Source organism: Perna viridis, chromosome 7 (assembly GCF_037379345.1).
Source record: "Perna viridis isolate PV_CMFRI_1.1 ecotype Kerala chromosome 7, ASM3737934v1, whole genome shotgun sequence".
NCBI classification, from domain to species: Eukaryota; Metazoa; Mollusca; class Bivalvia; order Mytilida; family Mytilidae; genus Perna; species Perna viridis.
The window spans coordinates 15,911,410-16,055,588 of NC_142451.1; the positions used below are offsets into that span (position 1 = coordinate 15,911,410).

The 144,179-nt window shown below is 33.1% G+C and overlaps 12 protein-coding genes and 2 pseudogenes across 20 annotated transcripts in view; 5 read left to right on the forward strand and 9 right to left on the reverse strand.

Moving 5' to 3' along the window:
• The first annotated feature begins 553 nt into the window (after nt 1–553).
• LOC148611520 (YEATS domain-containing protein 2-like) lies at nt 554–24,248 on the forward strand. Of its 3 annotated transcripts, none has more exons than XM_088592168.1 (18): nt 554–595; nt 5,054–5,162; nt 7,363–7,460; nt 8,692–8,784; nt 9,966–10,139; nt 10,666–10,808; nt 12,483–12,644; nt 13,430–13,541; nt 14,479–14,523; nt 14,820–17,422; nt 18,250–18,326; nt 18,921–19,000; nt 20,022–20,157; nt 20,513–20,671; nt 21,914–22,026; nt 22,273–22,347; nt 23,357–23,421; nt 24,022–24,248. In XM_088592168.1, exons 2-18 carry the CDS (start codon nt 5,069–5,071, stop codon nt 24,140–24,142), a joined length of 4,350 nt encoding a protein of 1,449 aa, XP_088448294.1. In that variant the 5' UTR covers nt 554–595; nt 5,054–5,068; the 3' UTR covers nt 24,143–24,248. The 3 variants fall into 3 exon arrangements, with proteins under 3 accessions (XP_088448294.1, XP_088448293.1, XP_088448295.1); XM_088592167.1 differs by having other exon boundaries at nt 568–878; XM_088592169.1 differs by lacking the exon at nt 554–595 and adding an exon at nt 600–661.
• Nucleotides 24,249–26,060: 1,812 nt separating this feature from the next.
• On the reverse strand, nt 26,061–28,495 carry LOC148611521 (single-strand DNA endonuclease ASTE1-like). Its single transcript, XM_088595253.1, has 2 exons — nt 27,316–28,495; nt 26,061–26,227 (listed from the first exon to the last, which is right to left on the reverse strand). Exons 1-2 carry the CDS (start codon nt 28,493–28,495, stop codon nt 26,061–26,063), a joined length of 1,347 nt encoding a protein of 448 aa, XP_088451379.1.
• A 125-nt stretch (nt 28,496–28,620) lies between these two features.
• Nucleotides 28,621–50,153, forward strand: LOC148611522 (arylsulfatase B-like). Of its 2 annotated transcripts, XM_088592172.1 has the most exons (10): nt 28,621–28,750; nt 29,452–29,552; nt 30,522–30,650; nt 39,630–39,816; nt 41,523–41,692; nt 42,777–42,888; nt 43,487–43,582; nt 45,052–45,295; nt 46,531–46,682; nt 47,550–50,153. In XM_088592172.1, exons 3-10 carry the CDS (start codon nt 30,624–30,626, stop codon nt 47,813–47,815), a joined length of 1,254 nt encoding a protein of 417 aa, XP_088448298.1. In that variant the 5' UTR covers nt 28,621–28,750; nt 29,452–29,552; nt 30,522–30,623; the 3' UTR covers nt 47,816–50,153. The 2 variants fall into 2 exon arrangements, with proteins under 2 accessions (XP_088448298.1, XP_088448297.1); XM_088592171.1 differs by lacking the exons at nt 28,621–28,750; nt 29,452–29,552; nt 30,522–30,650 and adding an exon at nt 38,568–38,865.
• On the reverse strand, nt 33,820–35,833 carry LOC148611523 (single-strand DNA endonuclease ASTE1-like). Its single transcript, XM_088592170.1, has one exon. It carries the CDS (start codon nt 35,705–35,707, stop codon nt 33,905–33,907), a length of 1,803 nt encoding a protein of 600 aa, XP_088448296.1. The 5' UTR covers nt 35,708–35,833; the 3' UTR covers nt 33,820–33,904.
• Nucleotides 50,154–51,292: 1,139 nt separating the features above from the next.
• On the forward strand, nt 51,293–58,320 carry LOC148611524 (arylsulfatase B-like). 2 transcript variants are annotated; one of them, XM_088592173.1, is made up of 8 exons: nt 51,293–51,678; nt 52,135–52,321; nt 53,078–53,253; nt 53,594–53,705; nt 54,517–54,612; nt 56,526–56,769; nt 57,208–57,365; nt 57,697–58,320. In XM_088592173.1, exons 1-8 carry the CDS (start codon nt 51,430–51,432, stop codon nt 58,128–58,130), a joined length of 1,656 nt encoding a protein of 551 aa, XP_088448299.1. In that variant the 5' UTR covers nt 51,293–51,429; the 3' UTR covers nt 58,131–58,320. The 2 variants fall into 2 exon arrangements, with proteins under 2 accessions (XP_088448299.1, XP_088448300.1); XM_088592174.1 differs by having other exon boundaries at nt 51,294–51,678; nt 57,208–57,359.
• Nucleotides 58,321–59,693: 1,373 nt separating this feature from the next.
• LOC148611525 (uncharacterized) lies at nt 59,694–66,216 on the reverse strand. The gene is made up of 7 exons (XM_088592176.1): nt 66,118–66,216; nt 65,215–65,267; nt 63,120–63,247; nt 62,732–62,884; nt 61,791–61,837; nt 60,994–61,041; nt 59,694–59,739 (listed from the first exon to the last, which is right to left on the reverse strand). The coding sequence occupies exons 2-6, from the start codon at nt 65,259–65,261 to the stop codon at nt 60,994–60,996; spliced, it is 423 nt and encodes a 140-aa protein (XP_088448302.1). The 5' UTR covers nt 65,262–65,267; nt 66,118–66,216; the 3' UTR covers nt 59,694–59,739.
• A 5,267-nt stretch (nt 66,217–71,483) lies between these two features.
• LOC148611526 (uncharacterized) lies at nt 71,484–83,865 on the reverse strand. The gene is made up of 15 exons (XM_088592177.1): nt 83,726–83,865; nt 82,722–82,774; nt 80,537–80,655; nt 80,041–80,193; nt 79,786–79,832; nt 79,182–79,219; nt 78,092–78,219; nt 77,365–77,523; nt 76,722–76,768; nt 76,233–76,273; nt 74,920–75,041; nt 73,788–73,940; nt 72,441–72,487; nt 71,915–71,947; nt 71,484–71,575 (listed from the first exon to the last, which is right to left on the reverse strand). Exons 2-14 carry the CDS (start codon nt 82,772–82,774, stop codon nt 71,915–71,917), a joined length of 1,140 nt encoding a protein of 379 aa, XP_088448303.1. The 5' UTR covers nt 83,726–83,865; the 3' UTR covers nt 71,484–71,575.
• An 8,141-nt stretch (nt 83,866–92,006) lies between these two features.
• LOC148611527 (uncharacterized) lies at nt 92,007–102,152 on the reverse strand. Of its 3 annotated transcripts, none has more exons than XM_088592178.1 (15): nt 102,052–102,152; nt 101,100–101,152; nt 99,961–100,079; nt 99,273–99,425; nt 98,596–98,642; nt 97,201–97,238; nt 96,470–96,597; nt 95,577–95,729; nt 95,252–95,298; nt 94,983–95,029; nt 94,364–94,485; nt 93,752–93,904; nt 93,159–93,205; nt 92,477–92,516; nt 92,007–92,087 (listed from the first exon to the last, which is right to left on the reverse strand). In XM_088592178.1, the coding sequence occupies exons 2-14, from the start codon at nt 101,150–101,152 to the stop codon at nt 92,484–92,486; spliced, it is 1,140 nt and encodes a 379-aa protein (XP_088448304.1). In that variant the 5' UTR covers nt 102,052–102,152; the 3' UTR covers nt 92,007–92,087; nt 92,477–92,483. The 3 variants fall into 3 exon arrangements, with proteins under 3 accessions (XP_088448304.1, XP_088448305.1, XP_088448306.1); XM_088592179.1 differs by having other exon boundaries at nt 102,096–102,116; XM_088592180.1 differs by lacking the exon at nt 99,273–99,425.
• A 7,466-nt stretch (nt 102,153–109,618) lies between these two features.
• Nucleotides 109,619–116,946, reverse strand: LOC148611528 (uncharacterized). 2 transcript variants are annotated; one of them, XM_088592182.1, is made up of 7 exons: nt 116,853–116,946; nt 113,264–113,321; nt 112,260–112,387; nt 111,262–111,414; nt 110,879–110,925; nt 110,401–110,464; nt 109,619–109,682 (listed from the first exon to the last, which is right to left on the reverse strand). In XM_088592182.1, exons 2-6 carry the CDS (start codon nt 113,314–113,316, stop codon nt 110,405–110,407), a joined length of 441 nt encoding a protein of 146 aa, XP_088448308.1. In that variant the 5' UTR covers nt 113,317–113,321; nt 116,853–116,946; the 3' UTR covers nt 109,619–109,682; nt 110,401–110,404. The 2 variants fall into 2 exon arrangements, with proteins under 2 accessions (XP_088448308.1, XP_088448307.1); XM_088592181.1 differs by lacking the exon at nt 116,853–116,946 and adding an exon at nt 115,274–115,350.
• A 3,191-nt stretch (nt 116,947–120,137) lies between these two features.
• LOC148611529 (uncharacterized) lies at nt 120,138–123,852 on the forward strand (annotated as a pseudogene).
• Nucleotides 123,853–125,483: 1,631 nt separating this feature from the next.
• On the reverse strand, nt 125,484–128,913 carry LOC148611530 (uncharacterized). Its single transcript, XM_088592183.1, has 7 exons — nt 128,815–128,913; nt 128,354–128,411; nt 127,840–127,967; nt 127,125–127,277; nt 126,503–126,549; nt 125,937–126,000; nt 125,484–125,543 (listed from the first exon to the last, which is right to left on the reverse strand). Exons 2-6 carry the CDS (start codon nt 128,404–128,406, stop codon nt 125,941–125,943), a joined length of 441 nt encoding a protein of 146 aa, XP_088448309.1. The 5' UTR covers nt 128,407–128,411; nt 128,815–128,913; the 3' UTR covers nt 125,484–125,543; nt 125,937–125,940.
• Nucleotides 128,914–129,028: 115 nt separating this feature from the next.
• Nucleotides 129,029–134,688, reverse strand: LOC148611531 (uncharacterized; annotated as a pseudogene). The gene is made up of 2 exons (XR_015924148.1): nt 134,618–134,688; nt 129,029–131,634 (listed from the first exon to the last, which is right to left on the reverse strand). The product of XR_015924148.1 is annotated as an uncharacterized LOC148611531 (transcript).
• A 2,959-nt stretch (nt 134,689–137,647) lies between these two features.
• LOC148611532 (endonuclease G, mitochondrial-like) lies at nt 137,648–141,400 on the forward strand. Its single transcript, XM_088592184.1, has 3 exons — nt 137,648–138,233; nt 140,196–140,308; nt 141,098–141,400. Exons 1-3 carry the CDS (start codon nt 137,679–137,681, stop codon nt 141,360–141,362), a joined length of 933 nt encoding a protein of 310 aa, XP_088448310.1. The 5' UTR covers nt 137,648–137,678; the 3' UTR covers nt 141,363–141,400.
• Nucleotides 140,968–144,179, reverse strand: part of LOC148611533 (uncharacterized) — a 4,384-nt gene continuing 1,172 nt past the window's right edge. The window contains exon 3 of the mRNA XM_088595254.1: nt 140,968–143,434. Within this exon, the coding sequence (XP_088451380.1) occupies nt 142,110–143,434 (1,325 nt within the window). The 3' untranslated portion in view covers nt 140,968–142,109. The remainder of the gene's footprint in view (nt 143,435–144,179) is intronic.

Sequence of the window (144,179 nt, forward strand, 5' to 3'; positions counted from 1 at the left end):
AGACAAACAGGTGAGTAAGTCCAACTATCAGTGAAAATGTCAAATATTGATAGAAATTAAAACCCTGCTGAAATGCACATCTTCAATCCATCAAGGAGTTATATACATAAATCCTTGAATCCATATATATTCATTCTGCAAAGTATCAACTTCCTAACCTAAATACTGTAGGAGTTAAGCGGAATAACTACCCTGAACGGGACGAACAGAATTACGGACGGACGGACAGGGGAAAAACAATAGCCCCCAACTGAACGTTGCGGGGGCATAAAAATCTATTGCTGAGGACCACATGCACTTTTGGTAGATTTTTTTAAAAAAATAGAATAATTACATGAATTTTGAAATGATCACCAAACTTAAAGGGGCTACTGAACAAAACTATCTTATTTCCCTGATCTTGTTACTTCCAGTATGAGACAAATATGTAAATCGTGATCCCCACCACCTTCATTGCCGCACGCGTGTTTATGCTTCATTGATTTCGCGAAATTTTCTGCTTCAATCGTTTTGACCTACTATGACCCATAAACTTTGTCCAATCAAAATATTCGTACTTTCATTGATTTCAGCAACATGGCGGCCTCCATAAAAAGTAAAGAAAATAGGATATACATCTTCATGAAAAACATCGAAAACATTTCATTTTAAAATTATATTTGTAAATACTCGTAAACCTAATCTAAAGTTGCATGCAAATATACACTGTTGTCTTGCATTCGAGAGCTATGCTCGCTGTGATTAAAGGACCACCCACTGCAATGCCATTAGCGAAACTGACTCGAGACCCGTCGCTGTCAAACATAAATAAAAATTATTAGACCAAAAGTTGCCATATTTTAACAGAGATGAAACAACAGATGTTTTCTAGACGAACTGTCAGTACAATGTACTAATAAAATATAGAAAATGTTTTTTTTTATTTGTGTATACATTCTCAATATTTATTCCGAAGCATAGATATTAGATGTTTTCCTAATAGGCAAAAAAATAAACGAAATATCTGTTTCCTGCTACCCTACCTATCATATTTTTTGTGCCTTAAACATTTTATTATCATTTTGACTCAAGCACCTTTAACATCTAGATTTCTTCCCCATTAACTCAGTGTAAAATATTTTTTTTTAAAATAATTTCCCTGCTATTTCTTGCTGAGAGCAGGAAACCGTACTATTTTTTTGTTTTGGCTGTGTACTAATCTATTTGCATTTATATGGTGTATTGTATTTCGTAAACTTCCAATTAAAAAAAAATAAATCATATCTTCTTAGGATGATAACTACATAAAGGTACATTGTACATGTATCTTCACATATAGTCCGAATTTCCTCAGTCCCTGCAACCCTCTTCTTTTTTATTTGGATATTTATATGTCAGGTTGGGGTCAGAATGATGTGCCATACAAAAAGTTAGAGATTCAGCGGTACCATGGAGTAATGCTCTTCAATTGCTTGTAATGACTTTCAGGTTGAAATTGTGCATGTCACCCCTACCTAGTTTGATTCCAGAATCATTTTCCTGTATGCTGATGCCATATTTGCTACAAAAATTACAATTTTTATTGAAGTTTTGATCATTTTCCACGAGAGAGCCTGTTTTGTTGACATTTTGAATTGTAATAGAGAGTAGGAGGAGCTTGTTACTTTTCATTTGGAACGGAGCAGAAGCGATTTTTAAAACTGGAATCTAACAGAATATTTCAAAATTCCACTGAAAAATTACATGCCCACTACCATTCCATTTTAAAAGTAACCATCTCCATGTCTATTATAATACAGCCATTTTTTTGTTGAGTTTTAGTGGGGCAGCAGGCTATCAAGTTTTTAGAATTTAATGCACTGGAATATAATATGGTTAAATTAATATATCGATATATCGACAGAAAGCTTATTTCAAGCTCTATCGAAATATCGATATCAACTTTTCTATTTAAATGCTTCTTTGAAGGTGTCATTTTTCCATTCAAATACCAAATACAAGTTCCCATTTGGTCCAATTTGTGAATATTTCATATATTTGCATAGATAATCATATAATGCTAAACAAACTGTTTATAATGCCTCAGATTTATATAACCATCTCATTTCTTGACAAAATTTGCGATAAACATGTAATATTATTTACTCAAAGAAACACCACTGAACCTATCTCTATTTTTGTGTTGCCCTGGCTACAACTAAAACTATCAGTTTGTTGAGAAAGGGAAAGCATGTATTAATTTAAAAAAAAAGACAATACTAATAATGCAATAAATACAATTCAAAGAAAATAGCAGAAACAACTCTTCGTTATTGGCCAAAATTGATTTTATTGCACATAACGAAACAGCATATTATTGTATCCTAATTAATTAGGTCTTAGTTTTCTTCCACTCCATATGGCCGATATTCATCTTAAACATGCCAGTGCAAGCTAAAAGAAAGAAACAAGAAGGCTTTTATTTTGTACATTGATACCAAGTTTTTGAAAGGTCCCAAAATGAAAACAAAAAAAGCTGCACCACTAGACACTTTTCTTACCAGTTTGATTATGTGTGTCAGCAACAGTTTTTTCGGTTTGAAAAGCTTACTTGCCATTGACTTGGAACATTTTCTTTAAAAACGCATAACTGTTACTGATAATACCCAGTTGTCTAAAGGATAGGTTCTTAACAGAGTTAAGCTGTAGTAAATCAGTAGCATGTAGAAGTATTGAACATTCTGTAAATACACAGTTTGTGACTGGATATTGGGATAGCTTTTGATTTGAAGCCTGTCAGGTTATGAGAAAAGCTTAGCAGAAAAGAGAAGATATTTCAATTTCATTGCAACAACCTCTTGGCGGGGTAGCATGGAAGCTAGCGATTTGTTCTACCCCTTTGTATACCAACCTGATATATTTCATATCGGAATAGTTTATTGTAATCTTGCAGGTTGTTTCAAGTTTTTCGTTTCAAATGAACTAAAATAAAGTAGGGGACTTCGGGAGGCTTGGTTCTTTGTGAAGACATCAAAACGTAAGTAATGTAGATATGAATTTTTGTTGCCTGGCTGTGAGTTAACATGATAAACATGAATATTTAAATGTTGTCTGTCTAACTAATAGTTCGTTTGGCTCTGCGAGGTCAGTTTGTATTCCCTTTTTAGTCTAATTGAAAAGCAAAATGCTGTTTGCTTCATGTAGCATCAAGTGAAACAACAGTATTACGATTTTCAGCCTGACATAGGTCTGAAAATCATTAGTATGGTTCTTGATTGCTTTATAAAGCGTTCGTTTGCTGACGTATATCACGATCAGTTACAGCAAGCATAAGCGGCAGACAATTTTTTCCGATTGCCAAGACTCCTTGTTTTACACATTATATCTTGTTCCAGAAGAACAACTTTTTTTTTATGATAGGTCTCATTTGAAACTAGCTTTCATATTTATATCTTAAATGCAAGGAAACAGTGAAAAATAACTAGAACTTCTGTGTCTTGATATTTTACAATGAGTTAAGATTCAGAATTATGGTATATTATACAATTATAATTGCAAATAAATATTTGCAGTACATGATATCACGCAAGCCCTAATTTAATATATATGGAATCCCTGTTCATCATGAGATACAAAAAAAATGTATTATAGCCAAAGGGGGGTTCCCCACAGAAAGGGAATAACATCAATTTCCTTCTTAGACCACCAACAAAGTGCCATAATGAATTGATCTTCAGAGTCAGATATTCAGAATTAATAGGAGCTCTGCATCAGACTTGACACTCTTTTTATGAATTCCTCATTTTGTTGATATAAAGAAAATGATGTGTGTCAAAGCTGAAATGTTTTATTGGATCTATACAATTAATGCAATTGCAGTCTTTCGATGTGCCTTCTTATACATAAGAAACAAACATTCCCATTTGTTAGGCATATTTACTCCTTTTCAAATGTTTTGGCACACTTATCATTTCTTCTTTAGCTAAACCACTGATCCAATCGTCTCTAAATGTTTTATTGAATAAGATTTGTTACAACCCCCATTAAAACCATCTCTCAATTCTACTAGTCTTAGTACTCTGAAAGTACTTTAATTCGTTGATACTTATTTTTGTGGATCAGGGAAGAAACACAAGTTTGTGGATTCTTGAATTTGTGGTTTTTAAGTTTCAAGTATACACATCAATGGGAATGGTTTGACCTACCCATGAAAACCACATAAATTTGGGAATCTTCTATTCGTTGGGAAACAAATTTCATGGTTTGACCTACCCACGAAAACCAAATAAATTGGTACCCCACGAACAATAGTATTCACAGTACTAGATGTCGAAATTTAAAGACTATGCACATTGACTTTTACAATACAGAATTAGAATGCATCATACTCAAAATTGGTACAAGTCTTATAATCTCACTTGAAAAAAATAAGCAGATATCCAAATAAGAACACAAATACAAAATTCTATCAAAGATTTCTTGCAAACTAAACAAAACAAACCTAGCAGAATAACATATCATTAATGCAACAACACAAGAATGTGATTTTTGGTAAGGGTACTAGTTATTGGCTTGCCACAATAAGCGGAAAATTACACACTAAGCACATGAAATTTCACATTTATGAAGTAGCTTGTACCACCGATAATGACCTTTTTTTTTTTACAAATTTTGATCACAATACCATTGTACGACAATTTTAATTTGAAAGTAGAATGATTTTCCTAAAAATGATGCCAAATATAGCGGTATTATATTTTGGTGCATTAAACTTCTTTATTTGAAGACTTTTAAAAATTCTGCTATTTGTACAAATTTTGGTAATATTGAGCAAGTAATAGCCTTGCTGGGACTTTTTTTGGAGCCCCCTCTTAATACATTGTTCTGGTTCTGCCCAGACATACAGTCAACATTGGTTAGAAGCATTTCATGAATCTTGAAAATAGAAAATTTAATTAAAAAAAAAAAAAAAATGGCTGTATTGATTCATTTTACCGAACTTTTAAAATAGAGTTTATTGGATTTGCAAAACTTATTAAGTTTGAAAAAAGTTATAGTGTATTTAAGTTCATGTTCAGAATGTATTTCTTTTCAGTCAATTAATAACAGTATGGCAACAAAGCGTGTACATGTTGAACTTGACCCAGATTATGAAGATGTTACAGAACAACAGACCAAGAGACAAAGATTCCTTGAAGAAGATGGTATGTAATGACTGCGACCTCAGATGGCATGGCTGAGCCGGGGTTGATCAATTCTGATCAAATAAAGATAAAAGATCCCCCTTCTACCTTCCAATCACATGCTTTGAAGTAGTTTCAATTCAAATTGATTTAATTACGCAGGTTGAAATAATACAATGAAAATCCATAAGTATAATTAAAATCACAAAATGTAAAAGTGCATTGTATCGTATCTGAAGTAATAGTATTGTTTGGAAGTAAAATGATACGTATTGTATTGTGAGGTAACTGTATTGTTTCAGCCCTAGTGATGAATAACAGGTTTGAGGATTTAACACCAAAGGATTTGTTTCTCTGCATTAAGACATCTCCCTTTATACAAATCCAGATTTTACTGATATGATTCTTCATTTTACTGTTATGTCAATTTTTGCTTATTTACTTACTGGGCCTGGAATGCCATTGGTATGTAGGACAGTAACAAAGGATCTCCACTTCTGTCTGTCTTTAGCCATCTTCTTGTTAGTTCCCTTGGTGTAATTTAGTGTCTTCATTTCTCCTTCTTCAGTACACATCCATGTGTTTTAGGTCTACCACCTATTAGCTTTGCTTCTGGAGTCCAGTGTAGTGCTTCTCTGATCTCTTCTCAGCTCATGCCCAATTCACTTCCAGCATCTTCTTGTCAATATTGTAGCCATGTTTTCTTGATTACATTGGCAAAATAGATCCTCGTTTGATATCTTTGTTGGCTAGAAAATGTACAAGATTCTTTTTTAACTCATGGTATGGAGTTTTGTAGGGTTGTATTCTGTCATTTGTCAACATTCAGATCCATGTAACAGAGTAGATAGTAGAAGCTGTTGTACAATTTCACTTTGGTTTTCTTACTGTATTGAGATGATTTCCACATGTTATTAAAAGACCAAAAGATGTTCCTAGTTTTGTTTAGTCTATTCATGATATCATTTCTTGCACCTCAATTATTCCTAACTGTACTGCCTAACTTATAGATATGTGAATGTTTCTGTAATAGGTAGATCTTTTCCATCTACATTTATTGGTGTTGGATTGGCTTTGTTTAGTATCTTAACTTCTGATTTTGTCTGACCGATTAAAAAATGTTAAAATGACTTGGCTGGCAAATTTACTAAGGCAATTAGTTTTTTTTTCTTGCTGGTGGCAATTGGTATGTTAGATCATCACATAAGTCAAGATCTTCAAGTGTAGATTTAATGTTCCATTTTCCAACTTATTCCTCTTGGTGTATCCTCTATGGATCTCCTAATTGCTTAGTTGATGAGAAGAGCATACAGCCCAGTCTTACGTCAGTTTCTACAGCAAACCAAATGTTACTATGCCCTACATTGCATGTGAAGTTATTGTAAAAAATTTTAACAAGTTCCAATAGTTCAGATGGTGTTTCATGTAATCTTAGTATTTTCTTAAGTTTTTTTTCTATGTAGGTTGTCAAATACCTTCTAAAAATCTACAAAGTTGATGTACCCGGTAAAGCTTTCTTTGCCATTTTGTACATTGCTTTAAGATATTATGTAGTGGAAATACTTGTTCTATAAACCCATGTGAACTATCGCCATCACTCGATGTATCTTGTCAGCTGTCGTTAACTTTTCTTTGAAAATCTTTTCCTTGAAACCACTACATAGATTATTACCGAAGTTGGTCACCAGCATCCTTACGTAATCTACATAGAAATTTATGTCAATTTTTTAGATCAGCATAGAACATGGCCACCACTGCTATTTTTAGACCGAGAGAGTCAAGTCACCAATTTTACATACATGTATATCTCAAAAACTATAATAGAAATACAAAAAATAAATCCAGCCATCCTTCTTCAGTTTGGAGAGCTTTATCCAAGTCTACTTCCATCAAAGTTGTAGTATGACTCTTTGTTTGAGTAACTGCCCTTGAAAAGCAAAATCTTTTTTGCAGTTATTAGCTAATACCGTGAAATCTTTAATAGATAGAAAAAAAACTTATACGGTAGTTGATGACATGATTCTTATGACAATGCATAAAAAAGTCTATATGGTCGAAGTTGTATGATGACTTCTTACTAGAGTTATTGTCCTTGAAAAGTGAAAAATGAACCAGGTAAGCAATTCAGGCTCCTGGAAGCCTTTAATTACATCTTTGTCTTTTGAGCACTAAAAAGGAAAATATAAAAGCTGATAATTAGTTAGAGATTTAAATATTTCAGCGAAAGAGGCAACCAGACGAAAGATTGAAAACATCATTCAGAGCCAGTTCAGTTTGGAAATACAAAACAAAGAGGAAGAAGTTGCTGATGCTGATCAGGTTATTTGAATTTTGTGGAGAAGACTGGCTAACTAACCTAAAACATCTGATTTTCTCTGAATTTCTGACTACATAGGCTGAAGGAATTAGAAAAAGATCCACCCTAAGGCCATGAAAAATGTTTAAGTTCTCAGGCCACTTAAAAAAAAAAGATGTGTGAGGGAGCCTTTTTTATCAGAAGCAAATTAACAAATATTTTTGGTGAAATATTTCATGATATTATATCCTGCTTATGCTGAGAAATATTTTTTATACAATTTAAAAAAACATGCATGTGCAGGAAAAGTTGTGGATGATACTCCAAGGATTTAATTTTTTTGCCAGGGAATATCAATTGCCAATGTAGGAGTGTTTTTGGGATGTTGAAATGCCTGAGAACATACCCTTTTTTTTTTATAGCTTAAACAGATTTCAATAGTCATATTGAAAATACTATGGATAAAAGTAGGAAGTGGTTAATTAAATATTGTTTCTTTTCAACAGTTACAAATGTTATAGTAGGGAGCATTCTGTACAACTTCAGAAATTGAAAAAATATATTTTTCATGGAAGATTTAACGTTATATTGACTTTTGGTGTCTATAGGAACCTATAGGCAGTGAAGTAGATTTATATGTAGGGAATCCATCCATGGCTGCATTGGTGCATCACAATTTTCTTAATTACAATCCAGAAATAGATTAACAGAATCATTTTTCGATTCAGATCAAACTGCTCCTCATACTAAACCAGAAGTCAATTTTTTTTTCAATCTAAAATATAATTTGCACTGTGATAACACTTATAGTCTGCTGAAACTGTAAGGGATTGAGGCTAGTTTTGACCTACATAAGTGACAATGAGTCATTTTTTAAAATAATTCATTGCAATTTAATTGAAATACACAAATGTGACCTGTCTTGAAAAATACTGATATGGATTGTCAGCCAAGATTGTGTTGAATCATTACACCTCTAGTCATACATAACAAATATTCTGAGTTTTGTGTATCATTAAAGTAGCAGACCTGATTTTTTTCTGCTTTAAAGTTTTATTGCTCTTTTTTCAGATTTGGAATTTACTGTAATGGTTCTTTTTTATTGCATTTTTGGTTGGCTTTGTAAAACCATGTCTGAATGAGACAGAAACTAAAACCACACAATTCTTTATTTATGAGAGCCTTAGTTGGATTATGAATTATCTACAAAACTTAAGTTTTTTATTTCTTATTTTACCATTGATTTGGTTTCAGAGATTAAATCAGTGTAGATTGGTTATGGACAGACTTAGGGCATGTATTATTGCCAACTTTTATTCCAAAGCTGGACAACAGAAATTCTCACAGGTAAGATGTCAAAGATTAAAAAAGTTTTGGTTATTTTCAACATTTTTTTTCCTTTTTTGCTCACCTGGCCAAAGATGACATTAACAAGTTTTCGAAACTCTTCTCCTCTGAAACTACTTGACCAATTGGAACCAAACTTGGTATGAATGTTCCTTGGGGTATCGTGCATAGAACTTTTTCCATCGAAAAACATGGCTGTCGTTACTAAAAATAGAACATAGGGTCAGACAGTAGTTTTTCGCATATATCTCCAAAACGGTTAGGTTTAGCCAAATTCTGAATTTGGGGTTAAAGTGTTCAGCATGATGAGATCTATCTGCAGTCAAATTTTCATTTTCATCTATTAAGCCATGTTGAAGTTGTTGCCCTTTTTCAAATTTTTTTTGCTATTTTTAATGTTATTTCTTTCAAAAATCTTCTCCTCGGACACTATTTTACCAATTGAAACAAAACTCGGTATAAGTGTTTCTTGGAGTATCTTGCATAGAAATGAAGTAGGTTTTGACAGTTTTTTTTTTTTTTTTTTTTTTTTTTTTACAGTTTTCAGCCAATGTTTTGATAGATTTAGACTTTCATTTACTGAAATGATCCTAAGTCCTATCAAAGTTTTCTTGAGTTAAAATTGTTGGACAACTTCTTGTTTAATTTATTGCCCTTGAAAGGCAAAATTCAACCAGGTGAGCGATTCAGGCTCCTGGGAGCCTCTTGTTTAAGCAAGAACAACAGAATGGCATAGGTACTTTCCTTAGAGATTTTTATACTCAGTTGACCAGTTTAATTAGAGCAAGAGTTGTAAGTACCAGTGTTATGAGTTTTTTAAATGTTTAATATTATATTGTAGGAAGGGTAAGAGAGTAATCAAGGGAACCAAGGTTATAGCGGTAATCAAAAGAATATAATCCAGGGACAACGACCAGACATGGAAAACAGACATACACAATAAAGAACATAAAGTAACTAAAATCATACATACAAAGTAACAAAAGTAAATGAGCAACTCGGACTCCACTAAAAACTGGGAGCATGGACCAGGTGCACTGGTAGGGTAGGAAAGAAGACTCTTGAATGGGATTTTGGTGAAAACTAAGTTTTGACTAATGTTGTGCAGTGTACCTCTTTTAATTGATATTTCAAGTTGAGTCATTTTAGATAGTAAAATAAATGTATAATTTTAATTTTAGGTCCGACAGAACCCAAATGAGCCCCCATCTATTCATCCAACTGTAAAAGAACACATTGGTAAAGCACCAAAGAATTATTCTGTCTCCGAGCAGGGCTGCTCTGGTGCTGTACCATCAAACGGAGATAATTCACATAGCTGTGGCTTGATTACTGTAAAGAAAGAACCTACTGAGGTATCTACTTAATCAAATGTTTTTTTTTTATGTATATGAAATTTTCTCTTTTTCTCAATTATATCATACATAGTAAAATCCAGCAATTATGTTGCTTTATTTTTTTTCATCGATATTTGTTTTTACGCTTTCAGCATAATGTTATAAGCTCAAAGCTATTTTATCATAATCAACAATGAATTATCTTATTAAGAAAATGGAAACTATTCACAACATGAAAAAAAACAAATTGACTTTTTTAGCAAATATATTAAATCATTTCACATACCAAAGTGATGTCCATTCGTAACCATAGTATTTGTGACTGTAAAAGTATTGCTCTCTGCCAGTTTCTCTCATAGTCATGACACACATGTACAAAAATTCAGACTGTTAAGAAAACTTACATAATTGTTTGATGAATGGCCATTTTAGTTCATTTCTAAAGAGAACTGCAAAAAATAAGCATCTTTCATATTAAATGCTGAACATAAATAAGAGATAATTAAATAAGATAATTCATCCAACCAAAAGTATGCTATTACAGGAATTTCCATCGGAAGCAGTGAAAACAGGAAAAGCTGATGGTATTAAACTTATTGACACAACAAAGGTTAAAGTTGAACCAGACAGTGGCAGGGGTTCAAGGTTCAAAATGAAGAAGAGAATTGTTGTTGGAAATGTTTCTAAGTATGTTCTGTTTCTAGGGGTACAAAGATTTTGTATTAATGGGAATCATTTTAAAACACTATTTCAAATCACAGAACGTATGCAGTTATAGATTCTTAAATTGTTTGTATTGTTTTAGATTATGGATCTCCTATTCCATAAATCTTTCACAATTTTGGATAATCAGAATGGGAAATTTTCATGGATTTGAATAGTGTTTTAACAGTTAAATGGTTTGGGGTTTTCATTTTACAGGGAGCTAATCTCACCAGTGGTGTAGAAATTACAATAGTTAATTAATTGGAAAGAGTGAATAACCAAAATATGATCATGAGTGCTGAAAAATGCCTAGATTTAATGAGTATGAGGAACAAGTTCTGCACACTCATTAAATCTAGTCATTTTTCAGTATTCTTTACACAAGTAATTATTTTTTGGTTATCCTATTTATTATATAGATTTTTATGCTCCCGAAATGATAAGTTGGGGGGCATATTGTTTTACACCTGCCCGTTCGTCTGTAATTCCGTCCGTCTGTTATTCATGCCGTCTGTAATTCCGTCTGTAATTCTGTCTGTCCCATAAGTTTTCCACTCTTTTTTTGAAAATCCTTGAAGGCATTGAACTGATCTTTGTATGTGAGTCTTTCATGATTAGTTACAGATCGAGTTAAAGTTTTGTTCCGCTATGCTGAGTTTTACCAAAATTATGGGCCCTGGACTTGAAGATATCGAACTGATTTTTTGTATGTGAGTCTGTCATGATTAGTTACAGAATGACTTAAAGTTTGTTCCGCTATGCTGAGTTTTACCAAAAATATGGGCCCTGGACTTTAAAAATTTCATGGAAATAAGTTTTCCGCACCTTTTTTGTAAACCCTTGAAGATATTGAACTGCCTTTTGGTATGTGAGTCTGTCATGATTAGTTACAAATCGAGTATAAGTTTCATTCTTCTATGCTGAGTTTTACCAAAATAATGGGCCCTGCACTTTAAAAATTGTATTGAAATAATAGTTTTTCACTTTTTTTTGTAAATGCTTGAAGATATTTGACTGGTTTTTGGTATGTGAGTCTGTCATGATTAGTTACAGATTGAGTTTAAGTTTTGTTCAGCTATGCTAAATTTTACTCAAATCCACATGCGGGGGCATCATTTGTGTCTCACAGACATAATAACACATCTGACAAAGTGCTCTTTACAATTATGAGTTATGATATAGCTGTATGAAGGTTAAATGCGGGGGCATCATTTTCATAATTTATTGCTGTTTTCAACATAAATTTTAAATTTTGTGAATAGCATATGTGCATTGTAACATTTTGATGGGAGAAGGTCTTGAGAGTGAAATTACCAAATTTTTTTCATATTGTGAATTATCGATTTTTTTACACAGGAAACATTCCATAATTCAAGTTTATCTATATAAGTAAGGACATTACTTTATGGTCTACCAGAACAGATTTTTTATATTTATGGTAGGAAGGAGACCATGAATAGAGTGAGGAAAAGGATATTCATAATCTGGATACAGATGTTTGACTAAAAAAACTTACAAAAACAATCAAACAGAAATTAATGTAATAACACAAATTAACGTGAAGTATACTCATAGAAACAAAAACATAAAACTAGACCATCTTCATCTTACCTCTTAAATTTGTCCTTTTCTCGAAATTATTATTGTGGTTTTCAGGTACATTCCAATTGATCGTAGAGAAGAAAATGACCAATCTACACATAAATGGATGGTTTATGTCAGGGGCCCTAAGGAGGAACCAAATATTGATCATTATGTCAGGAAAGTTTGGTTTTTCCTCCATCCCAGTTACAGACCAAATGATTTGGTGGAGGTCAGGTGAGGGATGCATTCTAGTATGCTCTCTATTTGCGGTTGTTAGTATTATAGTACATAAATATTGAATGGAAATATTGAATTAACAAATTCCTCTGCTACAGTTTTTATTTTGTTTTTATAACATGAAATTTAGTACCTGTTCCAATTTTCAGCTGTGTTCTTTTGCAGTATACTGGGATGATATTTTTCCACTTTGTAGCCGAATTCCGCAGTTTCAAATCCGGATTATACCGTTATGATTCATTTTTTACTGTATATTTACATCCGGTTTTGTCAATTTCTGCTTTTTTTGTAGACCTTGTAAAATCATCTCTGAGTATAATTGACATGATCTTCTTCCACTTTAAAGCAGAATTCCACTTTTTCGAATCTAGATTTTACCGTTACGTTCTCCTCTTAACTATATATTAACTTCTGAATTTGTCAATTTCTGCTTTTTTGTTGGCATCATAAAATCATGATATTGCAAAATGTGTTTTTTATTACTCAACTCAGGTTTACTATTCTATAATGCATTGCATTTATTAAAACAATTCGCTTAAAAAATAATGTACAATTTTGAACATAAGAACATTAATTAAAAGTACATGTATGTCTAGTACTTGCCATCAAAAACTAGTTTAATGAAAATAAAATATCATCCAATCAAATTACATTTTTTTTAATTAAAATTCATTAATTTATATATCATTTAAGTGCTGTCCTTAATGTCTTGCACAATATCTACATAAGGAATTTTTATTGTAAACTATAACTTGCTATTATTTTCTCTCTCATTTTGATAGCCAACCTCCATTTCACCTGACCAGAAGAGGTTGGGGAGAATTTCCAGTCCGTGTCCAACTTCATTTTAAAGATCAAAGAAACAAACGAGTAGATGTCATTCATCAATTAAAGGTATTATCTAATATGAGGCAGGTGTAACCTGTAAGAGGATAAAGTGATAACTTATCTAATTTGTCCTTGGTCATAGTATTTAACTTCTGTATTTGCACAATCTAAACTGCTTGGCCTTTTCTTCTACACTTTTGTGTAACAAGAAAGGCTGTGTAGTTATGATAGGTATTTGCATGGCAGATCACTTTCTGCAGGCTGACCCTTTATGATTCCAAGGTCACAGGTCAAAATCTTATAGATGACCATTATGAAGGCTTCCTCCTCTATTATTTACATCGATTCAGATGATGTTATGGGTATTATTTATATCAATGGAGATGATGCTGTGGGTATTATTTATATCAATGGAGATGATGTTGTGGGTATTATTTATATCAATGGAGATGATGTTGTGGGTATTATTTATATTAATGGAGATGATGTTGTGGGTATTATTTATATCAATGCAGATGATGTTGTAGGTATTATTTATATCAATGCAGATGATGCTATGGGTATTATTTATATCAATGGAGATGATGTTGTGGGTATTATTTATATCAATGGAGATGATGTTGTGGGTATTATTTATATCAATGCAGATGATGCTATGGGTATTATTTATATCAATGCAGATGATGTTGTGGGTATTATTTATATCAATGGAGATGATGTGGGTATTATTTATATCAATGGAGATGATGTTGTGGGTATTATTTATATCAATGCAGATGATGTTGTGGGTATTATTTATATCAATGCAGATGATGTTGTGGGTATTATTTATATCAATGCAGATAATGCTATGGGTATTATTTATATAGATACAAATAATATGATGAGAGTTAATGGTTGGCTTTTAGAGCACCTTTGAACTGTTTTTATTGAAGCTTTATACATTTAAATTAGACTGCAATTTGATGAGTATTATTTTAAAAAGATTTTTTTTATGTTTCAGTTGGATAGAACATACACTGGTCTACAGACACTTGGATCAGAGACTGTAAGTACAAGTCTTGGTGAAAGTAGGGCAAGGAACTATCTTTGTAAAAGCAGTTATTGACTCATTCATCATAAGTGAGTAATAAATCTTTGGAGTGAATAGAAGGTCAAATTGTAATGAAGATACATGTATTGAAAGTTCTAACAATAGCTAGGCGTTATTAATTAACTTAGTCAATGATTAACAAGTATGAAAATGTTTTATAAACCGAATGTTAATTAGTAATTATTCTACTTGATGCATAGTTTCAAGGAATTTTATATAGGATAAATTTTAAACTGTCTTTTTTATTTCAGGTTGTTGATATTGAATTGGAGAAAGAACCTGTTCATGAGAAAGCTTCCTTTGATCTGAAAATTCAGTTGAAAGGTTCAGATCTTATGAAGAAAGGTCATGTCACAATTGCAGAGCAGCAAAAACAGAAATTGAAAGATCAAACAAAACTAAATGGTGTAACTATTAAGGAGGTTACAACAAAGTTCTCTGTTAATACAAATAAGAATGGACAATCTCTGGTTAACAGGAGCTCCCCTAACAAACTGAGCTCACAGACAAAATCTTCACCCACCAAAAAGCCTCTAGTAGGAAAGGGTTCATTGAAAAGTCCCAACAAAATTATTGATGAAAAAAGAGATAATCAAAAAGCTCAGGTGTCAAAGGGAGATAACTCGGGTACAAATACAGCTGTGATATTGCAAAGTATACTGTCACCAAAAACAACTCCTGTTCAGCAACTTTCAAAGGCAGATTTATCGAACAATGTGGTTTTTGGCATTGTACAGCCTACAAAGAGTGGTGCACAATTCGTCCAACCATTAACACAAACCATGAATAAGGCCAACTTGCAGCAAGTTACTCAGACAACAAAACAGAATCTCATCATTAGCCAATCAATGGTTGGCAACAATAGTTTGATATTGCAACCAAGTACTCTAGACAATAAATTAAATACAATGATAATTAGACCTACATTACAGAAAAGCCAGTCTAACATGCTTTTTATTCAAAGTGTTCCACAGGTCACTAGTGCAGTAGTTACTACACCCAATGCTGTGATTATGAACTCGGCCTTGCAACCATCTTTGATTAAGTCTACTTTACAAGCCTCTCAGGCTGCAACATTAGTAATACCTACCATAACTACGGCAACAGGGCAAGGTAAATCTTTTGTAAATACTGTCAGGCCTACAGTCTCTTCAGGGAAGCCACAGACTGTAAGTGCACTTTTACAGCTTTCAGCTGCAGCACAGAAACAAAGTTCAACGCAGCAGCAAGTTGTGTTGCAAAACTCAGGAAAGGTTAATTTGGCCGGAAATATAAGGCCATCTACCCCAACCCTCAGCTCTGCTTCACAAACTTTGTATTATAGATGTAAGGATGCCCATGGTAATATATTTTTAGTCCCTCAGCCAGCATTGAAACAAGTTTTACAGTCACCCTCAAAACCTGCAAAAAGTGATAAACCTAAAACTACAACAGCTCTTAGTGTGTCTGCAAATGTGAAATCAACAAGTGTTTCTACATTAATGGTATCACCAAGCCAAGCACTATCTGTCACTCAGGCACTTAGACCAAATGTAACAGCAAGTCAAGCAAGTATTTCAAGTACAAAAACTGGAGTGAATCAACCATTAAAAAGCAGTAGTAGCAGTGTACCAATCATTTTAAATTTAAATCCAACTGGACAGACACATATAACCACTCTTACTACAACAGCAAGCAACAAGTCATTGTTAAAAAGTGCTGTACTAGGTCAGGAGGCTACCATTACAGGTACTGGGCAAAAGCCAAACTCTCAAAGTGTTCAAGCTTTCAAAACACCTTCAGCAATGACCACTACCACTCATAAACAGACTGTTTCAGTAACTTCTATAGGGGATCCTATCTCTGTGAATAGCTCACCAAGCAAATCTGGTACCAAACTGATACCATGTGTTACCTCTGTCACAACAGCAACCTCAGTCAAACCTTCTACTGGTCAACCCTTAAAGTCTGGTACCAGTCTTTTGTTTACGATGAATTCATCCAATGGAAAAACAGTTGTCATGCCTGCACAAAGTATATTCACCAGTAAGATAGACAACAATTCTGGAAAGTCTCTCCTGTCTGCAGGGAAGCAGACTGTTAGTCCTGCAATAAGTTTATCACAGACATCAGTACAGAATGGTCAAGTTCAAGGAAATGAATTGAATGGTAGTTCAAGCTTTCCATCTACTAGCAATAATGTTAATGGTGTCACTTCAGCTAAAGTTACTTCAGAAATAAAGACTGATGTCTCCATAGCATCTAGTGGATTGTCTGCTACCTCCAATAACAGTGTAACTAGCATGACAACAAGTAAAGTGTCTAGTCATGTCACAACTCAAGGACAATTAAAAGTTACGTCTCAAGGATTGAAAGTAATAGGCAGTACAACTGTGGATAAAAGTTCAGAAGAAAGTGTGAAAAATGTGAATGTGAACTCAGGCAAAGAAATGTGTTCTGTTTTGAGTAGTAGTGTGATTGGGTTGAAAACTACTGTTCCTCAACTAAGTACAGATAGGTCAGTTATCAAAATTGACACATCACAGAATTTTAATAAGAAAAGTAATTGTGTGAGTTTATTATCAAAAGAGTATCAAAAACCAGTGATTTCTAGCAATAATCCATCATCACTGTTACCTAAAACTAGTTTGAGTTTATTGAAGTCATCATCTGCATCTGCCTCCATTGAAAAGAATATTCATCCCCAAATTTCTGGATTAGGAGAGAAAAAGATTATGCTAGATCTACGGTCTGAAACTGAAAGACGATTAGAGGCCTGTGAACCGACAAAGAGAATTATCTGCCTGAGGAAAAAATGTGAACCAACCCGAATCATGTCACCACACAGTATTGCTGAAGCTATCAAGCCACTGAAGTAAGTTAACATTGAATGAAGATTGTTATATAGGTTCTGTTGTCAGCAAAATCCAAAATGTAGTTTTTGAATTTGGCAATTTTGAACATTTTGCCATCCCCCTTTTTTCACCAATATGTGGCAGGGTATCACTTAATGTTCCATTAATGCCCTATTTTAACCAAGAAAGGGTATACAAATTAATTAACTATTTACAGATCTGTGCTACAATTCAACCTGAGCTGTCATCAGGTTTTTCACTCACAAATTCATATAGAACAGCCATAAGTAATGTTAAGGAGGTAGACTTCAGGTAAGGGAATAATTCTTAAAAATCATTGGACGTTTGTATTCACCATTTAACGCCAATCTCATGTAAGCATCAAAGTAACTTGGACTGATTTCATTCTGTTTCAAAGGAAAGCTTGAAAGGCTTTGGTGAAATTTAATATGAAACAAACATATCACTGATTTAAAGAGTTATGTCCCTTACTCTAGGTCTACTGCCTTAAATTGATACTGCTGGTGTTTCTATTGAAATGGTATGATTATACTCATTACAGATAAGACAACAGTAAAAACTGTGAACAGCACTTTGAAAAGTCCAAAAACTTGTCTTAACCAGGCATTTTTTAAGGTCTCTTAAGTCCGTTTAAATGTATTTCCAACCTTGGTAAATCCAATACCATCTTATCCAAACCAGTTTTTAAGTGCAAAAGGAGTTCAGTTAAATCTTTTCTGTATGTGTTATAAAAATATTACAAACAGTTTGAAAAGTTATCGACAATTCACTTCCATTGTATATTAAACCATAATAAATCAATCAATCTACAATTTATTGTTTGCAGGGCTGATGATTATCCAGATGTATTGTCCTTGGTTCGTGCTGCTGTCAAACGTCATCCTTTAGTATCACTAACAGCAGGTAAGACAATAGCAGAATCTTCAGATAGGGTGGTATCACTTAAAACATTTATCAGATTCTTCAGGAATACTTTGAAAGTATGTAAACATAGCTTGAGGAAAGAATAAAACTGACAAATTTGTTACATTACCTTAAAAATAGGAATTGTCCTGTCTGACTGTCTGTCTGTTTTGTATTAAAGTACAATATTTTAATGTACATGTATGTAAGAGTTAATGAAGGTTGGGTAAGATTTGTAAATGTTCATGAAAAAAGATAATCATTGTAAGATGGATGTGTAAAGGAGAGGTATGCTTGAAGTTTATTAGCGCAACTCCTCTTTTACCATTTGATGGACTATGTTGGAACTCTTGGGAAGGGAGACAATCCAAATTTAAGGACCAATAGGTGATTTCTGTTAAAATTCAACACACTAACAACAATTACAAGTGTGATTAGTTTTTTCTTTGCAAAATGAAAACTTAACTAATACAGTTATGGCACTATAAATTACAATAATTTATAACTGGTGCATACCTCTAATACTTATGTAGTAAAAATTAGAACACATTTCATGTCAATAACTTGCTTGTAAAAGATGTGTTTCTATTTCAGACAAATATCAACATCCTTATTGTGCCTCCACCGTAGAAGAATGGTTGTCATGGAAACTAGGCAAGCAAAGAGCCTCAGAGGTAATTGTTTCTTCCTTTACTTTAAAAAGTTGTTTATCATTCATTTTTGTTTATCAAACTTGATTGTAAAACAAATGTGGGTAGTTTGGTCACTACCCCGGTGTTTGCATGTCAGCAATATTTACGATCTTGGAAATATCATTTATGCTATATAAATGAACTACTCAGGGACCAATACTAAAACTATGAAATAATGACATAAATTTGTCATTAAATTAGGTCATGATCCCAAAAGCACAGTTGAAATTGTGCTAAAAGTAGAATCTTGTGAGGCAACACCTGGGAAATACCTATTTGAAAGTATTTAAATCTGTCCATGTAGTACTGGTACATGTCTTTTTTTTTTAATTAAATCTCAGGTATGCTATTTGGATTGTCTGGAAAATATGCTTGCATAATAGTGGAAACAAAAAAATGTTCTTAATTCATATGCAATATATATTCAAGTTTAGACAGTACTGTAAGTAACAGATGTTACTGAAGTATCTTGTGTCAGAAGCAAATACCGGTACTACTTTTAAAAAATATACCATTAAAATGGTCTTCATTTTCTCATGTGAAAGTGACTAAAGCTTCCAAAATCCTAAAATCAAACTCTGTGTTACAAAAATGTACTAACTAGGGATTATGTTAAAATTATTATCTGGCCTCTTTCCTAGATAATATTGAAATATGGTTAAACTGAATCCTGATTAACATGACACCCATTTTGAACCTGTGTAAATTGTACATCTGATTTTTTTAATTCTGAAAATATCAGTTCACTGGAATTTTCTTCTGCAATCATCGTTTCAAAGTTACCAAAAAAATTATTGTGTATATTATTTTTGGATGAAACCAATTCCATTACAGAACTACCCAGTCCTCAACCTGATGTCCAACATATTGAACAATATGTCAAAATCAAAATTATTTTGTGGTAAAACTTGTGTGAGTAAAGTTTCCACATTGTACATTTTCTGATGATAATGTCTTATTTCAGTACTTTTAATACTTCTTAATCAGCACAAATCTTTTTCAGTGGCAGAGGGCATGTTTTTGTAGAAAGTTCATCCGAAAACATTTAGATGGTGATACATACAAGGGGACAAAACTCTGGACAACAAAACATATCATGTTATGGTGCAGACTTCATGCATTTAGTCCGCATTATTTAGGTAATTATGCCTGTAAAAAATTGTTATATGAATCTACATTTATTCTATTACTGAAAATAAAACTTCAATTCATTAAATAAGCCCAATCAGAAATAAAGAATATTCAGAAACCTCCAAACTTCAGCTTTTGGAACTCCTGATAAATCAGGCACATTTGAATGGTCCTTAAGTGTTTGAGCTACAGAGGTTTGGTTGAATTACTGCATATGTATTAATTTTCATGGTTACTAATTTTAGTACACCGCAATATTTATTTTGGCATACAGATTATAAGAAATGTATCTCTGAACTCTATGGTTTTGTTAAATCGATGATTAAGTTCTACAGTTTATTCAGTCTAATTAAATTATTTCAGAATCAACATTGCATCCATTTGGTGTTGAGTTAACAGCTGATAGAATTGGAAAAAAATTCTCATCTGTGACTTGTCAAAGGGAGATAATTCCAACAGATAATTGCAGTGAATCACCAGTTGATGTTGGTGATGAGGAGGAAATTGATATTATAGGCACAGGTGACATATTCTGATTTATACTAGTTTTTCAGTACTAGTTGCACTTTTTTTTCCCTAAGAAATTAAACAAAATATATACAATTTAGTAGAGCTGAGTGTTATGAGGAAGAAGTTGGTTCAGTAAGGGCAAAGTTTTGCCTCAAAAACAAAGTCTACATGAAGAAAATTTTATGTTGTTTCTCTGGCTCTTTAATGTGTTTTATAGTTAATTTGGTCAGTTTAAGGTAATAATTTGAGGCTGGAAAACACCTAATTTGTGCAGTTTTTCATTCATTTAACAGTGGCCACGTGTATTGACTCTCATGCTTCATATGTTTTGTGTATAATTGTCAGTTAAAACTCATGTGAAAATATTTTGAGTCAACAGATGTGTGGCCACTTCCGTTTCACACAAAAACCATCTTAAAATTGAAGAAATGTTAAAAGTTAAATGTATTTGTAATAAAAGTTACATAAATGCATACTATTATTTCTGGATAATGTCATAAAACATGTCAAAAACATCTTATATTCAGTGTTTGGGACCATTTTACTATACTAATACAACCTAGAAATCAGCTTTAAATAAATTTTCAAAAATGCCCAAATTATGAGGCCAAAAAAGGTCTTTACTGAACTTTCTCCTTTCACAATATGATACCTATCATGATATCTAGAAGTGATAACTTGCTTTGTCAATTTTAGCTGACACCAGGTTTTCTTTTTAGGTGTCATATCCATTCCATTTGTGAATATATAGCAGGTGTCTTATTGTTTTTGCTTACAGATAGCATAATAATGTTTATTTTAGAATTGTCAAAGTTAATTGAATAAAAATCATTGGAATGGTCAACTTCAAAGACTTCTGCCATATTAGCACTACTAAGTAAAAGATAATAAACAAGCTGAGTCTGAAATCCAGATTTTGGATGGACATTACAATATGCAAGTCGTCCTTGATAATAATTTACATAATTGATTCACTGGTGAATGATGCCAATTTTCAGTTTCCTGTTGTTCCTTCAGTCTGCAAAACAGATCATGCAAAAAAAAGATCAATGGTTACTGGTATTTGAATACATAAGTCAATTTAAAACGTTTATTGACCCTTACTTGACTGACGACACTTCAAAAGTAACAGGTGCCAAAGAGACAGCTATATATTTTATGTTTTAATCTAACGTATATAATCACCCATTATTGTTAAGAAGAGCTTCTAATATATTCAACAAAATAACTTATTTAGAAAAAAAATAATTGCAGAAAAAGCACAGAAGAAATCAATTGAGATTATGACTGAGGAGAAGGCTGAGGGTGATATTGATATATTGCCTCCTTCAGCAGCTGCCCTTTATATACAGGATACATGTCAAAAGGTATATTAAACTATGACACCTTATTTTCATTAAGTTTTCAAAAGATATTTCATTGGTTGTTTTATTTACTTTCGTAGTGATTTAAAAATGCATAATAAAGATTGTGTATATTATAGAACAACACATTATTTCTAAAATCATGAAAATCAATATTATTATAAGAAGTAGGTGACATGTCAGAACCAGGAAATTTATAATACTTTATTTGTATAGCGCACACTATTTATTTCATCATCAATATTTTAGATTGGAGTGAAGTTTGAGCCATCAGAAATAGACGCTGGTGTCCATGGCAGTGTGCCAGAGGATATGATATTCTCTGTAAGTTTTCCTTGGAGAAATTGTAAAGTTTACAGGGTTTTTGCCATGATGTAAATATCTTAAGTCACTTTTATGCATGCCAAGATTTTACTTCTATGTATAAACACATACAAGTATGCATAATTTTAATCATTTGTCTTTATGCATGCTTCAACCGAACTATAACCTATTGATTTGCTTTTTGCTTACTAGCCACTATTTTTCTGCCAATGAAATGCATGAAAACAATTCAATTTTTTTTTTTTTTTTTGTCAGAATGTCTGAATTTTTTCAGTTGTGGATCCAGAGTGGGTGCAAGGGAATTGACACTCCACCTTTTTATTGGAAAATTTGTCATTTTCATGTGTAAAATCAACTAAAGATGGCAAATAATGTCCCAGCACCATTTTTTTCATTGAAGAACCTCAGCTGGCAACCTTTTCAAAGTGTCTGGATCCACCCCTGTTTATTTATTTCCTATTGTGGTCCAGTTTAAGCTGAGTCTGGTGTTGCTCGTTTATTCTTTAGTTTAGGTTTATTGTTTTAGTTGAAATGTATTATTTTTGATATTTTGTCTGTCTTTGTCCCCTGATCATGAATATTCTGTTCCTCATTCTAATTATGGTCCCTTTGCTTTTATTATACCCCCACTTTGAGTGGGCAGTGATGGGGTGACTTTCCTTCCTTCTGTCCGTACTTCCTTTCCTAATTACACATAGGGGTACCCATCTCTAATCTGTTACTGTTTCACCTCTGAATGGAACCTTATGAAATTTTCACTGATTCCCATTGTGCAACTTCATTTTTAAATTTTGATCCATAACAATTCAGAAGTCAAAATCAAATAGTGCATGCTATTAAATGTGGGGGAGAGGTAATAAGTTAGTTAGGGTTGTTCACAGTGTTTTTGGTTTTGGATACTGCACAATTCAGTCTTAATAAAAATGCACTTAAACTTTTTTTATATTAGAAATTCTTAAAAATATCCATTCTCCTTATATTTATATGTAAACCAATTATGTCCCTACAGGTGATGAAGTCTTTTATCGGTGATGTACTAACAGAAATGTTTGCTGGTAAAATAAGTAATGGAAGGTAGGTTACATCAAACTTGAATATTTTAGTCAATCACTTTTACCAATAAATAGTTATTACACTATAGCTTAATAATAAAGCCTATTTCTATACTGTGGAATTACTTATATTCAATGGTATCATTTTTAAGATTTAAAAAAAAATATATTTTGATTTGTTGCCTTTGAACCATCTATTTTTTAAAGGGATGGTTTACTAGAAACTTTTATACATAATTTGCCTGACCTACAAAACATGCCAGAAATTATAGATAATACTCTTTGATCAACATTCTTTTACAAATTGTAGCATTAGTTAGAATCAACTTTGGTTTTTGTCTAAAAAAGTAAAAATCATGATGAAAGAAGTGTTGTAACTTAAGACTTCAGACAGCTTGTTCAAAAATAGTTCAAAATTAATCATTTGGGAAAATATTGATGATTTCACTATTTAGATATGTATTGGATTATGTTTTATTTTTAAGTTAGAATACTGTCAACATCAAGAGTCCTGTGTGCAGGGGTTAGGTACAAAATCATCTGATGTATGATTAGGTGTTGGGCTTGTTTATACATATCTTGGATTATTATCTATAACTATTTTGTTAACTCATAATTGCAGATACCCTGACAGCCTTGGAATGACAGATGTGTTTAATGCTTTGAAAAACATGTCACAATCCGACTTTTTAACCAACTGCCATCTTGGTGTGAAGACAAGAGACAAAACAGTACACAGATGACAGTGTTAGCATCATGGCTAAAACTACAAGAAATTGTTATTGTTATGTTATTTTTTAAAAGAAAGATATGTAAAAGAAGATTTGTACCTATAAAAATCTAAAGATACATGTTGTTTCTCACTTCTTATCAAAGACCAATCCTGTGATTTTTTTCAGATTTTCTTAAGTATAAAAGGGTAGTAATACATGTATATTTGTATTGTAAACCTGAAAAAATTTGGCACCATCTTTTTTTTTCTCTGATATCAATATATGGTACTTTTCAAGCAGATTTAAAGTTCATATTGTTCTTTAAACTGTATTACATACATGATGTTCTTTAAAGATATACTCATGACAGTTTGGTTTACATTTCATTGATCATACAGAAAAAAAACGAAATTGCCATTAAAATTTCACAGTTTACATTACTGAATTCATGTCATGTGAAGAACTTCTTGCTTGTGCTACTTTTTACTAGGAAGTCATGGCATAGAATTCACAGATAACTACAGTATTTGATGGTTGGTGGTGTCAGTTGAGAATTTGACAACAAAGAACCTGGGCCATTTTTTCCTAGTACTCTGACCACAAGTAGGGCCAATTTAAAAAAAAAAAATTGCTCATATGTCCAAAATTTTCATTAGAATCTGTAGAAGAACCCCTTATGATCCAAAAATGCAAATTTGTGAAAATCGGAGTACAAAAATAGCACGAAAAACTGTTTCACATTTTCAACATTTTGGCTATTAATTGAACACTTTGAGTCAGAAATTTCCAAAGAAGTGCTGTTGCAACTGTTACAATGCATGATCTTTTGCATTCTGTGATTTGGGGAGAAACACATGTTCTATAAGTGCAAGACAGTTGGTAAGGTGCTTTAAGGTGAAAATGTAACTTTTTATACAACTGCAAAATTTTGTGGTTGTATATTGGTATGACATTGTTGTTGTCATTATACCTAGACAGTTGGTTTTGTGTTATAACTTAAGTTGTGGTTGACTAGTTGTTATGATATTTTGATATGATTTTACTTTTCACTAATTTGTAGTTTGTGGCCCATACCATTTTCAATAACAGGCTAAAAAGGGTAAAAAAAAATGTTTCATAAAAAATCTTGTAGAGATTTTGCCTTTCTTCAGATTTTAATAATTCCTTATTTAATTCTGGTACACAAATATGTCAGCAGATTTTCTCCATTTTGTACTGTTTCAAGTTAGATGGTGTTTTTATTGGATTTCTTATGAAAATCCCTGCCTGCAGTTTTCAATCAGATTTCAGATGTAATCCCTGATATAATCCCGTGTACACCCCACTAAAATACCAAAATGTTAATTATAAGCATAAATGGTGTAAAAAAGACATGTTGGGCTTCTATGCATCTTTTTTGCATCAATGATATGCTAAAAAAGAACATTTGGGTTCATGCTGAGGTATTTTTTGTTCATGGGTAGGGTTGGCAATTTTTCAGCTAACCTTACTAAATTTTCCTTTTTATGAAAAACTTGTTATTGTCACGTTGAAACTAAAAAATACACACCTGAAATGAGCAAATATGTTGGACACATTAATAATTATAACAATAGTCCCCAACATGTTTACTTTACACTGTTTATATGCTAAAAATTAACATTAAGAGGTTCGTGTTCAGGTATTTTGTTCATAGGTAGGAGTGGATATTTTTCACCTAACTTGACTTGGGAAAAGTTCAAATATTTATACCTGGGTTCATTTGAAAGATACGACACTATATCAATTTATATTGTATAATCCATAGACAAATTCTTAGGGAGCAGTTGATTATCATATTTCTATGTGTTATAATTTCCTGTTTTTTTAAAGTCCATATGTAACCAATGTGATTGTAGAAAGGCAAAAATCAACTTCATATACAATCATTACAAAAATAACTTCAGTGTTATCTGTAGACATTTAGTTTTCAAAACAAGTCTTCCTTCCTTACTTCATCCTGTTCAAACCTTCTAGCACATAAGGTCTCCATGGTCCATACATCTTTGCCAGTCACCCACTTCTTTACCCTCTCCCAGGTGTATCCTTGTGCTTGAAATTCTTTCTCATGTTCACCTCCAAATATTTTTCTGTCTCCTGGATTTCAAACAATACCTTGAGTTTACCAGGTGTTGACGAAGTAAAAAAAACAAGATTGGGTTTAAATAGAGGTTGAGGTCCGAACCATCCACGAAATTTTGAGGTCATACAATGTTGTAGTAGTGTCATGATCTGTTATAAATACCTCGGGTATTAGTATGGATCTCTGTGATATTTATGGTAAATATTTCTATTATTTTGCATTTATTTAGGAAATCAATTATTTGACCCCAAAAATAAAATATAATATTGTCAAAAAAAAGTATATTCCACACTGCTGGGTTGGGGAAACTTGTAGAGGATGCCTTTACGAAAAAGACTAAATAGTAATTCAATGATAAAGTATTATCTAGTAAAGCATTTTGACAATGTGGAGGGAAGTACCAAGTGAATTGTTTCTAACATAGATTCATATCTTTGTATTCTCATAAAATTGTTAAGTACGCCGATTTAATATTTCTTTGATCTCCTATAAAGTAGGCAAGTTTTCATCCCTATTCTAATTCAAGCTCAGCCAGTGATCGTGGTAAGCTAGTAAACCTCATTTTTTTGTTAAGATTTGTTAGCGTATTAACGCAGCACTATCTTTTTTCTTCAGGTTAAACTGGGGTAGTACATGAGAACTACCATAGAAGCCTACATGCAAAATGACACGAGTGGTTTCAACCCCCAAGAACAGTAATATCGGCTTTACCTTACAAAATTAAAACAGACATTAGCCAAATAATTTTGATTTAAAAAAAAATTGTGGTTTGATTAATCTAGAGGACGACGATTTGATATTGAAAAAGGGGAGCGTGAAAGATTTATTCGGATAAAAATAATCATATTCACCATGTTCTTTTTTAATTTGTTAAAATATTTATTTTTCCGAAAACATGGGATCAAATTATTTATTTTCCATCATGTAAAAGCATTATAATCTTTTTGAAAGGCTTAAATTTTAAAATAAAATTTAAGCCTTTAGATCAAAATAATTATTTTCAAAAAGTGCCGATCCCAAATATTTATTTAAAAAATCATCCAAATCACATGGTCCCACTTGTAGCATCATCTCTGATCTGATCAAGCCACAAATTACGCACCACTAAGCACAGAATATATTTCTACAAAAATCTTTTCCAGTTCAGAACCTTTTCTTAAACACGTTTCAATAATACTATCTAACTGAGCTTCATTCTCAGTCTCAGTAAATAGTGAGTACATAAGACTCCCGTTGTACATAACAGTCGGACTGGCTACAGGAATCGGAAATCTCAAAATACCATTGATATCGTAGGCTATATCCATGACGGCTTGAAATCTTTGTAACTCATGAATTAATTGAATGTCGAAAGTTGAATCTTTGTTCTTAGATGTGTATATCGATATAATGTGTTTTCCCTCTTCTTCTATAATATTTCCGTAAAGGTCCCCAACCTCTTTCCACACAAGCAGCATATGACAAAACAGCAGACATTTTTGTCCTTTTGCTGATTCCTTGAGGTATGAATTTTTGGTAAAGTAATTCAAACAAAGAACGAACAACTTTGAATCTTCAGGTATTTTTGCCAAATTTTCTGTTGACATTTCGAAAATCGTCGACATTACTGCCCTTCTTGATGCGTCACATTCTTCCATGATTTGGTCCAACGTGAAAAACGGGTCAAACTCAACAGTCGGATAAATCTTGGCCTTGCTCATGACAGTGATTGTCCTAAAATATTCGTTGACAAAATGTTGATTTGGGGTTCGATCTAGCACCATTTTGTAAATGGTCTGGCGTAGAGACGAGGCAATACCTTGCAGATACGGCTGATACAAATCTTCTAAGTTTGGTTTTAGAATGACTTTACCATTTGAAACATTAACAATCAAAGGGGACACATGGCACGATTTGATGCTTTCTATCAGCCAGATGGGTAGCTTAGTACTGTCTAGATTTGCCATTCCTCCCACACCAAATATTTGTCCTTCCATCTTTTTTCCTTCCATTTCAAGATTAAAATGATTTACAACCATGTCTACATACGTTAAAGCCCGTTCTTTTTCACTATTCGACAGAGCACAATCGACATGCAAACAATGCTTCAAAGCTGCGGTTGCCTCTGAGAGGTTTTTCAGATAACACAATGTTTCAACGATGCTGTCTAGTTGTTTCTGGGCTTTATATTTTGCTTTTCTCGGGGATATTACCTGTACGTGCGATATAAATAGCTCCAGTGTTCTTTTATTTAACGTGAAATAGTCGTTGTCGGTTAAAGGAGTGGGAGCATTGACGGACATATTCCAAGGGCGGATTTTACGTTTTTGGAATAATAAATCATCGTGTTAATATATGTCTTCTCTGTATTACTAGCGGAGTAGTTTGAAAGATCAGCGAACCGAATTACTCCACCAGGAAGATTAAAGACGTAGAAGTCGTTATCATCTGATAACACTGGACACTGCCAAAGTTTTGCAAGAACAGCAATTTCACGATCAGCTTCGTACGCGCAAGTCACAACAGGAACTTTGAGCTTCATCAGCGTTTGTGTAAAGGTTCTGTAAGACAAAATGGGAAAACATCTACTCTGGCCATTTCCTCGAGTTAATTCCAGAATTTTCTCGTTGCATCTCTTCAATAAACACGGAAGCTTTTTATCGTCTGCGTCATAAGCCCCATCCATTACGATATATGGGGAAAGTCCGCACTTTTGTAGCTGAAAAAAGAAATGTTCAACATGAGTAGAAAATAAGTCGTAGTTTCCTCCGTACATGTTTCCTCTACCTGACGTTTTCATGAGTTTGTGGCAAAGACTATTACCATCAACAATCAGTCGTGTGTCTCTCAGACAAATTTTTTCCAGGACCATGTTTTGATCCATAAACTTGCCCAAATATCTTATCCCCATCGTATGGGGTTGCTTCTTATTGTAAGCAGCTGATATACAATGACTATGCCACAGTAAGAACCCTTTGATGGTCAACGGTCGTGGTGCTAGCAGGTTGCTGGAACGTTAGGTAGTCAACTTGGAAACGGGACGTCACAGTTAAGTGATCAAGTGTGCTAGTAAGAGCCTTGCGCAATTGAGCATTAGGTACCAGTATCGTATTGATATTCTTGAGCATGGAGGCTAATAAAATAGAGTTCCTTTTTTTTCTTATTTTTTTTTAAAGAGCTGCATTTAATTTTGAACTTGAATTTTGGCCATATTTAAAGATGTATCCAAGTAGAAAAAATGTGTGATTTTTATTTACAGATTCAAAGACAGGAAAGAGGAAGGATATCCAGTTGATAGGGAGTACTGCAGCACAACAACAATACCAAAGTGAAAGTAGAAAACGTGCTTTTGACTTCAAGGTTTGATGATTTTCCAATCTTCGTGGACTGGTCTAGGTTTTTTAAGTTAAAATCAAATTTGAACATTTCCTGAAACATGATATATGTATGAAAGTTTATTTTGAATCAACTTTTCAATTTTTAAAAATGTTTTGAAACATGCACCGTTAGCATTGGAGCCAATGGAGAAATCTATACGATACTGAGACCTAGTACCACTACTTTCGATTTAAAGTTAGAAAAAAAATATGCAAATTATGTCAGATGCTGCAACTAATTTACATAACCTGGGTAGGTACTAGTCACATGGCATTTCCAAAATGGATCCCCAATGGAAAATTCTGCAATTAGCCAAGCTTAATTCTAAAATTGATCTAAATCAGCAAAATTCCAAAAATTGTAAATTTTGGTCTACTAGATTTGCTGTTAATCAAAGAGAAAGAGGCTTTACTAGAGGCCCTAAATATGGTCGTTTGAAAGTTAAATGGCCTGGTGGCAGGATTAAATATCATTTAGCTCACAGATTTATGTATATGCTTGTGCATGATCTTTTAGATATACCCCCCCACTTGCATGTTTCGCACATTTGCCATAACAGTTTATGTATTAACGCTGAACATTTGTCCCTTGAACTGCCAGAAATTAATAATAGTAGACAAATTTGTAAAAATGTGGACCCCCCAGCATGCCAGCATCATTCAACTTACCCAGATTGTGTTTTTTAGTTGCAGAATGTAAGTTTTAAGTCCTAACAAAGTCTTATTTTCCTTTTGAATATCCATGTTCATTGCACGTTTTCTTTCGTGTTTTCATTTGCATCACTTCACAAGGTTCAGAGTCAGCTAGTCCTTTTTTATATGTATCAGGCTCATCTGGTATTGAGTCATAAGTCTTAAAATTCCTGATTGCAGAATCAATTCTAGCTTTTTTGACCTTTGGTGTCTTTTGTCTCTGTCTATCATATTCATATTTCTCATTCTGTCTTTTCAGCTTGGTGACCGGACGCGAGTTTGGTGGAAGTGGTACACCAAGAGCCTCACACTTCAGAAGTGCAGATTCCCCTGGTCCATGATTAATCCTGTGTGCACTTGAATGAGTACGAGCAGAATAGTTCCTCGGGTGAGTAGATTCTTTTGGATCTGACTTGCGATAGCCTCGGTTTACGGCCTCACACTTTTGTGTCGTTGTCCCAAAGCGAGTCTTAACCAAGTTTGTCCGACCAAATCGAATGTTTATTATATTACGCACAAGTATCTCATCATCATCTGTCATGTACAAGCATTTTGCTTCCTCATCTGGCATAAAATCTTTGCCCCAGTGATCTTGCTCAGTACCTTTACATACGTAGGAGTATGATTTGCACTTTTCTCCACAATGTCCTGTATAACATGCAATGATACTGTCTGCTGCATAGCTAAGTCTGTTCACAAGCTTGTTCATGTCTCCTGCACACTCCTTCAGAGCAAAGTTGAACTCTATTGTGCATCTGTTGCTTAAGTCAATAGCAAATCGTCTTTGGAGCATAGTACGGTCTGCCTTAGTTACAAACTGTAGCATCATTTCACTGAATTTGGCATTGTCATAGGCTCGCACTTGTGATTTGGCTAAGTGTCTGGTGTCGCGAAGGTTCTCAGGTATGAAATTTAAATTTTCTTCTTGTTTCCGGCTAAATCCTCTGAATGCATGGCTGTCCCCATCTGTTGTTAATTGTCCAATTATAAGTGGTTCTTCATCTTCATTTAGCATATCAGCCAGTATTTCACCATATCTCTCTTCATTGCCAATTGTAGCACTCCATTTCATGTTTGCTGAACAGTGACCAGGGTGGCCTGGACACTCTGGATCTCCTCCAAGTGATCTTAAATAGCTTGCTGTCTTACAAAGCTTGTTTGCATCATGAAGTCCAATAAGTTTCTTCTTTACTGTCACATTTTCTGCTAGTGAGCTTGTAGCCTGGGTAGCAGGCTGAAACGGTGTTGTTTTACGGTGACCGAACAAGGATTTGTTGTATTGTGTGTCAGTTTCAGCTGGTATAGGTGTGTTTTCTGGGAACCCATGTCTTAGAAGTGTCCTTTTTACAGTTTTTCTTTGTTCCTTCATGTCTTTTTTGTTCATTTTCACAAGTTCTTCTCCAGTGGTGTTTGCTTGTCTCTGCATGTTTGTACTAAATGGTGCGGGATGACTGATAGTGCTCATAATCTGGCACCATGCACTATTTGAAATGCTACTGTCTGCTAGTGCAATCTGCAGTCTGATATTTGGTGCACCTGCCTTTCTGCCTCTCTTGCCTGAGTCTACTTCTTCATAAAGAGGAACCATTTTAGTTTTGTATCCACACAATGTACATACCACACTTTCCATCCAGCACATGGTATGCTGTCGCTCTTTTGAGTAGTCAAACTGGAAATTGCCTGGACAGTCTGGAAATTGGTTTACATGTTCATGAAATGCTTCAGTGAACAGCTTACAAGTCTTATCTGCATGTAGAAATCTGTAAGTGTCCTTATTGCCTTGTATTTTAGGGTGCATGTACTTTTCAAATATGTTCTCCTCCCCAGGGCTTCTATGCATCTTTTTTGCATCAATGATATGCTAAAAAAGAACATTTGGGTTCATGCTGAGGTATTTTTTGTTCATGGGTAGGGTTGGCAATTTTTCAGCTAACCTTACTAAATTTTCCTTTTTATGAAAAACTTGTTATTGTCACGTTGAAACTAAAAAATACACACCTGAAATGAGCAAATATGTTGGACACATTAATAATTATAACAATAGTCCCCAACATGTTTACTTTACACTGTTTATATGCTAAAAATTAACATTAAGAGGTTCGTGTTCAGGTATTTTGTTCATAGGTAGGAGTGGATATTTTTCACCTAACTTGACTTGGGAAAAGTTCAAATATTTATACCTGGGTTCATTTGAAAGATACGACACTATATCAATTTATATTGTATAATCCATAGACAAATTCTTAGGGAGCAGTTGATTATCATATTTCTATGTGTTATAATTTCCTGTTTTTTTAAAGTCCATATGTAACCAATGTGATTGTAGAAAGGCAAAAATCAACTTCATATACAATCATTACAAAAATAACTTCAGTGTTATCTGTAGACATTTAGTTTTCAAAACAAGTCTTCCTTCCTTACTTCATCCTGTTCAAACCTTCTAGCACATAAGGTCTCCATGGTCCATACATCTTTGCCAGTCACCCACTTCTTTACCCTCTCCCAGGTGTATCCTTGTGCTTGAAATTCTTTCTCATGTTCACCTCCAAATATTTTTCTGTCTCCTGGATTTCAAACAATACCTTGAGTTTACCAGGTGTTGACGAAGTAAAAAAAAACAAGATTGGGTTTAAATAGAGGTTGAGGTCCGAACCATCCACGAAATTTTGAGGTCATACAATGTTGTAGTAGTGTCATGATCTGTTATAAATACCTCGGGTATAAGCATGGATGTCTGTGATATTTATGGTAAATATTTCTATTATTTTGCATTTATTTAGGAAATCAATTATTTGACCCCCAAAATAAAATATAATTTTGTCAAAAAAAAGTATATTCCACACTGCTGGGTTGGGAAACTTGTAGAGGATGCCTTTACGAAAAAGACTAAATAGTAATTAAATGATAAAGTATTACCTGGTAAAGCATTTTGACAATGTGGAGGGAAGTACCAAGTGAATTATTTCTAACATAGATTCATATCTTTGTATTCTCATAAAATTGTTAAGTACGCCGATTTAATATTTCTTTGATCTCCTATAAAGTAGGCAAGTTTTCATCCCTATTCTAATTCAAGCTCAGCCAGTGATCGTGGTAAGCTAGTAAACCTCATTTTTTTGTTAAGATTTGTTAGTGTATTAACGTAGCACTATCTTTTTTCTTCATGTTAAACTGGGGTAGTACATGAGAACTACCATAGAAGCCTACATGCAAAATGACACGAGTGGTTTTAACCCGCAAGAACAGTAATATCGGCTTTTCCTTACAAAATTAAAACAGACATTAGCCAAATAATTTTGATTTAAAAAAATCATGGTTTGATTAATCTAGAGGACGACGATTTGATATTGAAAAAGGGGAGCGTGAAAGATTTATTCGGATAAAAATAATCTTATTCACCATGTTCTTTTTTAATTTGTTAAAATATTTATTTTTCCGAAAACATGGGATCAAATTATTTATTTTCCATCATGTAAAAGCATTATAATCTTTTTTGAAAGGCTTAAATTTTATTTTTTCCTTTATCTTCAAGATCAAAATAATTATTTTCAAAAAGCGCCGAGCCCAAATATTTATTTAAAAAATCATCCAAATCACATGGTCCCACTTATAGCATCATCTCTGATCTGATCAAGCCACAAATTACGCACCACTAAGCACAGAATATATTTCTACAAAAATCTTTTCCAGTTCAGTACCTTTTCTTAAACATGTTTCAATAATACTATCTAACTGAGCTTCATTCTCAGTCTCAGTAAATAGTGAGTACATAAGACTCCCGTTGTACATAACAGTCGGACTGGCTACAGGAACCGGAAATCTCAAAATACCATTGATATCGTAGGCTATATCCATGACGGCTTGAAATCTCTGTAACTCATGAATTAATTGAATGTCGGAAGTTGAATCTTTGTTCTTAGATGTGTATATCGATATCATGTGTTTTCCCTTTTCTTCTATAATATTTCCGTAAAGGTCTCCAACCTCTTTCCACACAAGCAGCATATGACAAAACAGCAGACATTTTTGTCCTTTTGCTGATTCCTTGAGGTATGAATTTTTGGTAAAGTAATTCAAACAAAGAACGAACAACTTTGAATCTTCAGGTATTTTTGCCAAATTTTCTGGTGACATTTCGAAAATCGTCGACATTAATGCCCTTCTTGTTGCGTCACATTCTTCCATGATTTGGTCCAACGTGAAAAACGGGTCAAACTCAACAGTCGGATAAATCTTGGCCTGGCTCATGACAGTGATTGTCCTAAAATATTCGTTGACAAAATGTTGATTTGGGGTTCGATCTAGCACCATTTTGTAAATGGTCTGGCGTAGAGACGAGGCAATATCTTGCAGATACGGCTGATACAAATCCTCTAAGTTTGGTTTTAGAATGACTTTACCATTTGAAACATTAACAATCAAAGGGGACACATGGCACGATTTGATGCTTTCTATCAGCCAGATGGGTAGCTTAGTACTGTCTAGATTTGCCATTCCTCCCACACCAAATATTTGTCCTTCCATCTTTTTTCCTTCCATTTCAAGATTGAAATGATTTACAACGATGTCTACATACGTTAAAGCCCGTTCTTTTTCACTATTCGACAGAGCACAATCGACATGCAAACAATGCTTCAAAGCTGCGGTTGCCTCTGAGAGGTTTTTCAGATAACACAATGTTTCAACGATGCTGTCTAGTTGTTTCTGGGCTTTATATTTTGCTTTTCTCGGGGATATTACCTGTACGTGCGATATAAATAGCTCCAGTGTTCTTCTATTTAACGTGAAATAGTCGTTGTTGGTTAAAGCCGCAAGGAGTGGGAGCATTGACGGACATATTCCAAGGGCGGATTTTACGTTTTTGGAATAATAAATCATCGTGTTAATATATGTCTTCTCTGTATTACTAGCGGAGTAGTTTGAAAGATCAGCGAACCGAATTACTCCACCAGGGAGGCTAAAGACGTAGAAGTCGTTATCATCTGATAACACTGGACACTGCCAAAGTTTTGCAAGAACAGCAATTTCACGATCAGCTTCGTACGCGCAAGTCACAACAGGAACTTTGAGCTTCATCAGCGTTTGTGTAAAGGTTCTGTAAGACAAAATGGGAAAACATCTACTCTGGCCTTTTCCTCGAGTTAATTCCCATATTTTCTTGTTGCATCTCTCCAATAAACACCGAAACTTTTTATCGTCTGCGTCATAAGCCCCATCCATTACGATATATGGGGAAAGTCCGCACTTTTGTAGCTGAAAAAAGAAATGTTCAACATGAGTAGAAAATAAGTCGTAGTTTCCTCCGTACATGTTTCCTCTACCTGACGTTTCCATGAGTTTGTGGCAAAGATTATTACCATCAACAATCAGTCGTGTGTCTCTCAGACAAATTTTTTCCAGGACTTTGTTTTGGTTCATAAACTTGCCCAAATATCTTATCCCCATCGTATGGTGTTGCTTCTTATTGTAAGCAGCTGATATACAATGACTATGCCACAGTAAGAACCCTTTGATGGTCAACGGTTGTGGTGCTAGCCGGTTGCTGGAACGTTAGGTAGTCAACTTGGAAACGGGACGTCACAGTTAAGTGCTCAAGTGTGCTAGTAAGAGCCTTGCGCAATTGAGCATTAACGTAAATGATGATCCTTATTATTGTGCATTATCTCCAAGTGCTTTATTCTTTCTTTGCACCTTTTATATATCTATATACGGATGTTGGACAAAAGGGAAAATACAAACCGTTATGTATACTCTAGTCCCTCTCGCGAGCCTAGCTAGGCATATGTTGTAGATTCAGGCATATTTTGAAAGGGGTTGTAGCAGTTTGGAAGACATATTTTCAAATCGAAATATATGCATTTTCCTATTAAGTTAACATTTATGAAATGTCCATGTTACTTATGTTTGGTGACGGTTAGTCCAAATACGCATGAAAAAGTTCCAAGATGCATACTGTTTATAAAAAAGGAGCAACCAAAATATGTGTTTCTCTTTAATGATCACACATTTGTTAGTTAATAGCAGATCATATAATGATTTACATTAAGTGCATGACAGGCCGTATTGTATTTATTCCAATTTGCAGATATCTTAAATGATTTAGTAATATCTTCTATTTTTTTATTAGATATCTTATAAAATATTTAAGATATCTTATAAATTTATATGATATCTAATATCCTTTATAAGATATTTTATAAAAGATATGCATTTTGTTTTTAATATATCTTATATATTCTATAAAATATCTTATTAACGCTTTAATATAAGATATCTCATAAAGTTAAAGAGATATCTTATAAAGGATATAAAATATCTTATACATTTTATGATATATCTTATAAAAGAAATTTCATAAGATATCTCGTGAACTTTGTTCAAGATATTTGACAATAGGCGACCAAACCCTTTTTGCACATTCTGTGTTCCTAAAATCTGTCATTGGATAAAAAAGTTAATAATAATAATAATTTTCACAAAGATTCTTTGCCTGATGTTTGAATTGTGTACAGGGGAGACGTCGTTGATGTTTTAGGTATTTTATATAAGATATCTTATATATTTATAACATATCTTTTAATGTTTATTAGATATCTTAATATTTACTTTATGAGATACCTTATAAAGTTTATAAGATATCTCTTAAAGTATATTAAATATCTTATATACTTTATGAGCTATCTTGTAAACTTCACAAGGTATTTCATAAACTTTATAATGTATCGTATATATTTGTAAGATATATCTACTAAATTATATAAGAAATCTATACAAATTGGAATAAATACATATAAGGCGTACTTTATAAGTCTGCCAAGTTCCATGACGATCAGACGTTATATTCCAGAGAAATTAACCTGTAATGCAAAAGTTAAATCTAATTGGGACGGACGAAATCAATGGATGACAGGGACAGGTATTTTAGAGCATTGGAGATGGGGTGGGGTAATGGAGAGAGTTGGGGTAGGTAGGTAGGAGGATGGGATCAAGAAGAAAGCTACCCCTTTCAAAACCACCTGAAGCACAGAGCAAAAGAATATGAATGGAGCCATGTTCCTAGCTGCAACGTATTTTTTTTATGCGTTGGATATTTTCTCCATACAACTGTTTTCTACATGTCCCCATCATAATTGACAGAGCATGAAATGGAATTTAGGAAGGATTGCCTAGTCTAAGGATTGCGGAGAATTTAGTCAGTCTAATTAAAAATAAATATTTAATTACGCTACCCTCCATAAAAGTGACTTGGCCCATGGCAGATCATGTATTATCAGATTGAGAATTTAATCATGCAAATGAATAATAACCGTGGATGATTAAAATATCTGTTAATCTCTGAGAATGATTATGTATTTCAATAATTTCATAAGGGAGTTTTGCGCTAAAAACATTGAACAAAGAAGTGTCAACAATAACAATATTTTCAATGGATTTTTCATGAAAGGGTGCACATTACAGGGAATGTAGTGTAAGCAGTATTTTAATAAGGAATATAAAATGACAAATACAGTTGAATATAAACAACATTGGGAAAGGAACACAAGCATTGAATACGTTTATAAATTCCTCTCCCAGAAATGGGAAGATCTTTATTTGGTCTTTGTTGGGGGAATCTTTTATTTACTTTCAATGACCGCCTTGATCTTGTTGTAACGTTATAAGACAGGGAAAAGGAAATCAAGGCCATACTTGATAATTGTTTCTTTGTTTAACCATTAAAATATTAATCAATACGAACTTTCAAAAATTATCAAAATTATGTGGATAGAGCCGTCTACTCTAGTATAGGCACTGCATTTTTAACAAAACATTAATGTGTTTTATTATTTCTTTTTATCTGAAAAAGGTAACATGAATATGAATCTCATTTGGTCTCAGTCATCTGTTGAGACCCTTTTACAGGAGTGGATATAACGATAGACTACAACTGATTTAATATGATAAAATTAGATAAGTCAATTAAAAATTAGAGAGCCTGATCGAATCGCTCACCTGGCCAAAAATAGTCAAGCTGGACCCTTGACCATAGTGTACTATTGTCATGAGGATTACTTAATCAAAAGAGAACATCTTAATTAGGTATCCATACGGTTTACATATTATAAATAAATATCTCATGTAGTCATTTTTTTGCAATTAAAGGTGTAAACGACTTAGATAAAAAGAGTAAAAAAATGAAAGGTAAAAGTTTCTTTGGAAATGAATTGAAATTATTTTTCTTAATTGATTAGTGGAATTTATATTAAAAAAATAAAACAGAAAGGGTTCCGGTAAATTATAATTGCCCGATCACCAAACGGGTTTTATTACTTTGTTTACACTTCCGTCGATCGAACTGTCACATGAGTAATTTTGAGATGCTTTTATCTGTAGTTATTCTCTTTATCTCAGTGTGTCATGGTACAAAAGCAGTTGCATCAAAACCAAATATTATTTTTATTCTCGCTGACGACTACGGTTTCCATGATGTAGGCTACCATGGTTCCGAAATCAAAACTCCAAATTTGGACAAGTTGGCAGGTGAAGGTGTCAAATTGGAAAACTATTATGTGCAACCGATATGCACACCAACGAGGTCTCAGTTCTTATCGGGTCGTTATCAGGTTGCTATTTATTTTTTTATTATATTTAGTGCTTAATTTGGCCTGTAGACATACTGTGAAAGTACTATTATTATTTGTGCCAAATTGTGGGTACTAGTTATCGTAGTTTTTATTGGTATGCCAAACCATGAAATTTGGTTCCCAACGAAAAGGAGACTTCCATTGATGTAAAAACTGAAAATCCCAAAACCATGAATTCAAGAATCCACGAAAATTAGTATCCATAAATGAAAGTACTTTCACTGGAAGAGTTCCCAAGAAAAATATACCCCAATTATGTAAATTTATCTGCTAATTTTCTTGGAAGTACTTGTATAGTGATACATATATTAGTGCTTTCTATTGAATTGAATTATTATTATTATTATTTTTTTTTTATCAAATGCAGATTTTAAGGAAATTTATATGTTTCCTTGTTGATTTTGAAATTATAATGCTCATTATCTCATTTTCTACATCTACATTCACAGATCTACAGGATAATAAGCATGTCTTGATAACCCATTATGTTTCAGAATCACCATATTGTAGCAGCCTATGCAGTTTGAAATAAAGTGATGAACTTATTAGGTTGTGTAAAGTAACTGCATAAAGAAGTATAGTCAGAGGATAGAAAAAAATTCAGTTTATTGATATTTATAGTTACAATTTTCCTCTAGCACCAATTGTATTGTACTTGCAAGTTTATATTTTTAATCTCAAATGATTTATTTGTATTGCGAAGTCTTTCTTCAATTTTAACTGATTTTTTCCTTGTTAATAAGATTCATACAGGGTTGCAACATGGAATAATTTGGCCAACACAACCAAATGGATTGCCCCTTGACAGCCCCACAATAGCTGATAAAATGAAACAAGCTGGGTATTCTACACATGCAGTAGGAAAGTGGCATGTTGGATTTTATAAAGAAGAATATCTTCCTACAAGCAGAGGTTTTGATTCTTATTATGGTAGGTGGGTATATAAAATTTTCTTTGAAAAATTCATAAGATCTTCTGGAAACCCTCAATTCAAGATTAATATCAGAATACATTTACAATAGTATTAAAACCTATGATTTTTCAACTCTTTATGCTTACATTCCCAATCCCAACCCAAAAACATTATACATGGTTGTTACTCCAAAAAAAGACGATACACCTAGATACAAATATATAGTTCTTGGTAGAGATTCCTCATATTTTGTAAAATTATTCCAAATCATCTTCCGAATATACCGAAGAAAACATTTTCAAAATGCTTGAATTTTTTATCAACAATATAGTGCGGCGGACATGTTTTTCAACAAATAGTGGGCATTCCAGTGGGAACTAAATGTGCTCCTCAACTTGCTGACCTATTCCTTCACTCTTATGAGGTGGATTTTAAAAATGTAGTTGATTTGATCCAAAAGAAGGAAAATTGATTATTTAAATCCTTTAATCTCAGTTTCCACTATTTAGATGACATATTATCATTAAACAATCCTAGTTTCGTGGATATGATACATCACATCTACATGTACCTCAAAGAACTTGAGATAAAGGATACTACAGACAATGTGAAGTCAACCTCATATCTTTACCTATACTTAGAGATTGATGGTAAAGGAAAACTATTTACCAAACTTTCTGACTAATGCTTTTCATTCTGTATTGTCAACTTTGCTGTCATATGTGGCAATATCCCTTCAGCCCCTGCATATGGAGTTTTCTTATCACAACTCATATGTTATGCCAGAGCTTGCCTTAACCATGTAGACTTTTTGTATTTCGCTAGACTCCTTACAATTAGGCTTCTGGAACAGGGTTACATGTATGTAGCTGCAAAATTGAAGTCATCACTACAGAAGTTTTATGGTTGTGACCATGAACTTGTGGATCGCTATGGGGTACCCATCTGCACCATGAAAACTGATTTGTACAATGTGTCATAGTTTTCCTTCCTTCTTTTGTTTACCCTAGACTTGACTTTTTATGAGCAACTCGGCGGGTGTTTCTAGAAAAGCAGAGGATGCTTGCCCTACCGGTGCACCTGGTTCCCTGGATTACTCTTTAATAGATGATTCATGTTCATCAATACAAAAAATGTGATTAAGTCATGTTGCATGGTGTTTTATGGATGAGTTTTTGAAAACAGATTTATTCTGAAATGTAGTAAACCACAGATCAATACAGTACCATTTTTTGTCTTCTACTCATGTACAGTGAAAAACTTAACTGTTTAAACTTTTGATATTATAGGATTCTTTACCAAATGAAACATGCCAAATAAACATACCAGGTACACAAAAAAATGCAGTTCACTCTGCAAAATACAAAAAAAAATATGTGATCATTTCATTTCAATGATCTGAATATTTATAATTTATATAATATTTACAATATGTTTTTCTCTAGGTTATATCCTCCATCATTAAACTAATACATCTTATGTATCTTATAGACAAACTTATTTTCATCACAAAAAAGGAACTTTAAATAATTTGTACAAAGAAACAAAAGTAAATGAGCAACTCAGACACAAGTTCAACTGAAAACTAGGAGCATGGACCAGGTGTACAATTTTAGCCTCAGAATTGCCCGAAATGATGGTTTATATCCACCTTGTTCTGTCCTTATATCTTACTCATTTGGGAAGGTTATATTAGTACTGAAATCACCTTGGTATTTTGCAGGATATCTTACAGGTTCTGAGGAGTATTTTACTCATGAGAGGTGTTTTGGTGAATTCTGTGGTATGGATTTAAGAGAAAACACCAAACCTGCCAGAGCTGTTGGAATTTATTCTACACATTTATTCACAGATAGAGTGACCAATATTATCAAATCACACAGCACTAATAATGTAAGTTGAAATTAATTATGGTTAAAAAAAATCTTTTTAAGTTTAACCTAGTCTATGGTATATAGCATCTACTGTGGCAGAATGTTTTGTATGAGAAAAATGTGACATTAAAAGGGTTCACATTTACTTTCTAGAGTTGAAGGTATTAGATTTTTTAAAGTTGCAAATCAATAATCCACTTGAGATTATACCAAATAGTCATTAATAAAGTGTCAATAGAATGGGTTGAAGGTCCAATAGTTTAGGTATATTTGAAAAAAATCCTGCACATGTATGTCTGAAATTGTGGATCAAAACTTAGGACTGTCACTGATATGAACCTCTGATTGCAGATCACTTTAAATGAGAATCTTATTGTGAGTTACTTAAAAAAAATAGTCTGTATACTGCTGTTTACTGTATATTATTTGTATTATTCATGCTAATCAAAACATCATAATGAGTTATTATATATGAGGAATTTCGCTGATACTACTAGTAAATCATTTATCAAGTATTGTTGGCCACAGGGCTACTGAGAAAAATCTGAAAAATATATTTTCCATGTAAAAATAATTTTTTGCTTTTCTTTCAATCAATAAAGTACAAAATGTTGCTGATCTGAATAATTTGTGTCAAACCAGATATTTTCTTAGTGTTATTTTTAACTTTTCAATACTATTGTTATTTTTCTATAGCTTTTGTTTTTAAGGCTTTATTTTATCTTGTGGATGGTCATTTGATAATTTGTGAAATATATATATAAAAAAATAATAAAAGAAATCATGTTGCATGGTGTTAGTCATATAATATCGACATGTGGACAAAAAGCAGGGTTAGTCATATGGTATTAATGTAGAGATAAAAAATTAGACAGATGTTTTGAAAAAAAACTTTATGTTTAGTGACCTTGTGTTAAAGATTTCTGTACTATAGGCTTACTTTGAACTTTTTTAGGAGGTATTCAGTGCTTGCAATAGGTAGATCCAATAGGGATTCTGGTCCCCTAATAGGCCAGTCAGCCCCTCTTTCAGAATTACTGGATCTGCCACCACAGTGCCCAAAGGACTCTCATGGTTTATCATATCTTTGATGTCTTTTTTAGCCCTTGTTCATTTACCTACCATTTCAAGCAGTCCATGGTCCTTTACAAGTTCCAGATAAATATACCAAACCATACCAGCATATCAAAGACAAACACAGGAGAATATATGCTGGTCAGTATTCTACTGTTATATTATAATGTTTTTTTTTACATTTTCATTTCTATATCAATGATATTTATACTTCCATGTTTCCTGAGATATTATCTAGCAAATAGCTAATTATACTGAGGATCATATGACATTATATGGATGGGTATGTCATTCCAATTAAATTTTGTGGACCCAAACATAGCTGAGGTTCATATAATTTATAAGTATAACTTACTGGTCCATATAATGCTATTTGGAACTGAAGTACAATTGACTATTTGCTATATTATAATTAAAAAAAAAGAGAGTTAAATGACACAAACGTCACAGTTTAAACCCAAAAGTATTCTCACAACAATTTTCAGAATGAGACTATCAATAAAATTAAGCCTTGCCCACCAATCCAATATAGTTTCAAGTGGGCTATGTAGCATGTAACTTTGATACACACTTCTTAAAGTATAATACGAGTCAAGAGCAAAGAATAAAGGAAAGCAGTCTAACTGGTTTTTGTTTTTGCAATTGGTTTCAATTATTAGTCCGTCCAATCAATGGAAATACGCATTTACAGGATAAGTAAAATGATCTCACAATAACTTTCTGCTTTGTGATATTTAAGGTATGGTTGCTGCTATGGATGAAGGTATAGGGAAGATTACTCAAGCTTTTAAAGACAAAGGCATATGGGACAACACATTGCTAGTCTTTTCTACTGGTACGTTATGATTGGGGCCCTGTCATGAAAATTGGTGGTCGCCTGTAGTTGTCACTTTGTCCATCCATCTGTTACAAACTCATGTCTGGGCTTTTGATATATGGCATGTAGGTAGAAAACCTAAAGATGTTGTGTAATGTACCATCATTATATTTTCATCTGATTGACACTTCCTTAAAAAATTAATTTGTAGAATAATCTTATTGGCAATGTCATAATTATTTTTGATCGGCTTCAGTCATAACTTTGTCATGATTAATTGGTTTATATAAACTGAGTCAGTAATTGATGGGTTTCTCTGTCATAAAATAATTATAGGCTGATAATGGTAATTCAGAGTTAATCATGGCAGATGACAATTTAACTGTGGCATTGATTTTTCAACCATGGCGGCCCGCCATGTTACAACATTTCATGGAGAATTCTGTATCATATTCAATTTCACCAAAGCCAGCACTCCACAGTATTGTAGAACTGCCTAATTTTGGTCTTGTAATCTGTCACTTTGTAACATTTATCACTTTAAAAATTGTCAAGCATCTGTAAATCTATGTATCTAGAAATAGCTCAAGCCAAGGCCTTTAGAATGCAGTAAAAATTTTCTGGAAAAAATTACCAACAGCAAATAGGGTTACCATAGAAAATTTGTGAAAAAGTTCATAAAGTCAGGATTAAAAATATCAAATATTCCTCAGAATGTCTTAAATTTTTATTTCATGACCTGAAACTGTTCAAACTTTTTCCTTGGAAAACCCCTTCCTCATATGGGCGTCTGTTAGATTTTTAGCTATTTCACTTTGTAATCCACTTATCAAATTTAGCATTGTAAAAATTGACTTACTTTCACTTTCACAATGAAGTCAAATTGTCATTGAAAAAAAGCCCTTTCAACATTGAAAATATATGAAACATTGCAAAATACTTTTAAAAGTCCCCTTTTTTCAGAAAATGTTACATCAACAATAGATTCTTCATTTTTAATCACTATAGCAACCACCGGTTTCTATTAATGTCATTTTTCATCCGTAGCCAAAAGTGGGAAACTAAACTAAACTGTGGAGTGCTGGCAAAGCCTTTCAAGCTTTCCTTTGAAACAAAATGAAATCAGTCTGAGTTACTTTGATGCTCACATGAGATTGATGTAAAATGGTGAATACAAACGTTCCAATGATTTGTAAGAGTTGTGTCCTTTATTCTGGGTCTACCTCCTTAAAAGTCTCATATTGCACTTTCAAGTTCATGCAATATTCTATCTGCCAATACTAACCAATTTTCATGGTATAATCCTATATAATTTCTGTTAACATTCAGACATATTAAAATCATTTTGTTCTATGGTAAGACATATATGTAAATGATGTAATACCTACAGAAATTGTGTGTGGTCTTATTTTGCAGCCATGATTTCAAAATAAAACTAGATATTATTCCAATAACTTCCTACTAGTTAATTTTCTATTTTTGTATAGATAATGGAGGACAGATTCATGAAGGAGGCAACAACTGGCCCTTAAGAGGATGGAAGGCATCACTTTGGGAGGGAGGAATGAGGGGTGTAGGATTTGTACATGGAAATATGCTGAAAAATAAGGGGACCATCTCAAAAGAACTAATGCATGTGACAGATTGGTTCCCCACACTTGTTGGACTTGCTGGGGGAAATCTCAATGGTACAAAACCACTTGATGGCTATGACCAGTGGAGTACTATAAGGTGTTTATTATATTCTTTTTCATTGTGAGAAAAAATTTAGTTCTGTGGTAAATATTTAAGTGTTCAGTTTCAACATTACAATGGTACTTTTAGCTCATCTGGCCAAAGGCCATGTGAGCTATTGCAATCAATTGGCGCCCCTCGTCGTCGTCGTTGTTAACAATTTTTCAAAACTCTTCTCCTCTGACACTACTTGAGCAATTTGAACCAAACTTGATATGAATGTTCGTTGGGGTATCCTGTATAGAAAGGATATGGGGATTTTTGATCTGTTGAAAAACATGGCCGCTGTTACTTAAAATAGAACATAAGGGTCAGACAGTAGTTTTTTTGCATATATCTCCAAAACCGTTAGGTTTAGCTAAATTTTGACATGGCATAAAAGTGTTCAGCATGATGAGATCTATCTGTGGTCAAATTTTCATTTTAATCTGTTAAGCCATGTTGGAGTCATTGCCCTTTTTCAACATTTTTTGCTATTTTTGTGATTTCTTTCAAACATCTTCTCCTCTGTCACTACATGACAAATTTGAACTAAACTTGATGTGAATGTTCCTTGGGGTATCCTGCATAGAACTGATGTTGGGATATTTGATCTGTTGAATAACATGGCCACCGTTACTAAAAATAGAACATAGGGGTCAGACAGTAGTTTTTCGCATATATCTCCAAAATCGTTAGGTTTAGCCTAATTCTTTCAATAGCTGAAATGATCCATATTATTAGGACTACAAAAGTCTTCAGGGATAAAAGTTGTCAGACAAATTCTTGTAAGAGTTATTGCTCTTGAAAAGAGAAAATGACAGGTTTTTTTGTTTTTTTTTTACAGTTTTCAGCTAAAATCTTGAAAACTATGATAGAAATTCTTCTTAAATTTACTGCCCTTGAGAGACAAAATTCAACCAGGTGAGCAATTCAGGCTCCTGGGAGCCTCTTGTTATTGTTAGCTGGCATGTTTAAAAAGTTATAGAATTATACCCTTGCTCTGTAGAAGGGAGTATACTGTTTTACCTTTGTCAGTGTGACTGTATTTCAGTTCATACCAACTTTTTTCATGAGTTTTTTCAGCTACTACTCATTACAGCGGCTTGCAATTTTAGCACATTCTTTCTTTAGATATGCCATTATTCAGAGTCGGCAAGTTAAGGAACAACACAACGTAAGCTCTTAAAGAGCTTTTATAACTGACATTACATTTCAGCAATAAATTTTACAGTTGGTACTTTATTTTACAGTGAAGGAACAGAAAGTCCGCGAGAAATTATATTACACAATATAGACCCATTATACCGTCCTTCTGGTAAACCTATGTTCAATGATACATTTGACACAACGACGAGAGCTGCAGTTAGATACAGAAACTGGAAACTGATTACTGGAAATCCAGGTATGTTACATTGATGGTAATCTGGGTTCCAGGTTAATATCATAAGCAGCCCTAGCAACGCTATAAATATAGACTCAGATCTCAAGCATTGGATATGCACAATATATAAGTAAATTGCCACTTATGAAATAAAATAGAACCAAGATGAAATTTTCTAAATTAACTTAATTATTAGAATCTTTTTGTCGCAAATGACGTATTGGGAAGTGACGTTAGCAGTTAGGATGTGATTTAAACTGGTTCCCTGATCAATATCATAAGCAACCCTAGGATCGCTAAAAATATAGACTTGGGTCACCAGTGATGGATATGCACAATATATGAGTAAATTACTGCTTATGAAATAAGATGAAAATATCTAAATTAACTTCATTCTTATACATTTGTATCAAAAGATAAGAATAGTAATTCGTTAGAAACACTTAAATGTATTTGAATATCAGAATGTATAAAAGTAAATAAATAACCTCATATCTGCTCATCCAATCAAAAAACTGAAGACATCACAGGAGACACTGGGTTATATTTGAGAGAAACTTGTGGAACATAAATTTAACCTGGGCTTTCAGGTTACATTGATGGTAGTACAGGGCAGTCTGTCTAAACCTGAACCCAGAATAAATTGGAAACCTTTATAAACCTGAACCCTGAATAAACTGGAAACTTGTATGAACCTGAACCCTGAATAGACAGGAAACCAGTCTAAACCTGAACCCTGTATAAACAGGAAACCAGTCTAAACCTCAATCTTGTACAAACAAGAATTTTACCTTCAGACAAAATAAAAATTGCAACCAATGATTAAATTATTTTGATTCTCAGAATTGATATGATACTAGTAAGAGTCATTTTTATTTTCAATTACAGGTAATGGAAGCTGGATCCCTCCACCAACTTCATCACTGTCAGTGATTCACCAACACAACAGAGAAAGTAAGAATGTCTGGTTGTTTAACATAGTCGCTGACCCGAATGAACGCAATGATCTATCACTAAAATTTCCAATGGTTGTCAAAGAACTACTGGATTTGTTACAAGGCTTTAATCAAACAGCTGTGCCATGTCGTTATCCTAAAGACGATGATAGGGCTGATCCTAGCTTACTTGATGGATATTGGGGGCCATGGTTGTAGGAGTTTGAGGATTTTTGTAGGTGCAATGTGACCTGTACAAACCAGTTAGCAGGTGTCTAATGGGCTTTCACTCAGAAAATAGGACTAATCTCAAGTACATGCATTCTTTGTATTAACCATACATGTGCAGTTTTTTAACTTAACTACACAAACTGTTCATCTGCAGTTTCATGATTTTTTTCAACTTTCAAACAGCTCAGTGAACAGTTGGATCCAAGGGATATAAGTGTTCAGCATGATGAGATCTATCTATGTTTAAATCTATTTAGCCATGTTGAAGTTATTACCCTTTTTTCAATGTTTTTTTTTCACTATTTAAATGTGATTTCTTTAAGAAATATGTTCTCCTCTGATACTACTGGACCAATTAGAACCAAACTTGGTATGAATGATATTTTGCATAGAAATGATGTGGGGCTTTTTGATCTGTTGAAAAACATTGCCACTGTTACTTAGAATAGAACATTGGGTCAAACAGAAGTTTTCCGCATATATCTCCAAAACCGTTAGGTATATCAGAATTCTGACAGGATAAAAGTGTTCAGCATGATGATATTTATTTGTGGTCAAATTTTCATGCAAAATGTTAAGCAATGTTGGTGTTATTGCCTCTTTTTGACATTTTTTCACTATTTTTAATGTTATTTGTTCTTAAAATTTCATCAGACACTAGTTAACCAATTATAACCATACTTGGTATGAATATTTCTTAAGGTATTTTGAAAGGAATTGACCTGGGGATTTGTGATGCATTGAAAAAAATGCCTCTTTTACTAAAAATAGAACATACAGGTCAGACAGAAGTTTGTCACCTACATCTCCAAAACTGTTAGGTTATCAAAAATTTTGACATGGGGGTAAAATTGTGCAACAAGATGAGATCTATCTATGTTCAAATTTTTTCGTAAATCTGTTTCTTTTCGGTGTTTTAATGTTATTACATTTAATGTTAAAAATCTATGATGCCACTGGACCAATTAGAACCGAACTTAGTATGAATTTTACTTAGGGTATTGTGCATAGAACTGATTTGGGGATTTTTTATCTGTCAAAAAACGTTGCAGCTATTACTAAAAATAGAACATAGGGGTTAGACAGATGTTTTTTGCATGAACCTTCAAACTGATGGGCTTAGCAGAATTCTGACTTGGAGGTAAAAGTGTTCAGGGTGATAAGATCTGTCTGTGTTCAAATTTTTGTAGATCTGTTTAGCCATGTTGGAGTTCTTGCCCTTTTTCAATGTTTTGTTTTTTCGCTATTTCAATGTTTTACTTTCAAAAATTTTCTCCTCAGAAACTACTGGACAGAATTCAATAAAAATTGACATGATTGTCCCTTAGTATTTAATGCAACAATAAACAAGGTCGCTTTTACAAAAAAAAATAGATTTTGTTTAGGAAGCCAGGTTAATGATTCAGGCTCTTTAGAGTCTCTAGTTTTGAATTTATGGATGCAGCATTGGTGAAGTTATATTACACAGTGTGAATTACTCTTAGTCTAAGTTAATCTATATCATAAAAGCATTTTGTTGACCTGTCAGCTGAAATGAAGGTCATTGATATTTTTGTTTGTTTTTTTTTTTGTTAATTTGTAGAAAAAAAGTGCCTTAAGTCTCTCAATATGAATCTCAGTTTCTTATTATTGGAGATTACATACAAGTTACATGTATATTAAATACAGGCAATAAGATAACAATGTTTTCAAACTAGATCTTTACTTCATTGTATTTTCATAATTATAAAAAAAATGTTTAAATTGTGATAGAGAAAAGGTATTGCATTTTAAAGAGTTGATTATTTTTTATGTACTTGTAAATTACGCCAAAGTGTCTTAAAAGACCCCTTTGTAGTATGTTGGTGGGCATGCTCAATATACACTTCTTTGAGGTAGAGCTTGGGTAGAACAAAAGAATTTTCCTCACCAAAGTGTATATATTGACTATCACACAGTTTGCACAAAAGGGTCTTGTAAACCAAACAGGTGCTAAGTTTATAGAAAAAAATGCATGTTAGACTTCAACTTGCATAGTATTTTTTTTGTGGTTCATATTTGTGACAGTACAAACTGTTCTCTTTTCATTTCCATCGGTAAAATGTGTGTATTTGTTTATTACCATAATATTGCACCAGGTGAAAAATCATTGATGTGCTTTAACAGTAACTTAATATACAATGTTATAACTTGACCTGGGATGACAGCGGGTCATAATTGTATTTCTTGTTCAGATACATTCCAGTATGATTTATTTTACTACTTACTTTTTGATATTTTATTATTATTGTAATAAATTTTCTTATTGTTAAGAATGTGCAATAGAAATAAAGTATTTTTAAATGTTTCTGTCTGCTGGCTTTTGATATTTCCGTTCATTGCTCCTACAAGTACAGTTATTCGATAGTGTTCAGGTTAATTATTGACTTTTAGTTTATTTTTAGTTGACATTCCTTGATTTTTTTATGTTTTAATATTGCTATAGAATTTGTAGGTTTTGTATTTCTTATCAAAATCTGAAAACAATGTATAATTATCAGGTGGATTTCATTTATCCCTTTTGGACAAATTTCTTCAGTGTTTCATAGGCATTGGCTATATTTAATCAAAATGTAGAAATAATGAACAAAGTGTACTTAAACCATAGATGTGAATTTAATTCCAGGTCTTTCCTTGAACTATAAATCTCCAATATTGTATGGTAGATGTCAAACGGATAAATTATTCTTGTTATATAAGGAAGTGTGTGAAATAGTTAACATTTGATAACAATATACAAACAATAATTTTATAGTGAATTTCCTAAGAAAATATGTTGCACGCTACGTCATGGGAAGCGCCCCCCCTACTCAACCATTTGTGTCAACATTAAGTCCTTAGGTAAATAAATGTGAAACTTTAAAAGGATAGTCATGGTAAAGGTTATGTTCGGAAGGTATTAGCATTCTTTCTGATAGAAGCTGTTGAAAATTTTAATGGGCGGACGGACAGACAAGGTGAATGCCATATAACCTAACTCATTAAACCGCCGCTCTGTATGATTTTAAAAAATGTATATTGACAATGTTTATAACCATTGTGCAAAATTTAAACACTATTGGTCAGGCGCGTAGCTGAGGCCAATTGAAGTGTAGGTAGCGTTTTAGAGCATCATTTATGCCTCTCTTGGATGTATTTTATCTCAAAAATTAAAAAAAAAATGGCAAAATTAAGTGCAGGCAAAAGCATTTTTGACTTACGGCAGCTACGCGTCTGTTGGTTTATAACATTTTTAGTTACATGTTACACTAAGTAGGTATCCCAAAAACTCGAGCGGCTGCTAGACCTGCTTTCACCGTTGGCGACTCATATTAAAAAAAAGTATATAAAAAAGAGTTATGATGCTAGCGAGTTACAAGGCTTTCAAGTCAAGCTTCATGAAACAGTGAAAATAAAAAGTTCATCAGTTGTATTTGCGCCATTGATTTATTGCACACACACGACTATTTACGAGATCTCTCAAGCGAGAATTAAATAACAAACAGTAACACGTACACGTGTTCAACCAAAATATACTTGTACAGATGTTTGTTTAAAGTAACTAAATATGGATTAAATTAATTATGCCATGAGGATGATTGTATATGGATATGTTGGGAATTACTCTCTATATCATAGTATTTGCGATCTCCGGACTTTTGGCAAGGAAACAACCAAACATTTTATTTATAATTGCTGATGACTATGGCTATAATGACATTGGATACCACGGGTCTGAAATAAAGACTCCAGTGCTAGATAAACTAGCCCATAATGGTGTGAAACTGGAAAACTATTACGTACAGCCTATTTGTTCACCGACACGCTCCCAGCTCATGACAGGCCGGTACCAGGTAAACGTGTTTTTATGACTATATTAGAGGTGTAAACTATGTACACACGTACTTCATTTCATATGTACTATAAATATCAGATTATTATAGAAATGTCGTGTCCTGGTCGATAACAATGTCGTATTGTCAATTTATAGGCTTAAATGTAATTAAGATATAATTTTTTATACTTGGAAGAGAAGTCAACAGCAATTGTTTGTAAAAACAAAACAAAACAAAAAGCTAAAAACTGCTATCTAGAATAAAAGTATTGACGACAAGAAACTTTAAAATTAACTGTCAAGAGCAATCATGTTAATTAGTAACACTAAAAAAAAACTCTGGTTTCTAATTCATTTAACACGGTTGTCAATTTAGTTTTATACCCCATAAGATATGGAACTCCGTGTGTGTATCAAAGCGTCCCAAATCGCTATCCCGAATCTACAAATTTACTGTTTGTATGATACATTTCAGATACATACTGGGATACAACATAGTATATTTTGGCCACTGCAACCTAACGGAATGCCTCTAGGAGACCCAACACTTGCAGATAAACTAAGAGAGGCTGGATATTCTACCCACGCTGTAGGGAAATGGCACTTGGGGTTTTTTAAAGAAGAATATTTGCCTACAAGAAGAGGTTTTGACACATTCTTCGGTAATCATTTATACCATTGACAAACAAGTTCCATAAAAAAATCCTTGAATTTTTCTCAAATCTTCCTATTTCAAGCGCCCTGATTGGTTGAAATTTGAGTTGAGGATGGATTTCAGCTGGTTGGCTTTGAACAATTTAAATAGTTAATATGCGGAAAGTAAAGTCCATGGAACCCTAACTACTATAACAATAAATGGAAAAAAACATAATAAAAGGGAAACCGCCCATCCAATTCCTCATAATAACTTTTATTGGCAATTATAAGAGTAAATAAGTTTTACAAGACCACTTTCCTCAACATTAAGAGAGTAAGCTATGAATTTTTCATGGAGCCGAGGGCGGAATGCTTTTAATTAGAAATACTAAAAGGATAATTAACTGGAGAAGTGAATAACCAAAATATTATCACAAGTACCGAAGAACGTCTAGATTTAACGAGTGTACGGAACTTGTTCCGGGCACGAGTAAATCCTCAATCGTTCTTTGCACGAATGATTATATTTTAGTCATTCACGATAACCAATTCATTATCCTATTTATTATATAGATTTTCTTCATAATTTATCGATATTTTCAACATGAATTTTAATTTCTGTGGTTGGCGGATTGATATCAAAGTTGTGACATTTTGGCGGGAGAAAGTTCGAAAGTGAAATTACCGAATTTATTTCACAGCTTGAATTATCGAAATTTATTACACTGGGAACATTCGATAAAACACTGGTATCTATATAATTAAAAACTATACTCCTATAGGTATATTAAATGGGAAAGCGGACCATTACCAGTATAACGATTCAGCTATGGGTTTAAATGGTATGGACCTACGTGATGGCATCCAGAAGGTCAACTACGAATATAGAGGTCAATATTCCACAACATTATATGCCAAAAAAGCTGAAGAGGTCGTAAAGAACCACGAAAAAAACATGGTAAATTCATCTGAGAAAGTTCGCGAAAAATTGAAGTTTATTTGTGGTCGAGTCTGCTCTTATCTACTGGATGCTTTTAGAAATCGATGTTTCAGCATTTTAAATATGTAAAAGGTTAATATGTTCAACTGATTGAGGAATTTTTTAAGTGACAACCAAGTTTACTTTCTGTACTCACCTTTTTTTATCGTCTTCTCAATTAGAAAATCGTATATTTTATTAAATTTTGACATTACGAACAATCACATATAGCATACTAAGAAATTTAATTCTGATCAGTAACGTTAATGTTACAATGATTAACACATCATCTTTTTTTATTTCTTTTATTTGTTTTCAGCCTTTGTTTTTGTATCTGTCCTTCCAAGCTGTCCATTATCCACTCCAGGTTCCAGACAGATATTTAGAGCAATATAAACATATAAAAGATGAAAAAAGAAGGCTGTATGCAGGTATTATCTTTTACATATGAACCTTTCATTTATTTGTTTTTTTTTCATAAATAAAGTGCGTACCTAGACATTACTCTGACCAGCTCAACGTGCACAAAAATGTTTTATCAAAGTGCATACAATACAATTATATACGAACATGAGACATAAATAGTATATTATTTAAATTATAAACATTTTCATCTGACGGTAATAAAACAACAGAAATAATAATAGTAATAATTATGATAATAATAATAATAATGGTGTTTGCTCAATATAAAGCTCGTGTTTTGTGCTTTAGCAATGTCTTTAAGTACAATTCTGTGTAAAAATAAGGCAATGAGCGGCATATCATTTTGCTCAGTTTGGTCTTTTTTACCTCAAACATAATTAATACATGAGGAAATCAACTCAAAAGCTATTTAAATTTATCCTGAAGCATCTGTGACTTAAATGTGCGGGAACATGTTCCCGCCATTTTTCCATAGCGCATTTCAACTAAATTTGACCTATCAATATCTTAAAAAAGCTTACTTTACAAAGGAGGTTATGAGGTATAAATACTTGGATAGTACAATGAAATCTCTGCGTTTTTTTTCTTCATGAGTCGCATCTTATGCATGTTTTGCCTGATTCTTAGACGGAGAAATACTTAAAATTTCTTTTTTAAAAAGAATTCGTGTAGTCCATTTGTAATCAAAAGAAACTAGTATATGAAGTGTATAATATTAAAACCAAGTTAAAAAAGCACAGCTTCTTATAGACAGGGCTAGAGAAGATCTTTAATATGGTTTATATTATTTTTTAAAAAATATTTACTCTCTTTGAGGTATGACATCTGCAATGGACGAAGCAGTTGGAAATGTTGTCAAGGCATTTAAAGGAAAGGGGATTTGGAAGGATACCTTACTAGTATTCACTACAGGTTTGTTCACAAGTTTTGCTCACATTCGAAAGGCCATTAACTTGGATAGTTGAATTCATGCAATTTTTTACGGGAAATCGAAAATCCCATTTTTTGCATTATTGATAGAGTAATCAAGAGAACCAAGGCTATAGCGGTAATCATAAGAATGCAATCCGGGGACAAAGACCAGACACGGAAAACAGACACACAACAAAGAACACAAAGTAGCTAAAACCATACATACAAAGTAACAAAAGCAAATGAGCAACTCGGGCTCCACTACAAACTGGGAGCATGGACCAGATGCACCTTGGGTTGATAAATTCTGACTACGAAAATCGCCACAAGTCATCAAAAGAACACCAGAAATACTAATTGTGATAATACTAAACTAAAATACCAAATAAGACATTTTTTACTGAAGCATAAATTCTGTAGTGGTTTTGACATTGAAAAAATGTCAATTTAAACGATTTTCCGGTGGGGTAGGGTACACATTATTCATTTTACTGTAAAATCCGATGTGCTACCGCAAATTTCTTGATACTATTGTAAAACTGAGACATAGGGCTATATGATTATAACTATATGTATTCAGTTTATTTACACATGCTGCCCCAGGAAGACTTAGACACTGGAACAATTGAGTCACAAAAATCTTGGCTATGACCCAGTAAGGTACAAATATAGGCTCAATCGGAACTCCTCGGCCTTTCTTATGTACAAAAAAGTTATTTTTTAGTGTAGCGGAAATTGCCGAGTAGATCCGATTGATATAGGCTTATACTGAAAAAGAATCCGAGAATATTTTTTGGCGACAAATTGATTCGGCAATGGGAGGCAAAAAGGTAACTGAAAATCGCCGTGAAGTTGATAGGGAGTGGGGGGGGGTGGGGGGTGGGAGTGCACTGTGGACCATCCCAGCCCATGGGCTATTTGTGTTGAAATTCAGTGGAGGATCCAGGAAGGATTTGGGGTGTCAGGTCCGGGATAGACGATAGAGGAAAGGAAAACTATGACACGTTGAACAGATCAGTTTTCATGGTGCAGATGGATACCTCATAATGGTCCACGAGTTCATAATGACGACCATAAAGCTTCTGTAGTGATGACTTCAATCTTATAGCAACATAACCCTGTTTCAGAAGCCTATTTGTTTGAATTCTAGCGCAATAAAAAAAGTTAGCGTAGTTTCGGCAAGCTCTGGCATAACGTATGAGTTGTGATATGAACACTCCACACGCAAGTGCAGAAAGGATGTTGCCACAGATGAAAGGAAAGTTGACAATTCTGAATGAAAAGTCATTACGTTTGTCGTAAAGTTTGGTCAATAGTTTTCCTTTACCATCGATTTCTAAGTGTAGGTCAAGGTATGAGGCTGACTGCACAGTGTCTGTAGTATCCTTTATCTCAAGTTCCTTCGGGGTAGATGCGATGTATCAAATCCCCAAAATTAGGACTATTAAGACAATACCTCATCAGTATAGCGGAAACTGAGATTAAACGATCTAGCTAAACGATATTCTTTCTTTCGGATCAGATCAGCTATAAAGTCAGCCTCAAAAGAGTGAAGGAATAGGTCAGTAAGTAGAGGAGCACAATTTGTTCCCATTGGAATGCCGACCGTTTGTTGAAAAACGCGTCCACCACACTGAACAAATATGCTGTCGATTAAAAATTCCAGCATTTTGTAAACATCTTATTTTGTGTATATGGAGGATGATTTGGAATTATTTCTTACAAAGTATGAGGAATCTCTACCAAGAACTATATATTTGTATCTAGGTGTACCATTTCAAAAAATGCAAACTAATGTTCTGACATTATTTAAGTTTTACTTGCTTCTTTCTCCTAGTAATTTTCCATAATTTCTCCGATCTTGTGATGTTTTCAGTAGAATGTTATTTTTTCTTTGCAAATACCAACTGTAGATAATGGTGGCCAGGTTTTGTACGGGGGAAACAATTGGCCTCTAAGAGGCTGGAAAGGGTCTCTGTGGGAAGGTGGCATCAAGGCAGTAGGATTTGTTAACGGATATGGTGTAAAACATAAACGGAAAATTTCAGCGGAGTTAATGCACGTTTCTGATTGGTTCCCGACGTTAGTTAACCTAGCTGGAGGAACACTTGACGGAACAAATACCTTAGATGGCAAAGACCAGTGGAAAACTCTCAGGTACGGTTGCTATTTGCTTAATTTGGTTTGAGCTTGTTACTTCATCCCAGTTTTTATAGCGGCATTCGGGTTACATTTATTTCTATGTGTGTGTTATTTAAATCATTCTATTTTCTTTGTTGTGTGTGTCTATCTTGCTTGTCAGGTCTTTGTCCCTGGATGTCACACGCGACATAGCAGAAAACCGGGAGCTGCGAGATCGGCTTTTAATTAGATTGTCTTCTCGATTAATGTACTAATCCTGGATCCCTTGATTTCACTTTAGCACATATTTAGAATATACACAAGGAAATATATGAAGCTTGTTTAAATATCAATCTAATGTGCATCTCGATTCCAATTTTTACAGTAACAACATGCATTAGTTCTATTTTAAGGAACAAAATGATTTTTTTATGTCGTACCATTACTATACACGTGTTTTTGCTTTCTTTTTAGTCGAGGGGAAAGAAGTCCACGCAAGTCCATCCTACATAACATTGATCCACTAACGCCGTTAGTTGGTGATCGGAAAAGAGGTCCAAAATTTGATTCTAGACACAGAGCTGCTTTACGTTACGGAGACTTCAAACTTATAACGGGAGATCCTGGTAATGGTATACATTTTGTATAAGTAATTTTGTTTTTATTTCATCATTAAAGCATTCCAAATATGTTTTTCAGAACCAAACTTTTAACGATAAGAGAAACCCATAGAAAACAGTTATTCAAAATAATATTACTGATTAATTAGTCTCAGAAGTTAAGCGGCAATACAATACTTTCATTTTACCAACCGCGAACCCTAAAATTACATGCTGATATTTATAGAAAAACAAATCGTTAACATAGAAATAAAACTTAATGACAACTTAAAATACTTGGGCATGTAACCATTGTTTAATGTTACTGAAATAGCAACAGTTTAAACTAGATTTTTTTTTTCAGGCAATGGATCTTGGATATACACATTACAAACGAATGAGCTGTCGGATAAATCAATTTCATACGAGAGACCAAAAGGAAAAAATATCTGGCTCTTCAACATAAAAAAGGACCCATTCGAAAAACACGATCTTTCAAAAAAGCATCCAGAAATCGTTGACAAAATGCTCGAAATGTTAGCAGAATATTCATTGACATCAGTACCTTGTAATTTTCCCGAGAATGACCCCATGGCAGACCCCAAATATCATGATGGGTATTGGGGACCTTGGATTAAACCTACAGTGAGCAAGGAGGTTGTCAAACATCCCACGTCATATAAGTCGATGACATATTCATTTTTATCTATCGTTTTTCTGGTTTTGTATTGTTTATATTATCGATACATGCGTCATAATCATTTATGTAAAACACAACCAGTAAAATATAAAATATGACTCAGTTTTGAATGGTATTGAAGACTGAAAACACTGAGATGAACGCATCGACTGTGTTACTCCAGTATTCTCCAGATAAGTGATTAAAACCGCATAACTTTCCATATGTTCACATTTTATTAGGCTTTATCTCTAAAACACTACCATAGTTCTATTGAAAAAATAAAGATAAACCAAAATGGTCACAGAACAGTCTTCTAATTACATGTATGCAATGGGGAAAGTTCATTTTGTCCATAACTGCATGTTGTGTAAAAGAAAGTTTTCAAACCCAGGCCTTCTAGAATAGCTTCATTAAGGTAAGATCGAACTTAATGCAAGTCGATCGATAATCTTTGCTCCAGTTAAAGTGCGAAACTGATTGCTGAAATAATGTCATCGCTTCAAAAGTACGATTGTCATAATGAATGCAGTCGGCAGTTCTGACTGGTATCATATTCATATGTATACCATGTATTCAGTTTGTCCAAAATAGCTTCATCACGACAAAAAATCTTTTTTTGCTACCTGTAATTCAACTGCGGGTGTTAGTTCATATTGTTAAAAAAACCATATCCTATAATCAAAAATATAGTGACCCGTTATATTACCAAATATTTGAAACTCAGGAGTAGGACTTTTCATATTCAAATGGCGAAATGGCTTGGGAATGTGGAAGGATTTCGGACAGACGGGGAAAATACAAATGTATTTGAGAAGCCCCTTGACTTTATTCAAAGACCAGTAATGTATGACTATTGAATTGGCTATATTATGCATAAAATGTAAAAGTTTAATTAATTTAAATCAGTACAGATAGTGAAGTAGCATATTAATACCTACTCTCTTGAAAATTCTCTGTCAACTTAAAGTGATTGGCAATGATCAAACCTGTGCCTAGATAGGAAATAGAAGCACCATCATATAACACACAAACAATAATATTCTTCTGGAATGTAGATGTCGTTTTCTTGCTGGTACACATTTTAGTAGATGTTAACGAGAATGGATAAAGAAACAACAACCCCCACAAGGAAGAATAATGTCAGCTCAAGATTAATGATGGGTCATATTAATTCGAAGCCACTGCTAGTGGATCACGTGGTCCTAATTATATTCAATGACCAATCACTCAGACTTGTTTCATCCGAATTATTTCATAGATTATTTAACACAGAGTCCGAAACACCAAAAACACTGAACATTCACCCTGGTATTACACATGATAGGACTGCTAAGTACTAAATTTGGCATTCTTATTTCGATATTTTTGGCTTTTAGTAATTCTTGTATAAAACTTTTTGTATGATGAAACAAAATAAATATTTTGATCTCGAACTTCCTATGCGCTTGGTTCTAACGTTGAGGTGAGATGTTGCTTCTTAAAAAGATATATACAGGATACAGTAATTTACAGTATTAATATGATTGGTATTTTTGTATTTATCTTCATAAGTTCTGTGAATTTGTAATTTCACTCATATTTTTTAATTGGAAACCACGACTGGAGTAATTAAAAAAACACGCACCTGATGTACCAAGGCATGTATTACAGTGACTTAACTATACAACAAGTTTTAAAAGTCTCTCTTCTTAGATTTATTATGCAATTCATCTCACGGAAAGTGCCCTATAAAAGATAAAAAAGAATAATGCAATGAATCAAGTTCAAGAATATAAGTCAATCGAAATAATTTTCCAATGCATACATATGTTGTATTAAATGTTTGGAAAAAAATCTCAAAGCCTGCTTAACAGAATCATACATATTTTGGAATAATATATCCACACACTTTTCAAAGTATCAGTCACGTGCTGTTAGCCTCGGCCAATTATTGATACTTTCTGATCTGTTGCTTAATATGTTAATATATGTTTCTCTTTCAGTTCATATAATTAAAAGAAGTTTGGTTCATATAAGTGATACATTGCTTAAGGATAGAAATACAAAGAGGAATAAATACACTTAGCACGTTTTATGTAAATAAAAAACAAAAAACAAAAAAACAAAAAAACAAACCAAAAAAAAAAAAAACAAAACAAAACAAAACAAAAAAAAAAAAACAACAACTAACAAATAACCCCCTTCAAGAAAAAAAAACAAAAATCGAAACGAAACAAAAAAAAAGAAAGGAGGGATTTTGACTGAGATTTTCCCTGGATATGAAAGGATTAAAGAGAACCCCTATTCAGCTACTCCGGGCTATGAGGGAATTTGGGGGGTATTGTAGGAATTGTTAATAAATTTATGAGTAAAATACAAAACAAAACACGTCAAATGTATCTAGGTTACAGACCACCAATTCAACCAATGAGCATTTGGAACGTACGCAAAAATAGTCCTACGCAGAAATTACCCCTGTTCCTCATAGTGCTGTGAAAAAAGTTCTCATCTTATTTTAAAAATTTAAACAGTTTCTGAAAGGAAAAACATTTCTGTACATTTTATAGGTGCATTTTGCTTCTTGTGATGTGAAGCCTAATCTCCATAATGATTTTTAAATATACCCCTATCTTGTGAAAACACTGGGATTTCCCATGCTATTTATAGACCCTTCACTTCCGGTGACCAGTACTGCACTGCAAGTCTGCTAACCCCACATGCCATTCTGAGGATTGTGAGCTGACATATGTAGAATCATGCTGATATATAGTCCTCTGCAGGTTAAAGTTAAGGTAAAGTCCAGAGAAGCCATTGAATATTGTGAAATTAGCATAGAAGCCTATGGGAAGTGGAATTAGTGGTTTTTAGCCTTAATATCTACTCCAATAAACTGCATTTAGATCCTATTTGATCTATATATTATAACTATTGATCACTTTATAGACGGACATGATTTTCATGACCGATCGATGTTCGAATCATTACGCAACAATGACTTACCTATTTACCATGTTGGCTATGATCAGTGTGACCGAGATGTTTCATAATCTGAAGGAGAATAAATAATACTGTCATATCGACAAAATACCTCTATACAACTTATGATGTTTTTTGACGACTATGCACTGGGTTGTTAAGCCAGGTATATATTGAAACTAAATTAATAGAGTCAAATATTAAAAATATTTCTTATTATATCTTATTTTAAATAATAATGATATCGAGGCATTTTTTTTTTCATTTTTAAATTATATAAAATCCTGAAAACTGATTAGACAAAATATTTTTTCACATCAACAAATTAAATCTCTAAATATCTAGAATATTCAATGTGTCTTAAACTGCCCCAGTTAAGATGAAAAAAAATAGATTGTCAAACTTAGAATAATCAACTAACAGTACTTAAGTACCAAAAGCTAGGACTTATTTAATATTAAAATTTGTTCGAGCCAGTTACGGATAAAAGAATTCTGGCAGTATGCATACATAATAAGAAGAGAGGTATACTGTAACACTCATGCCATTTTCATAAAAGAAAACTCCATTAGTAGTTTAAGAGGAGATGCGAACACAAAACACGTACATGTACTCTATTATTTATCAAGTTAAATGATGAAGTCCATTCTATGACAAAGGAAAGTTTCATAAAGCTTAATCCAACGGTTTAAAAGACTTGAAAATACATAATGAAAAAAACTTAACACCCTGATAATATATCATCAACTATAGCGTGACTATGATAATTTTACGATAGTTTTTGTAAAGCAAAAGAAACTATTAAGAAATGGTACATTTACCTGGGTGAAGAAGTGTTCGAATTCGTGCATATTGACATGTCCATCACCTGTCGAAAGATAGATTTAAATCAGAATGATTCGGACAAATGGAACTTAAATGCAAAATAACTTCAGATTTGAGTGAAAACAAAAATGGATGACCAAATTTTAAATATATATCTATTGAAAAAACTAAGTTGTGCTTAAGTGTCAGTCTCTATAAGAATCAGGCATTGGGTGAAATATAGCATGAAAAAACTCACCAATTTGAAAATTAAATTTGACTATTTACAGACAAGATTTTCCATATCATTTTAGGAATTTGAGCTATATTTTCATTGAAATGCAATGAAATTAAACATATCAAGGACAGATAACTCTGTCAAATACCTTATTTTACCTAACATTCTTTTGAAACATTTCTGAGCATCTCCAGTGATGCAGAGATCAAATAATGGCATTTTCAAGCAGATAAAACATACTTGTATGTTTGTATTTTGGGGTTTAACGCCCGAGCAGCAATATTTCAGCTATATTCAGGCATACTTGTATGGAATCATATTTATTTTAACATGCATACCCCATTTTTGCCTGACTCTTACAAAAAACTTTCACTTAAACACTACGGATTCAGTTCTAATGTTAACAAATAATACTACCACCACCAAAAAAAAAAAAAAAAAAAAAGAAGAAAAAATAAGAAAAAATAAACATCAACAACATCAACAGAATTGTGCCACTGTTGATAAGTTACTTTGCCAGATTATATAAAACTTCTTTTCAATTATGGTGTTTATCAACTGTCAGTAAATCAACTTTTTCTTAAATAAAAAATAGCTTGAAAAATGGAAATTTACCATTGAAATGTTGCAAGATTTGACCGAATTCTCGTACCAAGGTGGTTAGCAATATCAATGGGTCATTGTATATTGAACTTATCAAACCAATTCATAACGCAATACCTGATTGGTCCATGTTTTTTAAGACCATAATGGAGTCAGCATGTGTCATTTCACAATCACCATCAGGATCATAGTGCTTGAAGACTTCAAGGGCAAGGTCGTGAGGTAAGTTGGCATTGGTAGCATACTCTTCACAAGTAATGTGACCATTTGCTAATAAGTTAAAAAATTCTGTTAAAAATGCTCTTCGTAGAAGAGGATGATAACCATTTACCTGAACTCATGATGCATTAAGACAATACTAACAACAGATCAGACAATCTTACTAAAAAGAACACACACACACACACACACACACACAATAACAATTAAAAAAAAAGAACAAAACAGAACAAAAAAGGAACAAAACAAAAACTAAACAAAAACTAAAATGAACATATATAACTACCGTCTTTATCGATATATTTTGATCCTGCGTCCATTTCTGCGACCGTGATCTCTCCATCATGATCAACGTCCATACTTTTGAAGATTCTGTCAGCCAAGGCATTCAAGTCATGACCATGGATTGTCTGACTATGAACAATAAAATCAATGAAAATCTTTAAATGGCATGCAATGTTCATGATTATCATCACATTGGCACGAATAAGGAGAACAGTCTATAAGCAAAAAAGTTATAATAATAATTTAATAAAGAAAAAAAGAAAGAAAAGAAATAATAAAAGAAAAAAATACTTTAAAATAAGGAAAATAAAACATACATACACAAAATAGTATAGACCAAATGAACACATTGAAATACAAAATTACCAATTATGTAACATTGCAAATTTCGATATGCTGTACACGTGTTTCAAGAAGTAACCTCTCATCAGTTCTTGTGAAGAAATAACAAAACAAATACGCAAACAAACATAACCTCAGATATAACGAAAGCGTTAAACAAGAAACCAGGGAAACACAGCTGTTACAGAAGACTCAGTAAAACATGACAAAGGAGTAACCACTTTAGAAGTATGCCATACCATGTATTATTTTAAGAATGTTGTTTTGATAACATTTTGATACAGTTGAATTTCGGGATTACTAAAACCTAATTAGATAGGAAAAATGATTATGATTGATTGATTAGAACATGAGAAGTTAGTCCGAATTTCCTGTGACCCTGCAACCCTCCTCTTTTTTATTTGGATATTGATATGTCGGGTTGGGCATATCAATATCCAAATAAAAAAGAGGAGGGTTGCAGGGTCACAGGAAATTCGGACTAATGAGAAGTCAAATGTGAAAAACTCAAAATAACAGTTATAATCCAATCATTCATTTCTATTGTGTTTTCCAAAGACTTTGAACAATCGGAATAATACAACATGTACTTGTAAACTGTCTTTAAAATGGGAGTAAATAGAATAAACATTCAAACCTGGATGTTTTTACTGAATAAAAACCGTGAGAAAACTTATTAAACACTACCTGTATAAATAAGAACAACCTGATTCGTTCCTTGTTCACAATGTGGATACAATTGGGTATGTAAGTCTCGTCACGTGACTTTGTCAGAAGTAGTGCGTTTGTATATGGCATTACCTGGGATGTTGCTATCAATGTCCAATTCCTTAATAAGGCAATTGAGGTACTGCGATTTACAAACAAATACAATGTTGTTTGAAGCTTTGTCCGCAGGGACGATAACATATTTGTCATGCGGCGAGGAAAAGCATTCGAGTGCCTCATGATCGTTAAGTACGGACTTGGGTTGTTTACTGACACACTTCTTGGGATTTTCAAAACGATTCTACACTAACGTTCGGATTGCAACTAAAGAGAGAAGAAGCACAGTCACAAGTCAGAGGGGACTTCAATGTCTTTTTATGATTGAAAATTATGCTGCTTATTGTCTTAGTATAGCTGTAAGAGAAAATAGGTACATATTGATTTTTGAAATATGGTGGAATTTTGGAAACTACCTCATTATGATGAAGAATATTGCTGATTGCATCTATTCCTTTATTTGAAAATGGTATATGAATAAACTTCCGGGTGTCATCCTGAAGAGGTTAAGATTTAACAGGTTTAAAAAGACGGAATAGAGCCACGTCAGATATAGTGCTAGACAGTCTGTATTTCATCGGAAAAGGGTCGACATCTCCCTCATCGAGTCCGAAATCTCTATCTTTGGCCATGGCTACGTTAATGTCTGGGATAGGAGTTAAACAACTTAATAACATTGATTTCACTGTTACCTATACTAAATAAATCCCCGATACCTTTTATATTATCATTAGAAGTTACTAAGTTTGGGGTTGTTAGTATGATGGTAGATTTCTAGATGAAACAAACTTTCATGTTCAAAAATTGATCACGACAAAGCCGATCAAAATGGAATAAAATAAAGTAGAAAGAGAGGTACAGAATGACACGACATGCGTAGAAATAGAAACAGTAGGAAAAACGGAAAATCCAAAGAATCTACAGCCTTTCAATTTGTGTAACACAGATAAGATGGCAGCCATGACCTACTTCAGGTATATTTAGCTTACCTTGAGACGTATACTATCACCAGCGATATCAAAATCAGAACTCTCATGTTGACCTAAAATAGAACAACGTACCTTATTAACAAATTTATAGATTGAGAGTTTCAAGTAAGTTAAACGGCGAATAGGACTAAACTTTATTTCCATACGAAAGGAATCTTCTTATATCGAAAATGATCACTGAAAAAAAAAAAAAAAAATCATTTTAAGAAGCAGTCTTGTTAAAATCTGAAGCGTTTCAATCATGTAAAAAATCACCAATTCATTTTTATTTCTAATTCAAAAACAGTTACAGACGACATAACCAGTCTTATTTTGTCACCCGGTTGTTGCATTTTCGAGATAAACATCACAAAGAGGTACATTGCAAGAGTTATCGTTCTTGATATGGATTGATACGGTTAACTTTAGTGGGAGATGAATATATGGTTTTCTCGAAAATACAGATCTGAATACAGAAAGGATTATCATTACGTCAAATTTAGCAGATGTTAACCAAACTAGCATTATTTGTTCAGTGGGGTTTTCTACACAATGAGTCAACCCTACCAAAGGCATTGTCTGAATTTTATAAGAATTTGTACTTTAAACTAAATAACGTACATTTTTTTAAAAATTAAATGAAGTACGTGAACTTGATCTTCTCTCCTCATCTTGCAAAAGAGAAAAGTATATTGAAACAATTTTCTTTTGCAACAAGAAATGAATAAAAGATTGTTTTTTTTTTAAATTTATATACCGTTATAAATGTCTGTGGATGGAGTTTTTTTTTATTTCACTAGAATTGTAAAAAAGGAACTCCAGTTTCAGATTGCAAAATCGATCTCCATTGATGAAAATAAAATAGATTATACTTTACTTTTCAGTATATAAAAAAGATGAATAAATGAACGACCAAACACTTACTCTAGACTTCAAGATAAAACAACCAGATGGGTTAAAAATTTCAACTTTGACTTCAATTTATAGTATGATCGTGACCACAATTGACCCTGATTGATATCAGATTCGGACTTATGTAAAGTAGACGGAATCCTGATTATTCAAAATAGAATAGAAAACTAGTCCAAAGAATATGAATGGTTAAACTATATTCGTACAAGTACAAAACATTCTTACAAATGCTGTTATAGCAATGACCGAGATTTTAATGAAATCTTCATCAGTTGTCTGTTTGAAAACCATTGTTAAGGGATTTTCAATGTTGCTAAATAATTTTTTTCTGCTCTTCTTAAAATTATTTATTTATTTTGTCAATAGCAATTGAATTATATATATATATTTTTCAGGAATATGGCAGATTTTCATTTTTCTTCTTTTGCCAGTATAATTTACGATAAACAATAAATGGAAAATGTTATATAAATATCAAGGAAGGACATATGAAAGTAGACTCAGAAAATCAGATATTTTATTCTTGTTAAGACCAAATAAAATTGATTAATTTGTACACCTCTTCCCACTTTAAAAATGACATTAAAATAAATGAGACGGTAATTTCAAAAGGATTTTTCATATCAGTTTCTTGTATTTGGGCACTATAATATACTCTAAAACTGGTGTCGCTTTGGATTTAGAACAAGTCTATACACCAAAAAGATAACATTAGGCCAGCAAATATATGGTAAGGAGTAAAAAATAAAAAATAAAATCCTTTCAACCACTCCATATTTTTGGTGAGGGTGGGATGAAATTTACTTGGCCTAAACAAGACATGGCTTTGTCTGTAGCCAGGAATTGATGAGGAGCTCCTTCTTTTTACTAAACCATAACAGAGCATGAGAAAGTCTGGGACTCGTGCAGGCCGGGATTAACTTCCCCTGCGGTAGCACGAGAAAGTCTGAGACTCGTGCAGGCGGGAAAGTTTCCCTTCCGATGTCACGAGAAAGTCTGGGACTTGTGCAGGAACCAGCCCACGTCACAATCAATTATGCGTGACAAATCTAGAGTGATCACCTTGTATACATCGTCCCTGTGGCACCCCAAAATATATCAATTAGGCAAGAAGCAATCTATGATAAGACCTTCTTCATGAAGTTTATGTAAAAGGGTGATTGCCATTCTATTTACTCCTCGATGATGACCCGTAACGTGGCAATTTGGTCAATATATGATCGACCTTATCGGAATCTGGAAAGTAGTTGAATTTCTCTCCAGTTTTTGGCAGTTGCTCAGGTCGCCGGTCTTTGAAAGCGAAATGATGTAACTTAAATTCCACTCCTCAGGGATTTCCCCTGTTTTCCAGATGTTTTCAAACAGCTCATGCAAGGTACTGTAGGGCCCCGTGCAGGTCCAAGTGTCAAAAGAGTAATCAAGGGAACCGAGGTTATAGGTAATCAAAAGAATGCAATCCAGGGACAAAGACCAGACATGGAAAACAGACATACTTAACAACGAACATAAAGTAACTAAAATCATACATACAAAGTAACAAAAGCAAATGAGCAACTCGGACTTTTGAGCAATGAGAACTTACTTCTAATATCATAATTTGTTCTGTAAGAGTTATCAAGGGAACCAAGGTTATAGAAGTAATCAAAAGAATGTAATCCAGGGACAAAGACCAGACATGGAAAACAGACATACACAACAAAGAACATAAAGTAACTAAAATCATACATACAAAGTAACAAAAGTAAATGTGCAACTCGGACTCCACTAAAAACTGGGAGCATGGACCAGGTGCACCGGTAGGGTAAGCGTCCTCTGCTTTTCTAGAAACACTCGCCGAGTTGCTCATAAAAAGTCAAGTCCGGGGTAGACAAACGAGGAAAGGAAAACTATGACCCGTTGAATAAATCAGTTTTCATGGTGCTGATGGATACACCATAACGATCCACGAGTTCATGATGACGACCATAAGACTTCTGTAGTGATGACTTCAATCTTATAGCAACATAACCCTGTTCCAGAAGCCTATTTGTTAGAGTTCTAGCGCGATACAAAACGTCTGCGTAGTTTCGGCAAGCTCTGGCATAACGTATGAGTTGTGATATGAACACTCCATACGCAGGAGCCGAAGGGATGTTGCCACAGATGAAAGGAAAGTTGACAATTCTGAATGAAAAGTCATCACGTTTGTCGTAAAGTTTGGTCAATAGTTTTCCTTTACCATCGATTTCTAAGTGTAGGTCAAGGTATGAGGCTGACTTCACAGTGTCTGTAGTATCTTTTATCTCAAGTTCCTTGGGGGTAGATGCGATGTATCAAATCCCCGAAATTAGGATTGTTTAAAGATAACACGTCATCTATATAGCGGAAACTGAGATTGAAGGATCTAGCCAAACAATATTCTTTCTTTCTGATCAGATCAGCTATAAAGTCAGCCTCATAAGAGTGAAGGAATAGGTCAGCTAGTAAAGGAGCACAATTTGTTCCCATTGGAATGCCGACCGTTTGTTGAAAACACGTCCACCAAACTGGACAAATATGTTGTCGATTAAAAATTCCAGCATTTTGTAAACATCTTGCTCTTTATATTTGGAAGATGATTTGGAATTATTTCTTACAAAATATGAGGAATCTCTACCAAGAACTATATATTTGTATCTAGGTGTACCATCTTTATTGGAAAAACAACGATGTATAATGTTTTTAAGTCGTGATTTTAACTGAGTATGGGGAATAGAAGTATACAGTGTTGAAAAATCATAGGTTTTAATGCTATTATATTCAGATAATAGTCTTGAACTGATTGTCTCCAAAAGATCTTTTGAATTTTTCAGGATCCACATTGAATTAATACCACTACGGGAGAATTAGTTCTTAATACGATGTGCAATGAGGACAGTCCCTAGCCCTGACATATGCGACATACAAGCGTAAGAACTTATTAACTTTATGGTTGAAAAGTTCCAATACAAGCATAACATAATTAGCTCCAAGATGATGGCTTTATTGTCTTTAGTGGATCTTTTGATCAACTTCAAATGTTACTTATCATTGCTAATAAGAACATGAACTACTCAAATTTACTTATACGTTGTCTAAGTCCTCGGTAAATTTCTTAGAGAAAGTGCAATTAAATCCAAATGGAATAGGGTGAAACCTTGCGACACTTAAGACTTAATAGTAGTCCAATGTGCCTAATGCATATCTCAACAGTTTTAATTCATTAAAAAGTCACAGCTTGTTCTGTCCCTGAGCAGAGCATGTGTGCTCTCAGACTTAAAGTCAATAAAAAATAATAAAATGTTCTTAACATTTGTAACAAAATACTATCAAACATTACACACTACATCGTATTTGTTACGAAAGCACTGGTCTTATATAATAAATGACCCTGAATGCTTTCAACTATTAGAACCAACACTAAAGCAGACTTTTGTCAAACCTTAATAATGCACGTCTGTCATGATCAATTAAACTATAAATATTACTCCACAGCACTTTTTATCTGTTGAAGATAAAATCATCACATGTATATATCGTTCTTTAAATATGCATATTTTACGTAATACATTTACTTACGAAACTAATTAATATTTTCACTATCTGAAGCCAATGCAACATTCGTAAGAGTAATCAAGGGAACCAAGGTTATAGAAGTAATCAAAAGAATGTAATCCAGGGACAAAGACCAGACAAGGAAAACAGACATATACAACAAAGAACATAAAGTAAATAAAATCATACCTACAAAGTAACAAAAGCAAATGAGCAACTCGGACTCCACTAAAAACTGGGAGCATGGACCAGGTGCACCGGTAGGGTAAGCGTCCTCTGCTTTTCTAGAAACACTCGCCGAGTTGCTCATAAAAAGTCAAGTCCGGGGTAGACAAACGAGGAATTTGGTATATACGGTTCTTCTCTTTAAAAAGATAATATGAACTGCACTATTTCTTTTAATCCTGCAGTATTCAAACAAACACACAAACACACACACACACACTCGCGAACACACATATAGAATTAGAATAAATAAATAAAGACGTGCGGTTCTTTAACAATAAGATCTTGTACCAGTCTGATATTAACTGCACGTGTTAATATATTCTACATGCATAATTTTTATGGTCCGGTTTCTTAAAGAGATCGACATTTTTATATCAGGTTTCCTCAAGATACAGGTCTACAGTCTTGTTATATTTCGAAAGGATTTGAAAATAGTTAGCAACGGTCTATACGTCTATGATTAAACCTTGTACTGTTATAACAATCATATAAATATCGCAAATTTTGGTATACTTTATAAATGATTGGTGATATTATAACGAGAGTGAATAAGGTGAATATGTCAAAGAGACAACAATCCCACCGGGATGAAAAATGTCAGCTTAGTCCATACATTTGTCTTCAATGAATGACGAGGAGACCCTCACACGACAGGGCAGACTGAAGCTGGCACCAAAACAATACTATACACAGGTACTGCAAGATCTATGTCCCATATACTCCAGAATCTTAATAGTAAAGAGAAAGTGAAAATGAAACAATACCTAAAGAAAAGAAATTACTGAGTTGGGACAGGCGCTAAAAATGCGCGAGGCTAAAGTACACAAATAAACACACTTAAAATCGAGTTAAGATGTCTGAGTTCATTGTATTTCAATGAATTAATTTTTTCTTTTGTATTGTCGTTTTGCGTCTTAGAAACACTTTCATCTTTAATGCTAGTATTTTTGGTTTTTATTGTTTGACGATAAATCTTGCACTGTTAAAATGAAATGTTGGATTTAAAGTATATTTTTTGTAAAAAACCTATATCCAATATTTGTCATATGAAAAAAACTCATGTTCCTCCAATGACCCATTATCCATTTTCTTTATATTTTAAAGTGATGATTATTGTCTTAAAATAGTTCAAGGTCACCCTTACCATAATATGAAAAATATATTTGTTCTGTCAGTTTGTGTGTTATACTGGTAAAGTTGTGATCCTGATTTACTGAATTCTAATAAATCACAATTTTATTGCAATGACTTAATTGCAAATAATTTTTTAAAATATAAATTTGTTTTTCCCGGATAATTATGGGCTTAAAGCCAACACAAACCAAAAAGGTAGGTCAAATACAAGAGGAATTTTTGCAAAAAGACCAAAACATAGGCATGCTCTTCAATGTAATCCTAAATATCAAGCGAAATCTCTCTTTTTTAACCATTAGAATGGGGACACGGACCATCAACCAGGTTCACGACAAGAATAAATATCTTTTTCTAAAACGGCGGCATGTTTCAATTGGCTAGATGTTTTATATACAAATAAAACAACCAATATAAAATTTAGATTTGTAAACTATATTATAAAGTATGCTGTTTAAATAAACAAATTCTATCAAATGTATTATATTTTAATGAAGTATGTTGAATGATGAAGGATGATGAGAACTGCATTGATCATTTTTAGTGTGAAACTGTGGACCTGTCGAAAAAATGAAATATTATATTGTTCACGTTAGAATGAGAACATTAGTCTGAGCAGCATTCAAAATATGGTTTAAAAAAGGAATGGAAATGTAAATACAAATATATATAACACCTAAAAACCAACCAATCAAAGTGAAATAAAAAAAAACCACACACACATCAACCAATCAAAGTGAATTAAAAAACTACCATTGCTTCGACCAAATAGCATGTGTTAACGTAGTTCAAATAAGATGTATTCTTATATTTCACCAGTCTCAAGTAGACAAAAATTGATACTGCTATTATTATATTCATTTGATACAATTTTTGCAGATTTATCAACGCCATTTACCTAGCTGGATTGACTTTGAAGTGCCTGCGCTATCTGAAAAAGACAAATAGTTTAATTGTTACATCTGCAAGCAAACTATAAAACCTACCTTCATCATCCTAGCAAACGGCTCGACTCTTATATTATGCATTTTATTGTTTTATTGATCTTTCATTTTCTAAAATTCAGTCCTAAATCTTTTCGTGAAAGTGTTGCGATTCAGATATTATAAGATATATATACAACGTAACTTTGAAGAAAATGATCTTTGTGAAATGATTTTTGGTAGAATTGTACCTGTACTATTTAGGATGATTTCAATCACGTTAAATGTATAATTTGCTTTTGATTTTTGCTCCTGGTCTCGATTTCACAAAAAGTCGTAAGTGTAAAGTTGATCGTAAGTAATGACGTCATAAACTAAAATAGCATTGTGACGTCATGATTTACGATCAATTTCACACTTACAACTTTTTGTGAAACCGACGCCTGGGAACAGTCTAACATTACAAATACTCTATCATTTAAATCCGACCATGTTACATACCTGTTGAAGATTTGTTTTGAATTCAGCCTCAGATACTAGACCATCCCCTAAAATACGAGAAAAAGTATGAGCAAGGCGTAGAAGTTTGAAAATTCAAACAGACCTTTATTAACATACTTCATATTTTTACTACTTCTTTCAAATACCGTAACTGTCCAGGCGCGTAGAGGGGGTCTGAAGCTCCGCGGAGATAGCGTTTTAGAGCATCATTTATGCCTCTCCTGGATGTATTTTATCTCAAAAAAAAAAAAAAAAATTGACAGGCAAAAGCTTTTTTGCCTAACGGCAGCTACGCGCCTGCTGTCTGTAAAGTATCGGTTGTTTGACGGCATTTGAAAAGCAAAGTTTATTTTTTTATAATGTCTACGAAACTGCATTGAGTTTATTGATTTGAAGTTGGCCTTTGGCATAAAAAGTAAATATAAATGTCATAATAAAAAGTAAATATACAAAAAAAAAAAGCTGTTTTACCACTCCAGCACATTTTTAAAAAATATTTTTACCATGACCAAGTTACAGTCAGACCCGCTTAATAGGTCACATGCTTTTAACAATAATATGTCCAATTACACCATTTTTAAGTCCCTTATATTGTTAGCGACTTCTTAGTTCTTTACATTTGCATATGAATTGCATAATTATATATTACTACACCACAGTTTGCTGCTGATCGGTGCCGTGTTTACCGTCAAATATAGCTTCATACAAGATCAAAATGTACCTCTTAAATATTATACACATGTGTTTACGTGTGTTTTTTGCTTGTATGAGAACGGGAAGTTTACATTAAAAGATGAAATGATCGGTTAGCATTGAAGATTACCCAGTTTTTGATTCAGACATAGGGGTTCGTTACAATTGACTGTATAGGTCATAAACATTATCAGGGCCCGATATATAGGGCTCTTTAAACTGTTTCTGACCTATTGGTCGTTGCCAGTTCTTTAATATGTTTCATTATCTGGTTCCTTTCTCAAGATCATAAGCGACTCAAAAATTGAGAAAAACTTGTGAACCAAAACATTACCAGCACTTCCTGGTAACCAGTTGTTTTGAATGAGAAACATTCGTTTATGAAAGAGTAATTATATCAAGGAACCAAGATTTTAGCGGAAGTCATCCGATTTTATAGTGTATCGCATTCGTGCCATTTCGGATGTTGAAAGCAAGTCAAAATCAGTGGCATAGAATATTTGACGATTAGCGACATTGAAGATTTCAGTCTTTGATTATATCTACTTTTGCATTTTTTATCCAGCTTTTCGAAGTCTTGTCATGACAGATTTTTTGATAATTACTATCTTTTCCTATAGATTTGAAAGTAAAATCTAATATAGGAATCCATACCATTTCCATCCATGTTTTTCACGACAGTCATCAGATAATCATGGGGTATACTACAATCACCATCAGCATCATTGAGTAAGAAAATAGCCCGCGATAGTGGCAGGGGGAATGTAGAAACCGTGAAGTACTCGTGGCAGGTTACGTTCTTGTCGCCTAAATCAAAATAAGCAGATTTACAGTTCTTAATATATAGAATTTAGGAAGCTAGCAACAATGGTTTTGGTTGTAGGTATTGTAGAGCTTCATGATAATTCCTAAAAGGTGAATCAATATGTTTGGTGTCGTCATTTGAACGAAAAAAGCTATATTTTGTCTGTTTTGTATTCATTTGCTGTTTCAAATTTTGTTTGTTTGTTTGTTTGTTAGGGTTTAACGGCCGAGCAGCAATATTTCAGCTATATTCAGGCGATGAACATGAAGTTGATGATAAAATGAACATGAAATGATGATGAAATGAAAAATGGGATGAGACACAAGTATAATGGGGTCGAGAAATTTTTGATTGCCACTGAAAATAGGGAGAGGTGAGTAGGGTCGGGCAATTTAGCATCCTGTGGCGGAGCCCTATGGTTCCTACTCCGGGAGAATACCACAGTAGGGTTTTTTAACGTGGGAGGAACGTGGCATCTTTCCCAACACGGTGCACCACTATGGTTTGCGGTCAGGTTTTCCGTATTATAGCCTGACAACCCCAGCATGTAACACGCCAGGGGTACCCCATTCCACCACCTGGGGCACACAACCCAGTTGCTCTGTGGGCAGAGCGCCCTAGCTCCTGGATAGGGTTCTGAGCACTATTTAGTCGCCTTTTACGACAAGCTTAGCGCTGCTGCAGGCCTATTCTTTTGACACCCGTACCTGCACGGGTCGTTTCAAATTTTGAATTATGAGCCTTGATAAATCTGAACAAAAATATATATCTGTTTGTAACGTATGTTACAATTATTTAAGTAATATCCACCTGTTCTTACTAACCGCCATTCACAGCTGTGACTACTATAAAATAGTATGAACTGGTTAACTTGAATGTTTTTTAGGCATTTTCTTAGACTTTTTTGGTCAAATGTGTCAAACAAGCAGTTATTATGACATATGTTTACAAAACAAAATGCTACAAATCACATCGACATACCATCGAGGTCTAAGGCAGTTATTACAGAGTCCCATTCACTATTGTCGATTTGTCCGTTAGTGTTCGTATCGATACCCGCAAAATTAGCATGTGTTAGAGTAGTTAAGTCACCCAAGCCTTGTCTAAAAAAAATAAAACTGATTGTACTTTTTATTTTGCGAATTGAATAAAAAATCATAAACATATTATATAACTCTCTCTCTCTCCAAACTATTCGAACCACGAGATCATGATATTCATCTACATATTTTCAATTTACAGTAGTTTGTTTTATTTCAACATTTTAATTTTTTAAATAAGCATCTCCGCAATTTATATGAAGTAAAATATGTCAACTATTGAAAAGAAATGACGACAATCAGTTATCACAGAAAAAAACAACAATTATTAGCCATTCCATCTGGTAAAGTACTGAGAAGCGTACAATATACGACACGACATAAAATATGTAAGTCATGGTAGATTTAAAAAATGTCAGCTTTAGATAGAATCTTACCCTACCATATAGCGGTCAATATTTGGAGAGATTAATCAAGGAAACAAGATTCTAGCCGATATAAAAAAGCAATCCACAAAATCACGAATAAAGTAAAAAGTCGCCATATTTATGGCAAGATATTTCACTGTAATCACCTGTAAACAGGAGGACGCGATAATTCAAAAACCCTATTTATAGAGCGAAACGCGAAGGATGTCCTCCGCGAAAACTACCCGCTAAACAATACTACATTTTGTATTAAAAAAAAATATATAATAAAAATAAAAATCAAAATCAAATCAAATCAAATCAATTAAAAAAAATATATAATAATAATTTAAAAAATATATATTAAAAAAATATATAATAATAATTAAAAAAATGAAATAAAATAAAGCAGGAAATGCCCATCCTTCCGGTGTTCAGTTGAGTTTGTGTTGTTTGTTTTATTTGTGTGTAATGTTTTGGTAATTTTGAATTTTACACTTTGTCTGTTGCGTTAAGTTTGGTGTTTCTTCTTTGTACTCTTTCTCATTTTAATAAGTAATGGAATTAACCATATTATTTCCGGATGTTAGGTAGTTAGGCAGGTTTAAGCAGAGTTTATTTTTAATTATTTAAATTCATTTCGAATTTCCGAAAAAAAAATCTATGATCACTCAAATTTTTAAATAAAAATAATTTGAAGGTTTATTTTCTACAAATAGGTAGGCAAAGGGAACAAACATGCTTGTGCTTGAAAGCAAATTTATTCTTTTTATTTTCATTAGAAGAACAGTTAAAATACTAACAATAATTTGGCAAACTAATTTATCAAATAGGATGTGAGACTTACCCCTGAGGTTGCTGATTACCATGCTGCATAAGCTTGATCACCTACAACCAGTATTTAAATTTTGATTTTAATTTCAAAAGTCAGCTGTAGCAAAATATATTTTGCTTTTTTAATCAGCACATTGGGGCACCATGCCTGTAAGCGCAATTTCTGTGTGTTGATAATGTTGTCGTTTGTTCTTATGTCGTTGGTTTATATTAGTTTTAAAGTGTTATTTATATTATACATAAATTATATTTAGCATTTTCTTTAAAATTGTGGTTAAGATAATATTTAGTCGTTTTTTTCATTCATTAAAATTTGACACAAACGCGTTAAATGCGTCAAAGAAACTACACTTTTTATTTTTTTATTCTTCTTATAAGAAGGGCTATTTACAGGTGTTAGTAAAGATTGAACAAAATTAATCAATCTTTGTATGCATTTATCTGATGAAAAGGATATATGAATATATATTATGTGTATCGCATGTAATCCATACAGTCTCACCTTGATAAATTTTGTTTGGAACTCTTTTTGCGAAATAGCTTTATCGCCTGAAATTATATAACAAAAGCATCAACATCATACAGAGTATTCTTTTTTAAACTGTGTATTTTCAGGGGCGTAGCTGCCTATACGCAAATACGCAGTTGCGTACTTTCGGAAAAAGTAACAAAAATAAAAACACACCTTTTAAAGATGAAATAAAGGTTATTTATCATATATGCATACCATGAACGTAGTATAGGCTCTGAAAAACTGGCTCCAAAATCGTTAAAATTCAGGAGTTTCCCTCAAGGCTTTGCCTTGCCAGACTCGCTGGGGGCCTTGAGCGACCCCCCTAGACCCCTCGCCGTAATTTTACGTACACCTAAAACAGGCCTAGCTACGCCCCTGATTTTGTTGGTCAGTCTTTGTTGAACTTTCCATATTCACGTGGTATTATTGATCCAAACGTTTAAGGGGTCAATGATGTGACTTATGTGCATATTTGATGCCTATGTATTCTACTTATTGCTTAACAGTACTAGTACAAATTAAAACTGGCAATTAAAATTACACATTGCAAGCAAAGTAGGCTTCACCTAAAAAGGAGAGAACATAAATGAAACATCTACAGAAATCAAAACAAAATTAGAAGTTAACCAACCATCAGTGTCCATGCCGCCTAGAATTTTAACAAGTTCATCATGCGTCAAGCTACAATCTCCGTTAGACTCCTGGTCAAAATGAAAGAAGATATAACGGGACAGGTTCCTTGGAAATGATGAAGCCAGAATATACTCGTTACATGTAACGTTGTTATCACCTGTAAATGATATATTTAAAAAGTACATAAATGTTAATAAACCTTTTTATACAAAATTTAGTCTACAGTATTTAAGAATAACAAAAGTAAGGATTTTTGCCGTATGATATAACTTAGGTGACTTATTTATCTCATTTAATTTCTAGCATTTATTCATTCTAACAACGAATGAAAGGTATATCTGAAAAAAAAAAGAATCATTTTCCTCATATATGAACCTTGACATCACCTGGGCGCAATGTTAAGAAAATGTTCTATGAAAAAACATTGTACGATACACAGTACTTTCTAATGATTTACGTTGGTTAAATATTAATTAAAATACATGCAAAGTAGGACCCACCACCTACATCAAGTGACGACGGTAAAATACTTTACAATTCTCCTGCTGCACGTATGTAAATTTGGTTTAGTACATATGGTGTATGTGTTTAAGTTACAGTAGTTAAGATATGTAAACCCAAAGCTTGTAGGAACAAAATTGAATATAAAGTGGAGCAGAAAAGTATGATGTGCATTTATCTGATTTCAAATGACGTATAAAGTATCAAAGTATTGATTAACATACCGTCTGCATCGAGTCCAGTTACAAGAGCATCCTGCTCTGCAACCGAAAAGTTGCCGTCATGGTCAGTGTCTATTGTTTTATATGCATTTAGCGCCATAAATATCAAATCTTGACAGTTAAATATTTGTCTGAAAGAGAAAACTATGATATCGAACCTTTGAGGTACAAAAATTGGTTTTTTTTTTACAACAATAAAATATTCGCACTAAACACTATCATTTCATTAAAATGTGTACAATTCGTCGTGATAGTTAAATGCTATATGTCAAAAATGCTGATCAGGAATATAAAAAGGCTGCAAAAACTATCCTAAAGCATTGAAAGTTAGTTTTCAATTACAAATTATATCTCGAAAATTATAAGATGTTTTCCGGCTTGAACAGTTTCACAGAAGTATAGATTCAAAAATGAAGGATTATTGTCCTTGAAAAATCAAACCAAAAAAAGTGTTGTACTACATTTAACTTCATGAAAAACCAAAATAGACAGAAAGGAACCTTTTTTTAAATAAAAATGATACTTAAGTACTTCTCTGTCTCGGAATCGGGCAAAATATATTTAAGGTGTGGCACATGAAGAAAAAAAACGCAGAGATTTTATTGCATTAACCAATTATTTAATTATACCTGATAACCTCCCCCCCCAAATAACCATCAAAGAGTTTGTAAAACTTGCCTTTTTCAAAAAAATTGATAGGTCAAATTTAGTTGAAATGCACCACGGAAAAATGGCGGGAAAATTTTCCTACACTCTTTCCCTAAATAAGCAGTCGAAAATATCTACGTCACAGATGCTTCTGGTTAAACTTAATAGCTTTATGGTTGTTTTCTTGATTTACTGTATATATTATAGGTAAAAATGACTAATTTGGGGAAAATGATGCGCCACCCATTGCCTGATTCTTACACAAAAATAGTACTTAATAGAGGGCCTTCACCACTTGTTTTTCAATGAAAAAAGAAATTGCAATAATTCATCATTTAAGAACAATATAAAAAATATGGAACCAGATAAGTGTAGGATTACAAAGCGTCAAAATTAAAAATTACCCAAACAAACAAAACAATGAAATAGTTGACTCTACATTTACCTTGACTGTGGATCTGTGCCTTCGATTATTTTTAGAACCTGGTAACGACAAATATCATTTGAAAGGTAGAACAAGAGCGTGTGGTTCAATGAATTGTTGACCGTTTACATTGCTCCTTTATTCTGCATCTCTTCCAGTTATATTTCTTTCAGTGTTTATCTTATATATGATTATGTTCATTTTGTTCATGAACATTTTATTTTGTACATAAAAAAAAACCCAACAATAAGTATTGGAAACAGGCAATTTAAGGCACCAACTGGTCTGATTGTACCCATTGACCTCCCAATCATGGATCAGAAACTCAAATAGAAAGTGATGAGAATGTGTAACGAAAAGTTTCATCAAATTTTATTCAGTGGTGTGTGAAAATAACGGATGAGTGTCCATCTGTGTAACGGTAGGAAGGTAGGAAGTTGGGACAACCCTATTCTATAAATTCCAACTTTACAAATGGGGTTGGGGGATATAAATGCATGCAAACATGTATCCACTCATCTCTAAACCTTTTAAATTTTTTTAACCATATTTAATTTACTCGTTATCGATTGGAAGAATTATACGTGCCGAGCGTACTGACAGTCATATTGGTTTTTTTATTTACCTCTGTGAAATGTTGTGTAAACTCTTTTTGCGATATCAAGTTGTCGGCTAAAAATAGAATATAAAAAGTAATTAGAAATGAATATTTGACTATTTTTTTTCAGATAATACGATGGAGTAAATTGAAAAAAAAACAATAACAATAACAATAACAATATATCAACTTTAAAGTGGGAAATGAAAGTAAAAGATTTGAACATCGTTTTCTCTAAGGCAAGTAAGTCTCAAAAATGGAAGAATAAAAAATCAAACATACAATCATCGTCCATGCCGAGGAACAAGGACTTGATGTATATCTGTTTTAGGTGGCATGAACATTCATTGTCGTAGAAATCGTAAATCTTTCGTGATACTGCTTGTGATAATGTTGATGCACTGATATATTCCTGGCATGAAACCACATTGTCTCCTGCAAATAAAAAATAAAGTTACAACGTTAAGATCGTATAACATTCTTATGGAATATTAATGAGCCAATATTGTAGCCCAGATCTTTGCCGCTTCAATGCAACATGAAAACTGTAAAATTATGTGTTAACTTCACACACTTCTTTATTTATATTCCAAAACACAATGCCTTGGTTTGTTTGAAAAGTTTTTACAACACCAACTTCGTAGAAGACGAATTGTAAGTCAGGGTAAAACAAAATGCATTCCATAAAAAATAGAGTTTCATACAAAGTAAGTCAGAAATCAAGGGGAAAAGACAGAAACATAACAAGAATATTTCAGAACAGTTACAGCAAAGATACCATTAGCATCAAATGAGCCGATGGCTTTGCTCATTTCTCCCTCCTGTAGTGTACCATCATGATTTGTGTCAATACCCTTAAATGTCTGTACGCCAATAGCATTGATGTCTAACTTCGCACTGAAATGGACATAAATAAATTTGAAAAGTAAAATAAAATAGAAGGAAAATAATCAATAAAACTTTAACCAATGCCATATTATTTGGACATCTCACTAATATTATTATCGCAAAATTACATCTAATACTGGTTCTTTTGATTTTCCTACTGGCGCACCTGGTTCATGGCCTAGTTTTCAGTCTAGTCCGGGTTGCTCATTGAGGTTTGCTACTGGTGCACCTTGTTCATGGGCCTAGTTTTCAGTCGTGTCCGGGTTGCTCATTGACGTTTGCTACTGGTGTACCTTCTTCATGGGCCTAGTTTTCAGTGGAGTCCGGGTTACTCATTGACGTTTGCTACTGGTGTACCTTGTTCATGGGCCTAGTTTTATTTTATTTTGTTTTTTTTCGTGTTCTTTGATTTATTTTTTTTCTTGTCTAATCATTGTCCGTGGAACATGTTCTTTTTTTTTATTATCGTTGCAATCCTGGTTCCTAACATCACGTTTGTGCTATGCAGACATGGAAAAATGTGTCATGCACACAACTTTGTTAATTTTATACTTTGCATAAATGACTCAGTTAGCTTTCGAGACGATTAAGGAGCTAGACTTAGGGTAAGGGACATAACTCAGTGATATGTTTGTATCATATTCAATTTCACCAAGGTCTATCAAGCTTTTATTTGAAACAGAATGAAATCAATCCTTGTTACTTTGATACTTACAGGAGATTGATATAATATGCAGAATACAAACGTTCTGATTATTTACAAGAGTTATGTCCCTTACCCTAGGTCTACCTCCTTAATATTATCTTTTCATTTGTTTTAGTTATAACATTTGAACGACTACCAAAGAAGATATATTTGCTGACAATTTTCTTCTACCCAGTTCTTACGATCGTCAGTCCCGTTTATGAAATTTAACTGATAATTGTTCTTGCATTGCTGTATGCTTAACAGTCGAAACTTTCTGAATATTTCTTGCATATTCTACATCTATCACTAACTGAAACTTTGAAAACATTAAAAAAAATAGTAAAATACATGTTAGCGGGTAACATACAGAGTATAATTGTTCCCACAACGAAAAAAAGGAATGTGATAAAACGCAACAAATACACAAGTGTATCACTTTAATCTAAGACAATTATTGAAGGACAATAACAAAATTCTCGAACTGAAAAATTATTTAGGTAGTAGTCAAAATGAAGAATCTACAGGGAAAGTCTGTATAACAAATGGTAATATCAGGACATAAAATGGAAAGTTGGAAAACCACCGAAAAATGAAAGGCTGGTTAAATATTTGTACCTTCAGAAATCACGATTAGGTCTTTTACAAGTGCAGACATACCTCAAAAATATCTCTGAAAGGCATGACAAGAGTAAAAGCACATTGTAACAGAAAGATAACAATTCATCGAAGTAAAACTAAAAAGTAATCTATCGACACTAAGACACATTAATGACCAACATCTCTTGAGAACAGTAACTTAAAACCAGCGATAGGTTTAAACTACAGGCAAAGTTATTTCACATGATTTTCACCTGAGTTGAGCAAATAAATTAAGTGACAGAGTTCACGTGAAATTCGCGAAATGTTCACATGAAATTGTTTAGTGAATTTCACATGAAAATCATGTTAATTTAATTTCGCATAAATTTCACGTGAAGCTCGATTAACATGAATTTCACGTGAAAAATATTTGCCCGTGTAGTAATATAAACCTTTAATGAAAGGCTAAAGATGAACTTAACCACCACCAACAGCAAAAAAAAAAAAAAAACCAAATAAAACATGCAATGAAACATTCGATTCTCTGCATGAAATGCCTCAACATACAAATAGCCAGGAGGAGATATCCACTAAAATGTATATAGTTAGTGGTTTCTGGCTCAGGACAGACAATAACAGCTTTAGAAATAACACTTCATTTCCACAATTGTAGCAACTTCAAACGATAAATAGGTAATCCCTTTATGTATGCATTCCCAACTTGCACACAATTGCAGAAATTTGTAGAGATGTAACCATCTCTGCGCAGCAGTGTAAAACTATTAAATTGAACTGCAAAGAAACTTACCTATAAACATGGCTCATGAAGATGGACACAGCGTAAATGGTTACAGTAAACATCTGTAATTTGAATTAAACAAACTCTTAAATTCTAATTAAACAGGTTATAATTAATAACAGATAAATACACTACTCATCTAATAAAGAAACGTATTATGATTGAAAATGTTAACGTTTTACATATTTAAGTTTTAAGTTGAAATCGCGGAAAGTATTTGGAGCTCCTATTGTACCTTCATAAAACTGTGGACAATAAGTACTCAAAATAAAAAAAAATATTAAAAAAGGAAGCTCTACCATCATTCACATGCAATACATAGGATGAAACCAAATTGATTAAAGGGTTTTGAATCCATGATGCTGAAGGGTTCAGTAAAAAATCTATATATAATCGAAGTCTGACAAGTCTGACTTCCATGTCGGTGAATACCCTTAGACACGTTTAGTCCGCCACCCGTGGCATCGACAGAGTTTCTAAATACGAACATACAAACTTATATAAATACATGAGCAATCAGTAACCTTTTGTAATCATCATCTTTAGATCCTAATACAAAAGAAAGATCGAAATTCCGAAACAATTTAGAAGTCCTTTAAACCAAAAAATACAGATTAAGGAAACATAATATATCTACATGAAAATAATCCACTTTAAGTAATACATGGATCTATGATGCTGCTATTTTTACAAAATTATCTGTGATATTATTCAATGCATGCTATTAACCTGAAGACAGTTTTGTGTAGGGAACTTTTCCTGTACAATGTAATAAAGTATTATCTTTCTTAAAACATCAACGCCCTGTTATTTAAGCTTAAATGCTAATACATGGCTAACAATATTTTCATCACCTAATTCGTCAATACGAAATATGAAAAAAAAAACATGATGATTGCACCTAAAAATTGTTGATGAATATTGAAAAATGCACACAAACAAATATGTGGACGACAACGAAATTTTAACAAACAAATAGTATTATTTACCCCTACAAATGACAATTGTCTTACCTTTCAACTTTTTTTTTAACAAATCGCGAAAAACACTAAACTAACGAATATTCGTTTACGAGAAGTACTTATTTGCTTTTCATCGGAGAAAGATAATGCGTAACATTTGACATTGCGATAAAAAATGACCTTTATTACGTATAAGGAAAGTCGAGATTTCCATCACGCTATCCATTCATTTACGCTGCCGTTGCCGTCCTTAACTGATTATGAATTGCAAAACGAGTAATTTCTGACTTTGAATGTCTAATCATAAGGATATGCCCTTGCCACCAGAAACGTCTTTCTTGTTCTTATTGGATAATACAGGTAGAATTCGTCCTATCTAATAGGTCTTGGTTTGAAATTCGTCATTACTAGAAAAGTTTATTCAAATTGCAGTTACTCTATTGAAAACCGGGCAAAGCGTATTTATCAAGATAGAAGACAGTCATAATTTTATTTGAATATTTGTATAAAAATGTGTACGTTTAGTATTTCATCAATGCGTTTTCGATCAGGCCATTTTATTCCACTCTTCCGTATTTAAATGCTGGATTGTCCAGATTCAGTATTTATCACCACTGTGTGTATCTAACTAAAATGTCTTCTATCTTTATAAACTACCAAGGAAAGGTTTAAGACAGTTTTTTATACTGTGTCGACATTTTTTTCATTTATCTGTTGTTACATTTAACCTGTGATTGTCATTGATATTCCATTTCTAATACGGTATATTGGTATAGGGACGAACCTCATGTACCAAAATAAATCTCTGACAGATACGCTTTTACAGAAGAGTTCTTTTCCTTTTCTTCATGAACTCATCATTTAAGAAGTTCTATAACCGAAATAATGAATAAAGTGTCTCCCGATATGAAACCAATGAATTCAATTACTTATAGCTTTTTAAAACTTTGTAAGCGACTTCTCAGTACTGTACATTAATATATGGTTTGCTCAATTATATATTACAACACCACCTTATGCTGCAGATCAGTACCGTAAAATCGCTTCATACGAGATCAAAATGTACCTCTTAAATAGGTGTTCTACGTGTTTTTTTACTTGTATGAGAAAGGAAAGGATGGAAATGGAAAACTTTTGACCACACTTTACGACAAACGTGATGACAATAAATTGTCAACTTTCCTTTCATCTGTGGCAACACCCCTTCAGCACCTGCGTATGGAGTGTTCATATCACAACTCATACGTTATGGCAGAGCTTGCCGAGACTAGAACACAGACTTTTTGTATCGCGCTAGTATTCTAACAAATAGGCTTCTGGAGCGGGGTTATGTTGCTACAAGATTGAAGTCATCACTACAAAGTTTTATGGCCGTCATCATGAACTCGTGGATTGTTATTGTGTATCCATCTGCGCCATGAAAACTGATTTGTTCAACGTGTCGTAGTTTTCCTTTCCTCTTTCGTCTACCCCGGACTTGACTTTTTATGAGCAACTCGGCGGGTGTTTCTAGAAAAGCAGAGTTCGCTTACCCTACCAGTGCACCTGATTTAGCCCGAATGTTGAATTGAAGATTCTCGTCAAGTAGTTCAAATGTGAAAGCCATTGGATCATTAGAAAGGCTTTCAACTGGCCATCGTTGACACCTACACATGAACTGGAGTAATATATGGAACAAACTTAATGATATGCAGAAGATAAAAGTATAAGTAGAACATTTCTGTCTAGCCACATTATCGAGGTTGACGGAACTTTACACTTTTTCTTAAAATAAATTGGTTAATTTTATGATTCTATCGGCAATTGATAAGAAACATACTTTCTGTAAGCTATTTATATTACGGTCAACGAATGGTATTATACCAAATTTCCAATTATAAAATGAACAAAGAAGCCTCCAACACAACGACCTAGTACAAGAAAAAAAAGAACAATGAAATCATAAAATAAACAAGAGAGTTTTGTTTTAAGTCGTTTATCATTTAGGCCAGGTATGGCATATAGACACTTTATTGATCTAATATCAAGATCTTATCGTATATTATTCCGAAACAACGGAACAAAAAATAACAGATGTGTTTTTCACTACACCAGTCGTTTAATCTTCCACTGATTTGGCTACTGTTTTACGCGTTTGACACTTACACAGGAACTATCATAGCCATAAAACCTTGTTTTACTTTGAAATGCCTGTAATAAGTAACGAACATAGAAGTTTCTTTCATTTTCTGGTTCCGATTTATCCCTGATTATGTCATTCATGTACTATTTTTCCCTTCCTGAATTACGATTATGAGTTCAAGTAATTTTGCTAACTTTATTTCATACCGGAAACCGTCAATTTTGATCGTTTATTCTAATGCAAAGGTGTGAGTTAGATGAAAACCTACATCCGAGCATCGCATATTTTTCTTACGTTTGTACAATGGAAAAGAGACAATACCTGAAAGGGGCGAGATGGGATAGGTAAAAGGTTTTTAATTTTTTTTTAGAATCATTCAGCGTACTGGATCTAGATACTACTTTAGGAATTAAGGAAAAGGACTCCTAGGAATTTTCTGAATGTTTTCATTTTGGCAGTGTCCTTGGGTTGTTGTTATGTATTTTATTATTTCAACTTTTATCGTCTTGACTGTTTTTATGAACGCCATTGTAACTTTGAGTTCCAAGTAACAAATTTTACCTGTCGTTTCGTTTCAATTCTATAACACCTCACAAACCCATTTTTTTGCTTTAGTTTGCGAAATAAATTTTGATTTGTGAACTGCACATATCTTAGATATTTAAGCTTTATTCTTTTGTATTCTTTAAACGGTAATTGCATTCCATAGTTGATCGTTGTATAACGACAGTTGACCATTTGAGAAAAAAGAAGAACGCTGAAGTATATTGATTAAATACTTATGACAAATAAAATATAATCAAGAAAGAACAAGTTTCAATTCATTCTTTATTTTGATATTTTGTTAACATTTATAACTAAATAATCGTCGAAATTAAGTCGTTGCTATGGTTTGCTACAACACTACGAGCATACTTTGTCTTTTTCCTAGCTGGATGAACTCTCAATAGCCTGTGTAACCTGAAAATGAACATTTGAATCCCAATCATGTTCGCCAGCACACTAATTAGCTTTTATTACTTATAAAAGTATAGGTACAGTTTATAGGTTGACCAATATGCGTTAATTTTACACTCGCTATCATGCACTTTAGATGAAAATGAAATCTTATGTGTCGTTAATGTCAAAAGTGCCTCACTACTTTATAATTTAGATTACAGAGAAACCAGACATACAAAGTTTTTTTTAATTTTTTTTTTTTAGAAAATTCTGAATTCATTTAGAGTAATTTGATTGTGTAATATTATCGAATTGTGCACCCACCAAATTAGCAAAGAATGAAACCATTTGATATTTGATTAATGAATATGCAGGTTGACAACCAATGCTTACAGTAATGAACATGATAAGGATATACCACTAATGTTTAAGGTAGTTATCACGGTGTCCAATTCACTGCTGTCTATTAGTCCATTAGAGTTTCTATCGATACCCACATAATTTGGATGTGTTAAAGCATTTATATCACCCAAGTATTGCTTTAACGGTTTGGTAAAAGTTAAAAACAAATGTTCTTATGAGAAAAAAACAGAAATCAAATTAATAATCCGCTATTGTGTAGAGGTGATTGTTTAAATTGAGTTAAGGAGATAGACCAAATGTAAGGGAAATAACTCTTAAAATCAGTGATATGTTTGTATTATTTTCAATTTTACCACAGCCTATCAAGCTTTCATTTGAAACAGAATGAAATCAGTCAAAGTTACTTTAATGCTTACATAGTTGTAAAATGCTGAATACAAACGAATTTTTAATCGACAACATATTTGTCCAGTGTGGTGGACGTGTTTTTCAACAAACGGTCGGCATTCCAATGGGAACAAATTGTGCTCCTTTACTTGCTGACCTATTCCTTCACTCTTATGTGGCTGATTTTATATCTGATTTGATCCGAAAGAAAGAATATTGTTTGGCTAGATCCTTTAATCTCAGTTTCAGCTATATAGATGACGTATTATCTTTAAACAATCCTAATTTCGGGGATTTGATACATCACATCTACCCCAAAGAACTTGATATAAAGGATACTACAGACACTGTTAGGTCAGCCTCATATCTTGACTTACACTAAGAAATCGATGGTAAAGGCTAAAAACCACTAATTCCACTTCCCATAGGCTTCTATGCTAATTTCACAATATTCAATGGCTTCTCTGGACTTTACCTTAACTTTAACCTGCAGAGTACTATATATCAGCATGATTCTACATATGTCAGCTCACAATCCTCAGAATGGCATGTGGGGTTAGCAGACTTGTAGTACAGAACTGGCCACCGGAAGTGAAGGGTCTATAAATAGCATGGGAAATCCCAGTGTTTTCACAAGATAGGGGTATATTTAAAAATCATTATGGAGATTAAAATGTACAGAAATGTTTTTCCTTTCAGAAACTGTTTAATTTTTTTAAATAAGATGAGAACTTTTTTCACAGCACTATGAGGAACGGGTAATTTCTGCGTAGGACTATTTTTGCGTACGTTCCAAATGCTCATTGGTTGAATTGGTGGTCTGTAACCTAAAGAGTCACTTTTTGTCTTAGAAAAAATAAATAACTATACAGGTATCTTCCTACACACATACTGAATGCATTTTCAAAGTTTCAGTGAAATGTGACAAGCACTTTTTTAAATATTTGATTTTTAAATATAGGGTAACCAAGTTGGGCGAGCAAAAAAGTGACAATATTCTAACATACTTAAATGCATTAAATATTTGCAAAGAACTTTTTCTGACTTTTCAAATAAAAAATATCAATCACAACTTGCTTTTTAACAATATTAATGAAGAAATAGTTTTAAAAGTAATCATTTTCTGAGAAATTGGTCTATTTTTAAAAATTTATTTCTGACATGCCTCCTCCTTTTTCTTGATCACATGTCAAAAATCCTAAATCCTTAAATTTTCACAAAAGGTGATATATTTGGCTTTAAATTTGTAAATACAGTGTTTTCACATTAAAACATGACCAGTAAAGGGCACCTAAAGCAAAAAAAGTGCTCAATAATGGATTTTCCATGTTGCCATAGGGGAATGCTTATATGGCCTTAACCGCAGTAATGAAAGTGAGTTTTTCCTCATTTCTAACCTAATCTTTGCTCAAATCTACACAAAACTTGATTTCAAATGCTTATTACCACCATATTTAGGTAAATATAGCACTCAAAGTTTAATATTTGATATTTTTACTAAATTTTCTACATTTTTTACAAGATAGGACATAAAAATCAGCCAAAAAGACCAATTTTCCATAATTTGGACCTATAACTTAAAAAAATGCATATTTTGAAGGATTTTTGTAGTGTATTCCTCTCATGGCAAAGTTAACAAGATCTTCAAGTAGTTTAAAGCTATTTCAAGAAACTTTTCATTTTGCCATACCTTCAGCTTAAGGCTAAAAACCACTAATTCCACTTCCCATAGGCTTCTATGCTAATTTCACAATATTCAATGGCTTCTCTGGACTTTACCTTAACTTTAACCTGCAGAGGACTATATATCAGCATGAATCTACATATGTCAGCTCACAATCCTCAGAATGGCATGTGGGGTTAGCAGACTTGCAGTGCAGTACTGGCCACCGGAAGTGAAGGGTCTATAAATAGCATGGGAAATCCCAGTGTTTTCACAAGATAGGGGTATATTTAAAAATCATTATGGAGATTAGGCTTCACATCACAAGAAGCAAAATGCACCTATAAAATGTACAGAAATGTTTTTCCTTTCAGAAACTGTTTAAATTTTTTAAATAAGATGAGAACTTTTTTCACAGCACTATGAGGAACAGGGGTAATTTCTGCGTAGGACTATTTTTGCGTACGTTCCAAATGCTCATTGGTTGAATTGGTGGTCTGTAACCTAAAGGAAAACTATTGACCAAACTTTACGACAAACGTGATGACTTTTCATTCAAAATTGTCAACTTTCCTTTCGTCTGTGGCAACATTCCTTCAGCACCTGCGTATGGAGTGTTCATATCACAACTCATACGTTATGCCAGAGCTTGCCGAGACTAGAACACAGACTTTTTGTATCGCGCTAGTATTCTAACAAATAGGCTTCTGGAGCGGGGTTATGTTGCTACAAGATTGAAGTCATCACTACAAAGTTTTATGGTCGTCATCATGAACTCGTGGATCGTTATGGTGTATCCATCTGCACCATGAAAACTGATTTATTCTACGGGTCATAGTTTTCCTTTCCTCGTTTGTCTACCCCGGACTTGACTTTTTTATGAGCAACTCGGCGGATGTGTCTAGAAAAGCAGAGGGCGCTTACCCTACCAGTGCACCTGGTCCATGCTCCCAGTTTTTAGTGGAGTCCGAGTTGCTCATTTGCTTTTGTAACTTTGTATGTATGATTTTATTTATTTTATGTTCTTTGTTGTGTATGTCTGTTTTCCATGTCTGAAAACAAAACAAAACAAACAAAAAAAAAACAGACCATTTTATATTTACTTGTAAAATATAATTGTCCGGTTGTCATTTCCGCTTTAAGTTAATGTCAACCTTTAGGCGAATGCTTTCATTTTTGGTAAAAATGCTCTTCATTTGCAATACAGAATGAAGATTTCCCATAAATACTTAAAACGAGGAAAATTACGAAATGATCCATGTTTTTTATCTGTAAAAATGTTTGAACCACGGGATATTTTTTACAGAGCTTGAAACTTCTCCGGTTTTAAATGACAACGAAATTCCTTAGTCAAGAAATACACATGTTCCAAAATGACACGCTTTTTGGGTACGCATTAAATTTCTTTTTAAAAAATTTTGGGCTGTCGACGGGTATTTGTAATCACTGATTCCAGTGCTTTCATGAAATGTGATTGAAGGAGTATAGAGAGATATTTTTGCAGTTTTAAAATACAATTAAATTATGAGTAAATATCAACGCTGTTGTTGATATCCTTCTTGTTCTTGGTCTTTGGAGTTCATAAATTTACAGGTGCTATTTCAGTAGTGACATTAGTAAGATTCACTGAACAATACGGTGACATTAGTAAGATTCGCTGAACAATACGGTGACATTAGTAAGATTCAATGAACAATCTTGTGTGTACTGTTTGAGCTCGTTCAGTTATTTTTTTTGTCTTAATTTCTTCAAGACTGTATTTCGAAGGAAATAATTCCTTTTAAATGTGTGATCGTAAATTTAGTTTTCTTTCCATATATGGTAGTGGATGATATTCATTTCTTCTTTTAATATCAAGATGTCCAAGAACGGTAGTTTTTTTGCCATCACAGTTCATTGTAAACTTTATTGGTGCATGTAGTTTGTGAATGATATTGAGAAATTTGTTAAGGCCTTCTCGGATTGTACCCAAAATATAAAACAGTCTTGAAAGAAACGTTTCATATTTTGTTTTATATATACTTTAAACTCGTCATCCCATTACATGAGAATTTCTTATATCTTAGTGTATATTCTCTAGAAATATCATCACTAATGGTGCATACGTGGGCGCAACTTGTGTTCTTATTGTTGTTGGAAAAATAGTTTTATTTTCAAAAAAGTGTTTAACTTTCAAGTACAAGCTTTAGACCTTCAAATATGAAACCGTTAAAGTATCGTGGAGCTATTTGCTCTTGAAATTTTTCTAATTACAAATGGTTTGTTACGTCTATTATAGTATTTATATCCGAAATATTGTTTGTCTGGAAAATTAACTCTTGATCTAACCACTGCCTTTTTTCATTCTTCAAAGTCAAAGATAATGTTGAATTTATTGCATAGTCATCACTTCAGAAGTTTTATGGTCGTCATCATGAACTGGTTGATCGTTATGGTGTATCCATCATCACCATGAAAATTAATTTATTCAACGGGTGATAGTTTTCCTTTCCTCGTTTGTCTACTCCGGTCTTGACTTTTTTATGAGCAACTCGGCGGGTATTTCTAGAAAAGCAGAGGACGCTTATCCTACCAGTGCACTCCTTAGTGGAGTCCGAGTTGCTCATTTACTTTTGTTACTTTGTATGTATGATTTTAGTTACTGTATGTTCTTTGTTGTGTATGTCTGTTTTCCATGTCTGGTCTTTGTCCCTGGATTACATTCTTTTGATTACCGCTATAATCTTGGTTCCCTTGATTACTCTTTCTGTTACTTCAATCAAATATTAATCATATGACAGTTGGATGAAGATCAAATGTCAAGTTCATATCATTAAAGAAAATTCTGACTGTATGAGTCGTTTTAAATGTGAACAATCTAACATATTATACACTTTATTCTTCACTTAAATGCGATGGGATTTTAACGTTTGTTGATCGTTTCGCTATGAACTGTCGACCTTTAAAAAGAAAGAATCACATTTAAGTATATGCCTTATTTTCTGTATATTTATTATGTTTCCTTAAACTATCATAAATAAATCATAATAAAGGATGCATATATAATATAAATAACACCGTCCTATTACAACTACGGTTTGTATTGATAGAATAGAACACATGATTAAACTAGACAGAGACACAAATTATTTTCTTTAAGCATATATAAATTGGTTTAATCAAATCAATTTTTTCCTGGTTCATTTATATGTGATAATCAAGTTCAAGATTGATCGTTCAACGTTCTTGGCACAACAATGACAATGTTAGTTTTTATTACTTTTTAACAATTAAAAAACATAAGCTAATTCTTCAACACTGCAATTATATTATAATAAGTAGCTGATACCTATTTCTTAGTTTGATTGCCTCTGAATAGCTTGTGCAACCTGAAAAGAAGACATTTGACATTGATCCATGCATGTTGAACCATGACCATGTTTTCTGTGGCACGACAGGCAGTTTTTATAACCAATTTTCATATGAATGAATTATAAGTTTTTAAGTGACGGGACTGTCCTTGTAAAACTAGAAGGATTCTACTGTTGGATATGGGCAGCAAAGAGAAAATTATATTTCACAAATCTCAAGACTGTATCTTCAAAATCCCCTATCCATCAACAAAAAGAATTGTAACGGATCAAAGACTTATTTTCCATTGCAAAACTGTTTCTATTTTAAGAATTGCTATTTAAACATGTCAATAAATTAAAATCAATAGTCATTTTAGAAAACATCTCTAGTGGATTTTTGTTTTGGAAAGAAATTTTGGCATTTGCCACCCCTACGTTTTCCATGGAAACACTCTTAAATTATCTATACTTAAACACATTCTTTTTATATATAGTATGGAAGGTACTGTTAAAAAATACAAATAGGATGAACTAAATGTAATTCGAAGTTCCTTAGTTCCTTCAGAAGTATTACTCCGTCGATAATATTGTTATTAACAGTTGATGTATTGCCCTCTTTTTCTGTGAATAACTGTCATTCTAAATACTATATAATTGTAATCTTCCTTAATTACATACCTGTTGAAGATTAGCTTTAAGTTCAGTTTCTGATACTAAACCATCCCCTAAAGTATAAGACTAAGCATTAAAATGGTTATCATTTCATTGAAACCACAAAAAAGGATTTAACATTTTTTTATGACTTTAAATGAAAAAGGCGTAAAAATCTTTTCGCTATTCTATTAAACTGTATTTCTTCTCTTAAAAACTTATGACATAAAATTGTCATCTTAGTCATGTAACATGTAAAATGTAAAGAAGGATAAAATAAAAGTAACAAGTACTATCTTTAAAAAAGATAACCGACGCAGTAAAATTTTGTTCTTTTTACTTATAAGTTTATGAATTTCATTCAAGAAAACATCAGTATCAGTTATCAGTATTTTGCCAATCGGGAAAACACAACTGCTATCAGGGGACTTGCGTTTCCATGGAAGAGCGTCCTTAAGGTCAAAGGGTAAAAAGCGAAACTATACCGACTGCGTCGGGAAAAAAACACCAGTAACAGTTGTTCCAAATAGATAGTACGAATGTTCCGTAATTGACATCGATAGATATCGAACGTTATTCCTGATGGACTAATTAAAATTAATAACATTAAATTAAAATACCGTCTCCGTCTGCGTTTTTGGCGACTGCCAACAGATCATCATGTGGTATACTACAATCGCTATCAACATCACTGAATACGAAAATAGCCCGAGATAATGCAGGAGGAAAAGCAGAGACAGTAAAATACTCATGGCAGGTCACATTTTGGTCGCCTAAAACAAATTTTATATAAAATTTGGAATTTTTACAATCATGAAATCAATGATGTCAATGATATATATATATATCAATTAAAAAAAAACAGAAGCACGTTTTATATGAACGTTTTTTTAAAAGGTTGTCTATATGTGGATTAAAGTTCGGTGTGATAGTAAACACAGAAAGATTATGATCAGGAGATTCACAAACATTTACATGACAGACTTAACAATACAAATAACACAAATTAATTAAATGAATAATACGAAAAAAAAGGGCAAGTGGACTCCGCTAGAAACTTCGTATTTGGTCTAGGTACACAGGTAGGAGAAGCTATATCTGCTATCATAAAACATCCGCCGAGTTACAATTATGCTTTCAAATCGGGGTAAAAAAGAATAAACTAAATTTTGAACAAATCTTTTCTCATTTATTGGCGTAGAAAAAAAAGAATACTGGTGAGTGTAACATACCATTTAGGTCTAAAGCAGTTATAACAGTGTCCCATTCACTGCTGTCGATTTGCCCATCAGAGTTTCTGTCGATACCCACGAAATTGGTATGTGTTATGGCACTTAAGTTACCCAAGTTTTGTCTTCGAAAGAATAAAAAATGGGGCAAATCATACAATTGCAGTATTACTAAGCGTAAAAGACTACAATAGATTATTCAGAATTCCTTTTAATCGTGCGTATCGAAAGAGATGATTGTTTGTACAACTATTCTGGAATAATTCTCATGTATAAACGACATTAAAAGAAAGCTACTAGTAATTAACCAAGTCCGATGCGTACGAGGTATGAACGATTGGTTGAATCCATTGGGAGTCTAAACAGTTACTAACAATGCTTGCATACGAGTTGTCAACTTTGTTCGTTCACAAATTTATACTTCCGTTTAAACTTGACACCATATTTTTTAACTTGAAGTGAAAGGTTAATTACAAAACATGTATAGATTACATTGATGAAGATCCGCAATTATATTTTCCAAAATTGTGTTTTTTTAAATTTTTTTTTATAATATCACCTTATTAATGTGCTTTTCAAAAGCAGTGAAATGTCTTTGGAAGATTCAATAACAATGTCTTACCCGTGTGGTTGTTGATTGTTAGTAGCATGTTGCAACAGCTTCATCATCTAGAAATAACAGTTTTATATTTTATTTAACATTCGGAGTAATGGTTTTATGATGTTTTTCTGTCGTTTCCCCTAGTAAAAAATATTCGAGAAGCACCTCCATCACCAACCCTGATAAACTGTGAAATTAGCAAAAAATTAGAAAATATTCTAAATTTGACGAACATTATCATAGTTAAATAATATTCTCATTAGTATCTACCGCGAATTCTCCAGACCTACCTTGATTAAGCTTGTTTGGAATTCTTGCTCGGAAATGGCATTGTCTCCTTAAAAAGGCAAAGGAAACAATTCATTAGCAAACTATAGAGCATTTTGAATATCATATAAATATATGCATTCTTTATTAACCATTTGACCAAACCTTTCCAATTAAGATGTTCACTAATAGAATACAAATATTGATATTTCAACAAGTCTTTACTCGTCAGTACAAATTGTGGATGTTTTGATAGACAACAATATCCCCTTTAAATATCTAGAACGAATTTCGATGTATAGTATCATAATAAAAAAATGTTATGTTAGTATTTAATTAATGGATTACCGTCAGCATCATAGCTGCTTAAAATTGTGAGAATTTCACTTTGTGTCATACTACAATCCCCGTCTTTGTCAACATTGAAGAAGATGGTTCTGGACAGGTTTCTTGGCATGGTAGAAGCTATTATGTACTCGTGACATGTGATATTGGTGTCACCTATAGCATGTTAAGGAAGGAAATAAAATATTTCTGATCATTATTTTAAATTAAATACAACGAGTATGGGGTATTGAAGACATTCGACTGTCTACAGAATTATTTTTAAAGGCAATAGAAAGTATATCGTGTATATAAAAAGAACGTTAGACTGCCTTTAGAAATACTCTGAAAGTCAGTACAACACACTCTGTATAGAAGAAATCAGTGAATAGGTATACTCATACATTTTATGACTTAAGTCGACAATAGTACGATATCTATATTATGTCATATTCAAACCTCAAATCAGTTCATCTGTTTAACTGAGAAGAATTAAATACTATCTTCAGAGAAAATCATTTAGTTGATCAGCTATATTTGTTTCAAAACGCTTCGTTGTTAACACACACATGATTAAGATGTTCAAATTGTGTTGACAACTGGATCATTTCTCGTGCGATTTGAAAATTAGCAAACTACAATAATAATCTTCAAAGGACTTTAGATTCGAGAAGTAAGTCAAATCATCAGTAACAGGAAATAGCCTTAGTAAAAATAATCATTGTATATAAAGATAGCGCTGTAAGAATACGGTTTATATTCTGATTGTAATTCAAAATTTAAGGAAAATTAATATGCGTTTACTCAGGTTGCTCATTTGAGAAGTTTTATAGAGACGATAAACTTTTTGTAATGCATTTTTGTATCTTTCCCACAATTTCAGTGGAGGTAACAATCAGGAAACTTTGTATGCTTACCATTTGCATCTATTCCAGATAAAAAAGCAATTTGTTCTACAGTTGTAAAGTTGTTATCATGGTCTGTGTCTAGTGATTTGTATGAGCTTTGTGCCATATTTATTAGAGCTTTGCAACTTAATATTTGTCTGAAAAAAGAAATGAAATATAACATCCACTTTTTTAATTGTATTGAAATGTTGTACTTTATAGAGATCTAAAAACTGCATTGGCCACTAAGTATTTAACTCTTCGTAACGGGACTAAAAAACTTTTAGTGAAGTGAGAAATTCAAATAATGTTTAACAAAATTTTTTCATACTTCTTTGGAAAGTTTTTTTCTCAGATTTATCAGATAAAATTATTATCCAAAAAAAAAAAAGAAAAAAAAAATTATCAGTGATTATGGTGCATTGTTTATCATATTTTGAAAGCCGTAGGGCACACCAGTGTAAAGTTTCATAAAGAATCTCGAATTGAGATTTTCCTCAAATCTTTCCTCAGCTCTCACATTTCGACCAATCAAATAACTTAAAACGGAAAACCTTGAGGAAAATGGCCATTTGAAAATTTTCAGGAAACCCTAGCTTGGTGCTTTTAGGCTAATACAAATTTTCAAGCAAATGGAGTAGTAGACTGGTTCTCGATCGCAATATTCAGTATGACAGTGTTTGGCTAGTAGCTAATACCTGGAACGTAGTCCCGGGCACCAGGATAATGGAGTAGGTGTTTGATAACTCATTTGTATTTACCTTGCTTGTGGATCTGTACCATCAATTATTGCTAATACCTGGCAAAGGCAATCATAAACATGTGTATTATACCATAAGTACTCAACTATCTAGTTAAAGTGAACCAGCTCATTGTATTTTTGAAAGATACTAGAAACATATGTGCTTGAAAAGGTAAACAAAGTCATTAGATTTGGCTATCATTTAAAAACATATAAAATTAAGTTTATTAACAATGAGATGACGGAGTCCTAGAAATCAAAATTATAGTTTCCATTTACGGTAGTAAACCTGGGAAACAGAGGTATTTCAAGTTCAAAGGTTTTCCTTACTAGAACGTTTGATTGGTTACTGATTTCCTGAGTCTAAAAATGATATTAATCTAAAAGGAAAATAACTCTAACTTCTGGAACAAAGATGTCTGCTTCTAGAAACATTGCTCTTTGTCAACTAGGAAATTGAAGTATTGATTAAATGTTTCAAATGGGTACATTTTGTTTTTTTTTGCAAAGAGTAATCAAGGGAACCAAGGTTATAGCGGTAATCAAAAGAATGTAGTCCAGGGACAAAGACCATGGAAAACAGACATACACAACAAAGAACATACAGTAACTAAAATCATACATACAAAGTAACAAGTAATCGAGCAACTAGGATTCCACTAAAAACTGGGAGCATGGACCAGGTGCACCGGTAGGGTTAGCGTCCTCTGCTTTTCTAGAAACACCCGCCGAGTTGCTCATAAAAATTCCGGGGTAGATAAACGAGGAAAGGAAAACTATGACCCGTTGAATAAATCAGTTTTCATGGTGCAGATGGATACACCATAACGATCCACGAGTTCATGATGACGACCATAAAGCTTCTGTAGTGATGACTTCAATCTTGTAGCAATATAACCCTGTTCCAGAAGCCTATTTGTTAGAGGTCTAGCGCAATACAAAAAGTCTGCGTAGTTTCGGCAAGCTCTGGCATAACGTATGAGTTGTGATATGAAAAAGAGGTTTTTATATTGGCAAAAAGCCATGTTATTTTGGTGAACTGAAAGCTCAGTTACTTTTTTTTGTAACATAAATAAAATTAAATCTTATATATAAATCCATTTTTAGTGAATTTGAATTATTCAAATATTGAATATTCAGTTGCTTAATTTAACGTTTTATGAAAAATGACCCTACAATATCAGATATGGTGCAATTGTTTATAGTCCCTATTGTTCAAAATCTGCATAACAGAAATTTGTTAGAAGATTGTTATTGTAATATCATGTTCAAACTAATTGAAAAATGAATTATAGAAAAATGTACATCATATCAACTACCTTATATCAGCGATAACGTGAAATGAATTATAACTAATAAACTTTAAAATGGGTCAAAGGCGAAGCAAATAGCTACAAAATAGTGTTTACTGTACCTCTGTGTAATGTTTTACAAACTCTCTTTGGGTAACCATATTGTCAGCTAAAAAAAAAAAAAAAGATAGGTTTGAGTATCATTATTACTTGAGTATTGTAAATGTATTAATTTTAGCAGAAGGCAGAGAAGCGTGAAAAATATAACCACGAAATTGACAGAAACAATGAACGACTATAAGAACCTATAAAAATTGTAAAAAGAAGGTAGAGAAATAAAAGAAAGAAAACAACAACAACAAAAAAAAAAAAAAAAAAAAAAAAAAAAAACACCGAGTGATTCATCTATCACCCTTCTTCAAAACTTTTTCCAATAAATGTGAAGAAATTTTTCTTTTTTTAAATGTTTTGTGTAGCTTTTGAACAGAAATAATTTTTAATTGATCAAAATAAGATAGTCATATATTCGTTTTTGAGGAATTCATCTGAAGGTTAACAAAATAATAATTTTGTTTCCCATTACAATTAAAATAGAGTAGATAGATAGCAGTTACAGAAATTTATTTTTTTATCACATTGAGTCTATAGAGGAAACATTTTCAATTCAACAATGCTAATTGGAAAATGACAAAAATCTTAAGGGTAACTATTTTTATCTGTAAAAAAAAGATAAGTTTATAGGAGACGCACACCTGTTTTAATCTGGACTAGACTGGTACAGAAAAAATGATATACAAACCATCATCATCCATTCCTAGGAACAAAGACTTAACATAGGCAAATTTTAAGCTGCATGTGCATTCATTATCATAGAAATCGTAAATCTGTCGTGATACTGCCTGTGACAGAGTTGATGCACCGATGTATTCCTGGCATGAAATCACATTATCTCCTACAGTAGATATCAAGTATTCATAAGAAAATTAAAAAATACAGCCCATGTTTGTATATACGGTGTTGATAAAAGTGTTCACTAATTTTGGTACAAATATAACTTGGTACATAGAAAATTCAAATATCGTTAAAATAATGAAGAGTCAACAATACGTCCAAAGTCAAATCCATAGATTACATATCAAAAATAAAAATTAGAAAAATTAGAAAAAAAAAATACGTGATTTAAAACACCTCGAGCGAAAAGGGCAGACAGTAGTGATATTATGGTTCCAGTGGAGCACTCTAAATGTTAATAAGTTTAATGTTTACAATTTAATTGAGGAAGATAATCTACGACATGGTATTTACAGAAAATGCAGCATAGCTATATGCTTGAGACTTCACAAACTAAAATGTGAAAAACAAAAGGGACCATTTAAGAGCTATTGTAAAAAAAAACACAAAACAAAAACGTATGTGTAAAATAGCTCAGGTTTTCTTAAGGTTACAAAAATGAAGGTTGATTGTAAAGAAAATTGTAAAAAATGTACCATTAGTATCAAATGAGTTGATGGCACTGCTTATCTCGCTTTCCTGAACGGTACCATCATGGTTTGTGTCCATACCCTTGAACGTCTGTAATCCAATGGCATTTATATCTAGTTTTGCGCTGCAGGGGATACACATTTTTAAGATGCTATTTTAACATGACCATCAATAACATTCTTATTATTTGAATTAACAAAACTATATTACTACTAATTGACACTGTACAACTGTATACATTAAATTGCACGAAACAAACACGTCACCAGTACTTGCACGCATTTGTAAAACAAACAACGTTTTCTATTTAATATTATTGGCAGAGGTATTCAAAATTTCAAAATATATCGTAATTTCATTGTTGTGTCTGGTTCATTGTAAATTCGAACATGTACTACTGTAAGATATTAACATGATTTGGACGGATACGATCCATAAACAAATCTTAACTGATTAATTGTTTAGATAAGTTTTTGTGGTAGAGGGCTATCCTCATCTAAAGCAAATGAATTATATCTTTACAAAAAAGGCTATCACGTTTATTTATTTCAAACATAATACAAAATTCGAACATTCTATCACTTAGAACTCAAACTATCAAAATGGCGGCATATGCAAAGTGCCTTCTAATGTCAGGGTTAAAAACATAGAAATATACAAAATGCGGTTTAATGAGTTTTATGGTAGAACAATTAAGCTTAAGCGATCTTTAGTTCTCTGTTACATATATTAGAGAGTGTCAATAGAAAACACATACAGTTGCTTATATACAACAAATCATATTTTTACAAACTTTCATCTGTTAGAAATAACAAAATTATTTTTTTACAAAATGAATGTTGATTTGTGATTTACTGTAATGGTGAGACTGAAATAAATTACATTGAACCAATATAAATTTTAAAATGAATGGAAATATATCCTTGATCTATTAATAATGTAGTTGATTCATAATGGAACTTTGATCATGTTTTCTGTTCATATATCATTAATATTTGATACATATAACCCCTGTTCTTTCTGATATTGTAATGAGTTTAACACACTAATGGAACAAATACGTTATTGGGATAAAATTTACTCTGTGCAATCTAAATTAAAGGATCTGCCTGGTTTGACATAACTGAACTGAAAACAAAAGTACCTGTTTACATAGCTAACAGAGATGACCACAACAAATATAGAGACAGGTAACATCTGAAATACAACAAGTCAAGCAATTAGATTCGAAAAGAAATAATCGAAAAGTGTATCAACTACACATACGTAAAAAGACGATATCCCTGCCGCAAACAGTTTATAGGGTTAGAGAATTTTGCAAATCGTATAAGATAGAAATCATCGTTAGAAAGTTATTTCAAATTGACAACCCCTACAATTTGAAATATGATTTCCAAATCAGGTTTAATTCGGGGTTTCAGAAATAAGTTAATTATTGCTCTTAATGAAATAATAATTTAGTTTTTAGTTATGTAAAAGGAAGAAGCCTGAAAAAACTGTCAAGATTTTTTAATAATACACTTCATGTGTTTCATATAACTATGCAACTTTATCAATACTATGTTTCAATGCGCTTTTTTCTTTCATATCATATAAAATGTCGAAGTCAAAGAATGTCATTCCAGTTATGACATTCTTGGATAGTAAACGTTCAATTATTTTACCTTCAGTAACAGTAATTCATATGGAAATAACATCAAGTATTAAATCATAACAGAAGATAAGCTTTTATGTAAAGAAAGTAAATTGTGAAAGAAAGAATTATTTAAATATTGAAATACTTGTGTAAATTATAAAAGAAAACACCAGATACACAAATTTGAAAAAGAAAAACAAGCTGGTTAAACGATGATCATTGCGACCGAGAATGCGACGTAGTGTTGACTATTAATATACAACATATAGCATATGAAGTCTGTAGTATTTGAATATACAACGCCAAATGTATTTTAACTGCGCTGACCGATAAAAATATATCAATATCAGTCAGTTTTATGCAACACAAAAGGGCAATTCCACAGAGTATATGGTAAAGAGAATCTACAGTAGACATACTTAGCAAAGACAAGCAGCAAAAACAATATCATTGATCTTACCTTTAAGTAAAAATACGAATGAATGAAATGAATGAAACTCTTACATTAATTAACGATTCGTCTTAGACAAGTATTTATTCATTTTTCATCGGTCAAATGTCAGTTTGTAACATCTTACGTGTAGACCTTTCCGTCTAATGACGTCTGATAAGAGAAGTTTCCATCACGTTTATTTTTGTTATTCACGATTTCACCGCCTGATTTTGATTTCGACGAAAACAATAGCTGCTTATTTTAAATGTCCTTTTACACGTTTTGCGTCGGTTTCTGTACCACTGTTGTCAAGTGTTTTAAGTCCAAAAGGAGAAACCTCGATAAGTATATTAATTAGAACGAATTAAAATAAACGCTAAAAAGAAAAGTGCAATTAAAAAAAGCATTGACCAATACTGAAAATAAGTTGTAAATAAGTTGTAAATAGAAAGTATGCAAGTAGGGAAACATTGATATACGTATATGATGTTTTTATTGCTCAATATTATGCTCAGTATTACAATGGACCTGGTAAATTGTAAAACGTGACTTAAATTCAATCATGGAAGTTAAGATGAAGTGGCATGGCAAAATTAGTGTTATATACGAGGCAAATCCTTTAATATAACAATTTAAAGAACAACTAATGCTTTCGATCAAAGTACATTAAGTAGAACTCTCTTTTCTAACTATCCTATCTAGATTTCTGTACTGTTTAAACTTATTCGGTAAATTTTGTTTAGCTTGCTGACGTTGGTATTTCGCATTACATAATAAATTACACATGGAAAGAAAGAGAATGGCTATAAATTTTTATGTTTATCAGTGCAGAGTTAAGAAAGATTTCAAACAATATTTTTCCGCTTTATAAGATAGCTTTTTATGATATTTTATATTTTACTCTATATTTGATAGAGTTAAAATGAAAATATTTATCTTAGTCCTTATTTTTGCACCAAAGGTTCAATTTAAAATAGTGATAAGAAATGATGATGTAGTTTCAATGTAAAAACTGAGGCGATATTCCTCGTATTATACGTGGTAGACGGTGTTGGATATGGCTTTCTACTTTCTTTTTCTTGGTTTTATCTACATCTTGTATGTATATTTTGTTATAACACTAATATTGCTGTACTTATGTTTTAAGAAGTAACCTCTTTTCTGCAAAATAACAACTTTGAAAGTCCAAAATTCAAAAATGAATATCAAGAGGACCAAGATTCGAGAAGAAATAAAAAAAAAGAATGTAATCCAATGATAAAGACAGGACAGTGAAAACAAAAACACACAAGACAGAACATGAAATAATCAAATAACATGTACAAAGGAAAAAAGGTAAACGAGCAATTCAAACTAAATTAGAAACTGTGATCATGTAATAGGCACAACGGGTAGGTAAGCGTCCGTTGCATTTTAAAAAAACACTTGCCGAGTTGGTCGTAAAAATGTCCGAGGCCTAATTTTATGAAGACTAGCACGGTACAAAAAGTCCGCGTAGTTACAACAAGCCTGGCATAATGTAATAACTTAATTCGCAGGTGCTGACGGAGTGTTACCGGAGATGAAAGCTCACAATACAAAATGAGAAATCATCAGGTTTTCTATGTAGTTTTGTCAATAGTTTTCCTGTATCATCGATCTCTAAGTCAATGAAAAGATATGAGGCTGACTTCATAGTGTTTATTGTGTCTTCTTTTGTCTATAATTCTTTGGGTTGAATGCAATATACAAAATCCCAGAAACTAAGATTCAACACACCGATATTTGCAATTATTTCATTATCGTTTTTTCAAAATAATTTATCGCAAAGAATGATATTAAACAATGCAGTGTTTCAAAGCTGGACAAGATTAACTATTATTCCTCATTTGTGTTCCCGATAAAAATAGATGGAAAATATAAATATTTGTTTTCGATCAATTATGAACTGATTTCTTGCAATCAATAATGATCAATATTTTCAGACGTTCTGATTTTAACAGAATTCAGGAATTTTATCATTTTAAAATTCGGAAATCATCGATGATGTACTTTTTTCACGAGACTTTGAAAACATAAATAAACTACATGATATAAATCGACGTTGTCTAGTCTCTTATGTAGAGTAGTGCTAGCTCTTAAGATTTTTTGTTTGGTTTTATCAATTAAAATTTTTTTCTGAAATAAGAAAAACGGTAAGTGACTGTTCTTGTTATCAAATATAAATGTCCGACACAATCGACTCTTAAAAAAGTACATAATGCCTTATCATCGACAGTTCATACCATCCATACAGTTCGTAACCTACTAAATAATCGGTCGTCACTAAAATATGTATTAGGTGTAGTATAAATATCGTTTATAATGGGTTTTATCGAGAAACGCGGTATGAATAAAAGAAATAACATACTTTTTTTCAACCAATTTTGTCAGGATGAACACATCGCTAATAATAATGAAACACCGAAAACAAATGTAGATACATGTTCCTGCTTTTTATTTTAGTATGACGTACATGTGTTTCAAGGAGTAAAATCTCATCAGCAGCATTAGAACGAAATACTCACGAAGAATAAGATTTTTTAAAAGTGACAAATGATCATGATTTGTATTTTTCGGAACTAATTTGAATAATATAGTCGATTATTTCACCTTGTAAAAGGAAGGTCGATTTCCCCGTATAATTTCTGTGAATGAGTCGTGTTGTAATATTTATAAACATTTCAGAATTCTGTAAAATATAAATAGTTCTCTAACAAAATGCTTCTGTTACACCTTGCCTACTACAGTTTATTTATGTATAGTTTTGTCTTGTGCTGTATATTAAATTGAGTAAAACAAAAAATATCATTTTTTTTTCATCTTTTGACCTTTTTTTCTAAATATGCCAAAAATAGTTTGAAACATTTTTGAAATATCAGGAGAGATAAGGTATTTGATTAGTTAATTGCTTGTTATAAATGTTCGCTTGTTATAAATTTTCTCATAAGGTCATATGGTTTCACCTGTTATAAATTTTCGCCACTATTTTTCCGGTATATAGGCTAAAAACCACTAATTCCACTTTCCATAGGCTTCTATGCTAATTTCACAATATTCAATGGCTTCTCTGGACTTTACCTTAACTTTAACCTGCAGAGGACTATATATCAGCATGATTCTACATATGTCAGCTCACAATCCTCAGAATGGCATGTGGGGTTAGCAGACTTGCAGTGCAGTACTGGTCACCGGAAGTGAAGGGTCTATAAATAGCATGGGAAATCCCAGTGTTTTCACAAGATAGGGGTATATTTAAAAATCATTATGGAGATTAGGCTTCACATCACAAGAAGCAAAATGCACCTATAAAATGTACAGAAATGTTTTTCCTTTCAGAAACTGTTTCAATTTTTTAAATAAGATGAGAACTTTTTTCACAGCACTATGAGGAACAGGGGTAATTTTTGCGTCGGACTATTTTTGCGTACGTTCCGAATGCTCATTGGTTGAATTGGTGGTCTGTAACCTATATATTCGGAAAGTTCCTAGCTTTCTCTCTTTTATTTTGAAAATGCTATCTATAAATGATCGTTCACATCTAACAAAGAAGAACGTAAGATAAGGGACACTGACGACACTTCTACTTCATACACTGACCTTCGTACGCTTGTTATACGCTGGTTCATTTATTGCAATTCATCATATCCTTTTTTTCCATTATCCAAAATAGGCGACAAGGAAAGGGTTATTACTATATCCATACGACAAAAACGATGATTTTGCACAAAAAATTATAAATCTTCCATTCACAGCTCATACTTTATATGTAAGTTTAAACTCCTCTCGGTAGAAGTTAACATTATTTCAAAAGTTATACTGTCAGTCCCATGACCTCAGTAAATATTTTGATGTGTCCATCATCAACACGAGGAAGATTTGTCTAGAATGTCGTAGTTATCCTCTTTTTAACTCAGATTTGACATTATATGAGCAACTCGGTAGGTGTTATTACAAAGCAGAGGACGTTTACACTGCTGTTTCACTAAGTTTAAAAAGATATCTGTATGTTGACTTGGTACAAATATTTTTGTTTGCCTTTTAGCAAAATAGAACCATGGCAACAGTGTAATGATATTAATAATTTTGAATGGAAGAGTGATTTTTAACTCTTACAGAAATGTTGTAGAAGCACATATTTAAAAAATCAATACAAGCTTCTTCATACAATTATACATTCGAACACTCATCTATTTAAAATTGGTTATGTAAAATCTAGAAAATGTGGCTTTTGAAAAATATGTGATGAGACCACAGAATGCAATTTAACGAAAGTACATATATATACTAAGAAATTGAACAACGATTTGTATGATATTTTAAAGATTTTCTACTAAGATATAGCACTTGACAGAAATAACGTATTAATTGGTTGTATAAATAGATCTATTTAATTACAGCAAAACATTATGAATACAGATGTAAATTAGATATGGTTGAGCCAAACATAACTTGCTTAAAAGAATAGGTGAAATTTTATACGAGTTTTTATTTATTCAGTGGAAAAAAGATATACATCAGAAAACAGAAAATTTGTGGGTCCCTACTTTTCAGTTTTGTAGTACTTAAAAAGTTCTGATATATCTCTTTAATTTTGAAAATGCTATCTATAAATGATCGTTCACATCTAACAAAGAAGAACGTAAGATAAAGGACACTGACGACACTTCTACTTCATACACTGGCCTTCGTACGCTTGTTATACGCTGGTTCATTTATTGCAATTCATCATATCCTTTTTTTTCCATTATCCAAAATAGGCGACAAGGAAAGGGTTATTACTATATCCATACGACAAAAACGATGATTTTGCACAATTATAAATCTTCCATTCACAGCTTGTAGTACTTAAAAAGTTCTGATATATATCTTTTCATTTACTTTTGTTACTTTGTATGTATAATTTTAGTTACTTTATGTTCTTTGTTGTGTATGTCTGTTTTCCATGTCTGGTCTTTGTCCCTGGATTACATTCTTTTGATTACCGCTATAACCTTGGTTCCCTTGATTACTCTTTCATATTTTGTAATAATAAAAAGTAACGCTTCCGAGCTGCCATTGCATGATTTTGGGGTGTTTTTTCAGACTTATTGATTCCCATACTAGCCTTTGGTTGGTCCTAATGGTTGGCACTATCCTCTCTGATATGGTTTTAGATACAATGCCGGAAAATAGGGTCGGATGGGTTAGTAGAGATGAGTTTAATGAAAGTCAAGTCAAGTTCATTTGGAGTTTTACTCTTGAATAAATGAATTATTGTAACGACATAAAAATCGAAGATATCAAGTTAAGGATAAATAAAACACATGTAGAATAATAAATATATAGGATTACGAGTATGGATAACGATAAAAATGGAATATTAAAGGTAATTAGGAACCTTTTCTTGAAATGCGATTAGCTGTTTGAATTATTAACGCTTATATATTTGGAAATATTACACGGAGCTTAATAATCACTAAAACTGTGCTAAGCAGGAACTTTGGATTACTTGGTTACAAAAGCTATATAAACCGATCGTCGGAAAAATAAATGGGTATGAACTATTTCGTGACTTTCTCTTGTCCATGGTAAATAACAATGATTTAAAAAATACAAAATATTAACAAATTGGTATGCAAAATTGCCAATGATGCCGAAGTACTTTTTACCTATTTTACCGAGACCGGAAGTAGTATTTACCCATAATTCGCAACGGGCACTTTATATTAGGTAACCAGAAAATAATAGAGAACTCCAAAAGTTCAAAACAGTTGCCCATGGCAGCAGATTTAAAGTGGGTGAAATTTTCTACAAAATAACGTGAAAAGTGAAATTAATAACATAACAATCCTCTCCCTAAAAAAACAATGCAATACACACAAAGGTACTATTATTATATGAACATGGAGTACAGGGTACCTAAAAATGAAACGAGTTCATCCGAAACGAAACAAAACGAAACTGTAAAATGCGAAACAAAACTGTAAAGTGTGAAACGAGACTGTAAAATACGTAACGAAGCGAAACGAAAAGGAGAAAATAAATGCACGTGAATTGTAGCTATATACACATATATGTACTTGAAATAAATCTTTAGATGTACACAGCGATAAATATTCAAAAAAGATTTACGAAGATTAACGTATGTATATATATGTACGATTTATGGACGACATTGGGGCTAGGGTTTCTACGCAGTAATATATGTGGATGTATACCAGACATCAAAGCTTCCGCTTACAGAACCGTGGTTAGCCCCTCACTTAAATATGCAGCCACAGTTTGGGATCCATATTAATAGTCTCAATTACAGTCCCTAGAGAATGTACAACGAAATACATCAATGGTAAAGGATCTACAATTGGAAACCTAGAAGAATGCCGACTAAGATACATGCTAGTCATGATGTATAAAATCAACCATGATATGATATATCTACTTAACAACACAGAGGTGATGCCAGAACTCGGGGAAACAGCAACTATAGACGATTGCACATCAACCGAGACACCTACAAATTCTTGTTCTTTCCAGAACCATCAGGAGGTGGAACAGCCTTCCTGACAGTGCCAAACATGCTAATACCATCGTGGCATTCAAGGGGCATCTAACCAACAACATAGCTCCTCTCATCAGCCATAGACAGCAAGAGGCCATGTTTTAACCTGTACATAATTTGGTTTTAAAGTTGTAAATACGAAGCTTTTAGCTGTGTCCGAGTGCTACATTAAATTTACTCTCTAAATAAGAAGGAGAAGAAGAAGACGAAGAAGAAGAAAAAGACCTTCACTCTGCTATGGACATGAATAAGAGTAGTACATCTTTACATACATACATATACATACGTTAATCTTGGTAAATCCTTTTTGAATGTATATCGTTGTATATATCTAAAGATTTATTTCAAGTATATATATATGTATATAGCTACAATCCACATACATTTATTTTCTCCGTTCCGTTTCGCTATGTTTTGTATTTAAGTTTCGTTTCGCACTTTACAGTTTTGTTTCGCAGTGTATACATTTCGTTTCGTATTTTACCGATACCCAATTGAACATGCGTAATAGGCCACATATGCTACATTAGTAAAATAACAACTGTGTTTTTTCTCTGTTTACATGTAAAAATTGATCTATGAAAAATGGGAGACTTGTTTCATTTAAAAAAATCCTCTTGAATAAATCAGTGAGTGTGTGGTTTACATTATGGTATATACTATTTGATTTTGGATCATATATATTAACTTCAAAAGAAATTTCAAAATTTGTAGTTCAATCTTACCCTACAATAAAAACCCTATACATTTTGATCAGGTGAAGATGAAAGCGGTATAATTGTATAATCCTGACTATTTATAAACACATAAAATATGTTTTAAGAGGAATCTTGGTTGCTCGTTTATGCTTAAGATTTCGTATTTCTTTGGTTAATTTGTGGTTTTGAGGTTGTTTTTTTTTCGTTTTTGTTTCATGTCCAAGTCCATGAGTTTCAGGTTAAATGATGGTCGCCTTGTTTTTACGTATTGTATATATAAACTATGGTGTTTCTTGGCAAAAGAGTAATCACGTTGTTCAATGATCTACTAGGAAAATACGGTACAAAAATTTTATTTTTCAAAATGTACACCTTTGCTAACTCAGCATATCGTTATCTTCCTGAAATAGAAATGGAATCTAAATCAATATGATTAACATACTATAAATCGGGAAATTTTCGCGCCGTTTTTTTCTTGGTTTCTGCGATTAATCTGCTTCTCCTCTGTTTTAAATTTGTGATTGTTCCTCCAACAGTGTTTTAATTTTCTTCGAAAAATATCATTACTAATTAATTCCGTTTTCTTCCCACCGACGTCATTTTCAACATTATTCCATACAAGAAAAAAGAAGTCTTTCATTCTCTGAAGACTGCTTTAGGCTTTGGTGCAGAAATCAGATTTTCAAAGTTTTTCACATATTTTCCTTACAATCGAGATGTACTTTATGCCATATGAAAATCAATCGAAGCTTGATACAATTTGACGTTCCTCCACTTTTTGAACTGTATTACATAATCAGTGTACAAAAAAATGAATGAATGATTGAAAAAATACAAATTAATTAAAAAAGTATCTCCATAACGAGGGCAGACTACACAAAGATATGGACTATGGGTACAAAAGAACAATCAACTAAAAGATATAAACAATATTGTGTGATCCCTTTTGTCATACTGCAAAATAAGTTTGTGCATACAATATATTTTTCGGACAAAGAAGAATAATTTAAAAAATGACGTTTACTTATGTTTGATTATGGTTAGTCGTGTCACTTTATGATACGAACATCACATATTTGGCAATAATATTAAACAACTTCATTGTAAAGGCATACTTACTAAATTATCCAACAACTTGTCCCCCAGTATGTCCATGGTCAGTATGTCCAAGGTGTTTAATCAACTGTTCATTAAAATTTAGTAAAAACAAAATGAAAGTGAAGGAAATGAATATTTGCAGGGTGCCTTTATGGCCTTTAACAATTACCCTACCGGCGCATCTGCTACGTACATCCAATTTTATTTCATAGTGTTATTCATTTATTATTTAGTTGTTGATTGTACTCTCTTTTATTTGTGCTACTAATTTGTTTACATGGTCTAGTCTTTGTCATTAGAGTCTCCGTGCCAATTATAGTTTCTCGCATTTACTCAGTTTGATGTGTAAAATATTATTTGCAACTGTGCAGATATATCCAAGTTTCTCATTGTTTCTCCATGCTTTTTCGAAGTTAATATCATTCTACAGAATTCATAAGCGCAAAAATAAACAATTTAAACCCTGTCGTTCGTTTTAAAATGGTAATGTAAAACCTACCTGAGCATAAAAATGTTCAAACTCATGCTCCGTTACCTTTCCATCTCCTAAAACCATAACAATGGAAGGTTAGAAAGAAAATTGCTTGAGTAAACTCTAAACCAATCTCTGAAGTATCATATCCGTGTTATGTATGTAAACTGGATATCCTCATCAGTCCCAAGTTACTTGTAAATCAAAGTCACTTTCTAAAAATACATGTGGGTACGGGAAACTTTCTACACTTGTGCAGTCCGGAGATATTTAAAAAAGACATCTGTCGTCTTGAATGATTGAAGTTTGAATTATAAACTAATAAGATACCTTTAGAACAATTGAGAATTTAGTTTTATTATTGAATTTCTCAAAGTTAAACAAAAATGTAACAGAACATGAATTAATACCAGACTGATCCATTCGGGCCATGAGTGCCGTCACTTCTTGATTGGACATAGTGCAGTCACCGTTTGGGTCGAAATTAGGAAAGATTTGTTTAGCCAAAGTTTTGGGTGTTGATGTGTGGTTGTAGTATTCTGTACATTGAAGTAGTCCGTCACCTTAAAGAAAATTAAACAGCAAGAAAATCGTTAAAAGGGCGTGCTGGTTAGTTTGTATATATTTGAAAAGAAATTGTAGGGTAGTATTGTTTTAATAGCCAGGTCGGTTTTTTTGTATTGTGTTATTTTTATAATATAAATGATCTATGACAAAACAATGCAAAAGATTTATAGAAACGAAGCAGGTTAATAATTCTCTGTTATTTATAACCTTTTTTTCTTTTATAGTATCTGTATCTTCCAAACTTTGTATCATTGTTCACATAATAGAACGTAGCACTTATCGCCCTGACATTTGCCGTTTAAGATAGAATTAATGTATTTTATTGATCTATCCTTGATACAATGAATATCCTAAGTATATATTTCTGAAAATTAAAACACAGATGACGAGCGATAAAGACTGTTTAGGTTTTGTCATTGACCTGCGCAAAGAAATCGACGAGAAGAAAAACTCAAGACTTAGGTGTTTAAGTCTTCATTTGTCTTTTTTACCACAACCCTCAATTCATGTTCATTAATTCAATGAACATCTTTTTTGTTTTAGAATTCATTAAATGTATAATATCGTCAATGTCATTCACAGATTAAACACGCCATTAAATAGAAGAACGGACAACTAAAATCACAAAATTTTGATAGAAGCACTTTCGTTGTAGAATTTAAGAATTCAAATCTTAAAGGAAAAATATTGTAACTTTAATAGAGTTTTAGCCTCCTGTTTCATACAGTGAAAAATCTTCTTCATAAGTGAGAGCACAATTTTTGTTATTGTACCGGAAGCAATTGTCAGTGAGATAAGTTAGAATAGCTCAAACATAAATCGGTGTCCATCAAGTACCTACCATTGTCATCATTAGCTTTGATCAGAGCTTGCATTTCGTTCATTTCAAATATGTGATCATGGTTTACATCTATCTCACGAAATGCATTGGCTATCAACACATTCAAGTCTTGACCATGAATCTGTTGACTAAAAAAATGTCTTTTGTCAAAATCTCGTCGCAAGTACAATAGGCCTTACATTTCATGACCATAGTTGATGTTTTGAAACATTAACACCGCTATGAAAGCATGAAAAAATGTCAGACATTCAAGTGTAAGATTTCAACCTTTTAACGAGGCTCTGCCGAGTAGGTGAAAATTGAAATATTACCTGAGGATGTCTAAGATATGCTAGTTTTTTGCATTTTTAGTGTTTTGTTTATTTTTTTTCTCACTTTTGAAGTTTATATTAGTTCTTTTGTAGTTACAGATTGTCATAAAACGTTTCATTTTCATTGTGATGTCACAAACATCTCGTGTTTTATCTCACCCATGAGTGAAAATTGTAAGTTCCACATGAGATGAAGTTGAATATCGCACAATTTCGACAAAAGTTATTTCATTTTAACACAATAGCATACCAACCTTTATCGAGAGTGAATATTAGAAAATTTTCGCATTATTCCTAAGGATACAGATACGGTCGATTCAAAGTTTGCATCTACCATGGCGAAAGTAATAGCGCATTGTTTGCCTTGTTCCGGGAGAACAAGGTAAGAATCGTCACAACGTCACTTTCGACCAATAAAATTTTATCGACAATGCGTCACAATCACATAAATAAATTACAACGTGGAATTTATCATATCACTAGTTCATATCACGTCGTCCAATGATGTGATATCGCAAAAAAACTAGTCGTCCAAGAAGTTGTTAAAGCGACCAAATCTTAAAAAAGGATATCTCACATAACTAAAGATAGGAGAATTTCCGTCCTAGTACATTAGGGTTATATAAAAGTCTATGTTATTTAAGCCAATTTTAGTCATTATTTGAAATTCTTCTGTTACAAGTAATATCTTACCTATTGGCATATCCAAATACCAGTAATACACATGTTACGACGAGACTATTCATTTTGCCTAAAATGTTTAGAAAAGCAACATTAGCATTTATAAAAAACACACAAAATATGAAAAAAAAAAACATCCTCTTTGGCATTGAACAAATCCTAATGGCATAATATATTGCTCAGATAAAACATGTTGCTAAACCTATAAAGATAAAATCTTTTACTAGCTAATAACCTATAAAGAATAAAACAATCCCATTAAACCAACTGTGTCATTTGTTACGTCTGAAGGGCTGCATTGATACAGCAAAATGCTTCTTTAGTTAGGATCCAGAGTAGAATACAAGTAATGAAATAGATTGGCTGTCTGCCGGTGAAGTGTTCATTCAAATATTATTGGCAGACCCCCCTCCCAAACAAACACACACGTGCACACTTTCGGAATTTCTAGTTTATTGTATGTCTAGGAATTATTATTGTCGAACTGTACACCTTGTTTCCGGATAATTAATAACTAATAGTAAATCTACATTGGGAATTACAAAATACAAATCTCTGTATACATTATGCCTGATCAATTTTTCATTGAAAAATCATACTTTACAAGACCTTTTTACCTGTTCCAAGATAAGTCGGGCAGTTGGTGTCTACGCCTTATAAAGTCAATTGACGCGAATTATATTTAGAAAACAGAAGTACTATACATCATTTGTGTGATTTTTAGCTACCATTATACCTCCCATTTACGAATTATTTTGTCGCCAAAAAATTAACTGAAGCGTTTTTTTAATTTTGGACTACTTTTTATACCTCAATGAGGCGAATATCCATTTTTTATGTTTTTGAACCTTCGAACTTCTTCGTACTACAAAACTAGGTATATCCACATTTATAGGTATTAACATGCAGTAAAATATCGCACTTTTAGAATGGTTTATAAGGAACTGCGGCAACACTTATTGTTTTGAAGTTAAATGAAAAATATGTAGCCCCTACCCGTCGGAAAATCGCTTAAATTGACATATTACTCTAGTTATGCTTCAGTAAATTATTTAGAAAACTAAAAAAAGGGAAATTTTGAAATTCTGAAAAAATCCCCTTTTTAGCTAAATCCTTTAAACTCAGTTTCCGCTATATAGATGACGTACTATCGTTAAACATTCCTAGTTTCGTGCCTTGATACATCACTTCTATCCATAAAGGACTCGAGATAAAGGATGCTACAGACACTGTGAAGTCAGCTCATATCTTGACCTTCACTTAAAGATCGATGGTAAAGGAAAAAACTATAGGGCAAACTTTACGACAAACGTGATGACTTTTCATTCAGAATTGTCAACTTTCCTTTCATCTGTGGCAACATCCCTACAGCACCTGCGTATGGAGTTTTCATATCACAACTTAAACGTTATGCTAGAGCTTGTCGTAACTATGCAGACTTTTTGTATCGCGCTAGGACTTCTTACAGTTAGGCTTCTGGAACAGAGTTATGTTGCTACTAGATTGAAGTCATCACTACAAAAGTTTTATGGTCCCCATCATGACCTCGTGGATCGTTATGGTGTATCCATCTGCACCACGAAAACTGATTTGTTCATCGTGTCAGTTTTCCTTTTCGACTACCTCGGACTTGACTTTTTATTAGCAACTCGGCGGGTGTTTCTAGAAAAGCAGAGGACACTTTCCCTAACGGTGCACCTGGTCCATGCTCCCAGTGTTTAGTGGAGTCCGAGTTGCTCATTTGCTTTTGTTACTTTGTATGTATTATTTTAATTACTTTATGTTTTTTGTTGTGTTTGTCTGTTTTCCATGTCTGGTCTTTGTCCATGGATTACTTTCTTTTGATTTCCGCTAGAACCTTGGTTCCATTAATTACTCTTTTGCGATTTTATATTAATTGTAACCAAAAATACTTTATTTCAAGTAGAAACACAGTAAATACAGAAATCTTCACTGAGGCCCTCAACAGTAAACAAATACAAACAATCAATAATACATTTTTTTAAATACACGCTAACGTACAGTCACACAAAACATCAATTCTGTTTGCTGAGTAAATAGCATCGATCAGATATGTTGGTTTCATCATTTTCTTGTTTGTGAATGTATAAAATATGAGTTTCGGTAGTCTGTGAATGAGAATTATGTTTGATACTGAGACCAGTTTTCCAGGGTGAGGGATAATATTTTAATTTTTTTTAAAATTCTTTGTTGAAAATTAGTTTTTCGTGGTTAATTCATTTAGAAAAATAAATGATAGCAAATTTGAGACCTTTTCGTTGAGCAATGACTTGTAGAGTCGAATTTATTTGACATTTTTCGGGAAAATCCGATTTTTTGCATTTTTGATAAATTCTGGCTATGCAAATCGCCACAAGTCATCAAAAGAACCCAAGAAGTATTAATTGTGAGAAGACAAAACAGAAGAAAAAAAAAACAATTAAGACATTTTTAACTGAAACATAAATGCTCTTGGGGTTTTGATATTTAAAAAAATGTGAAATTTAAGCGATTTTTCGTTGGAGTAGGGTTACATTTTATTCATTTTACCTCAAAACCCTTATCTTGGTTCACTTGATTACTCTGACAAAAAAGAGGTTATGTACTGGGTGCAGTTATTATGATTAGTGTCCTCTCCGATTTTCTAACATCTTCAATCGATTCTGACTTTGTTTGGACAAAGGAACTAGTATCGAATGGATTTACAGCTAGTTGAAATAGACCAGATATAAACAATAAATATAAATTGTTTTTTTTTTAGATACAATCAATCCGTATGAACACTTTCAAAACATTTAAAGCTACATTAGCTGTCATTTTCGTAAATTTTTATTTCAGTTGAAATATACCTTATCTCTGAATTATTTTTACTAAATGTACTTTTCCTGTATAACTTCATTTGATATCCACAGATAAAATGCATTAAATATATGAAATTGGGGTCTATATATTTATTATCTTGCAAGACAAAAAAATCGACCTAGATAAATCCGTATACATGTGACTTCTTGTGACCTTAATCCGCGCATGTGCTGTAAGGGTCACCTCTTCAATAACAAATCTGATTGCAAAGTGAAAGTGGTTATTCAACGGTAAGGCAGACCGACGGACTCAATCAGTAAAAGAAAAAAGTTCGAATATTACGCAAGGATCCTTTTGAAATTTACCTATTGTAACATAATGTGGCTCAAATATGGTCATTATTTATTTGAAAACTAGTCAAGAAGTAGATGAAATGAAATGAAAACAAGACACGTGCTTACCTGTGTATCCCCTATTGTTATTTTGTTTTACAAAATTTAAAGTATTTTTAACCCAGGTGAATGAACTGTCGGCAATCGTCGGAAGTAATGGCGAAAAATAATTAAATCAGAGCTATCGATCTTCTCTGATTTAAAAAAAAAACCTTGTTTTCACAATATTCTGTAGGTATTATCGACATTTATTGCTTCAATTGCATTACTACAAACTTATTTCATTGAATCAGCAAAAATCAGTAGAATCAAAAACTGGACAAATTTGGCAGCTAATGCAGCTTTAAAATCAAGCCGAGAGCCAGTCAGTAATTACATGTATATTCAAAAATAAAACAATGACTTACCTTGTACAGTGGGTGCTATTGTGACTATAATCTTATAATTTTACGCCTTTTATGGAGGAATCATAACCTCTGTGCAATTGTCGTTATCAATGCATGCATTACATCAGTGTTTAAAGTTTTCGTTTTAAGTAGCTCTCCAGCTAAGAATCATGCATAATGTGATACATGGCTGGATAGCCTACATATTTTTATTTTTGATATCCTGTTTAAAAAGTCAAAGTTAACAGAAATTATCGTATAACCCCTTTTCATACGAGATATTAATCATAAAGAAAGAATATAGAATTCAAAATTAATGAAGATAATCTGTAAATGACACTGAAATATAATAGAAACTATTGAATATTCGATGTGAACTATCTCCTAAGAATAGACATAATTCAAATTCAAATTCAAATATTTTATTGTCGTGTAAACATAATAATGTTTGTGAAAGAGTAATCAAGGGAACCAAGGATAAAGCTGTAATCAAAAGAAAGTAATCCAGGGACAAAGACCAGACATGGAAAACAGACACACACACAACAAAGAACAAAAAGTAACTAAAATCATACATTCAAAGTAACAAAACCAAACGAGCAACTCGGACTCCACTAAAAACTAGGAGCATGGACCTGGTGCACCGGTAGGGTAAATGTCCTGCTTTTCTAGAAACACCCGCCGAGTTGCTCATAAAAAGTCAAGTCCGGGGTAGACAAACGAGGAAAGGAAAACCATGACCCGTTTAAAAAATCAGTTTTCATGGTGCAGATGGATACACCATAACGATCCACGAGTTCATGATGACGACCATAAAACTTCTGTAGTGATGAATTCAATCTTCTAGCAATATAACCCTGTTCCAGAAGCCTATTTGTTAGAGTTCTAGCGCGATACAAAAAGTCTGCGTAGTTTCGGCAAGCTCTGGCATAACGTATGAGTTGTGATATGAACACTCCATTCGCAGGTGCTGTAGGGATGTTGCCACAGATGAAAGGAAAGTTGACAATTTTGAATGAAAAGTCCATCGATTTCTAAGTAGGTCAAGATATGAGGTTGACTTCACAGTGTCTGTAGTATCCTTTAACTCAAGTTCGTTGGGGGTAGATGTGACAAACAAAAGCCAACAACAAAATTAATCACAAATCATACAATAATGACAAATGCAAATATGGGACTGTTTAAAGTAGAACATGAAAAAACTTGTGCTTCTCCTACCCTCAGTTCTAATGACTTTTTCAAAAAGGAGCCGATATATTTTACATGTTCCTTAGAGGAGGGATTAAGTAGTTTAGATACAGTCATGTCTTCAAATTTCGAATTTAAATCTTTCATAAGTGTATGTCTTAAGTTCTCATATAAATTACAATATATAAGGAGGTGTTCTTCACATTCAATAACGTTACAATGCTAACATTTTCGGTTTTCCCTAGGAATTTTAAAATATCTCCCCCTCTTTATTTTAAGATTTTGGTCGCTTAATCGTAATTTTGTAAAAGATTTTCTTATGTAGAAGTCATGAAAGTTTAAGTAAAATTCTTATCTAGGCTTAATTTTATATTTTTATATAGTGAACGTTTGGTATTTTCATCATAGCTTTTTAATTTATTTTTCATAAATAATATATATTTCTCTTCTACGGATCTTTATATGGATTATGGATCTTTACAAGATTGACGTCTTTAAGGTTTTTACAGGCTTCAATTTCTTGCAAGATATTATCTTCTTTAAATATGTTTTTTTATACATGTATATACCAGGAGTAAGTTCCCGGGATTTTGTCAATGGAAAGGCTTCTATCAGAAGAGGATTAATGTTTTCAGTGTGGAGTCTTGCCAAATATATGAGACACATAATGGAATTAATGGTTATAGATTTTATCATATAGACCCATAACCAACTTAATAACAAAAATAAGAATGTGAAGCCTTTTTAGGGTTATATCACATATTACAGAATTTGCACGATTCTTACTAAGACTGCCATTTAAAGATATGAATGTCAAATCATGCACGTTATAGATTCGTTATAAGACCTAAATAGTTCAACACAGAAATAGGTATACATTTAGGAGAAGAAATATGTATACGCTAAGGAGAAGAAATATTTATACTCTAAGGCACAGAAATATGTATACACTAAGGCACAGAAATATGTATACACTAAGGAGAAGAAATATATATATACATTAAGGAGAAGAAATTTGAATGATGCAATACTGGAATGATTGCTGATATTTTCATTTTTACGAAAGCAAGAAAGAATGATATACTATGCCAAAATCAAAAGGTTTAAATGATGAAACATAAAATTCTTTATAATGATAATCGTATAAATGAATGGTTCTTTGCGGCGTAGAAGTGATTGATATATAATGATAATCGTATAAATGAATGGTTCTTTGCGGCGTAGAAGTGATTGATATATAATGATAATCGTATAAATGAATGGTTCTTTGCGGCGTAGAAGTGATTGATATCAAGCAGAATCTTATAATCGAGCGGTTGCTCCCTCTTTTCTCACCCTGGAAAACTGGTCTCAGTATCAAACATAATTCTCATTCACAGGCTACTGAAACTCATATTTTATACATTCACAAACAAGAAAATAATGAAACCAACATATCTGATCGATGCTATTTACTCAGCAAACAGAATTGATGTTTTGTGTGACTGTACGTTAGCGTGTATTTAAAAAAATGTATTATTGATTGTTTGTATTTGTTTACTGTTGAGGGCCTCAGTGAAGATTGCTGTATTTACTGTTTTTCTACTTGAAATAAAGTATTATTATTATTATTATTATTATTCAGGTGCTTAATTTTCTTTTTTTGTTATCCTTCAAAACAATTATGACATCATAGATGATATATCTGTGATTCCATGAAGAACAAAAATGAATCGATATGCCCATAATTCAAATACACAAATATAACACATTGACGTTAATGATAGTTATACACCCAGTAAAATAATTTTACCCTTTCGCCATATTAAACTACTATAGTAGAATTTACTATACTAGTATTTAAGGCAAAATTTTGAATGCAACCAAACAAAGAAAGTTTCTTACCAATTGCCCAATTTTTGAAAATTGGCTATTCTCATTTATCCAACTTTATATTTGGGTTATTTGTTGTGTTTGTTTATCACTAAATAGGTGTCTTCAGACAAGAAATAAGTTCCTTTGTATTATTACAACATAATAGGAAAATATGCCAAAATTGATTAAAATTTCAAACTTTTTGAGAATCAAAACTAAATATTTGTATGCATCCTTGTATTAACATGTTGATCCTCGCTGTGCATGCTACGTATCTACATAGTAACTAGTGTTGACATAGATGGTGTTGACATAGATGGTGTTGACATAGATATCAAAGAAGAGAAGTGGTTCGAATCCCGCTGATAGAGCGACTAAATTTGCATCGCAAATTTGCAACTTCGCATCGATTCTAGAGTTGGGGTTTAGACTTGATTATATATGAGTCCCGCGGAGGGAACAACCAAAAAATTTGCATTGCAAATTTGACAGTTCTAACATCGTTTGGAATTTTTCACACACACACACACATATATATATATGTGACTAATATATAATTAATTGATTAAAATTTCTGACATTTTGAGATTTTTTAAAAGAAAATGAATGGAATGAAAACTAATTGTTTTCATGAGAATTCAATTGTTTCACATTAATAATAAATATTTTATAAAAAATTTGTTTGTTAGGGTTTAACGCCCGAGCAGCAATATTTCAGCTATATTCAGGCGATGAACATGAAGTGGATGATAAAATGAATATTAAATGATGATGAAATGAAAAATGGGATGGGACACAAGGAGTCGACAAATTTTGATTGCCACTGGAAATGGGGAGAGTTGGGTAGGGTCGGGCAATTTAGCCTTCTGTGGCGGAGCCCTATAGTTCCTACTCCGGGAGAATTGCACAGTAGGGTTCTTTAACGTGCGAGGAACGTAGCATTTTCCCAACACGGTGCACCACTAAGGTTTGCGGTCAGATTTTCCTGACAACCCCAGCATGTAACACACCAAGGGTACCCCATTCCACCACCTTGGGCACACAACTCAGTTGCTCTGTGGGCAGAGCGCCCTAGCCCCCGGCTATGGTTCTGAGCCCTATTTAGTCGCCTTTTACGACAAGCTTAGCGCTGCTGCAGGCCTATTCTTTAGACACCCGGACCTGCACGGGGCTTTATAAAAATGAATTAGTTGTTATTTTCAATCAGGTAACTGATTTATTATAAAATGAGGAATTGGGTCAAATTAAACATATAATTATCTTTACTGAAATTAAAGTTTACGTGAAAAATGGTCACTTTCAATGAATTCTTTGCGATAATCACACATAAAAAAATTAAGCTTCCGTTACGCTTCCTTAACATTGCATTAAGCCATCCAAGCCAATATATTCAAGTGCTTCGAGTGTCAATCTACATGTTCGTGGTCACTACCTAGCAGTTGCTGTCAACTGATACATGGTGAAGTCTGAAAAAACAGGGACGAGACGCTGAACTCATCTTCTGGAAATATGCCGAAAATGACTGTCCAGGCGCCGTCATCACCAAAGACAACTTAGTTAACAGCTGTGCCAGGAATCACAATAACCCACCCTCTGAAACTGATGTCAAAGCTGAATTCTTTCTGTCACACATTGAAGAACGAACAAAATCCCATCTAGATCCAATACCAACTCTCTACGACACTAAGATAACACAGTTTAGCACCAGGAAATGGGACGATGACACCATACAAAACGTTGAGAAGATACCAACTTTTCTTGCTTGCATGTCTTCACTCAACGCAATTCCGAACTACCACAGCAACCCAACATCAGACAGAACGCCAACTTGCAAGGGGAATAAACAGAAACTTCAGCTGGTAATGACCGTGTCTTAAAGATTGTTTATGATCATAATTTGTTTGAAATAAAAAGAAATCTTTTATAGTATTTTTTTCATGAAATAAATATTTAGCATTAGTATATTCTGGATTACATTCTTTTGATTACCTCTATAAGCAAGGTTTCCTTGATTACTCCTTCATATGTTTAAGAGGCACTATTTTATTCAGCAAGTAAAAATTTATTTCAGCAGGATAAAAGATGTTTTACATGTCTTTGTCCAGTTTGGTAGACGCGTTTTTCAACAAACGGTCGGCATTTCAATGGGAACTAATTTTGCTCCTTTAATTGGTGACCTATTCCTTCACTCATATGAGGCTGACTTTATAGCTGATCTGATTCAAAAGAAAGAATATTGTTTAGCTAGATCCTTTGATCTCAGTTTCCACTATATAGATGACGTATCATCTTTAAACAATCCTAATTTCGGGGATTTGATACATCACATCTACCCCAAAAGAACTTGAGGTAAAGGATACTCCAGACACTGTGAAGTCAGCTCATATCTTGACCTACACTTAGAAATCGATGGTAAGGGAAAACTATTGTCCAAACTTTACGACAAACGCGATTACTTTTCATTTAGAATTGTCAACTTTCCTTTCATCTGTGGCAACATCCCTTCAGCACTTGCGTGGTGTTCATATTACAAATCATACAATATGCCAGAGCTTGCCGAAACTACGCAGACTTTTTATATCGCGCTAGACTTCTAACAAGTAGGCTTCTGGAACAGGGTTATGTTGTTACAAAATTGAAGTCATCATTACAGAAGCTTTTTGGTCGTCAACTCGTGGATCGTTACGATGAATCCATCAGCGTCATGAAAACTGATTTATGCAACGCGTCATAGTTTTCCTTTCCTTTTCGACTACCCCGGACTTGACTTTTTATGAGCAACTCGGTGGGTGTTTCTAGAAAGCAGAGGACGCTTACCCTACCGGTGCACATGGTCCATGCTCACAGTTTTTAGTGGAGTCCAAGTTGCATCTTTGCTTTTATTACTTTGTATGTATTATTTTAGTTACTTTATGTTCTTTGATGTGTATGTCTGTTCTCCATGTCTGGTCTTTGTCCCTGGATTACATTCTTTTCATTACCGCTATAACCTTGGCTCCCTTTTTGACTCTTACATATACATTTGTAAAAAGATATTCCTGATAATTGTTATGTATATTTATTGTTGTTCTAATGATTTTTGTTTTTTTTTTTATATATTTCCAGAACAGGAATTCCTTCTTCCAGCCGATGGTGACAAGAAGATTCAGATCTACTTTTCAGAACTTCTGACAATCTTCGACACTCGAGTCAAGCCGATACTGTTTTTGCCGATGAAACATTATACGCCAGTTCAGTACTCTTTAAGCAACTGTACTCCATTCACAAACTCATTGATGGAGAGATGTACCCACTCATATTCGCCTTCTTACACGACAAATGCCAGACTACTTACCAACGCTTCTTCGACCTACTCAAAGCAGCCAAAACCAACAACAACACGACTAAAGCTACAACCATCTTTATGGACTCTATTCAGCAGCACACAGAGACCGCATTCCTGCTGCCATCATCAAAGGCTGTCTATTCCAATTCTGTCAACGTATATGGAAAAAGGTATAGACTGATGGTCAACAGAGCAATACAAGAATAACTCGACTCTCCATTAGCATGTACGACGAGCATCAGCACTTCCTCTTGTAATGCCGAGTAGCAGATGTATGGTTCCATGCATTAGACGACTACCGAACAGACGGCGCAAAAGTGACCAACTTCAAAGAGCTCGTTACAGAACAGTTGGTTGACAGAGAATCAGACCGTTGGAACCACCATTCGACCGAGGACCTAGCAACACAAATCACCTTCAAGGATGGCATCACAACTCAACAACCAACTCAGCAAGGTTCACCCAAATTTATACCCGATTATTCAGAAACTTCAGAACACACAGGCTTCGACGGAGACTCGATTGATACAGTATGCTGCAGGAGGTCAAAACAATGTATTTCCTTCAAGAAATATCCTTGGAAATATGCTATCTAGATTGGAATCTTATTATAGTACCCTGATCTTAACATGCAGAATAGATGTCCTGAAGTGAGTATTAACACTTAATTTTCCATACCATGTTAATAAAAATACTTTTTATTCACTTAAACCAGTTGAAACTTTAAAAAAAAGATCTTTTTTTTAATTGCAGTTTATTTCATTGGTGCACATATACGCTTGCCCGTTTGAATAGGTTTCACAACAATTTTTCGACAAACAAAATAAATTATCATTACTGCACAAAGCTTTCCTAATTTTATACACTAAACTTTTTCATATGTTGAACAAAAAGATGTTGATAAAAACGAATTCATGGGGTCAGCTACAAACGCTCATGCAAAACCCTTTCGACTTGAATCATTACGAAAATCATTAAATGCAAATCATGGTTTTTATGTATGTTTATTGACATTTTAAAATATTAAATAGTTTCAGTCACATGGTTTGTTTATATTTATAAAAGTCAAGTACGACTTCAGTCGTGAAATGATTGTGTAAATAGGGCTTTAATTTTTGGTCTTATTTAATTCCCTCCGACTTTGATTGTTACTAATTACATGAAATACACGATAATAGAATAATAATATACTATATCACAGAATAATCCTCAATTTGGGACTTTCTTAATCTTATTTGCATAAAATAGCTAAAATCAAAGAACACTATCGACACACTAAAGTGTGCTTTTATTTCGAAATTAACAAAAATAATAGCTTGCATCTAACTCTATGACAAATACGACGACTTTAATTTTCATATTGTTAACTTTTTTTATCCTATTTAACTCCAGCTGCTCTTGTGTATGTTGTTTTTGTCTCATACCTTACAAGCTTCGTGAGCATTTTCGAAATAATATTCAGTCTATGGTATCCAAAGATTTAAATGGTAACTCCAAGACTTCTACAGTCGTCACCATGGCCCGATTGACCGGAGCGTAGTGTTTCAAATATGACAAAAGATCTCCATCTAACACTGATGAATGCTCTTCATTTTTCACTTGACAATCAACAGGTAGCACAGCAGAATATTTACAAGAAATAGGAACTACTCATCCTTCTTGGGAACTTAAGTTCTCACACTGTTTGCTTATTTTAGTGTACTTTTTTGCCCTCTTGTGTTGTGTGACTTTTTTATTTTGTGTTTCCAACTTTGTCCACGGAGTTTACCTCATTTGACATTTGGGTATTTCTACTTTTACTTTCGCCAAGAGATGGTTTCTAAAAAACACATATTTGTACAGTAAACCAATCGGCTGCCACACAACACGGGGAGATGTCTGACATTTTGTAAGCAAGGTAGTTAACTACCGCTGTGTACGTGCTTTCGACATATTTGGAAAAACATCTTAGTTTTGCTTGATTTATATTTCTTTTACTTTTTTCCTCTATTCTAAGGCTCGTAAACCGTATTTTTTCTATGACATTAGCATCAATGTACAACCCAGTCATTGTCAAATATCAAAATGAACTGGGATATGCATGAAATGTATAATGTATGACATTTAACAGTTCGATCGCCCAATAAATAATATATTACTGTATGGTAAACATTCTATGGAGACTCAAACCTGATTAAGCATTTTTTTCTGTAAGCAGTCGATCTTTAAAGTGATGAATAACCTGGGATCTTGGCTGTTAGCAATAACACCTCAAACTTGGCAGTACCCATTTGAAAACAAAGAAAAAAAGTATAAAAAGTTTATTTTTAAATTAATAATGCCATCTGGTTCAACAACTAGTGCGCCTGCAAAACAGAAAGAAATTATTCATTTAAAAAAAAAAACAAAACAAAAAACTAACAAACAAAAATACTTGAAACCTTTTCGAAGCAGATTCTTGTTATCTATATGCATTTTATTTTTTCACGAACGTCATATTTTATCCTTATGTAATAACATATCTAAATCGTGGCTGCTCAAATATGTTTACTGTTTATTTATTTTTACTGTTTATTTATTTTTACAGTATTGCTGATTAAGTCTCCTGTAATTCAATGCAAGATTAACATTGAGTCAATTCAGATCACTTTATTGTGTTTTACGAAGACAGATGGGGAATATCTTTCCAAATCCACATTTTTGATGAAGGCTGTATTCACAAACATATTGCAATTGTTGTATATATGTTATGAAATTACCGATCTATCCAACAACGTGACCTCCATTTTGTCCATGGTCAAGATGTCCTAGATGTTTCAAAATCTTAAAAAAAGATAACTTTTATCATTTTTTACCGAATTTGCAGTTTCACGAAATTCAAAACTCATACATGTAAAACACTCGTGTATATTGCACATGAAGCACGTGCATGGCATACCGGAAAAGGAATATTTATAAAATTGGTATTATTGAATTTAAGTACAATACTTATAGTATCTACATGAAGAGTATATGATAGTATAAAAAAAAACTAATCTGCCCTCTTTGAATGTTAAAGATCCTGCAATTAACCTCCGAACATTTCTCACAAACACTGAAAGATCTATAATGTCCATCGAACCATATTACAAAAGTTTATCAAATACAGCAAGATAATTCAAAAGAGCGCAATTTAGTGCCGAATGTCAAATTCTTAAATGTACTAAAGAATTATTATCACTTCTGTGCCGTAAGTAATCTAAGCTATACAAAATAAATATAATCTTGAGAAGTATGTTTTTCCAGTGTCCAATCCGTTTTGAAGAATACTTAAACAAATACGAACCTGAGAATAAAAGTGTGCAAACTCATGTTCTGTTACTTTTCCGTCTCCTATAATGATGATGATAAAGTATAAGACTATATTTCGTAGGATTGCAAGCATTTCACGCAGGTTATGTGCTGCTGTGAAGAAGACCTTTGACATGGACATAAACACAATATGTCGTGTAAGATGAATGTCCGGGACCTCAGCGAAAATTCAGTTTCGAGAGCGAAAAAATAACTCCATAAAAAAGTAGTCCTATAAAAATATTTGCTGCTTAATTTGAATTAAATTACCAGTAAATCAAATTAAATGGCCAATATTAAAATGAAAATAATTGCAGCATTCTCGTCAGGCGAAAACCTAGCAAAAACATTCGTTTCGTTTGAAATGCCTGTACCAAGTCAGAACCACTGCGGCACCAACTACTCCGGTGAAATAATATCTATTTTGTCAGAATAATTGGATCGAATAAGCGTTCCGTAATTATTATAGAAGAGTTGAATGTTGTACAAAAAAAATGGTGTAAAACATAATTGTTGTGCACTAAGTGGATACGGCATGGGCTGTCCAGTCTAATGTACTGTCTAATGTAACAAAACTAAACTAATAAATATTGTAAATTATAAAACGATAATAGTACCTGATTGGTCCATTCTTGTCATGAGAGCCGTCATTTCTGTAGCTGACATGGTGCAGTCACCATCCGTATCTAAATGACTAAAGATTTGTTGTGCCAAAGCTTTGGGTGCTGAGGTATGGTTGTAGTATTCTTCGCATTGGAGTACACCATCGCCTTAAGTAAAAGTTTAGAAGCAAATATTCAGAATGTTACGCTTACAAAATCTTTGACGTGATAAATTTAGAAAAGCGGGATGGTACCGTAAATAAGTTATAACTGGAGCACGTTTCCAAGAATACAAATTAAGTTGATAATCGAAAGTGTTGCAGCAATGCCCCCTATCCCTTCATGTTAATATATCTGTTATACCTTCCTAAAAAGCATACATTTTAATCCTTTTGATATTCTTATTCTCTTAGGGAAAGAATCAAAACCAGAGAAAACGGTCAGGAAAGTTTTCAATAGAATCTGACAGACCGTATATTTGCAATAAAATATACCTTTCATTAAAATAAATACTGATAACCTTGTCGTTCCTTTAGAAAACTAGGTAGAGTTAAAAACCTACAAGAATGGTATCATGACATGCTTCTTTTACGACTTTAATTACTCGATACATTATATTGATACCTAATTGATGCTTGAACTGAATATAGTTGAAAGTGGAATTGACCTTTGTTTCTTTCCCTAGAAATACTCTTGCTACCTTAAGTATAATGATAACAACAACACTTACCATTGTCATCGTCCTTCTTAATGACCGCTTCCATCTCTTCCTTCTCAAATATTTGATCATGGTTTACATCTAATCTAGCAAAACCTTTAGCTAAAAGTACGTTCAAGTCATGACCATGAACCAGCTGACTGAAAAATTCGCAATATAGTCAAAATATACTAATCACGATCATCATATGTTTTCCTTAAGCGTAGGAACAATGGATTTCCGTCAAGTGTTTATATTTGTTTTTGGATTTACAAAAAGTAAGAGAAAAGGGAGTTTTTTCTTGATTGGGATAGTTATTTTGTGCATTGTGTAGAAATTATTGTTTAAGTAAGAAATTTCGTGTAGTGATCAAGTTATTTAGGTTTAAAAAAAAATCTGTATTTAAAAATGAACAACAAATTTTCTTTCTTTTCCTCACGTTTAATATTAAAAAGAAACAAACAAATAGAACAAAAGGAACAAAAACATCGAGTAACTTGGGACGGGTACAAAAAGTGTAAATTATTTTTTTGCGTGAAAATCTTACCAGTTAGCATATCCCAGGGCAAGGGCAACACAAACAACAGTGAGGAAATTCATTTTGTCTGAAATAGGAACGTATTTTAAGATTCTTCAAGAATTTTTAACTTAAACAAAGCTTTTTAAAATTTTGAATATTGTTAAACCCTATTCCAGTGATAAACTAATTGCACATTTCGTCGAAGGTTTTTGCTTTTCCAATCAATAAAATTAATATTTTAATCAAATGTTTTGATCCCCCACCCTCCGCTACTGTATAAATAGTTTTATCTATTGTATTTGTATTAGAGATCAGAGGTGAAAAACAAGTTTAGTTTTGGTATTTTCCCAGCAAAATTCAAACAAAGAAATTATGGTTGCAGTTCACAGTAATGTGATCAATATCTTGTTCAAAAGGTTTTTTTTTTCATAATAATAATATTTGGAACAAGAGGTAAGAAAAATTACAAGAATAATATAAAAACTTACTTTGGACAGTTGGTGCTATTGTGAAGATAATCTTCTGATAGCACGTCTTTTATGCTTGAACCATAACCTTGGTACCGCTGCCCTTATCATTACATGTTTAAGGTCATGCGTCAGGTTTTCCAACGGAGATATGAATGTCAAAACGTAGAACGCAAAGCGAGCTGTAGACATCATGCATGCACTAGTGACAAACAAACCTATTACATCTATTGGAATTGAATATAGAATGAAAGTTAGAGAATGTCATGTTCTATTCACGAATGTCATCAATTCTTGACACCTACGCGCAATTTGAGGCAAATACTATTTATGGCACATTTGTTAATACAATGCTCGTAGGAAAGAATGGAAAGTCTTTCGATCTTTGGAAATTATATAAGGTGTTCCTGTGAGATAACAAGATGTGGTGTTTCTAGAACAGCAGAAGACGCTTACCTCACCAGTCTATAGTCGAGGCCGGGTTGCTCATAATGTTCACCTAGAGAAGTTGAAGAACATATTGTTTTTACTTCTGTTTTAATTCTTCCTTCTTCTAACCTCGGTATTATCTGCGCTTCTCCTCAGAAACGGCTAAATGGATTAAAACTACCATATTTAGCCGTGCACAAAGGTTTTCAAATTTCAAACATGAACGCCCTTCTAACTTTAAAAAAATCGTAGAAGATTGGTACTTAGTCTAAAAATAGGACACCACAAGTGCTTCCCATCGGTCATATTGAAATTTAAAAAATGGACACCATTCCGAGATGGCCACCACTCAAAAATAAATTAAAAATCGTAAAAAATCATAGGGCCGTAGAAACTTATCTTAAATGCTTCTGTGACAATTGGGGAACAGGGAAACATCCTGTTACGCTATGCATATCAATTTTACCTAGTTCACCTTTGTTTCTTTGTATAGGTTATTTTGGTTACTAGTATTTATGTGTCTGTTTTCCGTGTGTAATCGTTATCCTTGGTTTATTTTTATGCGAATACTGTTTTCAAAACCGGTTTTCCATTATTTCTCTTTATAGAGACTACTCCTTGGTTGAAAATAAAAAAACCCAGCATGATTATGATTTTCAATATTAATGTCTAATATAATGAACATTGCCTAATTAAATTTCATTGTCAACATGTACATCATTGTGTAGTTTTTACATAGAAAACATTACTTCACATGTCCCGAATATATTACATATACCAAAAAATATCCAACGCCTACCATGGCCGAAACATATTTTTTGGCCATGTCCTACGTTTTGTGCCATCACATGTCTTTCTGAGAAAGGTTATAACAGTATATCCTTCATTAATAGTCGTTTCTTGTGCAGTGTGTATTTCATTGATGAAGTGTTCCCCTTTCTCCTCTATTAAGTAAGGACATTTGGGTGATAGCGCGGCATGTATACTCCAAGGGTTTTGGTCTTCCTCAATCCCATAAATTCGTGTACTGCATGAAAAACATTGAATGATGTTTTCAAGCCCAATGTAATAAAAACCAGCTCGTGCCAGTGACTCCGCCATATTATCAAAATATATGTTTGACTTTGTAAATGTTTCAATTCTAGTTTCAATATTATTGAATCGCTCTCTAACAGATTCGGCTGTCTTGTGTTTTTCTTCTTCTGAACCTTTAATCTTGGAAACTGCGCCTTGTATTTCCATTTCTGTCAAATTTCTCTTCACAAATTTGCAAGTAGGATACCTCGCTGCATGTTGTATAAGGGTCCCACTATGTGAGCGTATATTGGTGAGTGCACATCCACAATGAAAACATCTTCCAGTTTCCCCAAATCCAGCGTACAAAAATCCCGCGGCGCTCATTTCCTTTACTTGTTCAATATCTTCTTCCCTCCAAGATTTAGGGTACGACTCTACTCGTGTATCGAAATTTTCATAATCCGGCAAGATGGGGTCAACCAAGGACTCTATGAACTTGCTCATGAGAGTGTATGATATATAGGGATAAGCCGTTTTGAGAAATCTTTGTTCATCTTCGCTGTATTTACCTTTTATTGTACATGCAACAGACCAATCACATCGTGCCTGTGCTATAGATGTCTATCGTGGCTGCCGTAAAGTCAGCTATGTCTTGCTTTGCCGACGTAAGCAGATTTGGATTATCCTGTTCGTTTCCGCGCAAAATTACGGTTACGGATGAATTAATGTCACAAAGATTTCGGAATTCACGGAAAACCTTTGCCGTATTATAATCCTTATGGCTTTTTTGGTACTTGAGATATTCTGATAAATTGACCTGTAAACAGAGTTTATCAGCCATCACTAATACTCCATATACATTCGACTGCATATGCTGTACACACAGACCTTGGAACATAAGGCTATCGATTATATTGCCTTTATTCAAAATACGAACGTAACTTGGCGTAGTAAAATGAATTTCGTGTATGAGTTTTTCCATCCAAGAAGGATGATCAGTCCGAATAACGACAGTTTGCTGTAAAAGTTGTAAATCGTCTTGCACAGATTCTTCACTTGGAATATAAACAGTTATGAGATTTTCTTTTGGTATTGTACAAAATGTCATGGAAACTAGATATTTTAAAGCCATGTTTCTTGATGAAGTTGGAGAAAGAATAAAAATAGTCTTTTTTATCTGTTGAGTGATTGATGTACATGTGTTGAACATAATCATCCCTGGTCGTTCAGAATTGCTTGAATATGCTATGTCATGTTCATCTAATTTGAGTTGTATTTCATCTGATAGTTGCCTATCAAACACGTCGAATATCAGGAAAACATAGATTTTATCATCTTCACCAGTTTTTTGTATCGATGCGGTAACGGGTTGCAGTTCCATCCGCAAGTCTTGACCTACAAGAAGTAACTTATGAATACAAGAAACGCTTCTATTAGAATCGTAAAATCTTTTGTATAGCTGATAAAACGGCTTGTTTTAACATTTCAAAGCTACTTTTGATCTTCAGTGGGTTCTAAAACAGACGCCCAGACTGCCAAAACAGCTAAATTTGTCAAATTTCGTCGTTGAAGGACAGTAAGAAGTAAGGAGTTCGACACAGAACTTTGAATCTTTAAAACTAAGATGATCATACTGTATGGATCATTTCCTCAATGGAAATATTGCTTTCTATCTATTATGATTTTGAATATATTGGCTTATAAAATGCTTCACACGGCACAGATTGATACGACCGCAAAGATCAAACCATGAACAGTTGGGAAAAGTTATGTTTGCAGCAAACAGCTGATAAGAATTGTGATAATCCGCTTATACTTGAGATATATATTTTAACTTTATGAAACGCTTAGTTGGGTAAACTTTTGTCCCGAAATTCCTAAACGGTTGGGGTCATACTCCCAAAAACCAAAACCACGTACCCTTCTTTTTGTGGCATGCAACCTTGTAAAATATTTATCAAGATCCCGCAATAAGGACGACGACGGCTCCGTAACATCATACGACCCTAAGTTTTCATTCAATGAAGAAATAACTTCATGGACAAACCTTTTTATTCAACCACAAAGCGTGTTACTTCTGAAAATAAATTATATCAAGATAATGGATAGACATTAAAAAAAGAAGACGTCCTGCTTTTCAAGGACAATAACTCTAATAAGGAGTTGAGATAAAGCTTCGACTTAATGAAGAATTTTGTAGGCTTTATCATAAGGATACTTTCATCAATGAACTTCTGATCGATTATTTGGATTTCAAGATTTTATCTATTAGAAAGCTTTGCAGGGCGCAGCTTTATACGAGCGCAGAGGCCGAACTCTTAGGAGGCAAGTATGGACATACCATTCAAGCTTGATTCAGACCTGAAGTTTGATTGCGTTAAAACATATGATACGGGATAAGAATTTTACCAGAATCATAGTGGCCCCTTTGTGGTCCCTATGCATAAATGGTTGCAGTCTCGATTCTAGCCTTTCATTGGTTGTATGGCATCTTGTGAAACAATTTCAAAGAAATACAGTCACTTATAATCAAGTTATTGTTTGGACATAAAAAATGTTTGTTTCAGGCACATTATTCCTAAACGGTTCAAATTGCAAAACAAGACTAAACATTAATGCGAACCTCCCTTTTGTTGCTTGGCAACTTGTGGTACATTTGAATAAAGATCTTAACACTTCTACTTAAGTTTATTGTACGGATATGAAATGTTTACGGACGTTAACGACGACAGGATATTACCATTATACGAAACTGCAAACAGCATTTTTCGCCGCCTTTCAAAGACTCTAATAAAGATTCGTGTTTAAACTTGAGCCTATAGAGACTTTTTGTAGAACTAGTTTTAAGACGGTGCCATATAGTTTGTAATGCAAACACAACTTTTTAGTAGCTTCAAGCATAAGACAGTTAATCTTATTTCTTTTTATTTGTCATATTTTTGACAAATACCTTAATGTAGAAAAAAAAAACTGTGAGCAATGCTCACTTACTTGATACCTCCCCACTCCTCATTTGATAACATGCACCTTTTGACCTCCAAATTATAAAGCTGCATTAGCTGTCATTTCCGTATTTATTTTTGTTGTTTCTGTTGAATTATTTCTATTAATTGTATTTTTCCTGTATAATTTCATTCAATATCCACTAATAAAATAAGAGGTGTTCAGTGGGAATGTGTAATGAAGATTCTGTGAAAGTTTTGACAACTTCCATTCGGTTTTCTAGGAAGATTAACGGATAAGAGACGGGTACCCCCATGACCCAATATTTAAATAAAATAAATATTATTAAATTATATTTAAATAAAAAAGTCAAAGTTGTCCAATGCGTATACCTCAATGTTGAATTGGATCAAAATCCAACATTAGAGATATACAATGGGAATATTCCCACATTAGAGATAGACAATGGGAATATTCCCACATTAGAGATATACAATGGGAATATTCCCACATTAAAGATATTCAATGGGAATATAGATATAATAAAGATGTTGTGAAAGTTTGATTAAACTCCATCCAGTAGTGTAGGAGGAGCCACGTATAAGGGATGTAACTCAACCAATTCATCTTAATTGTGCTTATATCAAAGTCATGAGGTGGAAGAGTATATCATGGTTTTAATTTTTAAAGTTTTTTTTAAAATATCTGACATTTTGAAAATCCCCTTTTCATTCTTTCGTCATTATTGTGACCACAAAAGCAAAAATACAGTTAAGATAGGGTTGATGCATCGATATCTTTGTTGTAAATGTCAAGTATAAATTGTAGTTTTCGTATTATATTAGTTAATTGTAGATTCAAGTGGGGTTCAAGGAGTTTAGCCCCCTATTAAAAAGAAATCGCCAACTTCATGCATTTCTTATAGTAAATTTACAAGTGATAACCCGGACACAACGAAAATCAGCGTTTTTGTTTGATATTCTGAATGCTATTTTATAGAGTCGCAGGGGTAATCGTTTTGAATATCTCTAAAATTCTTTATAATTAAGACTGATTGTTTCTTTGTTTCATTTATTTCTGTGGCTGAAATCGTATTGGTATTGATGAAATGGAAGTCCCTCCTATCAATACACAATTCTTTTGGGTATTATTCTCGTATTACACTTTATGTTGTAGTAAAAAACTGTAATCTTAAGCAGTGGCAAAAAAACGACATAAATATATAATGAGAGACTAGTCAAGGGAACCAAGGTTACAGCGGTAATCAAAAAATGTAATCCAGGGACAAAGACCAGACATGGAGAACAGACATTCACAACAAAGAACATAAAGTTACCAAAATCATACATAAAAACAAACGCAAATGAGCAACTCGGACTCCACTAAACACTGGGAGCATGGACCAGGTGCACTGGTAGGTAGTATGCATACTTACAGATGTCTTGTTTTGTGGTTGTTGTACAAGTAGACTAAGTGTTAATATAGAATATGATCAATAATATGTGTACAATACATTTAATAGAAAACACAATAGTCGTTCACCATACATTTAAAAACCACTCTATTGAAAACAAGCCACGTGATTAAGTTCCGTTTACGAACATTGTATACCAACTACCACATATATTTTTTAATCAATGCAATTTAGCAATAAGGAGATACATACAGTATAAGACGTTCTGAATTGATTAATTTCTAACTATTACAAGTATACAGAGAAAAGTATCCTTTCCCTTATTATATTTTATGCAGAGTCATGGCAAGGGTAAAATAAAGAGGTCCACAGCAGAATAAGTTGAGGAAGGGGCAGCCATGTTCAGACACAGGGTTTTGCTCCCACTATCAAATATGCAGCCCCAGTAGTATATAACCATGAAAAGGGTGATCCCAGATTTGGGGGTGCCTCACTTCAACTCATGTTTTTATCAAATAAAATCGAATATATGAGTATTTAATGTTCAGCAATCAATTGACAAATGATGAATCTGATGAATAAACACAGGTATTACCATCAGAAATTTCTAATGTAATCAACACAATGATTTGAACATTCAAACTCCACATTTCTACCATCGCTTGGACCGAAAGTGAAAGTACTGCGACCTTGAAATCGCTAGACAAATGCTTAATGGCCATTCTGTGTAAAAGTCAGGCAATGGGTGGAAGGTCATTATTATCAACTTGGTCTTTTAAAACTTAAATATATTCAATACATCTGATCATGAAGCATCTGTGACTTAGATAATTTTTGACTGCTTATAAGAATACTTTCCCACAATTTTCCATAGTGCATTTCAACTAAATTTGGCTACCAATATCTTATTAAGGCAAACATTACAATTACTGTTATGGTTATTTCTGGAGGTTATGAGGTATAAATGTGTGGATAATGCAATGAAATGTCTGCGTTTTTTTCTTCATGTGCCACAACTTATACACATTTTGCCTGATTCTTAGACAGGGAAGTACGTAATTGTCATCACAATAGGAACACAAACTTTGCCGCGCTTTCTATTTTCTGTCTAGCGATGTCAAGATCGCAGTTAGAAATATGAAGGGTGAATGATCAAATGATTGTGTTGATTTAATTAGAAGTATCTGATGGTGATGCATGTGTTTATTCATTAGATTCATCATTTGTCAAGTGATTGCTGAGCTGTAAATAGTGATGTCTTTGATTTTTGATAAGAAAAGATAGTTGAAGCGAAACACCCCTAAATTTGGGAAACCCTTTTTGTGGTTAAATATTAGTTCGACTGTATAGTTGATAGTGGGAGCAGGCCCCTATGGTTCAGATAAGTTCTCCAAAAGTACGATTAAATTGGGAGGGGCAACGCTCTTATAAGATACGGTGGACTTCACCATTTTACAAAATAACATTTAAGAAAAATCAATTTGCATGAACTTTTCTTATAAAAAATCTGAAAGAGGTGAACATACATCCATTTCATCCCCTATTTCTCCATCTATTTACGGTAAAGTTTGGTGTTACACTACGATTTTTGCAACCCTCCTACTTTATAGATCATGGCTAGCTCCATCGTAAGCACGACTTATTTCCCTTATCATTAAAGTTGTTTAAATTCGGTATCATATCATAACCATGTAAAATATTTATTTACAATTCGTCGCGTATTTCATGTTTTGCAGTTAAATACAGTAGAAGTGCTAACATGTTATATGTGGATATTTCCAAACTGAACCCCGACTGTTTCGTCTAACCTGTAGAGAGTTTTTTTGTGGTTTTTGCAGATCTTTACTTAACCGAAAGGTAACTTGACAAACTTTCGCTTTCACCTCAGGCTTTCATTTATAGAATCGACACAATCATGATGCATGTCACTCGGTAATTATCAAAAAGTGTTTTATCTGAATTTCTATATATATCACTTTGGTACGTGACAGATGGCCGATAACTATTACATGTATATAATATAGGAATCCCTTGTAAGTAATAAAGGCTTTCGATTTGATACCACAAGTCGGAACTTTAATAGGATGATAGTAGAAAGACAACTCTGGTTCGAAAATCAAAACTGTTTTTCCAAACTGCATAAATATTAGTTGCAAAAATATAATTTGTATCATGCCAATGATGAGTAGAAATAGATATCACTTTGTGTGTCTGATTTATTTTGAAACAAATTGTATAATTTAAATTTTATACACTCCGTAACCATACTTCTCATCTTGGTCGATGTTTTTCTGCTACATTAATGAAGGTTGAAAAAAATAATAAGCGTTTTCCAACTAATAATCTTTTCAAAAATACTCAATTCTGATGAATTTTCATGAACTCATTATCGCGGTTTTGCTTGACAATGGTTCAATTAATTAAAGAAAACTGTGTTCTAATTTAGAAAATGATAGAAAATGATATGAATAACCCCGGCGGAGTCCCATTTTATATAAAGCATGGTATGAGCGTCCATCACACATATATACTACGAGTACTAGAACTACAAGTTTTTTTTATTTAATATTGGGCTAGTTTTAATTAGTAAATATGAAAATACCTATTTCAAACACATTATAGAGACTTACTTTTGGTTAGTCTTTTTGCTTCTACGATATGTATGCAATCATGATTAATCAAAACTGTGGCCACGCTAATTTAGGGTAAATAGATCGTTATAATTGAAACTGCACTGCTGAAGGAGATGCATTGGAATGTTTCGTAAAAATTCTTATATAACTAAATTTGAAAGTTTTTTCTACGGTTTACTAATTAAAATTAGAACTAAAAATATATATTGTTTTAACACAGTTCCTGGTCGAATGCAATTCAGTTTAATAATGAATTTTGCAAAGACTTTCTTGAAAAAAATATATCTAGCTTTATTTCTACAGTAAAGTTCATTTATACATGATTCTAACTTCACATAATTTGTTCACATATCTCCCATAAAGTTAGGGTCGATCACGGGATGCTTCTCGTGATTATAGGCATTTTTGTAAATGAGGTTCGTTATCTAGCACGCGGTCGGCTGTTTACAATGTCAACTCGTGTTATTTCTGTCGTAAGTATTTGTGGTATATCTGCGAGTATCGGTGCAATTTTTGGTGCTAATTATACTTCACGGAATGTTAAAGAAGACGGGTCGAAATCATATTTTTCCTGTAAGAAATTTAGCATTCTTCCTGTGGCTTTGACCTCATCGGCGGTCATTTCTTTGAACAAAAATGTGCCAACAACAATGCCTCAAAGCCATTCTGTAAACAGGATATCAGAAATAATGCAGTATGGTTTCCCAACATTAGATCAAATCCGTTCGTATGACAATTTTGTTTTAGCGTATGACAGAAGAACAAGAAATGCTCATTGGGTTTGCGAGCATATCAAAGAAGAACATGTTGCCAAAAATGACAATATTCAAAGAAGTAAATCACAGTTTTGTGATGACAACTCTATTCATCACTTCTTTAGAGCCACGAATAATGATTATAAAAACAGTGGTTATGACCGTGGACACTTGGCAGCAGCTGCCAACCACAGGCTAGCACAGAAAGCAATGGACCAGACGTTCCTCCTCAGCAACATATCTCCTCAGGTATGTGTAAATATAATATGATCATGTTTTCACTCAAAAATATATGTTGTAATTGAACGATGTCATATTTATTTTTTTTCAGCATCCATCTGTCAAACATATATTGTGTCGATTGCAATGTTTTCACCTTATTTTAAAACAATAATTGCATTGATGTATTTGTCAACTGTACTTTTTTCGGAGATGCGAATTAAACTTGTCATTGGTTCACAAGCACGTGAAAAGTCAAAGCCACTGGAAGTATGCTAAATTCCTTACAGGAAAAATATGATTTCGACCCGTCTTCTTTAACATTCCGTGAAGTATAATTAGCACCAAAAATTGCACTAATACTTGCCATTTCATCTATTTATATTGAAGAATTTAGTGAAAAATATCGATTCAAAACTTTCCTTTGATGTACATGTATCAAGCCGATATAAATTAATCTTGATATGGATCAAACTTGTTTTCTATAAGTAAATCACTTATTGGAAAAAATTGCAACTACTAAATAATTACCAAATAAATATGTTGCACCATAAATAAACCATAAATAGCCTCCAATGCTTAGTCATTCTTACATGTAACATTCACCTATTCCATAAATTTTTTCTCCATATTGCAGATGTAATAATATTTTCTCGGTTGAAAACATTACGCACATAAAATGAAAATTGAACAAAAATGACAAAAAATCTGAAACTGGTTTACAGTTTTTTTTAGATGTTCAGTTGAATTCAACCCTTCTAGTATGATTAAGTGTGACTTTGCCATGACTGAAGGTCAGACATTAGCTTGCATGTACGGGTCAAGCAGTTTTGTAGTAGACATCTTTATCAAAATCGTTTCAACCAGATATTTTTTTCTAAACTAGAATGTTTACATGTATGTACAGCTGATACCCAAAGCATCATAAAATATGCACTCATATAAAACATTTGTGTCTATAATGTGGCTAGAATGACTTTTCGGTCTATGTCGAAAGAGCAGAATAGTAGTGTCACCCAATTTGTTTCTTTTTTTCTTTTCCAAAGGGTGCACTATACAGTTACATTAAGGCGCACTGTTTCACACACCAAGTTACCCCGTCAGATTTTGTAAAACTTAAAATTTAAAGTTGAAATTTGGTGGATATATTGTTTAAATGTAGTTACGCATTTATACATAGACAGATGTAATATATGAAATGGTAAACAGGTGTAATTTAAAGGAAGAATGGTATCCGGAACGTTTCAGTCCCCTGCTGTATTAGGTTCTCTCCTCAGAATCAGATGGCTGATTTTCAAAATACCTTATTTCGCACAAACTTTTGGAACTAAAATTGTGAGAGAATGAATCGAAAAGGGTCTTATTATTTTTACCCTTTTTCCACCTACTCCATGCATGCTTTCATCCTTCGGTAGTGTCTAAGTGCCTGATATTTTATAAAACATAGTAATTGCTGTTAGTTTTGGAAAGGCACCCCTGATTTGTACTAAAACTCAGTAATATCTTTTTTCAGTATGTTACCATGGCTACTGGATTTCATAACAATAATCACTAAATTACTTATAAATGACTTGAACCGCCACACACAAAGGATTTCAAAAATATGCACTTTTTTATGACAGAACACTGGTAATTTCTGTGCGGACTGCCTCAAAACAGCTTTATTTCAACAAAATGAGACCAAATTTTCAGAAATGACCTAACTGTACTACCATAGCGTTAATTGTTTAGTTGATCTCACTTCCTTGTCTGAAAGGTGAAAGTATTTCTAATTCACACCTGCCTCATGCAAGGGCAGACCCAGACACTTTAAAGATGAGGGGTGCCAGCTGGGGTTCCTCAGGAAAGAAAAAGGGGTGCTAGGACATTATTTACCATTGTTTTCAATTAAAAATGGGGTGCCAACCCCCCACACCCCTCCCCTATATCCATCACTGCATAAGCTTACATGTATTATTCATGATTTAATACCTTTTACATTTGCTTTGGTAGGTTGGTCCAGGGTTTAACAGAGACGTCTGGAACGATTTGGAGAAGTATGTTCGTGCTAAAGCCAGGAAACATAAGAGTGTTTACTGTTGTACTGGGCCTTTGTATTTACCAAGGTATGGTTTAAACCTCACAAAGGTTGGGAATCATGTACATTTTACTGATACTTTTAAAAATTGTCATGGGTTAATACAAAATGAATCAATTATTGACTATTTTTTTTATTCAAACCCAAATCCCAATATTTTATTTAAAATGTTAATTTTTTGTTCAAGAATAACAAATTAAATATACAAACGATTTGAAAACTATATAAAAGCAGAAAGAAAACCAAAATATAGCTACAAAAAAGTTGTTACATTTTTATCAAGGACAATGAAAACAGGAGATAAACAATATAAGAGACTTACTTAAGAAGTTAAGGTATAACATTATCACTAAAACTTAAATATTCATCCATGCTCTTAATATATTCCCTACCTTCTTATAAAATTATAAAATATGATGCATAACAATCTTATTGAATTTCATCAAAATCTGTTGAGCGATCAAGGATAAATTGCGTTCACAAGAATTTTTACGGGATTATAAAAACTGAAGTAGTGATCAACACTCCTTACTTTGTACTGAACATCAACGTGCCATATAAAATGTACGAAAATGTATTTAACTGTAGATTACGTTGACTATGAAGCAAAATCCTGTTTTGTTTGCAAGATACAAGAAAATTATTTATAAACTGCCAGACTGTGATGATTATATTTATCAGTTCTACTCCAAGAAAAAGTAAACTTTTATTTAACGAAAAATAAATACACAAAAAAGCTTTAGTTACAGTTCATTGACAAATACATGTAGTATTGGTGTGATTCTACACTCGTAAATATTGTTCGTTCTCTTTTTAGAAAAGACATGGATGGAAAATTGTATGTGAAATATGAAGTTATTGGGCTGAACAATGTTGCAGTACCAACACATTTTTTCAAAGTGGTTTTAATAGAAACAGAGAATGGACAGTATAGAATAATGGCATTTATGTTGCCAAACCAGCGGTTACCAAAAGATGCTAAGTTAAAACATTTTCTTGTGCCTCTGGAGACAATTGAAAGGGCTGCTGGTTTTCTGATTTTTGATAAAATTCCTAGAAAAAACATCAAAGCAATTTCTTGATGAAATACATGTATTTAAATAAAATAATAGGAAACCTTGTTTTTGTTTTGCCATGAAAACAACTTACAGGTCGATTACACAATAAAACCAGAAGGAAAAAAAACTTTTCCACTATAACAATTCCTTACTGTGCTGCAGTTGGCTTCTGTTACAACGAGAACATAAACATAGAAATAAGCGCTATCATAGGTGAAAAAAAAAACATGTGAAAAACTTTCATTGAATAGATAGTCATCTAGTTTTCTAAAATCTAATCAGGCAAACAAAATATTACTACTTTTCCCCCAAGTCTTGAAATAGCTAGAACTAATCAATAATGAAAGTATATGTATGACATTGTATGAAAAGTCATTTTAGTAGGAAAGGCATACCCACTACCCACAGTTTGATAAGTGTTTTACAATATACCTATACACACCACGAAATATTAATTGATTTCTTCTAAAACTTTACAGTATATGAGGCCAAAATAAAAAAATAGTCTTGTTTTCTGCTACCAACAAGAAAAAAATATGGTAGGCAGGTAGGGAAATTATTTCATTTTTCAAAAATATTTTAAAACTGAGTTAATTGTGGATACAATCTAGACATTAACATTGCTTTAGCCAAAATGGCCATAAAATGTATAGGGTAGACACAAAAAATACATTCATTACATTTTAAACTTCTTTCACTGTTACAGACAGTCATACACATTTACATGCTGCTATTTCAGAAAAAAAACAAGCTTACAAGTTGACATAGCGCTTAAAAGTTCATCATGTCTGGCATGTTCCCTTTCCCTTTGGCCGAATCCGCATTACTTTTCTTCAAGTCAATTTCCGGAAGTGTTGTGTCACGTGGTCCCATAAGATTCGACGGTTCCCGCGGTAAAGTGATAACAGGTGCAGGTTCCGAATCTACTGTTCCTGGGAGGCTTGCTTTTTCCTTTGGAGAACTCAAAATTCCAGGCGGGGGATCTTTTGAAGTGCTTGTTGTCGGTATAACAGGCTTATCAGTTGGCTTCTCTGTGGCAAAAGATACCGATTTTCTTAATTTGTCTGGAGCACTTGCTTGTTGGTTTTGTTGCATAACCGTTTGGTTTCCGTCGACAAAAGGATTTACTGAAGCAACAGTGTTACTTTTTTCTTGAGACGCTTTAGAATTTTCAAGCGCCATATTCTTGTCCATGGCGAAAGACTTTTGCCTCTTTACATTGTTTGGAAGCGCGGAAGCCGTTGTTACATTGTGTCCTTTTGAAGATTCTGATTTATTCGCGGATTCATTCTTTCCCATGCTAAAGGACCTTTCTCTTTGTATTCCAGATGAACCATTTGTGTTATTGACAGCTGCAGGTACAGCTACGTTTGGTTGGGTATCCTTCACCTCATGTTTTGTTGCATATCCACTAGCTACATTTGGTTGTGCAACATTCATTCCATTTTGCTTTGGTACGTCTCCACCAGCTACGTTTGATTGTACGACATTCAATCCACCTTGTTTTTGAGCATCTTCAAATGATGCATTTTGTTTCTGAGCGTCAACAAGTTTAGTTTGGGAATTCCCAACGGGAACCACATCTATTTGTATAGAGTTGATTTGTTGTTTTGGAACATCACCACCAGGTCCCTTGTTTGGTAAATTACCATAATCAACACTAGCTGCATTTACTGCTTGCTTTGAAATGTCTGCAGACGACAACATGCTTGGAACATGGCCGTTTAGTTCGGCATGTGTTCTTGGTGTATCAGTGGTAGTTGCACCTTGCATGTTTGCTGAAAATCCAGATGTCAGTTTCGTTTTTTCTCTTGTCGGTCCATTTTTAGGAACGGCATTGGGGTCGGTGAAGTCAGTATCGATACCGCTGGGTGTAACCGGAGTAGATGTCTCTATAAACTTGGCATTCAATTTCATGTTATTGTTATACTCTCTAAATTTGTCCGGGTTTTGTCCAGTAATACTTCCCTCTATACCCTCGTCTTCCATGTCGATCATGCCCAGTACATCATGTTCGTTCCTATGTATATCTCCTCCAACTCCTGCCTCTACAGCCTTCTTCGTCACACCCAGGAAGCTTTTTGGTTTCTTTTGTTCTGAAAGGGACACAAAGATAGTCATCGCATGTATAAAATTCCAGTTAAATGTATGTATTTTTTTACCCAGCCTGCGAATAATTACATCACAAAATGACGCTCATACAACCCATTGGAGTACAGGGATGCAGTAACGAAATGTGTTTTCAAAAGGTTTATGATTTAATTTTTTAAAGAAAACTACTGGAAATTATTGTAAGCCTTGCATTCAAAGTCCCCCCCCCATCTTATTTATTTTCAATATAAACGCCAATAACTGCAAAATTCACATTTATGGCTTTTTAAGAGCCATTACTCATACAAAAAGTTGTTCACTTTTGTACCATAAATAATTTTATCGTTGACAGTTTTGTTTTTCTGCATCTTTTATGGTTTCAAAATAGAAGTAAAAATTAATAAAGTCATTATTGATTTGACCTTTTTAAGACCAATAATTTCAATAAGAACTCGTACATTTCCTACCCCCTTTAAAGCACTTCAAAATATCAGAAATCTTTGAATTCTTTTACTTTTCTGTTTCACTTTAAATTATACAGATACAAATAAAATCTGTTGTCTAATCAAAGTAACTAACACACACAGTAAAGGTAGTTTTGACGGGATAGGAAAATTTTATGTGCATGACGAACCTACGATGAACGAAACGTGATGGCAATAGCTAACCTGGACCAGGCCGGGTGAGTTATCCATTTGCATCATGAAAACTGATTTGTTCAACAATGAATGTTATTATTTTGTTGCCCTA

What these genes read in the sequence shown, in the direction of transcription:
- LOC148611520 (XM_088592167.1), top strand. Translation starts at nt 849, where the DNA reads ATGAAACAACAGATGTTTTCTAGACGAACT. An exon ending in AATTGATATTATAGGCACAG is followed by an intron (nt 20,672 to 21,913) that starts GTGACATATTCT and finishes AAATAATTGCAG; the next exon opens with AAAAAGCACAGAAGAAATCA. An exon ending in TACAGGATACATGTCAAAAG is followed by an intron (nt 22,027 to 22,272) that starts GTATATTAAACT and finishes TCAATATTTTAG; the next exon opens with ATTGGAGTGAAGTTTGAGCC.
- LOC148611522 (XM_088592171.1), top strand. Translation starts at nt 38,605, where the DNA reads ATGAGTAATTTTGAGATGCTTTTATCTGTAGTTATTCTCTTTATCTCA. An exon ending in TCTTATCGGGTCGTTATCAG is followed by an intron (nt 38,866 to 39,629) that starts GTTGCTATTTAT and finishes CTTGTTAATAAG; the next exon opens with ATTCATACAGGGTTGCAACA. An exon ending in GACCAGTGGAGTACTATAAG is followed by an intron (nt 45,296 to 46,530) that starts GTGTTTATTATA and finishes TTTATTTTACAG; the next exon opens with TGAAGGAACAGAAAGTCCGC.
- LOC148611532 (XM_088592184.1), top strand. Translation starts at nt 137,679, where the DNA reads ATGTCAACTCGTGTTATTTCTGTCGTAAGTATTTGTGGTATATCTGCG. An exon ending in TCAGCAACATATCTCCTCAG is followed by an intron (nt 138,234 to 140,195) that starts GTATGTGTAAAT and finishes TTGCTTTGGTAG; the next exon opens with GTTGGTCCAGGGTTTAACAG. An exon ending in GGGCCTTTGTATTTACCAAG is followed by an intron (nt 140,309 to 141,097) that starts GTATGGTTTAAA and finishes TTCTCTTTTTAG; the next exon opens with AAAAGACATGGATGGAAAAT.
- LOC148611524 (XM_088592173.1), top strand. Translation starts at nt 51,430, where the DNA reads ATGGATATGTTGGGAATTACTCTCTATATCATAGTATTTGCGATCTCC. An exon ending in AGGTTTTGACACATTCTTCG is followed by an intron (nt 52,322 to 53,077) that starts GTAATCATTTAT and finishes ATACTCCTATAG; the next exon opens with GTATATTAAATGGGAAAGCG. An exon ending in AAAAAGAAGGCTGTATGCAG is followed by an intron (nt 53,706 to 54,516) that starts GTATTATCTTTT and finishes ACTCTCTTTGAG; the next exon opens with GTATGACATCTGCAATGGAC.
- LOC148611526 (XM_088592177.1), bottom strand. Translation starts at nt 82,774, where the DNA reads ATGTTTACTGTAACCATTTACGCTGTGTCCATCTTCATGAGCCATGTT. An exon ending in TTACACAACATTTCACAGAG is followed by an intron (nt 79,220 to 79,785) that starts GTAAATAAAAAA and finishes TGTCGTTACCAG; the next exon opens with GTTCTAAAAATAATCGAAGG. An exon ending in GGCACAGATCCACAGTCAAG is followed by an intron (nt 78,220 to 79,181) that starts GTAAATGTAGAG and finishes TTTCTCTTTCAG; the next exon opens with ACAAATATTTAACTGTCAAG.
- LOC148611530 (XM_088592183.1), bottom strand. Translation starts at nt 128,406, where the DNA reads ATGAATTTCCTCACTGTTGTTTGTGTTGCCCTTGCCCTGGGATATGCT. An exon ending in GACAAGAATGGACCAATCAG is followed by an intron (nt 126,550 to 127,124) that starts GTACTATTATCG and finishes TCATCATTATAG; the next exon opens with GAGACGGAAAAGTAACAGAA. An exon ending in TTGCACACTTTTATTCTCAG is followed by an intron (nt 126,001 to 126,502) that starts GTTCGTATTTGT and finishes TCTTTTTTTAAG; the next exon opens with ATTTTGAAACATCTAGGACA.
- LOC148611527 (XM_088592178.1), bottom strand. Translation starts at nt 101,152, where the DNA reads ATGTTACCTGTCTCTATATTTGTTGTGGTCATCTCTGTTAGCTATGTA. An exon ending in CAACTCATTTGATACTAATG is followed by an intron (nt 99,426 to 99,960) that starts GTACATTTTTTA and finishes TATCTACTGTAG; the next exon opens with GAGATAATGTGATTTCATGC. An exon ending in ATCTGGAATAGATGCAAATG is followed by an intron (nt 95,730 to 96,469) that starts GTAAGCATACAA and finishes AACATGCTATAG; the next exon opens with GTGACACCAATATCACATGT.
- LOC148611521 (XM_088595253.1), bottom strand. Translation starts at nt 28,495, where the DNA reads ATGTCCGTCAATGCTCCCACTCCTTTAACCGACAACGACTATTTCACG. An exon ending in AATATATTCTGTGCTTAGTG is followed by an intron (nt 26,228 to 27,315) that starts GTGCGTAATTTG and finishes TTTGAAATCCAG; the next exon opens with GAGACAGAAAAATATTTGGA.
- LOC148611525 (XM_088592176.1), bottom strand. Translation starts at nt 65,261, where the DNA reads ATGAGAGTTCTGATTTTGATATCGCTGGTGATAGTATACGTCTCAAG. An exon ending in GTGATAGTATACGTCTCAAG is followed by an intron (nt 63,248 to 65,214) that starts GTAAGCTAAATA and finishes TATTGTTCATAG; the next exon opens with TCAGACAATCCATGGTCATG. An exon ending in AAAATATATCGATAAAGACG is followed by an intron (nt 62,885 to 63,119) that starts GTAGTTATATAT and finishes TTAACTTATTAG; the next exon opens with CAAATGGTCACATTACTTGT.
- LOC148611523 (XM_088592170.1), bottom strand. Translation starts at nt 35,707, where the DNA reads ATGGGGATAAGATATTTGGGCAAGTTTATGAACCAAAACAAAGTCCTG.
- LOC148611528 (XM_088592181.1), bottom strand. Translation starts at nt 115,340, where the DNA reads ATGATGAAACCAACATATCTGATCGATGCTATTTACTCAGCAAACAGA. An exon ending in GTATTTGGATATGCCAATAG is followed by an intron (nt 112,388 to 113,263) that starts GTAAGATATTAC and finishes ACATTTTTTTAG; the next exon opens with TCAACAGATTCATGGTCAAG. An exon ending in CAAAGCTAATGATGACAATG is followed by an intron (nt 111,415 to 112,259) that starts GTAGGTACTTGA and finishes ATTTTCTTTAAG; the next exon opens with GTGACGGACTACTTCAATGT.